We start from the raw sequence: 144,179 nt of genomic DNA, 5'->3' as shown, positions 1-144,179 counted from the left end.
GATTTCTAACTATCACCTAATTTCTAACCTTGAGACTTCCCAACATGTGCATTCTAAAGTCCACCCCTCAAACGTTCTGCTCCCCAAGCTTTCTGCATATCTGCACATTCCATTTTCTTCCTCTTAGCATTGTTGCAAAGTATAGAATTAGTCTTGGGAGTATGCATACATGCTTATCTAGAGATTTCCATTGATGTATAGATCTGTGGGGGGGTTTTAGCATATAGATACTATGCCTCTATTTACCATTTTTGGATTACCTTTCCAATTGATTATAGACTTTTGGATAAACATTTAAAATGATTTAATATTTTGAAAAATGGTATTGTTCATATATTTATATATATATATTTGCCAACCTTGGTGTTCTCGGGCAAATGCCAAACGTCCTGCACAGTGTTGGGCTGTAAGCACAACCCCCATCTGTGGACGTCGGGCCCTCATACCACCCTCATGGAGTCTGTTTCTGACCGTTTGAGCAGACACATGCACATTTGTGGCCTGCTGGAGGTCATTTTGCTGGGCAGCAGTACTCCTCCTGCTCCTCCTTGCACAAAGGCGGAGGTAGCGGTCCTGCTGCTGGGTTGTTGCCCTCCTACGGCCTCCTCCACGTCTCCTGATGTACTGGCCTGTCTCCTGGTAGCGCCTCCATGCTCTGGACACTACGCTGACAGACACAGCAAACCTTCTTGCCACAGCTCGCATTGATGTGCCATCCTGGATGAGCTGCACTACCTGAGCCACTTGTGTGGGTTGTAGACTCCGTCTCATGCTACCACTAGAGTGAAAGCACCGCCAGCATTCAAAAGTGACCAAAACATCAGCCAGGAAGCATAGGAACTGAGAAGTGGTCTGTGGTCACCACCTGCAGAACCACTACTTTATTGGGGGTGTCTTGCTAATTGCCTATAATTTCCACCTGTTGTCTATCCCATTTGCACAACAGCATGTGAAATTGATTGTCACTCAATGTTGCTTCCTAAGTGGACAGTTTGATTTCACAGAAGTGTGATTGACTTGGAGTTACATTGTGTTGTTTAAGTGTTCCCTTTATTTATTTTTTGAGCAGTGTGTATATATATATATATATATATATATATATATATATTATGCAGTGTCTGTGTATGTATTAGGCAGTGTGTGTTTGTATGAGGAATGTCTGCGTGTGTGTTTGTATTAGGCTGTGTGCGTATGCATGCATAAGACTGTATGTGTGTGTGTGTGTGTATTAGACAGTGTCTGTGTGTCTATTAGTGTGTGTGTGTGAGAAGTAGGCACTGTGTCTCTACTGGACAGTTTGTGTATCTATTAAGCAGTGTATGTATGTATTACATGTATGTAATATCATATATTGCAATTATGTATTAAGCACACAGGAATGTATACCGCCCAACGATTTTCTAAAACTATTTTAGGGCTGCCTTGCTGAGTATTGGTGCCAAGCAGGGAGTCTACCTCAAGCAGGCAAAGGGATGGTATAACTGGGCCTCGCTGCAGCTCACAGGGAGGTGTGAAGAGTGGCAGCATCCACTCCTCTCAGTTCTCAAGACTCATGGCCGCCGGGATTCAGCGTGACGTCATAACCGGCAGTCAATATGTTATAAAGGGCAGAGTGAGCAGGCTGCTGCAGGTATTCTGTACTGTGTGTGCCAGTGTGCAGTGTGTTTGTGTATGGGTCAGTGTGTTTCAATGGATCTTTGCCTAGGGCGGCAGAATGCCTTGCACCGGCCCTGGTGGTGGCTGTCTTAGAGTGTCAGCTGATTGCTTCCTGTCTATCACTCAATGCTTTCCTATGGACGTCCAGCGAGAATGAGAATCGCGGAAGCGCCTCTAGTGGCTGCCAGAGAGACAGCCACTAGAGGCTGGATTAACCCTCAATGTAAACATAGCAGTTTCTCTGAAAATGCTATGTTTTCAGCAGCAGGGTTAAAACTAGGGGGACCTGGCACCCAGTCCACTTCATTGAGCTGAAGTGGTCTGGGTGCCTATAGTGGTCATTTAAGTGAGTCCTACACTGACAATTCACCTCGCTGCTTTCAGCTAAAAGATAAAATTTCTAATGAGACAGAGAGGGGTATTTTTCTAAATCCCTACACACTTTTTAACCCTTAACCTATTGTACAGCGCTACGGAATTTGCTGGAGCTATCTAAAAAATAAAATAATAATAGGGAGCAAATGGGTTGGGCTGCAGAAGTGCTAAAGGACCTTCTATATCTCTGGAAGTACCCATAGGCCTTCTAGACTTTTGGCCACCACTCCAAGTTGTGCAGACGTGACTAGTAGGTGAAGGTTCCTTGAGAGACAGTACAGTGAAAATGGCCCACTGCTTGTTTCTTAAGAGACAGTACAGTGAAAATAGTAGTTTTAGAAGCCCACATACCAAGCCTTTATTGGTTCCAACTCCATAAAATGTTACTTGTAGCGCCTCTTTGTGGTATTTTAGATCTCTTTTGAATTTCCACATGGTTTGACCACCCCATGGTACCCACTGTGTAATTACTACTGCATGCATGGTTAAGATTGCAAGGAAACATTTCTAAAGCATTTCTGATGCAAACAATCTTTTAACCACCTTATTGCTCAGTATAAACATTTTATTAAATTGAAACCCTTGTGTGTTTACCTAATACTGTGCGGGATAGTAAAAAATAGCTGCTGTTGTATATGAGATGCTATCTTGTTTTTCACATTTAAATATGTTTAGCACAATGTCCCCTTCCTACTTCTTGTCATTGCCCTCCTTACATATACCAATTTTACATGTACCTACTGATTCCAACTTTCCTAACTCCCATCATCTGGCACATCCTGTTGCACCAATCTGCAAAAAATATTTCTAACCTTAATACACTCCAAGACCTAATGCGTCATGCTTCCCTCCAACAATCACATTCTGATTTCTAATCTTTATACCTCCCAATAATTCAAAAATGGTTATAGTCAGTGGCGGAACTACCACGGTCGCAGGGGTCGCAGCTGCCACCGGGCCCATCACTCCAGGTGGCCCGGTTGCCGGTATATTGAAATGAATATCCAGGGGGCACGGTCAGCGCTGCAGTGCAGACGCTGGGAGGAAGTGACACTTTCTCCTAGGAACCACCGGGAGCCGCGCAGGAGGAGGAAGGAGAAGAGGGAGTCAGAGTGGGAACTCTGACTCCGTATAGGCTGAGCCACTGGACCCTAGGTCCACTGTCTTAACATTAGGAAATTTTTAAAGAGCCTCTCTCTATAACTCCTCATATTACTCCATATAACCTCTCCCTGTAACTCCTCCTATTACTCTATATAACATCTCTCTATAACTCCTCCTATAACTCCATAAAATCTCTTTCTAGAACACCTCCCATTACTCCATATAACCTCTCCCTATAACTCCATGTAACCTCTCTCTATAACTCCTCATATTACTCCATATAACCTCTCCCTATAACTCCTCCTATTACTCAATATAACCTCTCTCTATAACTCCTCATATTACTCCATATAACCTCTCCCTATAACTCCTCCTATTACTCCATGTAACCTCTCCCTATAACTTCTCCTATTACCCCATATAACCTCTCCCTATAATTCCTCCTATTACTCCATATAACCTCTATCTATAACTCCTCCTATTACTCCATATAACCTCTATCTATAACTCCTCCTATTACTCCATATAACCTCTCCCTATAACTCCTCCTATTACTCCATATAACCGCTCCCTATAACTCCTCCTATTACTCCATATCTCCTCTCCAGTGGCGGAACTACCAGGGTCGCAGCTGCGAGCGGGCCCGTCACTGCAGGGGGCCCGGCCACCTTGCAGACCCCTGTGACGGTGGTGCCTGCCGGCCATGTTGCAGCCACAGCACACGCAGTAGAACTGCCAGGGCCGCATAGAAGGGGTCCATCGAGTGGTCCATGCTGTTAGGGCCAGCTGATGGAAATTAATTTCAAGGGGGCGCGGTCAGCGCTGCTGCGCTTTAACAGCACGACCGGCCCCCTCTGATGTCATCACAGCTGGGAGGAAGTGACTGCCCCGGTCATTCCTCCGAGCTTACACCGGGAGCCGCGCGGGAGGAGGAGGGAGTCAGAGTGGGAACACTGACTCCCATCAGGCTAAGCCACCGCTGGACCCTAGGGAAAGTCAACCTCCTGCATCTAAAAGGTAGGGAAGAGGAGGGTGCCTAAAACATTTTGTATGTGTGTCTGTTTGTATGTGTCTGTATGAATGTTTCTCTGTGTGTATCTGTCTGTGTGTGTGTCTGTCTGTATATGTGTGTGTGTCTGTCTGTGTTTCTATATGTATGTGTCTCTGTGTGTTTGTGTGTGTGTTTGAATGTGTGTGTATGTATATGTGCCTGTAAGTGTGTGTCTCTGTATATGTGTGTGTGTGTGTGTGTGCCTGCATTTTGTCTGTATCTGTTTGTCTGCATGTGTGTGGGGGAATATATGGGGGGGGGGCCCGTGTTTTCTAGTTATGCCTCTAGTTACAGTGCTTAGTATACCCGTTTGAACCTGCCCCATCTGTCATATTAACTTGTGCAATAAATAGAGTAGTTTAGGTAAAGGTTAATAAAACACAGGTGTTACACAGCTAAGGGTGAAACAAAACACAACAAATATTTTATTATATGAAATTTTATCAGCTCCGCCAGTGAACGTAGCCTTGTACATCAGGCTTAGCTCAGTGGAGCTAACAGGAGATTGCAGCAGGTGGGAAGAGACAGCTGCACGGTAAGACCAAGGTAGGTGTGTATTGACTACTTACACTGGGAAGGTGCCAGTACACTCTTGGCACCACTACCACTAGAGCAGGCACCATAGCCACTTTAGCTGCCGGTGCCACTTAAAGGACCACTATAGGCACCCAGACCACTTCAGCTTAATGAAGTGGTCTGGGTGCCAGGTCCAGCTAGGTTTAACCCTTTTTGCTGTAAACATAAATGGGTTAATTCAGCCTCTAGTGGCTGTCTCATTGACAGCCGCTAGGGAGCTTCCGCGCTTCTCACTGTGATTTTCACAGTGAGAAGACGCCAGCGTCCATAGGAAAGCATTGAGGCACCCTCAGGGCAATATAGTGCCAGGAAAACGAGTTTGTTTTCCTGGCACTATAATGGTCCTTTACGGCACTTTCTGATTTCTAACTATCACCTAATTTCTAACCTTGAGACTTCCCAACATGTGCATTCTAAAGTCCACCCCTCAAACGTTCTGCTCCCCAAGCTTTCTGCATATCTGCACATTCCATTTTCTTCCTCTTAGCATTGTTGCAAAGTATAGAATTAGTCTTGGGAGTATGCATACATGCTTATCTAGAGATTTCCATTGATGTATAGATCTGTGGGGGGGTTTTAGCATATAGATACTATGCCTCTATTTACCATTTTTGGATTACCTTTCCAATTGATTATAGACTTTTGGATAAACATTTAAAATGATTTAATATTTTGAAAAATGGTATTGTTCATATATTTATATATATATATATATATAATACTTTGTAATAACTTGAAATCTTTTGAAAAGCTTATCTAATGAAAAAATGGATAAATTGATAAATTGATTTTTTCTTTCACCTCTGTTGCATTTTTTGCATCGTAATAGTACATTTTTAATGTACTCTATTCTTTTTGCCGATTCTCAATCTTTCACTTTTTTTTCCACCAGAAAGTTTCCTTTCTCTTTTTTGAGCCGCTAAATTTGGCGGTCTTTTCTGAAATACATTTTTGTGCAGAAAACTGTCGCATTGTGGCAGAGAAAAGCTGACACCTTGCAGATCATTTTTTAGAACACTTGATTAACTACAAACATGTTATAGAACACTCGTAAATCTCTAAGCTTTAGTATTATTATACTGTGAGGAATATACCCAGCTTAGTTTTATATATGTATATATATATATTTAGTAAAGGCATAGGCAACCTTCGGCACTCCAGATGTTATGGACTACACATCCCATGATGCTTTGCCAGCATTATGGGTGTAAGAGCATAATGCGGGATGTAGTCCACAACATCTGGAGTGCTGAAGGTTACCTATCCCTGATATAGTCAATACATTGTTAAGTACAGATCTGCACACCAGTCAAGACACAAGACTTACTTTTCATACAGAAATCTCAAATTTGCAGTGATGTTACTACTGCAAGGGATTCTGGGTGGGTATATGTAAATTAGTTCAACAAAAAATCTATTTTTTTAAAATCATTTTTAAATATGCATATATATATATATATATTGGTATATATATTGGCTGGTTAGAGCATCGATATCACCATGTCATAGATTGTATCCTCTTTCTATAATTGGAGTTCTATAAATGCTAAGAATAATTGAATATGGTTATGCGTGTATCAATATACATGTATCAAGACAAAACGTGGAATTCAAGTTGCTAAATGCTCATAGTCATTCTATAATTTCCTACAGTGATGGCTCTTTATTTAGCTCTCTATTCAGATCAGCACCTGTTTGTACATTGATAAACCTTCCCCGTAGTGCCGTTATACAGTGTGGGGTGTTAGTGCGTCAGTACTCTGTATCTTCTCGTGTAGAATCCTTACCTTGTGTTCAGTGGCTACATCGTTATTACTGATTCAAGTACTTGTCATTGTTTGCTAATGTGGAACATTTTATCTGTGTACCGGTGATCAGCATTAATCTCAGCATCAATACGAGGCATCATTACGCAGCATAGAATTCTTAGCATTTCTCCAATGCCATTTATATCATTATTACTGGATTTAGTACTTAGAATGGTTACACACTATGGAATATTTTTCGTATGTATCAATTACTGGTATAAATTTATACTGTGGCATGTGCAACTATCTGTTCACACTGACTGCAGAAACAATTGGTCATACTCAGCATCATTATACTTTGAAAAGTATCAGTGTATCAATACTCTACATTACTACAGCGTGCACTAGTTTTTATTTTATCAATATTTAAAGGGACACTATAGTCACCTGAACAACTTTAGCTCAATGAAGCAGTTTTGGTGTATAGAACATGTCCCTGCAGCCTCACTGCTCAATCCTCTGCCATTTAGGAGTTAAATCCCTTTGTTTATGAACCCTAGTCACACCTCCCTGCATGTGACTTGCACAGCCTTCCATAAACACTTCCTGTAAAGAGAGCCCTATTTAGGCTTTCTTTATTGCAAGTTCTGTTTAATTAAGATTTTCTTATCCCCTGCTATGTTAATAGCTTGTTAGACCCTGCAAGAGCTCCTGTATGTGATTAAAGTTCAATTTAGAGATTGAGATACAATTATTTAAGGTAAATTACATCTGTTTGAAAGTGAAACCAGTTTTTTTTTTCATGCAGGCTCTGTCAATCATAGCCAGGGGAGGTGTGGCTAGGGCTGCATAAACAGAAACAAAGTGATTTAACTCCTAAATGGCAGAGAATTGAACAGTGAAATTGCAGGGGAATGATCTATACACTAAAACTGCTTTATTTAGCTAAAGTAATTTGGGTGACTATAGTGTTCCTTTAACGTCATTGTATAACTCGAATTGTTAATTATTGTGTCAATATATATTTCTTTACAGAGTGAAGTTTGTAACATTGCAAATAATAGATATTCTGTATTATACTGCATATAATACTAAGACTTGCAGCGTTAATTTTAGTCAGCTTTTAGTCGACTAATATGTTTGAGATTAATCGACTAAAACGAAAACAATTCAGATGACTAAAATACGACTAAAACTAAAATGGCTTTTTAGTCAAAAGACTATGACTAAAATTAAATTAAAATTTGTCGCCGAAATTAACACTGGTGGGTAAGACACCTGGGGGCGGGAGGAGAAGAAATGAGACACATGGGGGAATGAGACAGGGAGATGAGGGGACACAAATAGGCACAGAGGGGATGGAGAATAGGCATAAGAGACAGATAGAGGCTTTAATTAAACCCATTAGATTTTAATTGTGTCGACTAAAATCTACTAGAGATTTAGTCGACTAAAACGAGACTTAAACAAAAACAATTCAGATGACTAAAATGTGACTAAAACTAAAATGACTTTCTAGTCAAAAGACTATAACTAAAACTAAATTGAAATTTGCCGCCAAAATTAACACTGTAGACTTGTCTTATTCCAGAATGTCTTCTTGGTGTTATTATACAGAGTGTTGGAATTGACCCGTATATTAATGCCCAGCATCATTATATAATAGTGAGGAGTGAATATTAGTGTATATCTCTTATCATTATATGATTTGGTATATTTATCACTGTGACAATACTCGGCATAATTATACATTGTGGATTGTTTATCATTGTATTAATGCCATATTTCACCGCAAAAGTCACAGATTTTATGCCTAAGTCCTTTCCTTTAAAATACGATCTGCAACCATCACCTGAAGATTTATTTTTTGTAATATTATATTGTGATCATTATGTGAAACTTTGTTTTTTTTTTTAACAGTTTCTGCTAACATTATAGTTGCTGAGAACATGCATATTTCCTAATGCATTACATAAACTCTCATCCTGATCCCCGGTCTCCCAATCGTGATCCCGATCCCCGTCCTCCTGTCGTTTTCGCTAACAACATGCATACTTCCTAATGCGTTACGTAGATAAAATGCACTAAAATACAACAAACTGGTGATAAACCCTATGTTAAGTATAAGATCAGAAGGATGTTCGCCATCAGTTTGCAGGAATAAGAATGTCTCACAACAAAAACAGCAATGGTCAATTATGCAACGATTACGCAATGAATTTAGTTTGAACCAATTTTTGGACTGGAAAAACCAGAGTGCAACCATTATGCAGTGGCGACTATTATGAAATACGGTACTCGGTATCATTATACATTGTGGCTTGTTTATCACTGTAACAATACTGAGCATCATTATACATTGTGGCTTGTTTATCACTGTAACAATACTGAGCATCATTATACATTGTGGCTTGTTTATTACTGTAACAATACTCAGCATCATTATACATTGTGGCTTGTTTATCACTGTAACAATACTCAGCATCATTATACATTGTGGATTGTTTATCACTGTAACAATACTCACCATCATTATACATTGTGGCTTGTTTATCACTGTAACAATACTGAGCATCATTATACATTGTGGCTTGTTTATCACTGTAACAATACTGAGCATCATTATACATTGTGGCTTGTTTATCACTGTAACAATACTGAGCATCGTTATACATTGTGGCTTGTTTATCACTGTAACAATACTCAGCATCATTATACATTGTGGCTTGTTTATCACTGTAACAATACTCAGCATCATTATACATTGTGGCTTGTTTATCACTGTAACAATACTCAGCATCATTATACATTGTGGCTTGTTTATCACTGTAACAATACTGAGCATCATTATACCTTGTGGATTGTTTATCACTGTAACAATACTGAGCATCATTATACATCGTGGCTTGTTTATTACTGTAACAATACTCAGCATCATTATACATTGTGGATTGTTTATTACTGTAACAATACTGAGCATCATTATACATTGTGGCTTGTTTATTACTGTAACAATACTCAGCATCATTATACATTGTGGATTGTTTATCACTGTAACAATACTCAGCATTATTATACATTGTGGAGTAATTGGTGTACCAGTACTTGCTACCATAACACAGCATAGAAAGTTTATTGTTGTAGTGTCAATATTCTGCATCATGTTGCAAAGAGTAGAATTCTCTAGAATGAGTAAAATATTGAGAACAGAGACCTTTATCAACATTTTCCACTTTGTTGCCCACTTAGAGGGGCAAAGGTTTAAAAATAATTTCAGGAAGTATTACTTTACTGAGAGGGTAGTGGATGCATGGAATAGCCTTCCAGCTGAAGTGGTAGAGGTTAACACAGTGAGGGAGTTGAAGCATGTGTGGGATAGGCATAAGGTTATCCTAACTATAAGATAAGGCCAGTGACTAATGAAAGTATTTAGAAAAATGGGCAGACTAGATGGGCCGAACGGTTCTTATCTTCCTTCACATTCTATGTTTCTAGCAAGTTTTTGGTAAAAATGTTCTGTTTCCTGCACTATAACAATTGAATTAAATTCAGCGTAATACTCTGCTTATTATACATGGCAGCACTTTTATTGTCTGGGTTGAGCTAAATGTGCTTATTATTATTTTTTTATAAGAGCTTTTTTTCGCTTTAGGGATACTTGGCACTGGCATGGAGTACAGAGTGTATTTTCCAGGGTCGAAAAACTTTTGCACGGTTATATTTCTGTTCATATTCTCTGCCAGTGTAGCCACACTTTGCATCGTCATCTAATGAGTTAATGAGTTGGGTATTCCTTACTGTGATGTGACGTGGGTGGAGCACGCGCTTGTGCCAGGCCATGTGACCTGGGCGCTGATCTGCTGCCAGTTGATCTGACAGCCGGCCACGTGCCTCCCCAGTGTGGGCCATCACTGTGCTGGAGCCACTGTGCCAAGATCCACACCCTCTCCGTAGGAGGGGGCATGACGTTTGCTCATTAAATATGAAGTGCAAGTTCAGCAGACTAAAAACTCTGTCTGTGACGGCGTCACAATGTGAGCGCTGCGCCTCTGTCATAGAAAATGAATCTGCAAGTCCTGCTTGCTTAAAAAGAGAAGATGTTTGTGAGCGATTTAACAGTTGCTTGCTCTCTATCTGGCTGGATGTCGACAAATATTTGTAGATATTTTACCAGGAAAAGGAAGTAACCCGATTTTGTTTTTGTTGGCGCACTTGTATGTATTCATTACAATAAAATAAAATTGCTAAATGTATTAAAATATTTTTTCTATGCAAATAATGCAACGCTTAAAAATTAGTATACAGAAATTTAACGCAGGGTTTAACTATTCCACCCACCACTAGCTAAAGGGAACTAAAAATGTAACCCTGGTGTATTAACAATTTACCCCTGGTAAGTCTGACATTGACCCTCCAGTGGCAAGTAATTTTTAAAGCCTGACTAGTGGACTAGGACTTGTAATTTTAAGGCCTGATATACAGTATTAAAGGATGTGTTATAATATTTTGTTTGTGTACATCAGTGTTCTTGTGCCCTCGTTTAAGTGCGTATCACGTCTGAGTATGTTTGCTTGTGTGTGTGCGGCAAAGAGTGTGACAATGAGGGCTTGTGTGTGACATAGAAATGTACCCTCTCACACGGTGGGGACTTTGAGGGGATATAAGCAAGGATAAAATGCAAAGACGGATAGGGCTAAAGACGTTTTGAGGACACGTGGTCGCAGATAGATAGAAGAGTATGATTAAAGAAAGCGTGAACAGATTTAGAAAGGAGGGTGATGGTAAGTGAGGAGACAGGGAGCGTAGGCGGGAGTGACAGACGGAAAGCAGGAGAGACACACGTGGTCTGTTGGAGTAACCAGATGAGTGGAGTGAAGGATGTGTGATCAGGGCAACAGACATAAAACCAAAGCAATAAGAGTGAGTTCTGTCCAGGGATCCTCAAATGAGAGGGAAACTGTTGTTCTAAATGTAGGCGAGAAAGGAAGCAAAGCCAATAAAATAAAGGAAGTTATGACTGTGGTATGTTATGTGTATAGTGGGGGATGCCAGGTAGTCATGGTAAGTTTCCCTCCGAGGCAATTCAGGCACATGTTCATTGCACCTCAGAGGTCAGACCATTACCACCAGCAGTATTAAAAGAAAACTTGTCATTTATTCTTACTACTCAAAATAAATTTGATGTGTATTATTGAGTCTGTTTCGCAACGCATTAATATACGTAAACATGTTTTTGCAGTGCAACTTTTCATTTACTCTTGCAACATGGGGCAGCCATTTTTAAATCCTCTTTGGTCTGAAGCACCATTTGTCCTGCCAAAGCCGTTTCAGGTAACAAAGAGTAACTAATTGCATGTTCACATATCATGGTGATCTGCGCAGGTTGTGGTCATCTCATGAAGTGTCTATGGTGCCTCTTACTTATCCCAGTCAAACCATTATCTTGCTGTTTCACCGGGTGGCAAAGATTTTTATTTTTTGTTCTCATCCTTGTCCCCAATGGCTTTAGGGCAAAAAAGGAGAGTAACTGTGCCTTACATCATACAAATTCAGTCATAGGCTGAGCGTGTCGGCTGATGCTCTCAGCCAATCACTGCCAGCTCTCTATACCAGTGATAGTGGGCAGTGATTGGTTGAGAGCGTTACCTGTTATAAGCCTACCACTTGCCTGGTATGGTGTAAGGCGGAGGTACTCTTTGTCTTTGTTATGCAATCATTGTGGTGCCAGCATCTACGTGGATTAAAAAGATGATGGTTTGACAGTAATGCAGAAAATGGCACCCACAAACTCCAGGCACCATAACCACATCACTGAGGTGAAGTGGTTATGGTGCCTACAGTGTTCCTTCAAAAACACGCTGCTTTGTGTAAAGATACTAAATATTTATACACTGGTAATAAATAAGCTGGGCTGTATAATAATTGTGTATCTATATGCATTGCTTCTAAACAAACTGTGCTACATTTTGAGTATCTATGTATACACTGTTAATAAGCAGGCACGCTGTGCTGTATAATGATACTGATTATTTGTATAGTTTTAATAAATATCCTGAGCTGAATATTGATCCCAAGTCTCTCTACCCTGATGATAAAACACGCTGTACTGTAAAATGATGGTGAGTATCTATATACACTGATAATAAACAGGCTGCATGGTATAATGATGCCGAGCATCTGTATACTGATAATAAACGCGGTGCGCGTTAGAATAATGATGAGTACCTCTCATTAATTTTAAACATGCTGCACTGTCCAATGATACCTAGAGGAGATTTATTAAGGCAAAAACAGGTGCAAAGTTCTATATGTTGAGAGATATTTTATTGGTCTCCATGGCGATTGCTCCTTATTTAGCACCATCCCCAGAATGGCTCCTGTTTTTTGCCTTGACAAATCCTCCCATTCCATGGTATCTATATACAGTGATTGTAAACATGCTGCTCAGTGTCTCTATGCAGACAATAGGCATAATTGTAATGTATAATAAATACGCTGTGATGTGTATGATTCTGTGAATGATGTTTAATCGCCGACAGCGTGCACTGGAGGGGTTAATGTGGTTTGAAGTATAAATCAAAGACAAGGTGGAGTGTTGCCTTCCTGTGGGCTGAGGAGGAGGGGGTTTATGTATCTGCATGTGGGGACCTGCTGTAGCTGCTGCGGGAGTGGGAGGGAGATTAATAGCAGACGGGGTCATGAACTAGGAGGCAAGCACTGAGTATGTGCTCAAACTTTCTACTGTACATAGAGACATCGGGCCTTGGCAGGCACAGGGTTAATATTGTTACCAGCTCCCTGCATTCTGGATTTTGGAATGTTGTGACATTAAATCGTATCTGAGGGCCCTTTGGCGCCCATAGCTCTAAAGGTGTATAAAGACCGTGTTTATTACTGGTAATATTAGTACTCCACCCTTGGGGGGCACTAGACCGTAACGGGTTACACCTGCGTTTCCTCTGTTGGTGTCTGAAAATTATGGGCAATTGCTATGTCTCTTACAATGGAGGGGTAGCGGTAGACTCTTACCAACCAATTTTATGTGGTGCTAGGTACTCTCGCTTTTGTTATTTAATAAATATAGCTTTTTGTTTCTAGTGGTATTTGGTTAGGTTGTTTTATGCTTTATGTTTAAAACAGGGGATGGGAGAGCATTGACAAGGGAATTATAAAGTTTAGGCCAAAAAAGGCCAAAATTAAGTTTTTGGTCTCCTAATTTTCAGTTCCTTTGTCAGCGTCAAACAGTTCTTGGTTTAGTGAGTGATCCTTCATGTATGTGCGGGACATATATCCATATATTTTACAAGATGTCGGACAGATTCGAGAGCTGCTTTCTCGGTGGTATGAGAAGTTCATTCGATTCTAACGTGAAATGAATGTTTCTCACATGGAATCCTCGTGGTACTGGCTTGATAATGTAATTGATTTCAGTAGGGGATGGCTGGCAAAGGTTATAGGGGGCAATTGACCCTCAGGCCACAAACATACAGGCTTTGCGGGCTGCAGCCTCCCACCACTTTGCTCTGCAGAATAAATGCAGGGAGTGGTGACTGGGCTGTTTATTGGCACAGTGCTGCATAGAGGTGGCAGGCAGGAATTATGCAGGGCCTTTTCCAGCCCAGCATGTATGGGTTAATGCGCAATCCTTTGGTGTTAGCGCATTGGCGTACAGACAGTATTAAAGGGCCAGACCAAGCACTACAACCAGTATAGCCCGTTAAAATAGCTATGGTGCTAGTATGCTGAGGATGTGAAGACTTGGGCAATTTGACTAAAACTCCAGGGTATCACCAGCCAGGCCCCTCGCTTGTCATGTTGTTAATGCAGAATTCACCTGCATTATCAATGTTACATTTGTCCCGCAGCCTATCTGCCCGAGACAGAACCAGGGATCTGCAGCCTACTAACACCATAATCACTTCAAGGGTTGAATTGAATTGGTTATGGTGCTTAGACTGTCCATTAAAAAAAAAATAACAACCGTGAAGTTAGGATGTGGGTTTGATCTCTCAAAAAGGGACATTTGTTTTTCGCTTGCCCCCATTGCCAAAAGGTTGTCAGCCCTCTCCTGGACATCACACTGGCAGTGCATGAAATCTGCAAACTGCAGGGGAGCATTTATTGCACCGTCTGACAGACTGCTGTATTGTTTAATATGAATCCCGCATACACATACAATGATCAACTGCTTTATAATGCTCACTTTGGAGACAGCCCAATTTTATTTAGAAAAATGGCTTCCTTGTGCCCTGAAATGTCTTGTGTTCTGGCAGTAGATGAGTGAAAACCATAAATTCCTTGTTCTGATAAGATTAATTCCCTTGTCCTGGGACTCTTGATGCCTCAAGAGCTTCTAAAATGTTGAACACTGTACTCTTCTTACAGATGGGACGACTTTTTAGGAACTAGATACTTATTGAATACAGTTGAATACAAAGGAGTCGGCTGGAAAACCAAAATCTTAATGGCATATGGCAGACGATGAACACTTGATAAAATGAGATGCCTGCTGCTTCAGGAATAGCTGGCAACGGTCCTGTGAGGTTACTTCCACACTTGTAATGACTGAGAATGCCACTGTTTCTTAAAGGGACACTCTGGGCACCAATACAATTTTAATGCATTTGGTTTTGGCCTTTCTTAAAATTCTGAATTTATAGTTTTTGCAAAAAAAAAATAATGTTTTTGTTAAATGTTGCACCATAAGCCTTCCTAGCCACGAACCCCCCCCCTATCAGAAAGACTTCCTTACCAAATATATGCTCATAGTCTCGGCCTCAACAGCACTGAGTGAGCTGCTTTTAATTCACAACCTGACTGCAGACAGTCAGAGAAACTTTAAACAGGTAGTGATATCCTTACTATATGCCTCCTTGGGTGTCCTCTCGTTCTAATGCAGATTGCTTTGTAGTTCAGATCACTCAGTACTGTCATTGGCTGAGCTGTGTACATACATTTGATAAGGAAGTATTTTTCTGGAGTGAGGGGGCGTGGCTAAAGAGGCAGGTTCAAGGTGCAGGATTCTGCAAAACATTAAAAAATGTTGGGCAAAAGCGATCAAGATTTGAGCATGCAAAAAAATGCAGCATAGTAATGAGGTCAAAACCTATCAAATGCATTAAGATTGCATTAGTGCCAGGGTGTCCCTTTAAAATCTTAATCACATGTGTTTGGCATTTCATTCTGTTGCACTGCTTGTGCCGGCATGATGCTAATTCTGCTCTTTCACTCCTCGCAGTTTGACACTGCAGGGGCTAATTATTAACTCTTTCTCAGTTGCCTTGTTCTGAACTCAAGCCTCAATTTGCTGACAGTTTCACGGGTACCTGACAGTGCAAGGGGTTATATTTTTTTACTTTCTTTAGGAGTCTAGCAGTGCACGCCATTAAATGTTCATTGATTAGGCAGGAATCTGACAGTGCAAAAGTTAATTCTATAATCATTCTGCTGTTGCATGCCCTTGCGCTAGTTAATACTCTATTTTGGCACCCGCCAGATGGTGCAGGGGTTAATTTTACAGTCTTTCAGCAGTTCAAGAACACTAGTTCAGAACACTTTTTGCAGTAATGCTTGATAGTTCAGACTTTAATCCTGATCTTCTTTAATGCCCGCTTGTGAATGGAGTTAAATTTGCACTCACTAATGAGAAGCTTGACGCTGTAGGAGTTAATCCTGAACTCTTCTTATTCCCACGTCCAACATTGTGAGCATACAGTAGCCTGGATTTGCTATTTTCACTCAATTGTTTTTTTTTCCCTGCAGTTTCCTGTGAGTGCATGGGTTAATTCTGCACTTTTTCTGCACAGGCTCAGTCTCTTAACACAATCCCCTGGCAGATGGCGCATGGGGTTAATTCTCCCATATCTCTGCAGGTGCCTGGCAGCGCAGGGGTCAAGTCTGCGCTGTCATTTCCTGCATCCTTAGACGCTCCCTCCTCTATTTTTAGAAGCATCACTGTGCAGTTCTGTCACCTTAACCCCTTAGCGGCAAGTGAAGTCAGGAAGTGTTTTTGTGTCACATGACTAGGCATCAGAGGACACAGCGGTCAATAACACAGAGTATTGTTTTAGCAGAAAATGGTTTAGCCACAAGCCGCCTTCTCCTCTGACCGTCTTTAATATCTAGTGTATAAGTCCAGAGTGCGCTATAGGTACTGAAATCACTGAATGGTAAAGCTCTCAATGCAGAAAAATAATTTACAGTCTTGCTATTAGTATTGGTTTTTTTTTTTTTTTTATGCAAATCAGGTTTTTCCGTCCAGTAAATTAGCATGGGGTTGTTTTCCGGTTGTGAGACAAGCTTTAAAATAGCATCCCCCAGGGAGGTCGGGTCATTAATGCTGCGTGGTAGCGAATCGGGTTAGAGTTGCAAAGTAACTTTTACGATGTGGTTTATTCACTAAGCCGGCAATATTGTAGAATTGGCAAAGGGCATACAAATTTTTAGGCCGAAGTAGCTAAAATGAAAAATAGGGCAGTGGGACATTTTTCCCATCTTGGTTGTGTTGTTTCAATTCACGTTAGTTATCCGTATTCTTAGCTTATGGAATAAATCGCAGTATGTGTCAATATGGAATGTGTGCCGTTGTCGGTTGAATAAAACAGACATTCTAAGGACCATCAAAACAGCTTTTTGTAGCGGCTGAGGCGTAAGGACCTCCACATTTTGTCATACTGTTGATAAGCACAATCCCCCCGGCCTGGGTCATCATATCACAACCATTTACCTTCTTCATTGGAGTCCAACCTATTTGTAAGAGTGAGTGGGATTTGGCAATGCGGCGTTGCCTTTAACCCTTGGGTTACGACAAATTTGTACAGGCTTCTGAGAGTCCTACCACCATAACCACTACAGTAAGCTGGAAATGTTAGAGTGTCCCTTTATTGCAGAGTTGACAATAGTGTCAAATTTGGGATAATGGGACCTTTTTTTTCCTCCTTTCTTTCTTTCCCACCGTTTTTCTCGATCTCTTCTCAACTTTATTTTCTATAGTTCCCCCCCCCCCCCAATTCTTTCATTAGCTTCCCATGTGTAGCCCTCCACCTCCATTTATCTCCAGAAATAGTTTTTACTGTTTATTCACTTTGTATTATTTCCCCAAGTCTATGTATATCTTGCTATTTCCTCCTTTCTTCCTCTCCTTGTACTTTTCCCCTCCGTTTTTGTTAGAATAGACCCCCAGGACCATTCCAACACTTCTATACTGCTATCACGCCTGACTCTCCTGCACACTGCTCAAACTCCTCTCCTCGCTCTTTCTCTCTCCCTGTATCCCCCCACCTCGATCTGGATTCAGTTAGTAAGCAGATTAAGATGTGGATTTGCATGTGATTGAAGTGGGACACTGCAGTTCAGTCATTCCCACGCTGTATCGAGTGAGCGCCAGCACTCCCCCTCCCACTCCGAACGTTTACTGCTACCATCACTGCCAAATTCCTAACTTTGCCAGCGTAGCTCTCTCAGGTGTGTGTTTGGGGTACACCAGCATATTGGAAATTGGTTTTATTTATATATATTGTATGGAAGACAAAAAAAACTAAAATTTAAGAGATCTGTCACATTTTTAGGAGCCAGCAGTTAAGAATAGAATATTCGCTTACTTTTAATTAGTGTTTACTGAATTTGCCATTAAACAGGGTCACCTACAGAAAATATAACTCCCATGATGGACAGCCAACCTTCGTACACAGGTGTGTACGTAGAGACGAAAACACGCAGATAGTCAGTTTACAGTGAAATGTCAGATTGAACTAAATATATGTTCAATATATGTACACTAGCTGTTGTAAAATATTATCTGTGATATCAGACTGTAATTTAAAGGGACACTGCCGACCCCATGACAACTTATAAAGTGATTTTCAAGAATGATTGCATCTAGAAGCAGTTTCATTCATGTTGCCTGATACTTAGCATAAAACAGAAGCTAGAAGCATTGAACTGAATATGCTATAAAGCCCAGATGATATTTTGAGAAGGGTTTGGTATATGGTTTGTGCTCCCACCGAAAATAAATTAATGGCAGGATTGGCCAAGGAATGTCGGCTACTTCCTAGTTTAAACGCAGCTCCCTGCAGAAGTTGTAGATCCTGGAGATTTGCAGCAAATGCGGTGCATTCAAATGTGAAGATTTAAAAAAAGAAAAAAGTATTATGCACATAAAATCAGGGTCATACGCAGCCTGGAGGGCTTCTTTAACACCCATTTTCCTAATTCATTGTCTTGCGTTCATAGTGTTCTGGGAGTAGAAACCACAGGATGTATTAGAGGCCAAGTGTTTGATAAAGGAGGCCAGGCAGCAGCAAGCCCACGTGGGACATAGAAGAATTGCATCTCAGAGATGCTCTGTGCATTGATGGCATGACAGTGCACCATTGATTAGTTTATGTTCAGAAAAGAAAAGTAAGGTTGAAAGGACTGAGAGAGCTATTGAAGGTATGCATGGGGAGATTGGATTGGAAATCAAAGAATGGGAGAAAGAAAAACTGAGCAATAGAGATTGCCCTCGTAATCTGCAGCTTGCTAGTTATCTGATTTTGCTTCGATAGGGATAAATTAAATGATCCTGCTTGAAGATGGAACACAGAACACATGTGTCAATATATACCCCATGTCCCCACCCCTGATTGCCCCCACAGGTGGAGAATTATGGGCTAAACACCATTACTCGTTCTCATCACTCTAATTCGAGTGACTGTGAATAAAACAACAAGAACGATATCAACAAAAAAGGATATTATTTACGAGCAAACACATTTTATTTTATGTGATGCAAATACACACCTGATTACCCACCTGACAGATCATTATCAGGACAGGCTCAGACAATGCTGGGTTTATATCTAATGTAGTGTATCCTACTGACTGCAGATTATCAGGACGGGCTCAGACAGTGCTGGGTTTATATCTAATGTATTGTATCCTACTGACTACAGATTATCAGGACAGGCTCAGACAGCGCTGGGTTTATATCTAATATAGTGTATCCTACTGACTGCAGATTATCAGGACAGGCTCAGACAGCGCTGGGTTTATATCTAATATAGTGTATCCTACTGACTGCAGATTATCAGGACAGGGTCAGACGGCGATGGGTTTATATCTAATATAGTGTATCCTACTGACTGCAGATTATCAGGACAGGGTCAGACGGCGATGGGTTTATATCTAATATAGTGTATCCTACTGACTGCAGATATCAGGACATGCTCAGACAGTGCTGAGTTTATATCTAATGTAGTGTATCCTACTGACTGCAGGCAGTGATGGGTTTATATTAAATATAGTGTTTCCTACTGACTGCAGATTATCAGGACAGGCTCAGACAGCGCTGGGTTTATATCTAATATAGTGTATCCTACTGACTGCAGATTATCAGGACAGGCTCAGACAGTGCTGGGTTTATATATAATGTATTGTATCCTACTGACTGCAGATTATCAGGACAGGCTCAGACAGTGCTGGGTTTATATCTAATGTATTGTATCCTACTGACTGCAGATTATCAGGACAGCCTCAGACAGTGCTGGGTTTATATCTAATGTAGTGTATATTATTGACTGCAGATTATCAGGACAGGCTCAGACAGTGCTGAGTTTATATCTAATGTAGTGTATGCTACTGACTGCAGATTATCAGGACAGCCTCAAACAGTGCTGGGTTTATATCTAATGTAGTGTATCCTACTGACTGCAGATTATCAGGACAGGCTCAGACAGTGCTGTGTTTATATCTAATGTAGTGTATCCTACTGACTGCAGATTATCAGGACAGGTTCAGACAGTGCTGGGTTTATATCTAATATAGTGTATCCTACTGACTGCAGATTATCAGGACAGGCTCAGACAGCGCTGGGTTTATATATAATGTAGTGTATCCTACTGACTGCAGATTATCAGGACAGGCTCAGACAGTGCTGGGTTTATATATAATGTAGTGTATCATACTGACTGCAGATTATCAGGACAGGCTCAGGCAGTGCTGGGTTTATATATAATATAGTGTATCCTACTGACTGCAGATTATCAGGACAGGCTCAGGCAGTATGTCATATTACTGTATACTGCATATTTCTAGTTCTAATACAAGATTTACATTTTATTTGTAGAATGCTTTGGAGCTTATTCACAAAACCAAGAATTTCTCATTTGGCCAGCCCCACTCAGATCAGCCAACGCTAACGAGTTCTGTTAAAACGCTCTGAGCGTGGGTTTAATACCCTGAGTCTACTCAATGCTCTGGCACAGTGCTGAATGGGGAAAATGCCCTGATGTTCCCAGATGTGGAACTCTAGGGAACTAACCTAGGACAGCAGGACAGGGCCTGATATCCGTGATGATCCCAACAAATCTTTGGATTATGGTTGGGAGATTTGTTGTGAAATAAGGCTGACAATCTATTTTTCCTGCAGGACCTAAAACGAGAACATTAGACAGTATCCATATGAAATATTTAGGCCTGTTTTCTGTATACCATACCTTTCGTTAGGAACGTGAGTGAGCCACAACCACTTCTTTACTTTGTTTCTGTAGTTTTCTATTGATTTGCAGGGGAGAAGGAGGTTGTTATTTGGGGTTTTTGTTTTTTGCATCTCCAAGACCTCTAAAGTACACTGGCCCATGCGCACCTGATTATTTTGCCTTTATAAATATGTCCCTTTTCTGCTTTGCCTTACCGCTTTCTTTCGATTGTGAACTTCAGTCTTCATGTACTTTTGTCCCTATTACATATCCTGTTAATGTTTCACCCTTCTGAAAATGTGTACACTACATGTACGTGGCCCTAGAAACAGGTATTCAGTATAAATAGAATGTCCCCACTCTGTGTTCGGAAAAACCCACTAAACTAGATTAAACAGTTTGTTCCCAATGTATTAATATTTTACTTTTAAATCTGAGATGTATACATTTCGCCGCTTGAGTTCTGTTTGATGTTTATAAAAAACATACATATATATATATATATCAAATCTTTTTATTTCAAATGTTTTTTTCATCACCCAGTAAAAGGAACGCCGTCATTCCTTGAACTGTGTGCCTATGTATGAGTATATAAGTGCCGTGTGTATATGTATGTAGATATCTATATATAATATATCAAATAGCTGGGTTGCAGGCGTGTCTCGTGCTAATGCTGCAAACACAAAGCAGCTGTTGATTCCAAAAAGTCTCTATAATAAACCACGTGGAAGAAAGCGCTGCAAGGTAAGGCTCCGCAATTAACCCTTTCTCCGTCACACAGAGGCGCTTTTTGCCTGTTCCACCCGCAGGCGCGGCGGCAATGCCAGGGTTAACCCTTGCTCTCCAGCCACTCCATATCCCACACAGTAATGTATTTATCAATAGCTCAGAAACGAGGGGAGGGGAGTACGCCCTGCATCTCCGCTATGGTGGGGGAGAGGGAGGAGAATGAGGGGAACACTGCCATTTATCTTATCCTTTCTTTCTCTTAAATGCACTCCATCAATTTGCACGTCTCTCCGTCTTTTTCCCTCTCACACCATCACTCCTGCTCTCTCCCCGGGCCCTTTGTTTCTTTTGTCCGTCTGTCTCATGCGTTCCCTCCTTCTTTCTCCAGCACTCTTTCTCACCTCCAACCCCCCCACCCCCCATATATCTCCATGCTTTCCCTCTCCCCACGTTCACCATGTTGCCTTGTGTCTCTCCCTCTCTTTCTCCTTGCTTCCCGTAACCACCCTCCCTACCTCCTCCTTTTCCCTTACTTGAAGCACATTATCCTGTACCTCCTGGAACACAGACATAAGCTACAATAAACATGATTGTTGCTCTCCGTGTCTGCGTCTGTCTCTCATTTTCCAATGTCTGTCTCTTGTATGTCCTCGTTTATCTCCCTTCCATTTACAAGCTCTTTGTGCCTCCCTTCTTTTCTGTTTATCGCTCTCTTATCGCTCCCATTTCATCCTTCTTCCCATACCTGTACTCTGTTCCCTTCCTTCCTTACTTTTTAACTCTTAGATGCCTCTTCCTTCTCCTGTTTAACTTTCACACCCCTGTCTCCCTGCACACTTACAGTCTCCCCTTTAAACTTCTATGTGTTGCTTTCTCTTTTCTGTCTCCCTCCCCTTCTGTTATAGTACTGCTAATTACGTGCTGTTTAGTAACCTGGGGTAGACAACCTTCGGAACTCCACATGTTACGAACTACATTCCCCCTAATGCTTTGCCAACATTGTGGGATATACAGTCCACAGCATCTGGCCTACCCCTGCTCTAGACAAAGAGGCACAATGACAGCCTCCTGCATATTCAGAATGATACTTAGATACATGCGTAGCATTAGTAATGCCATATTGACTTCCATGCGTAAGCTGTTGCCACGTAGACAGCCCTTCACCGCGATGGCTACGGTGTAGATAAAGTGGCACAGACGATATTTTTTTATGCCAATTTTATTTTAAGCAGTAACATCAAAAGGCTCCCATAATGTAAAAGGTTAACCATAGACTACGAACACAAAATATAGGAGGTTGCATATTAAAGAGAGGTTCCATGCTCCATGAGCCCTTAGCAGCAGTTTAGGAGGAGGGTAGTAGCTGTATGCCGTGTATGAAACTACCCACGGCACTGGAAGGTGAAAGCAGCGTGAGGTCCATCAGAGGTTATGTAGATGTCACACATATGTATTCATTGCAGCTGCTTTTAAACAGGTTGAGGAAAATGACGCAAATAATTCCAAGCAGTTTTATATTGTGATACATATTGTAACCATACATACTCAGAATAATGTTACCTACACAGCTGGGTTACATTGTGGACAAAAATGTTTTCTTATGTTTCACACGAGACCAGTGGTGTATCCTGGTTTTGTGCTGCCCTAGGCAAGCCGCCCGAACGACCGCATTGTTAGTTAGCCGCAAGGCCAACAAGACATTTGCCCTGGGCAATTGGGGGCGGCTTTTTTTGCCGCCCAAGGCAAATGCCTTGTTTGCCTCGCGGCTAATACGTCCCTGCACGAGACGTGCATGGACACTGCAGACAAATCACTACTACAAGTCTACTCTAGTCTTAAACATACTGTCCTACTTCAAGACAGGCATGGATATCACAAACAAAATGTCGATTCTAGTCTTTTACACTCTGTCCTAGTCGTGCATGGACATCACAAATGAATTACAGTTGCTGGAAAGTGCATGGACATCACTTACAAAACAGACATAGTCCTTGTAGTCTCAGTCTTAGTCGTCTTATACACACAGTCCTACACGGACAACTTACAGTCACAGGGCATGTATGGACGTCAGATACAATTCACAAACACAAAGCCTACTCTAGTTTTAAACACAGACAAATGACAGAAAAGCATTCTCTTACTCTACATCCTTACCCCAGTTACGACACATGTTTTTGATGTGATATTGAGCAGACTTTGTAAGCGTTATAAAAAAAAAGTGCCTCTTTTTTGTTCCTTCCCCTCAGTTCCTGAGCCAAAATTTCGCCATCACTGCGACAGGCAAGCTCATTAATTATAACATAATCTGTTTGTGTTAATCACACATACAGACCTACACCATGAAAGACATGCTGGCGCTTATAGTCCCCGATGGCACACATACCAATTAGTTCCCATTCAAACAGACAGAGCCAAACACAATACATATTACAGTTAACAGTATAAACAGGCTCACACATACAGTCCTACAGAGTGACAACTACACATTACGTACAATTCAAGCAGGAGCAGTGGCAGTCTATGCATACCATATTTGCGTAACTTACTAAATGAGGAATTGTTGAGATTTGATAAGGAAATTGCAAATAACTGACTAAATAGTAAAACTAGGAAATAGCTGAATTGTAGATGTATTTAATTTTTTTTCACCATCTCTGCTAATTTTGCCTAAAATGTGTATTTCTTCTATTACTCCTTCACAATTTGAAGCAGTGGTAATTTTGTTGATAAAATCTTTTCGTCATAGTTGTCATCAAAACAATGTTTTCAGTTCTATAAAAAAAAAAAAAAAAAAAAAAGTTATGACGAAATTTATAACGAAAAATTGATGACATTTTAGTCAAAAGACTATGACTGGAACTAAATCTAAATTTGCTGTCAAAATTAACACTTACTCCCAGCTTAGTGAATAAATCCCCATTGAAAACAAGTAGGTGATAAACTGGGACAAAAATGTTAGATAACATTCAATAAAATCAATGCCAGTCTCACATATACACTCTTACACAGTGACACAATAACACACACACCTTAAAGGAACACTTCAGGGTGAGTAACACAAACATGTATTCCTGACCCTATAATGTTAAAAACACCATTTAGGTGGCTTGCCCCATTAGCCCTCATACAAAGGGTTAAAACCAGCCTATTTGGCTGTCATCTTTAGAATTGATAGTCACAACCAATCCAAAGCATTAGATTACATGAGCTTGTCAAGGAGGCAGGCCGGGGGCAATTCCAAACGCCAGTCTGACCAATAAGCATCTCCTAATAGAGATGTATTGAATCAATACATCTCTATGGGGAAAGTTCAGCGTCTCCATGCAGAGCGTGGAGATGCTGCACGCCAGTGCTGCACACAATGCAGCACTGACCCAGCAAAGCACCTCTAGTGGCCAATAGAGATGTCCCCAGGCTTTAATGTAAACACTGCCTTTTCTCTAAAAAGACAGCGTTTACTGCAAAAAGCCTTCAGGGACATGCTATACTCACCAGAACAAATACACTAAGCTGTAGTTGGTCTGGTGACCATAGTGTCCCTTTAACCCCTTAAGGACACATGACATGTGTGACATGTCATGATTCCCTTTTATTCCAGAAGTTTGGTCCTTAAGGGGTTAAATGCTAAACTGCAAAGCGTAAATTCGAAACTCCATGTCACTCATACGTTAGTTACAATGTCCCCTACACCTATACAATCACTTATAAAATTACAGTGACTAGATGTTCAAAACATGTATTGAGCACCAAATTTCCTGCATGTGGGATTTGGGTGTTTATTCCTTATGTGCCTGATGTCCTCGTGCATTTATTTGATTGCATGTTCTTATTCATGTATGTGCAGACGTGGGAAGCGTAAAACACGGTTCTACGGCATGGCAGAGTCTGCGCTCCCCATGATAATGAGGGATTAGGCCAGGAAAGAGGATAGGGAGAGCAGGTGCAGTCCTAAATCTTACCGACCCCTTGGTGCCCTGCAGTGAGTCCCTGCAATTCCTGTACTAGAACCCAAACACTGCTACTTTGTAACCTCTCCACTATCCCGGAACTGCACCCAAACACACACATCTATCCACTGCAGCATTGTCTGCTCTTCAGTATTGACTGCACATGGGCAGAAGATTTTTCTGCAGCTTTCGTGCATCCATTATCAGTAGTTGTGGTTTGATTCGCCCACAAACTCAGATCTATCATTTCACTTCCATCATGGATACAGTGTGCCCATTCAGACTAGTTCCCCATCATGCACTGCTGCTTCCCTCATTCTTGGCATCCTATCATACCGAGTGATGTGCCTTGCATTTTAGCCCTTATTCCTTCGTCACTTACAGTGTTCCTCAATCATTCATCCCTTAACCTCCCATCATGCAATGTCTCTCTCATTCATTGCTTAGCCCCCTATCATGCACCTCCGGACTTCCTGAAAACCACCAGCAATTTTACGGTCAATAGGTAAAAGTTGTAAAAATGATTCTTGTCTGTAGTGAATATTTTAGCGATTAGAAAATAGTTTGATTGAAAAGTACGGTTTGTTCGTTCACGGAGATAAGAATGTAGGTTGTGTATTTGATCTACTGATGGATATTAAATCAGAGAAAAATCAGGACAAATTATTTTAATTTTTTTTCTACATTTTTAACATTCTGTCAGTAGAACGTACTTTCAGTGTTTGGCAGGCCAACATTCATAACCTTCCCCCCACTCCCTGCACACACGTGCTCTGAAGCTACCTTCAACCTGCTCTGCTTTATAAATCCCAGAAAGTTTCATTTCTGAACAGAGAATTGTGGTGAACTAACCATTTTCAACGTGGATCCAAAATAGCTGAGTTATAAACATTTTCAAACTTCGCTGTGTTCCCTTGATTTCATATTTTTAGATTAACTTTTAAACTTTAAAAATATATATTTTTTTTTAATCAAAAAATAAATAATTTTAGGGGAAAAAAATCAATATATATTTATATTTATTATAGTTACATAATCAATATATAATTTTTTTTAAATATATGTCAAAATATAAAAAAAATAAAAAGTTTATGTAAAAATATAAAATCTCCAAAAAAGATTAAATTGAGGCTTTAGCTTAAACGGACACACTAAGTACCATAACAACACAGTGTACACAAATAAAACAGTATCTGCTGCAGCTATAACAACGTCTCCCCCCCTCTCCCCCCCCCCCCTTTTATGTATTTTATTTATGTTTTTTGAGATGCCATGTGGAGTGAAATGTTTTTATTCCTCTTTTCTTATCCAGAATCTGTTCAATGTGTCCTTGGTAATATAAATGGGGCCCAACTACAAATATCATGAACTCCCGCTGGACAGGGGTTAGTGGACTGATTAGTGGACCTTCTTCATGTTTTTGGGGGGCTCTGTGATGTTGATGTATGTCTGTAGAATAACAGCAGAGAATTTAATGGAAACTATATTTTGTTTATTTTATTTTTCATTTATTTATTTTTTGTTTATCTACGTGATGCCTAAAAATCACTGACAGCTTGGAATATCCCTTAAAACCAACATTTTCTAATTCACTTTTAACGACACTCTATAACAAATTAGCCCCTTTATTTCGCGACACCCCATTCGCTGTGCTGTGCTGCCCTTTGATTCCTATACTAACTCATAAAACACAGTTGAGGATTATTCAGTAAGCTGAAAATTGACAAGAGACTTGCAATGTTTAGGCCAAATTAGTTGAGCCAAGTAAAGTAGATGGATGATTTTAGCTAAAAATGCACAGTTCTCTTGTCCTCTCCCTGCAATCCACTGTTTAAAGGATCACTATAGGGCCAGGAACACAAACATGTATTCCTGACCCTATAGTGCTAAACCCACCATTTAGGTGGCTTGCCCCCCCTTAGCCCCACTATAAAAGTTAAAAACTCGCCTTATTTCCAGTGCCATGTGGGTTTGTGACATCTTCAAAATGGCAGATTTTAGTCAATCCAGTGCTTTCCCATAGGGAAAGCACTTGATTGGCTAAAATCGGCGCGGGGCCAAATGCCGTTTTGGCCAATCTGAACCTCCTCATAGAGATGCATTGAATCAATGCATCTCCATGAGGAACATTCAGCGTCTCCATGCAGAGGGTGGGGACGCTGAACGGCAGGGCTGCTTACTGTGCAGCCCTGAGCCAGGAAGCCCCTCCAGTGGCCATCTAAGGAGTGGCCATTTGGAGCTGTCCCTAGGGGCAATGTAAACACTGCCTTTTCTTTGAAAAGGCAGTGTTTACATGAAAGTGTTTAGTGTTCCAATATGAATTTACTTTTACAAGGGGTGCTGAATCAAAATCATGCTCTTATAAAATCCCTAGTCGTTTGATAAGATTCTATCAGCGTTACGCACTGAATTGAGAATTCCAAGTTGAATTAAAATTTTAGACGAAAGTAGCCGAACTTGAAGAATAGATTACATGGAGCGTTTTTCTTGTTCGGCTAATTTGGTCTTAAATTTGAAACTCACTTTGAATTCTAACTTTAATAAGTGTCTCTGTACATTTAGATCTACCTAAATCATGTCTGCAGTGACTGTACTGACCGTACATCATCGGGGTTAATAATTAACGTGAGTATTCTCAGGAATTTCAAAGTGAATTTCAAATTGTAGACCAAATTAGCCAAACTGGAGCACATCCAACTTGGAACATGATTTTTTCCAATTCAGCTACTTTGTCTAGAAATTTGGAATTCACTTTAAATTTCCCACAATTCTCTCTTTAGTAAACAACCCTGAATTCACTAGACTAGAACACCATTTTTATTACTTATTTTTTTTGTAATGCACTCCAACACTTGTGTTGGGTCTACACACGGGCGTTTGCAGCTAAACTCCCATCTTATCCTTCAAACATTCCTTAATTTATCGGCTTTACCTGTGCACTTTTTCAACTATTGACCTATTCTTGTACATGCTCCAGATTTGTGCCTGGGGTGCAGTCATTATTTTACTATGTTGCCCACTGTGCTGTGTTTCTACTAACTGTCCATTCAATATTTATAAACTAAGTCTGTCTCTGTCTACACCCCCATCCAACCCTGCATATCTCTCTCCTGTTCCTGCAGTGTTCCCCATTGGCTAACGTGCATTCTCTGACTCGCCAAACATTCTCGGCAGTCACTGCACCTCCATTGTGCCCCGTATCCCCCTCAACTATTCCATCACTGTGTTTAGCAGAAGGGGCCTCCTCCCCTATTATCTGCTGATTCTCTTCCTCCCAGTCTTCTGGGACTTCTCATTGATCCCTTAATGTCCTACAGCCCAGACTGAGCAATGAGTTATGGTCCCTAATGCACTTTCAGCTCACTGTCTGAACGTGTGGCTTACATGGACTTTAACTCCTTCTGTGCAAGCTGAGCGTGTGGATTACATGGCCATTAACTCCTTGCCTGCAAGCAGAGCGTGGGGATTACATGGAGATGCCTTGGTAGTGAAGGCATGGGGCCTCTTCCTTCCCCTAACTGCTCTCTTATTTACAGAGGAACTAGAGTAGGTGCTTACTAGTACCTAAATGTTCTGAAAAGACCTCACTTACTTTGCAACTTTCAGAAAGAAAAACAATATATATCCATTCGTAGCTCTTGTTTTATTTTTCTTCTGTATAATAGTTGTGTTGGTCTCACCGAGCTTTCACGATAGAGTGATGTCACGCACAGTAGTGACATCATGTGCAAAATTGCGATGTCTTGACCCAATGACACAAACGCTGCAGTTAAGTGGCTGGTTACTTAGCCCATACTTGCCATAGTTTTATTAGTCAATTTAAATGAATATTGCTGCATTGGGTATTTGCACCTCCCTGGAGCCATTGCTCCTTTTCAGACCCCTTTTTTTCATTTCCATTTCTCGTGTCTGCTCCCCTTTATTAACTCCCAACTTTCTTTCCAATGTGTTTCAGTCTTCTTGTTATCCCTTTATGTCACAAGTGATATATATATATATATTCTGTCTTGTGCTTTACTGATACCTGCATTAAAGGGACACTTAATGTAAATGTCATGGTGTCTATAGCCTGTTCCTGCAGGCTTTTTAATGTAAGAGAATGTCAGAGAAAAGGCAGTGTTTATATTACTGCAAAGGAACACCTCTAGTGGCAGTCAGTCAGATGGCCAGTAGATGTGCTTCCTGGGTCAGTGCTGCACACTGTGCAGCACTGACGTTCAAAATCTCCATGCTCTACATGGAGATGCTAAATGTTTCCTATAGAGATGCTGACTGGTGCTGTCTTGCTGTGCATGAGCAATAGCCTTCCAGCATTAGATTGGCTGAGATTGCCAAATGTGATGATCTCAGCAAAGGAAATTAAGCGGGGGAAAAAGCTAGCCGTGATAAGACCCATGTGGCGCCGAAATAAAAGGTGAGTTTATTACCTTTTTAAATTATTAACTGATACCTGCATTAAAGGGACACTTAATGTAAATGTTCTGGTGTCTATAGCCTATTCCTGCAGGCTTTTTAATGTAAGAGAATGTCAGAGAAAAGGCAGTGTTTATATTACTGCAAAGGAACACCTCTAGTGGCAGTCAGACGGCCACTAGATGTGCTTCCTGGGTCAGTGCTGCACATTACTTTCCGATGAATGCTCCTCATACAGTTGCATTGATTCAATGCATCTATAAGGAGATGCTGATTGGCACAGTGCGTCGTTTTGCAATTGCCTCCCGATGCTTTCCTATGGGATAGCATGGGATTGGCTGAGATCATCAAATTTGATGATCTCAGCTAAGGAGGCGGAGCAGTGGCAGCCATGAGGAGACTCGTGCGGCGCTGGATAAAAGGTAAGTAAATCACCTTTTTAAGGGGGGCTGGGGACCTTAACGGCTAATTTAAAACTATAGTGTTAGGAATACATGCTTGTATTCCTGGCACTGTAGTGTTCCTCTAAGGCAGTGCACAGAAAATAAAAAAACGAGTATATGTTTTTTTTTTTTTTAAATTCTTTATTTTTGCACTCGATAGGGAAGGCAAGAGCAACACAAACTGGTAGGCTTGCGCAGAAGCCAAAATATGCAGGAACATACAATTAAATACAAATATAACTTCTCTAGCAAATACCGTAACTCACGTTATGCAGTCTGTATCACTCGCCCCCCTTCGAGGGTTTTTCTATTTTATAGTAACATCAATTAAGTTCCTTATTAGGATATAGGAGAGGCATATCTAAAAGTAGCGTGATGAAAGATCCCGTGCAGTAGTAAACAATAATTAATAACCTCTTCCAGAGCTCTAATTATATATCATTCCTACACATTATCCACCTCCGGTATTCCAGGCTATCCGCCTCTCTACGTGTATTTTGTACTACTAGACATGTTCTATGTCCCGAGCAATAGCCCAGAGACAACCTGAAGTAGGAGGAGCCCCAGGGATCCCCGTCTCTCCATCACAATGGATGCCTGTGTTAGGAAGGAACTATAGCTATACGGACTGAGACTAAACAAGTAATAAAAGAATATAAGAGAACACCCTCATTTACCGAGGGTTATGGGAAGATGTGAAGATGAAAGAGGAAGAAAGAAGAAAGGGAAGAAAGAAGGTCTAAGGAATAAAGAGGAGGGGGAGACGAGTATATGTTTGAGGCTGGCTTAGATTTATTCATCACTGCTACTACTGCACCCCACTCAATATCTGCTATAGATGCAGACAAGGCACAGCGTACACTCTTACACTCTTTTTTCACATACAGATTTGGAAAGTGTTTTGATTTGCAGATTTGCAGTGACATGAACATACTTCAAAAATGTTGTTACTCCTTGTGGCACTGTGATTCCCGTGTGTGATTCTATAAGAGATAAATGCAAAAAGTGTTGCTGGGAGAAAAGTCGTGCAATTGTGGCCAAAGCTGTAAAATGAGCAGTCAGCATGAACATTTTTATTGGTTTCTATGGCAACTGCAACACTTTTAGAACTTCTCATTAATTAATAAATCATCATATTAATAGACAAAATCTCCTATGTACCATGACTCCATTCTATCCATATAAACCTGTCTATTAATCTTGTCTGTAGTTCCATAATTAAGTATGCAAATTCATCTATGCAGAACAATAAAATATGGCAGGGAAACATTGAAATATAACGTAGCATATGCATTGGTACATAACATGAATTAGAGCTCCCATATCTTTCAAGCTTTCAGTCGAGCAGGAGGCTGAAGATGAAGGTATCCAACCTACCTATCTTGCTTAATACACGAGTATGTCCCGTCTAAGCCCCTGCGCTCTGCAGAAGACCTACGCCTATTCTCTGTTCATACTCCCACCTCTGATGCCCGCCTATAAGACTTCTCTAGGGCTGCTCTGTTCCTGTGGAACTCCCTTCCCATCTCTGTTAGACGTTCAACCGTTCTCCGTTCCTTCAAAAAAAGTAATTGAAAACTAACTTCTTCAGGAAAGCATATCAATTAAACTGTTAGTAGCTTAGCCCCCGCACCCTGATTCCTTTCCTGCAATTGTCATATAGGGAATACTATTCTAGCAACCTAGTTTTTTACCCTACCCTTACCTTTTGTATCACTATACTCCACTCCCTCTAGCATGTAAGCTCATTGAGCAGGGCCCTCATCCCTTCTGATCCTGTGCATCCAACTTGTCTTGTTACAATTACGTGTTTGTTCGTCCACCAGGTACATCGCCTCAGAATTTGTTGGCGCTTTATGAATAATAATAATAATAATAATAAAAAAGAGTTAGCTTGGAAAAAGGAGATCAGAAGTTATGAATGAAATAGGTGAGAGGAGGCTGGAGAAGTTTGACAATTTCAGGAATATAAATGGCAGACTGGAATGGACACATCTTGGAGATGTTCCAAAGGTGATGTCAGGATTACTGTTTGATCCAGCACGTAGAACTGTATAGCACGGATGACAAATAAGTAACGTATTACCGGTCCTTAGAATGGCCGGATTTAACGTACATAGAATAGTCAAAATACTAGGCCGAGGTCAGGGAACACAGAAAGGGACGCAGCGATGAGGAAAGCCAGGAGTCAGGATACCAGAATATAGAGAAGTCAATAAACAAAGCCAAAGTCAAAAACCAGGTAGAAAACTATAAACAGGAACGCGCTCTCGGACAACCACAAGGGAAACCACAACAGGGCACTGAGCAGGATGAGAACTGGGCCTAAATACCCCTCCTTTAGTTCTGATAGGCTGTAACCGGCCTTTGACCCCAAAGGCAGTTACCAGGTTTCATTTGCACAATTGCTGCTCAGCATTAACCCTTCTGTGGATTAGGTTGCTTCTCGGCACAACTTTTCCTGTGTGGACAGTAAATCTCATTAACCACATTTCTATAAGCGGATGAATACGTGACAGGTGACCAGGTTTAGATTGAAATGTAATTTTGATGCCAGTAAAATACCAGCTTTATGAACTATGGGAAATGAAACGTAAGTTGATTGGGTCGAAGATGAAAATGGAATATCAGATAGATCTGGTTTTGGTGACAAAAGAGATAGTGCCCAGGGTTATGTAATGGTTGAATAATAGAAATCCTTTTTCTGCCCTCTTTTAACAGAGAGGGATGTTGTATGAAGAGAAGACATTTTATGGTGTAGAATTGCTTTACATAGATTCCTTACAACAGCTGTACCCAGGCCACAAACATTGAACTCTCTTCAGCAACATTTTCACCCAGTATATTTACGGCTCAAGCGGGACCACCAGCCGAGGAGAAATGAAAAGATCTGTTCACTTACAAACTAATTGTGTTTATTAGCAAGCCATTGGCAGCTCGTCTTGGCAAACATGGCACAAACTATGAGGTAGTCTAGCACCAACATAAAGCAGTTTGTCATTTAATAGTGTGAAGTGCTCAGTCTTCAAGACTCAGCAGCTTTTTGGATGGACTTGTTTAATTAAAAAAAAAAAACTGCAACAAGTACGATGTAATCAAGTGGGTTTCAAATAGCACGGTGCCGTCGGTTGATGGGTCCTTGGTCAGAGGAGCAAATAACCTTGGACAAAGGTGGAAATGCAGTTCGACTAAATCTGCAACGTAAAAATGTTTTGATTACGTTAAATTATCTTGAGGAAAAAGGAATGAACTATAGCTGCCAGCCTTGTTAACTGCAAAAGAATTTAAAAATGACAAATAAACAACCCTCCATTTTTACTTCTATCTCCTCCTCTTTGTTTTTTGGCTTTCCCGTCCATATTTCTACCATGACTGTTTTTCTCTTTTTTTAATCTTTCTTAAAGGTACACTATAGTCACCAGAACAACTACACCTTATTGAATTTGTTCTAGTGAGTAGAATCATTACCTTCAGGCTTTTTGCTGTAAACACTGTCTTTTAACCCCTTCAGGACCGGACTGTTTTTGCGATGTTTGTACGTTAAGGACCAGAGCTATTTTAACACTTTTGTGGTGTTTGTGTTTAGCTGTAATTTTCCGCTCTCTCATTTACTGTTCCCATACAAATTATATATTGTTTCTTTCAGGACAAAAGGGGCTTTCTTTACATACTATTATTTTTATCATGTCATATAATTTATTAAAAAAATAATAATAAAATATGGTGAAAAATTAAAAAAAAACTAATGTTTTTGACTTTTACTTAAAAAATCTTTTACTCATCTACAAAATCGAATGAAACAAACTGCTAAATAGATTCAAAATGTTGTCCTGAGTTTAAAAACACCCAATGTTTATGTGTTTTTTTGCTTTTAAGTTATAGGGCTATAAGTACAAGTAGGAAATTGCTGTTTCAAAATGTACATTTTTCAAATGTATCAATAGTGACATTGTAACACTGTTATGTCATAAATCTCCCCAAAACACCCCACATGTATATATTTTTCTTAAACTAGATAACCCAGGGTATTCATCTAAGAATATTTTGATACTTTCTATGCAGCCATTTTACCACAAACCTTTGTCAAACTTTGCATAGGTAGTTTATTTTTTTTATTTTTTTCACATAAATTGCAATTCAGGTATAAATTCACAGATTCTGTTAGGTGTCACTAGTCTGACGCCAATAAGGCATATGCCTCCTGCAAGTTATACATACGTGCATGTTTTACACACGACTAAAACAAATTACAAACACACAAAAAAAAAATTATACTTTTTTTTTTTTTTTTACTAAAACAGACTAAACAGCAATCCCTAAACTAACTCCTGTCACAAAAATCTAATGGGGATTTGGGGGAAGGAAACTGACTGACCAAGACAGACCAAGACACAGATTTTTAACAAATTTAACCCTTTAAGGGCAAAAAACAAAATACAGACAGTACAAATGCACTGCTGTAACAGATCTGGCAGGGAAGGGGTTAAAACGGATTTTTTTATTCACTTTAGATACTGTATAAAGCCCTGGAACACTTCTGCTGCAACAAACTATCACGATCTCTGTCTCTCTCGCCTCACAAAACGCTACAGAGGAGAGAGGGGCAGAGATCACTGTCAAAGTGAGTGTTTGTAACACCCACTTTGACAGCAGCCAATTGTGAGCGATCGCGGATCGCTCACACGCCGCAATTGGCTGTTACTATCTGCCTGGGATGTCTGGCAGATATTTACAGCGTTATACTGGCGGGAGCGATCTTTGATCGCTTCCCGCAGCCCGTTTTTCGCCCGTTTTTGCTTCCCGCAGCCCGTTTTTGTAACACCACCTCTAGCATATAGGGGCGTCATTAGCTAGCCCGGAACCAGAGTTAATTCCAGAAGTTTGGGCTGAGGGAGAATAAGATAAGTTTTAGCTGTTTGTTTTTTTATGATTCAAATTGATGTGGGGGTGGCAGGGTAAGGGTTACTTTAACTAAAAACTGTGTTATATGCGAGGATTTCCCAGACTGATTTGAAGATTTACTTTCACCTTTGTAATGCAAGTTTATTTTATAAAATATAGCTTTCATTCTGCCATGCAAATGAATGAATCAGCATGAGTTATAGCCAGAGGATCTAGGGTAATATCAGTACTTATATGAATTAATGGGACTTTTCTGATATATGGAGCTATAGGACTAGTGATAGAAAGAGGATACAGGGATAGAACAAGGGTACATAGAGCAATAGAAGTTATAGAGAGAGGTTATATGGAGTAATAGGAGGAGTTATAGGGAGAGGTTATATTGAGTAATAGGAGGAGTTATAGAGAGAGGTTATATGGAGTAACAGGAGGAGTTATAGAGAGAGGTTGTATGGAATAATAGGAGGAGATATAGGGAGAGGTTATATGTAGTAATAGGAGGCGTTATAGGGAGAGGTTATATGTAGTAATAGGAGGAGTTATAGAGAGGTTATATGGAGTAATAGGAGGGTTTATAGGGAGAGGTTATATGGAGTAATATGAGGAGTTATAGAGAGAGGTTATATGGAGTAATAGGAGGAGTTATAGAGAGGTTATATCGAGTAATAGCAGGAGTTATAGGGAGAGGTTATATGGAGTAATAGGAGGAGTTATAGAGAGAGGTTATATCGAGTAATAGGAGGAGTTAAAGGGAGAGGTTACATGGAGTAATAGGAGGAGTTATAGAGAGAGGTTATATGGAGTAATAGGAGGAGTTATAGAGAGAGGTTATATGGAGTAATAGGAGGAGTTATAGAGAGGTTATATGGAGTAATAGGAGGAGTTATAGAGAGGTTATATGGAGTATAGGAGGAGTTATAGGGAGAGGTTATATGGAGTAATAGGAGGAGTTATAGGGAGAGGTTATATGCAGTAATAGGAGGAGTTATAGAGAGAGGTTATATGGAGTAATAGGAGGCGATATAAGGATAGGTTAAACAGTGTAATAGAATGACCATAAGAAGGAATAAGGAGGTGTTAGAAGAATGGACCGTTCAGATCAGTTAGTTTGACTATATATAAAAATAGATTATATGTCGTTCTTTGATGTATAGAGTGGCATTATGGGGCTATAGGAGCCGTTTGGGAAGAGAAGCCAACAAGAGTTGGAATATTTTGTGTCTTGTACAGGCTTAGTGTTCTAGTAGACAGAAGTCTTTATGTGGGGTTCTGTCCCCTTCACTTCTCTCCTCTATAATTCTCTAAATCCCCTCTCCCACATGTGGGATTCCGACCCCCCTTTAACTATCTTTAGAAAGAGGCCAGATTGTTCAGTAGCCCAGTAGGTCTGGCAGAGAGAAGCCGCTTGGCTCCTTGCACGGTCTATACTCCCCCTCCCGCCTATCTTATAAATTTCATTCACTTTCCCTCTAATTTTATTTGCCAAGCCCATGGAAATTGCTCCTGTCTAATGTGGGGGAAAAAGGGATATAAAGGACAGAGGCAGGGGGGCTGTTTCAATTTACCACTTGCATGCCAGTGCAAGTCCATGTGGCAAAAAATCTGGCACATATTCATTCCATGAGCATCCTGCTTTTCAGAGACGCACTAAGACGATGATTGTTTGGAGCGAGATATCCCTGCTACTGTTGTAAATCTGAGCTTTGAATACTCTTTATCCCGCTGCACATATGCCCGAGCCCCTGACCGGGAGTTTTTATTGTTTTAGGGCCTACAAACAGAGTTAGTTATTTTTGAAGACTTTCTGGCAACTTAAGGGTGTATACCCACTGTCATTTTGTGGCTGGCACTGGGCAGGAAGGGACAGATGCCAAAGGGGACAAAAGTTTTCAACGGGACCGATACCTCTGGTGGCGTCTAGGTTGCATGGTTGCCAGGAGACTGAACGAGGCCCGGGCAGCTGGGCGATACAGTCAAAAGACTAGATTCCTTTGCCCAAAAGCCAAATAGTGTGGGCGAATGTATAGTAAGGGGGATGGAGGATTAAAGGATCCAGGGGCCTGACAAAGCCACATTTTAAGGATTTATATAAAGGCATGTAAATCACATACTAGGAACTCCCCCAAACCCCTTTGCCTATTTATTGCCTACTTCAAATGTTTTATCCTAAATGGAAATATATCCCAGATGAGAAAAAATATTCAGAATGTATGCGTATAATTTAAATGTGATATGGATTGAGAGGCCGGGAAAAAAGGTGTTTGCACGCGGGCTGTAGACAGCTAGACAAATAGCAGTGATTTTTACCAGCCAGGTGAAGAAACCAGGAATAAGAACAACTTGGTTATACTTCTCTTATGATACTTTATATTTTTTCCGTAAACCTTCTAGAATTAGAGAACATTTCTAGCCGTAAAGAATTGCCTTTTCCATGTCTTGCACAGAGAGCTTGCAATCTAGTATGTGGTCACTAATGGGATCAAATAGAAGCTCTGACCTACTTGTAGCTGCTGTTTGTGTGCATTGAAAGACTGGGACATTATTTGGAGTTGGGACCTCAGCTTGTCATATAACTTGTGACCTCTCCTTTGCCTGCCGCCTTCAAAGGGGAGGGCAGCGCATATTTCTTTGGTTACAGCAGAGTCTCTATGTCGAAAGCAGACGCTGCGGTTAGTCCAGACGCAGACCCCCATGTGCTCACACCCTGAAGGGGGGAGTTGAGGCGGGGGAATGACGCTCATCAAACCCAAAGAGTTAGAGGGAGTGCAGTCACAGTAAAATTCTATGTAAGATACATTGCTCAAGAGATTTACATTTTGATGGGAAATAGCCTTAATTAACCCCTTAAGGACACATGACATGTGTGACACGTCATGATTCCATTTTATTCCAGAAGTTTGGTCCTTAAGGGGTTAAAGTCGCTTGTCGATAACAAAAAGTTTATCACAAGACTTTTTAATGTCACTCCAGAGACATATTGTTTTCAGTAGAGACCCCGTCCCTGATCACATTTAATCGGATCTAAGCTCTAAAAGGGGAGAATTACATGTTAAAAAAATGAATGTATTTACTGTAATTGTCCTGCATTTTTTACTTCTTAGATAGCTTTCAGACACAAACAATACGTGCATAAAGAAATTGCAATTTTATTATTTTTTTAATCCTTTATTGCTTTCCATTTAGGTAGCATTTTATTTCCGCTGTATTTTATCGAGGCTTTCATAAAATAACATTTTCTTTATATTAATGAGAGCTAGTGCATCACCCAGTGGATAGCTCATTAAACGGTTGTTCTGGTGTGTTCACTACCAAGCATCAAAATTTTGGTCAAAATTTCAGATTTTTTTTATATTAAACCCCCAAAAAACACTTATATTTTAAACTAAAACAAGAGTTCAAAATTATAATAATAAAGACACACATATATATATATGTAAAAAAAAAAAACAGGTAAAATTCGTATCTTGTAATACTTTTTATTGGACTAACAGAATTTTTTAAATGTTTAAAAAATTCTGTTAGTCCAATACAAATGTATTACAAGATACGAATTTTACCAGTTTTTTGCATCTACATCACTGGACTAATACGGCTACAATCTCTACTTGAACACTATATTATATATATATATATATATAAACATTTTTAAAAAAGGAAAAATAAAGTTTTAGACAGTTTATTGGAATAAATGATTGGGATGCTCTTCTGTGACGCAGGTGGAGAAATTTCTGAAGAGTTAAGTGCGTTTGATCTCCACAATTAATTCCTACAATGTATAGAACAGCAATCAGATCTGCTCTGAGGTTTTACAGGAAAAAGCACACACTGGGTGGCCAAATACTTCTTATCTGCCATCTGATTTCGTGTATCCGAGTCTATAAATATGTTTATGTACAGTACCATGCTACGCTAATTTAATGCAAATGCTACATTTAGAGGAATTGCTGCACTTGGGATAATACATACGTTTTACTGTTGCTTAATGTTGATCCCAAGAGGATCGAAGCATTGCTGCATTCATTTTTATAAATGTAAAGATATCCAACGTTTTACATAATATTAGCAGAGTTTGCAATCTTGATGTAATAATAGGAGGAGTTACAGGGAGAGGTTATATGGAGTAATAGGAGGAGTTATATGGAGTAATAGGAGGAGTTACAGGGAGAGGTTATATGGAGTAATAGGAGGAGTTATATGGAGAGGTTATATGGAGTAATAGGAGGAGTTATAGGGAGAGGTTATATGGAGTAATAGGAGGAGTTATAGGGAGAGGTTACATGGAGTAATAGGAGGAGTTATAGGGAGAGGTTATATGGAGTAATAGGAGGAGTTATAGAGAGGTTATATGGAGTAATAGGAGGAGATATAGAGAGAGGGTATATGGAATAATAGGAGGAGTTATAGAGAGAGGTTATATGGCGTAATAGGAGGAGTTATAGAGAGATATTGTATGGAGTAATAGGAGGAGTTATAGGGAGAGGTTATATGGAGTAATAGGAGGAGTTACAGGGAGAGGTTATATGGAGTAATAGGAGGAGTTATATGGAGAGGTTATATGGAGTAATAGGAGGAGTTATAGGGAGAGGTTATATAGAGTAATAGGAGGAGTTATAGGGAGAGGTTATATGGAGTAATAGGAGGAGTTATAGGGAGAGGTTACATGGAGTAATAGGAGGAGTTATAGGGAGAGGTTATATGGAGTAATAGGAGGAGTTATAGGGAGAGGTTATATGGAGTAATAGGAGGAGTTATAGGGAGAGGTTATATGGAGTAATAGGAGGAGTTATAGGGAGAGGTTATATGGAGTAATAGGAGGAGTTATAGGGAGAGGTTATATGGAGTAATAGGAGGAGTTATAGGGAGAGGTTATATGGAGTAATAGGAGGAGTTATAGGGAGAGGTTATATGGAGTAATAGGAGGAATTATAGGGAGAGGTTATATGGAGTAATAGGAGGAGTTATAGGGAGAGGTTATATGGAATAATGGTAGGAGTTACAGGAAGAGACAATATTCAAAAGTGACTGATAAGAGATATGATTTTCGTTCACTTTTTAGTTAACATTTAATTTGAACATTGTTCTAGCCAAATTCCTAGCTCATTCACTGATTGATTAAAAGTTTATTTTCTTTACATTTTAAACATCTCAGTCCTGACCGCTTTGCAATTTATGCATTGTGCTAAATTATGCACATGTCATCCAGGCAGAGGGCTTTGCATGCGTCAACCCTCAAATGACATATCAGCATCTGTAAGCGTGTTATAAATTTATAACGGCATGTTCCTTTTTTTTCGTAGACTGAACTAAAATGTCTTTAAAGATTCCAGTTATGGTGATGGTGGTAAATTAGATTCTAAGCTCCTTTGGGCAGGGCACTCGTTACCTTCTGTTCTCAAATACCAAACGTGTTTTGTGAGAATTAATTATTTGTCTTCATTTATCTCTTAAACAGTGTTGCAAAATATGTTGGTGCTATAAAATGCATTGTAATTGTAATGATTGTAAAGCAGTAGTAGATTTCGAAGGCACATTGGTATCTGTACAAAAACCCCTGTTGCTCAACGCCCAGTCAGCAGCTATCATTTGGTTTGCAAAGCAGAGTAACATTGTTTCCCAACAATACATTTAAGCCCAAATAGCACGCTACGTATTGTATTGTGGAAATGCTTTAAAGGGAAACTATAGTGCCAGGAAAAACAAAGCTGTTTTCCTGGCTCTATAGTTCCCTATAGTGCCCATCTCCCCTCTGCGGTGCAGAAGGGGTTAAAAACCCCTTCTGTCACTTATCTGCGTCCACCGCCTCAGCTCTGGCTCGGGTGTGCGGCAAACGGCATGTGCATTAGGTCTCCCCCGCGTTAGGATTTCCCCATTGGAAAGCATTCCGGTGACACTGGAAGTCCTCATGAATAGTGTGAGGACGTCCAGCATTAGTGAGGTGACTCAAAGTCCTGAAGTCCCTCTAGTGGCTGTCTGGTACACAACCACTGGAGGTGGAGTTAACCCAGCAGTTCCCAAACTGCTTTCCATGACGGGCACACCAGGGAGCCGCAAGATATTTTCCCAGTACTATGATGATCTCCCTCTCCGGCCCGCTCGCAGTGTAATGCTGGCAGCCGGAAGGGGAGGGAGAGAGGACCCGGGGGAGGAGAGAGGAGAGAGGAGAGAGGACCCCCATTTTTTTTTTTATATATTCATGAATTTGCCCTCCTACCCCCACAGACCCCACACCATACAATAATTCCCCCATACACACACACTGCTCTCCCCCCCAAACACACACTGCCCTCCATATACAAACACATTACCTCCCATACACACATATTGCCCCCATACACACAATTGCTCCCCATACACACAATTGCTCCCCATACACACAACCTGCCCCCAAACACATTGTACCCCTCACACACTGCCCCACACACATTGTACCCCTCACACAACCTGCCCCCCAAACACACTGTACCCCTCAAACAACCTGCCCCCACACACACACTGTAACCCTTACGCACAAGCTGCCCTGCATACACACGCACACCGCACCCCTCACGCACAAGCTGCCCTGCATACACACGAACACCGCACCCTTCACACACACGCACACTGCACACCTCTCACACACACTACTGCCTCTTTCCCCTTCTACAGATTGTGTACTCAATCACAGACACCATACTAATGATATTGCTTTTTTAATATTGGATGAGTGGAATTATCAACTTTATTCCCCCTTATGGTTTATTTTTAGATGTATACCCCCTATTACCATGGCTGGAAGTTATTGCAAAAGTTTCAATAATATAGTATGTGTCTCTTATATATGCCCCTGGTATTGGCACTTTATAGCACCATGTCATGTGTTGAATGTAAATATTGTAAGTACCATCTTTGACTACATATGTCCACTTTTGAAAAGGGAAATATGTTAATAAAGATTTAAAGCAGAATCTTGCAACCGCATTAATTTTGACCTTTCTTCCTTACTTTTTATTTTCTTCCAGTGGCTCCCATCCTAAAAGGTCCCTTACTCTCCCAATCGCTCCCCCTCCGGCTGAGGTGGGAATGGTCTGCCCTTGGCAGGAATAACCATCATCTCCATGTGAACCCTGTATCCCATGAGCCTTGGGCAGCTGGGGGCGGAGCCCGCCTTGGTCTCTTCTGATTGGTTCTGGATGGAATTACGTTGAATGGACCAGAATCTTAGCGGGCTGGACTGCTTGTCAGAGCCAGATGAAAAAAGGTAAGGTCCTTACGAAATGGCTATTAGTAGGATCCATAAGCTCACTTAAAGTGTATCTTTCCCCTGTAGTGTTTTAATGCTAATAACCCTTACTTTAATTAATGGTATCCTCCATTTTCCACTCTCTGTATCCTATTCACCACTATCATCGCTTAGTGGTATGACTTTCACCTATACGCCCCTCTTCTTTTCCCCACTATCCTCCACTCCTTGTAGGTTATCCACTACTATCCTTCCCAAGATATACCATCTCCCATTATCTTCCCATCCTGTATGTCGCTCACCAGTGTCTTTCCATCACGTATGCCTTCCACCACTGTCCTCTTCTCTCCCAGTTATATCCACCACTGCCCCCCTCTCTCCCAATGATATCCACCACTGTTCTCCTCTTTCAATGATATTATTATTTTATCATTTATATAGTGCCAGCAAATTCCGTAGCACTGTACAATGGGATATATACCACTGCCCCCCTATCTCAATGATACCCACCACTGTCCCCCTTTCTCAATGATATCCACCACTGTCCTCCTCTCTCCTAGTGATATCCACCACTGCACTCTTTTCCAGTGATATCCACCACTGTCCCCCTCTATCTCAAAGATATCCACCACTGTTCTCCTCTCTCAATGTTATCCACCAATGTCCCCCTCTCTCGATGATATCCACCAATGTCCCCCTCTTCCAATGATATCCACCACTTCCCCCCTCTCTCAATGATATCCACCATTGTCCCCCTCTCTCAATTATATCCACCACTGTCTTCCTCTCTCCTAGTGATATCCACCACTGCACTCTTTTCCAGTTATATCCACCACTGCCCCCCTCTCTCTCAAAGATATCCACCACTGTCCCCCTTTCTCAATGATATCCACCACTGTCCTCCTCTCTCCTAGTGATATCCACCACTGCACTCTTTTCCAGTGATATCCACCACTGTCCCCCTCTCTCTCAAAGATATCCACCACTGTTCTCCTCTCTCAATGTTATCCACCAATGTCCCCCTCTCTCGATGATATCCACCAATGTCCCCCTCTCTCAATGATATCCACCAATGTCCCCCTCTTCCAATGATATCCACCACTGCCCCCCTCTCTCACAATGATATCCACCAATGTCCCCCTCTCTCAATGATATCCACCAATGTCCCCCTCTCTCAATGATATCCACCAATGTCCCCCTCTTCCAATGATATCCACCAATGTCCCCCTCTCTCACAATGATATCCACCAATGTCCCCCTCTCTCAATGATATCCACCAATGTCCCCCTCTCTCAATGATATCCACCAATGTCCCCCTCTCTCAATGATATCCACCAATGTCCCCCTCTCTCAATGATATCCACCAATGTCCCCCTCTTACAATGATATCCACCAATGTCCCCCTCTCTCAATGATATCCACCAATGTCCCCCTCTTCCAATGATATCCACCAATGTCCCCCTCTCTCACAATGATATCCACCAATGTCCCCCTCTCTCACAATGATATCCACCAATGTCCTCCTCTCTCACAATGATATCCACAGCTGTCCTGCTCTCTCACAATGATATCCACCACGTGAACCCTTCTCCCTGTGCCATTCACCACTATTCTGCTTTTTTCCCGAAGCCATCCACCAATGCCATCCTCCCTTCCAGTTCCATCCACCATTGTCCTCTTCTCTCCAAATACCATCCATCACAATGCTCACCTGTCCCAGTGCCATCCACCGCTTTATTCCCTTCTTTCTCTTTTCAATTCTATCCACCACTGTCCTTCTGTCTTTCAGTTCTATCCACCCCTGGACCCACCTCTTGATCAGTGCTACCCACTGCTATACATCTTATGTTACTCCATTGTATGTATTTGTATTGTTGGATCTATATATGTAAAACATATTTAATAGATGTTGTCCAACTTTAAACACGGTCCTATGAGATAGCTATATCTAATTTGTATAGCTATCTTTACTTGCCTGGGTAGCAAGATTAGTTTGTGATAAAATCTGCAATTTGCTGATAATTCAGCATTTGGAAATTGGTCATCGACTCATGTATGGTATAAAGAACACTACGTTATGGACAGTGGTGTATTTTGGATCTGTGCTGCCCTAGGCATGACGGAACTCGGGTACACCCTAATTTACATTTGCCCCACCCCTTCCTGACAATGCCGCACCTCTTACTGTTAAATACTAACAAACACACTCTCAGATACACTGACACAGACACACACTGATTTGACACAATCTGACAGACACACACAATCACTGACACACATAAAATGACGCAGACACACACACTTACTCACTGACACACACACACTCCCACTCACAGACACACACACTGACAAGCATACACAATCACTCAGATGCACATACATTCACTGACAGACACACTCACTCACTCACTCACAAACACATACTGACAGACACACACAATCACTCAGACCCACAGGCTCCCTCACAGACACACACACTCACAGACACACTTACAGACAGACACACATACACACACAGACACACAGGCGCCCTCACAGACAGACACAATCACTCAGACACACAGGCACCCTCACAGACACGCACTGACAGACATACACTCACTGACATACATACACTGACAGATATACAGACACACTGACAGACATACAAACACACTGACAGCCAGGCACACACGCTGCCAGCCAGACACAGACACACACACACACACACACACACTGACAGCCAGTAGGATACACGCACACACACATATTCCTCCACCCCACCCACCCCCCCAACACTCACAGATTATTTTTTAATTTAGATCCACCCAGCCTCCCTACCTTTGGGAGAGTTGGGTGGATTTTTTACCTGGGGTCCAGCTGCTTGGGCAGTTGGGCGGCAAGTCAAGTTCCAAGGCTCCCGGCATATTCCGGCTCCTGGCATCACTCTGCGGCGTGCGAGGAAGAGAGAGAGCTCACAAATCAGCGCTGCCTCGTCGCCTGCCTTGGAACTCAGCTAGCCGCCTGACACCTGGCTATCAAGGTATTTGCCTGGACATTTGGGGGCGGCGTGTTTTACCGCCCCCTGGAAAGTGCCGCCCAAGGCAAATGCCTTGTTTGCCTCGCCGTAAATACGTCCCTAGTGATGGATGTAGATTCACAATGTAGTGGTTATTCATATAAATATTTGTGAGTGTGTTTGTGTATAGTAAATTTTTGGTTCACCTTTTTCCTACTCTAATGGCATACTCTTCAACCAGGAACTGGCTGCAATCTCTCAGCCAATCATGGTCCTCCTTGGCTTTCTGTAGAAGATATGTGTGTCTACAATAAAATATGTAAACCATACAAACACTATAAAAGAACTTAACGCTAATTATCGCCTCCTTTCTGTTTTTCCAATTTGTGATGAAATATGTGCAAACTCAGTGGAGCCATTTGTGTCTTCCCATTCACAATTATCGATAAACTTACTGATCATACAAATGTGCATTACTATGACATGAGCCGAATGGGAGACTTCACCGACATGACTTCTTGTACTTTTGGTACTTTTATATCCCTTTAATTATCACATCATGACTTACAGAGGGAGACAAAGAATATCTAAAGAAACCAAAACCTAAAAAATAAAAGTTGTATTTGTGATGTAACCTGTATTGTTTGTTACCCTATTTCAGCCTGGTTAAAGCGCGGTTGCTTTATTCATGACATTGAGAATATTTCAGATTGCTGCATTTAGTAATATGTTTACTACATACCTGTATGTTTGACGCCTACTTAAATTATGATAAGCCATTTCCTGTGTGTAAATATAAATTAAATAAATTATATGAAGGCTGCATAATACACAATATTGTATTTGCCAGCCTTAAACGAGGGATAAATATAGAAGATAATTACTACAATTATTTTTGTTATTCCACAAGTCGCCCTCATGAAGCAAGCTATCTCTTTGCATGTCTCTCCCAAAGCGATCCTGTGTTCTCAAAATGTGTTATAATCAAGAGGTTCAAAAGGAATACCACCTACGGATACCAAAAGGACAGCCAAAATCATACACACAAAACAGGCTTACTGCTTAGTCATTACACATTGAGATGAGTTAATGGCCAGCTTAAATCTATACAAAATGTAATTTACTCAGCATAGTTAAAAGAAAACTATAGGGGTCAGGAACGCAAACATGTGTTTCTGACTCCCCCCCCCCCCCCTTTCTCCCAAGCCCCTTTAGAAGGGGTTAAAACTCACCTTATTTCCAGCACAGTGTGGGTCCGCCGGCACTGGCCCTGACCGATTAGCCCTTTTTGGTGACATAACAGAATTTTAGATTTTTAGTCAATCGGGAAAGCATTGGATTGGCTGAAATCGTCAAGAAGGCAGGATGGAGGCAGGACCAAACACTGTTTTGGCCAATTAGCAGCTCTTCATAGAGATGCATTAAATCAATGCAGAGTGTGGAGAAGCTGAACGGCAGTGCTGCCTACTGTGCAGCACTGCCCCTGGAAGCACCTCCAGTGGCCATCTGAGGAGGCAGTGTTTGCATGAAAATGCCTGAAGGGAATGATTATACTCATCAGAACAACTACATTAAGCTGTAGTTATTCTGGTGACTATAGTTTCCCTAGAAAGATTTTTGCCAGCTTTATTATTTTGCTCTGAAATTGGTAAGTTGGTAGTCAACTGCCGTAAGTGGCAGTTTAGTGAATACTATTCACTGGAAAAGGGACTGCACACGTGTTAAACCAAAGAGCTTCATTACATTATTGGTGCATCCAAGGTCCGGAGGTGGGGAATTTCCAAATATTCCAAATAGAATGTCATGACTTGACAAAGGCCACATTGCGCAGCCAAAACGTTGTCACTGTAACTTGGATTTCCTATTAAAGTCTGTACTTTGTGGATGACTGATTCATTATATGTGTGTACAGTTTAGTGAATAGACCCTTCAGACATAAAGCAGACCTTTTCAGGGCACTTTACAATAATGCATTAAGAGATTTAAAAAAAAAAAAACTAACATTTCAAGCAATAAGCCATTGCATTATTTTATTGGCCTTTCATGAATACACCCCTATGTAATTTATCACTGGCTTCAGATAACAATGGCATTTAGTAAGGCATGCCAAAAAAGCAAACAGATCCCTCAATGCAGTTAATTTAGTGCAGTTAACAAATGTAAGGCATTGACAGAAGCCAGGATCATAGCGTGTCGAAGGGTAGCTTGATAGACAGTAACAAATACATTGCAGTCCATGAGATTTTATAGACTGTCATACGTCACATATTGGGGTTTGCATTCCAGCTAATTGGATATGAAATGAAAGAGTGACTTAGGGAATAAAATGCAGATTATAAGCTTTAAATTGAGATTTAGATTGTATGTTCATAATACATAAACCATATGGATACGTGGATTTTTATACATAATCTTTCCATTTTAGTGAACCAAAGATATTTGCACTAACTATCGTAATCTTAAGAGCTATTATATTTAGTGCATAGTTGCAAATTTTTACATTTGATAATACGAAAGTAATACTGAACTTTTTTGGGGTATATATATATATATTCTTTTTTTTTTATTCTTTATTTTATGAATTGAACAAGTTATTAGAACCAGGAGAGTTGGAAACTCTTTAAGGAATAAAACAGTACAATGTTCATTTTGTGACATGCATAAAGTTGCACGTTGGTTACATTTGAAATTTGAAGGATAGAACACAAATCGAGGTATACATCAAATATATATTGTGCTCAGACTATTTTGGGCAAGATAAGTAATAGGGGGAAGGGAGAAAAAGAGAAAAGCCACACTCTAGGGTAGCAGAGGATGCTGTATCCAGGACGACCAGATGGGATGACCAGGTATTAGCGTTGTAAAGAATCATGAAACTGTGCTGTGAGTTGTTCCATGTATCTGACATTGTTCAGAATATGCACATAAATAGGGGAAAATCTGCTAAATATGAGTAGAATAAAAAAACATAGCGTTTAACTGTGTGGGGATTGGCACTGTTTAATAGTTACAATTGGTCACTCACAGATTTGCGGAATTTTAAAAGCCTTGAGTGATATCTTTTAGTGTCCAGTATGCTGTCCCTCCTCACAGGTTCCTCACAGAGCAGAATGTATGTATCTCAAAAGAAAAAGATATATACACAAATGTAGTACACTTCCAGAGTTGGATAAAAAAGTATTTAATGACTTACATATCAGTATAAAATAAACGGCTTGTCACCATGCACGTCCTACGCGTTTCGTCCTGGATATGGACTTCCTCAGGGACTTAGTGCAGTAAAGTGCAGAAGTAAAAATAGCAGCATAAAACATATCCCCCCTCCCAGTCCTTATATACATCCCCAATTAGTCCGAAATGTTCGTCAGCTGGTTTTCAATTTTCGCGGCATGGATCCTGGTGGCGTCATCGCGTGTGCCGCGGTGTTTTTCCTAGTGACGTCATCACGTTCGGCGTGTGCGTTCCATCCTGCGTTTCACAGATCCGGAAGTGGGTCGCGGCCATTATAAATCTCTCGTTCTTAATGCATTGACTCAGAACATTTATATGTGAATAAAGGAGACCGGGATGGGGAGAAAAAGAACAATTAAAAAAACTCTGGGTGGTACTACTCCAAATAGAAAAAGCCAAGACATATACTTTTCTACTGTGGTTAACATTCGTCATACAAACTGGGATTCCACAGTCTGTAAATACATCTCGCTATATAGATAAAACATACAAAATATAATGGAAGAAAATAAAGATTCATGTACACACACAAATTGACCGTTCTGCATATGTGTATATACAATTCTTAAATTTCCATACTGTTTAAAGTCTTATATAATGCCAAAGTTACCCATTCTTTAGTATACATTCGTTATACAATACAATACATTGGTCATACAGTGTTTGTTACCTATACATGTTATTGTGATTAGTGGGACCCATTGATATCACACTTCTGTCTCTTTCTACTCAAAGGTTCATAGAGTTAATTTGTCTTTGAAAATGAATGAAGTCTTAGATATGAAAAAAAGGGGGGGAACCCCTAAGATATATATATATGATGAAAAATATAAAAATGCAAAATTATAAAAAAATATAATAATATAATATGCATATAAATAGAAACAAAGCTAAAATTAAAAAAATGGAAAAAAATGAAATAGAAATGATAAATAAATATTAAATCATAAAAATAAAAATGAAATAAAAATAAGAATAAAAATAAATAAAAATAAAAATAAAAATAAAAATGAATAAAAATAAAATTAAAATAAAAGTAAAAATAAAAATAAAATAAAAATAAAAATAAAAATAAAAATAAAAATAAAATTAAAATAAAAATAAAAATAAAAATAAAAATAAAAATAAAAATAGAAATTAAAATTAAAAATGAAAATTAAAATTAAAAATGAAAATAAAAATGAAAATAAAATAAAATTTAATTTAAAAATAAATAAATTTGAAAATAAATTTTAAAAATAAAAATAAATTTAAAAAATATATATAGAAATAAAAATAAAAATGAAAATCAAAATAAAAATATAAAAATAAAAATAAAAATAAAAATAAAAATAAAAGTAAAAATAAAAGTAAAAATAAAAATAAAAATAAAAATAAAAATAAAAATAAAAATAAATATAAAATTAAAAATAAATAAAAATAAAAATAAAAATAAAAATGAAAATAAAAATAAAAATTAAAAATTAAATTAAAATAGAATGTGAAATAAAATGTGAAATAAAAAAATGAAAATAAGAATGAAAATATAATAAAATAAAATAAAATAAAATAAAATAAAACAAAAAATACATATATGAAGCTTCAATTTTTCGAATGAGAAAGGAGTGTGATGTGCGCTACACAAGAACCGAAAAGAAAATCGTTTGTTTAGTCATCAAAAAAGCTCCATAGGTCAATATCTAAGTTTAGACCAAGAGGTTGGAGTGTTTTTAATTTACTGATCCAAAAAGTCTCTCTTTGAGAGAGCTTTTTGGTCAGATTCCCTCCTCTCCAATGTGGATCCACCTGCTCAATACCCAAAAACATGAAACTCTGCCAGTCAAATTTATTGCAAGTATTGCAATGTAGTGGGACTATATGTTTCGTTGATTTCTTTCTAATATTATTTTGATGTTCCAATATTCTCTCTTTTAATTTTCTGCATGTTCTCCCCACATACTGTTTCCCACAGGGGCATTGTAGCATATAAACCACATTCCTCGTGTTACAATTAATATTAGATTTTATTTTAAATCTTTCTTTTGTAGAGAAACTTGTAAAGTCTTTCTTTTGTGTAAATTTTTGATTTTTACAGGCTTTGCAAGAATTGCAAGGGGTAAAACCACTAATGTTCGAAGTTATGCTTTTATATGGAGCTTTTAAGGCATAGCTTGGAGCTAGTACATTTTTCAGGTTTTTTGTTCGCCTGAAAATCACTGGTGTTTTTTTTGGTAAAACTTTACCTAAAATGGGGTCTTGGCGCAGGATGTCCCAATGTTTATTGAGAATCTTTTTTATTTTCCAATGTTGTGTATTGTATTGGGTGGTGAAAGAGAAATTATAATTATCATTAGAGTGTTTTTTTGGTGGATTTAAAGCTATCAGGTCTCTTCTATTCTTTTTTCCAATTTCCTTAATTTCTTTGTCTAGCAGTGTTGTTTCATATTTTTTTGCCACAAATTTGTTTTTCAAATGCTCAGCCTGTTCTCTAAAATCTACATTTTTCGAGCAGTTTCTTCTTACTCGTATTAGCTGGCTTTTAGGTATGGTTTCTAACCATTTATCTTTGTGGCAGCTTTTTCTATGGATGAAACTGTTACCTTCAGTTTTTTTAAAAAAACATTTAGATTGAATCTGATTGTTTTCTACAAATAGATTTAGATCAAGGAAATTGATAGTGGTGGTGTTGACTTCATATGTGAACTTTAAGCCATAATCGTTTCGATGGATATAGTCTATAAATGATGACAGATCCTCCTGTGGTCCTTGCCAAATCAAAATAATATCATCAATAAAACGTTTCCATAGGACCAGGTTCGCTACCCAGCTATGCCCACTCCATATGTGGTTGGATTCCCAATCCCGCATATATATGTTTGCATAGCTGGGGGCGAACCTGGTCCCCATGGCTGTGCCAGTGGTTTGAAGGTAGAATGAATCATTAAAGAAAAAATAATTGTGTTTAAGAATGTAATGAATACTATTTAAGATGAAGTTCCGAAAATTTAATGATACGTTTTCATCTTTTTCCATAATTCTTTCCACTGCACCCAGGCCTTTCTTATGTTTTATTATTGTATATAATGATGTGACATCTAGGGTCACCCAGACATAGTTTTGTTCCCAAATTATATTATCCATAGTTCTTAGGACATGGGCAGTGTCTTTTAAGTAGGAAGGTGCTTCTTGCGCATATTTTTGAAGGTGGTGGTCCACAAATTCTGATAAGTGAGCGGATACAGAGTTTATACCACTGATGATTGGTCTCCCCGGGGGTGTGATTGGGTTCTTGTGTAGTTTGGGCAAAAAATAAAAAATGGGTATGATTGGAAAGTTGTTAAAGAGGTATTCCTTATTATTTTTAGAAATTATATTATTCTCATAGGCCTCTTTCAGTAGGAGTGCTAAAATGGTGTTAAATTTTTTTGTTGGATCTCCTGTGAGTTTGATGTAAGTTTCTATATCTCCCAATATATTGTGTGCCTCATTCATATAATATTCTTTCGTCATGATAACTATGGCTCCTCCCTTGTCCGCCTCTTTTATTACTATGGTGTCCATTTTTTTTAATTTTGTTATGCTTTCTGATTCTTCTTTGCTCATGTTATATTTATTATCCCCTGAGTTTTTTTCTTTTTCTAATTCTTCTAGATCATGGCAAACCATGCTATTAAATGTGTCTAAAAAGGGACCTCTATCTCCTACTGGGTAGAAATGTGATTTCTTTTTAAATTGTTTCTGTTCTAAGCTAGTTTCATTTAAGCTTTCAGTAGACATATTATCTTCTATCTCTCTCTTTAAAAAGAATCTCTTAAGTGTCATTTTACGGATATATTTCTGGACATCAATATAAGTGTTAAAAAAATTCATTTTTTGATTGGGTGCAAATTTGAGCCCTTTACTTAAGGCTTTCAAATCCGTATCACTTAACTCAATGTCTGTTAAGTTATAAATTCCATAGTGTTTCTCTAGTGTCTTGATCTTAGAGAGTCCTCCCTCCGTGGGTTCTCCTCTATTCTTTTTCTTTTGTCTGATATGCTTTCTTGGTGGCGTGGTTTGAAAAATTGAGTTATTCTCCCATCCCTGTGGGTCCCTCCCTCTAAAAAAAGATCCTCCCTTTCGTCTGGATGTTCCAGATTAGTACTTATTGCTTGGGCATAGGATCTCCTAGGGGGAGTGTCACATTGATTTGGGGAGAATGGTTCTTTTCTTTCCCTTTGTTTGTTTCTATTTATATGCATATTATATTATTATATTTTTTTATAATTTTGCATTTTTATATTTTTCATCATATATATATATCTTAGGGGTTCCCCCCCTTTTTTTCATATCTAAGACTTCATTCATTTTCAAAGACAAATTAACTCTATGAACCTTTGAGTAGAAAGAGACAGAAGTGTGATATCAATGGGTCCCACTAATCACAATAACATGTATAGGTAACAAACACTGTATGACCAATGTATTGTATTGTATAACGAATGTATACTAAAGAATGGGTAACTTTGGCATTATATAAGACTTTAAACAGTATGGAAATTTAAGAATTGTATATACACATATGCAGAACGGTCAATTTGTGTGTGTACATGAATCTTTATTTTCTTCCATTATATTTTGTATGTTTTATCTATATAGCGAGATGTATTTACAGACTGTGGAATCCCAGTTTGTATGACGAATGTTAACCACAGTAGAAAAGTATATGTCTTGGCTTTTTCTATTTGGAGTAGTACCACCCAGAGTTTTTTTAATTGTTCTTTTTCTCCCCATCCCGGTCTCCTTTATTCACATATAAATGTTCTGAGTCAATGCATTAAGAACGAGAGATTTATAATGGCCGCGACCCACTTCCGGATCTGTGAAACGCAGGATGGAACGCACACGCCGAACGTGATGACGTCACTAGGAAAAACACCGCGGCACACGCGATGACGCCACCAGGATCCATGCCGCGAAAATTGAAAACCAGCTGACGAACATTTCGGACTAATTGGGGATGTATATAAGGACTGGGAGGGGGGATATGTTTTATGCTGCTATTTTTACTTCTGCACTTTACTGCACTAAGTCCCTGAGGAAGTCCATATCCAGGACGAAACGCGTAGGACGTGCATGGTGACAAGCCGTTTATTTTATACTGATATGTAAGTCATTAAATACTTTTTTATCCAACTCTGGAAGTGTACTACATTTGTGTATATATCTTTTTCTTTTGAGATACATACATTCTGCTCTGTGAGGAACCTGTGAGGAGGGACAGCATACTGGACACTGAAAGATATCACTCAAGGCTTTTAAAATTCCGCAAATCTGTGAGTGACCAATTGTAACTATTAAACAGTGCCAATCCCCACACAGTTAAACGCTATGTTTTTTTATTCTACTCATATTTAGCAGATTTTCCCCTATTTATGTGCATATATCTATTGAAGACAAGAGGAAGTCTTCGGGGAGTTATCGGGATACTTCACCTGAAACATTAAGGGAAGTCCTGGTTTGCTTTGTATCATATTATATTATTGTTTATTCACTGGGTTGTGTTCGCATACATTGTTGTTCATTGTTCAGAATATTGTGTAGTTCTGCCTGGGAAGGCAATGCCAGTTGGTTTCAGTTTCGGGCTAATGGTCTCCTAGCCGCTAGGGCCACTGCAAATGTACGTTTGTTTTCGTTCTTATGTAGGATGTAGGAGAGAGGAAAGCTCCATGGATGAAGGTGGATAGGGTTATCTAAGGCTTGGGATAGCCAGGATGCCATCCGTGTCCTGTATGGTGGTGCATAGGGGGCACTTCCACCATTGGTGATTATATGTCCCAGTCTGACTGCAGCCCCTCCAAAATCTGTTCGATGCAGTAACTTGCATTTGATGTAGGCGTACAGACTTACAGTACCAAATTAAAAGGGTTTTATATCCCTGTTCTTTATGAGAGACACATATAGAAATGCTGGCATTAACCTCCCAGTTGTTCTGCCAGTCTTCGTGAGACAGTTCCTCCCCTAAACTACTACAGTTTCTGTTGTAATTTTAAAGTTGTAATAGTGCCTTTATTACAGCCACCAACGGGTGACTTGGCAACTTTTCAACTCAAGATAAGTTTTTGTCAAGTCTCATCATGACGTTGCAAATTTTGAGCCTTAAAACTCAATATTAATTTATTTATTAGTCTGCGGGTGATTGGGATGATCCTTCAATTCAGGTGATTATTTGATGCACGGCGCATTCATTACAGGTGTAAACAAGTAAAAACAGATTTCCACCAAGTATAAATTGAAATAGGGATGGGTGTATATGTATACTTATTTCAATTTATACTTGGCGCAAATCAGTTTTTTTCTTGTTTTCTACCTGTTGTTTTCCCTTCGGATTGTTAGGGTATCCAATTAACAGAATCTGCTGCCATTTGAGTGAGCACTGTATCTCCCCCTCTCTTTGATTCATTACAGGTGTACGTGGAAGTATGTGGCCCTATCAACCTCAGCTTGTTGACATAGACAACCCAACATGGCTTGGAAACTTGTTGTTTTTAAACTGGCAGGATAAACACCATAACCACTACAGTTCATTGTAGTAGTAATGGTGCAGTGTCTTGTGACTCTTTGCACCATTACTTCTACAATGAGCTGTAGTGGTTATGGTGCTTATCCTGCTCTTAGGGTGTTCGGCAAAAACAGGGGTTCTCTCAGAGCCTACACCTCTGCTGTGGCTTATATGGATAAGGACTTCTGCATTAGCCCATCTGGCTACAGGTAACAAAGAGTGAGAGAGTTAAGCTAACCCACACCAGGCTGTTTTTCTATCAGACGTTGGATGAGCTAATTTAGGTGTTTGCTCAAATAAGCTGTAGTGATTATGCTGCTTAGTATGTGCTTTTCGAGGTTGGCGTTCATGTCAGTTGCCAGGTTGGTTTGCCCTCAGGTTGGTAGAGTCATCTTAGCACTTTGTGCACGTAGACATTACTCATTGTGGCTTAGTATTAGTCCATCCACTCTGGTTTTTTTTGGCCTTTTTCGGTTTTTATTGATTGTGCTTTTACTGCTGTTAAAATGTAACATCTAAATAAATTTTACTGATTCACTTTGAAAAACGCACCCCCTTTTCCGTGTGGGGGCAAGATTATGCATTAAACCTAGAGGCTGATGTGTTTAGGGCATTTTCCATGTGTCTCCACAGCTGCTGGTTAGGATTTGGTTAGTCTCACTGCTCTCACTAGCCAAAACTATCTCCGAGACACTCTTTGGTTGGTTTAGAATTATGTTCGGGGTTTATTGTGCTGTTGAACGGCTCCAGTGCCTTCCAATAAAGTTTGAAACGTTTGATTAATCTGAGCAAAAACATGTTTTGTGTATGTTTTCCGAATTCTTCTAGCTGCGGTCTTCAACAGTCACATCATCAATAACGACAAATAAGCCAAGTTCCAGTGTCAGCCATACATTCTCAGTACATAACACCACGTTTCACAGATTAGATGGTATGCTTCAAATCATGTGCAGCTATTTTTCTCAACGATTTTTGTTTTTCAGTGCTCTGATACAGGTTTTTTTTGTGTCCTCTTTCCCAATAAGACTTTATTCAAGATCTCTAAAAAAAATATTTATTTTTTATAGTATACTTTTTAAGTATATCGTATCTTGTGATTGGCCCTCTTGGCGTATCTTGTGATTGGCCCTCTTGAGTTTATGCTTGTGTAGTCATCGAGAGTTTTCTCATCTATTTTAGCAGTTTTTAAAAAAACTGTAGCACAGCAAGCATTTTTAGGTCAGATGGTCAGATGGTATGGTGGTCAGTGCTTCCTAATGCTGATCTCAGTGATTTGTTCTTATTTCTTAATCATGTACCGCACAGTTTGATTTGAGTCACGCGGTGGTCTGCCATTGACACGTCTTTGCTCCTCATATTGTGAGACAAACAAAATCCACTTGCAGATATCACACCTATAATTAAAGCGACATTATACTACTAGAGGGACTTCCCGGCTGTTAGGCAACTTTTGGTTGCTTAACTGACGCTTGACATCCTTGCGCTGTGCATGGGGACTTTCAACATTACCTAAAACCCCATAGGAAAGCATTTCCTATGGGGAAATTCAAATGCGCATTAGGTATCCCTTTCCTACTTACGTCGGTGGGGAAGAAGCAAAGGCAAACCTGAGCCAGCGCCGATGGGCATCAGCGCTGAACCCAGGTAAGTGACAAAATGAGTTTTGGGGAGGAGGTGGGAAGCTATTGAGCCAGGAAAACAGATTTGTTTTCCTGGCACTATAGTTTCCCTTTAACTCTAGATCTTTTAGTAAAATGTTTTTTTTTCTTTCAAAGTAAAGAACTGTTGAGATGTACAATACCAGAACAATATCAGTGGAAGAATTCAAGATGTCTATAATTACTATCCTAACATGAAAAAAAAAAAATCAAGAATAAATTCCTGACTGTTACATAGGAAATGGGAACTCTGATAGTTGAGTTGTTTTTTATTTTGCTGTAACAAAATCTGTGTAAGGTTCCATTTCTGCGATAATCTTAGAATGGTGGCGGGGGAGACTGGTCGTAATTTTAGGTTAATTAAGCGTCACATTATTTTTGGTTGGACTTCTCCCTTTAAAACCACATGAGTTTCTGCCAAGAAATTCTTCTCTGCCGCCGATACAACAGCGGTGAGTCAGCCGGTCCGATACTTAAAGTTTATTGCTGTTAGAGTCAGTGAAATAAAAACATTCCATTCATGCGATTTTCTGAGCAGAAATGTTTTTTAATGCCCCCACCAATAATATAATAATAATAATAATAATAATAATATAAAGACACATTGCCACAGCCTTGTTTCTCGAAAGTATCACTTTTTGCAATCCACTTTAAAAGCACTAGTCATCGGGGTTATATAATGTTATATAATGTTAACAGAATTTGAGGCGTATCCTTTTTACAGAAGTAATTAACGATCTGGTGTTTAGCCTATAATTAGCATGACGTAGATATAAAAATTATAGTACATTTGCTCAAGAGATCGTGTTGGCATATGCCAGCAGAATCTTAAATTTATTGTCACAGGTCTCAGAAAAAAAAAACATTTACTATTATTTATTATCAGATGACAGTTCTTTTGGAGGAATGTTCTTCGTAAAGGTACCGTTGACTTCTTTTAACTTTCCATCCTTCATTTAAGAAAGCTTCGAAACAGATTGCAGTTAGTCTTGGGCTAAAACAATATGTGCTTTTAAAACACACACCTGTCTTCCTGTATCATTCAGCTTCCAGGTTTTGTTGTGAAGCATGAAGGCTGCCCCAGGCTGCATTAACAACTCTCAATTACAGGTAATCAATTGAGGGCACCTTGAGTTCCCCACCACTGGGTCCAATAACAATGCTAAAGCACAAGTTAAGTTCTGTCAATGCAGAGAACTTCACTGAGCTGTTGACCGAGCTCTCTTTTCCTCGTTCAAGAGTTATTACAATTCAGAAGTGCGTCTTCGAGACACTTCTGGTTCGCAACTTTCCTATTGTTTGCTGTTATTTTCCGTCTCTGTTGGCACTGTGCGGTAGAATCAGAACAATTAGGAAAACAACAATGCTTGCCAGCCTTGAGAACTCTTGGAGAAGCTCTAGATGTAATTCAAAATTATTAATTCTTCCCCTTTGCTAATCAGAAGAGGCGACAAAAGAAACTGCATAATAACGACAATAATTAGTCGTAGCAGTGTTGTGGTTTTTTTTGTAGTTTTCTATTACATGCAAATTATTTGTACAATAATACTGAACACATTGTGCCGTGAGATAATCCTCAGTTTTAATCCAACAATAGGGAACATTATGATCTGTGCTATGATGATCAAACTTTAGTATCTGCGCAATAACACAAAGCACAATGTCTGGCAAAGGTAATTTCAGCAGATAAAAAAAATGGAAAAGTCCGTAGGAAGGTAGGATGTAGGATGATAGAATACCAGTTGATAGTAAGGATAAAGAAAGGTAAACGTGAAATCATAGTATGCAGGAATAAGGAAACATGATAAAATGCAAAGGAGACAAAATGATAGAATGCAGGCAAGCAGAATTGTGAAACGAAAGAATGTAGAATGCGAAATAGTACAGTTAGTGACTCCCCATTCACAAAACTGGCTTGGAAAGAAACATACCTTTTTCAAGCCAGTTTTGTAAATGGGAAGTCACTGAATGGCTGAGAGTGGTCAGCGACACCCATGCCCAGCGGCACTTCCTGAATCTGAAAGTTTAGTAGCCCGATGCCTCATGGGGTGAGACCCGCCGCTGGAGAAAACCTTGGGGTTAAACCGTTCGAGAATGATTTAACCCCTTGAGGTAAGAGTGACTCTGGGGTCCTCGTGGCACCATAACAGCTTCATTTGCCTGACGTTGTTTTGGTGCCTGGAGTGTCCCTTTAATCTTATTGAAGTGGTCTGGGTACACTCTCCCTGTCCCCTTAACCCTGCAATGTAATACTTTGTAGTTTCAGAGAAACTACATTGCAGAGTTAATACAGCCTCTTGTGTCTGCTTCCCAGACAGCCACTAGAGGCACTTCCTGCAGTTTCACAGAGTTTGTGACACAACGCTGTACATCCGGCGGCTTCTAAAACCCTATAGGAAAGCACTGAGTTATTGCTTTCCTATGCGGAGCCTAATGCAAACCGGCGCATTAGGTCCCCCATTGGCCGAGGTCTGCAGAGGAGGAGCCTGACTCAGCGCCGAGGGGTATCGACACAGGAATCAGGTAGCTTTAGAAATGGGTGATTTAACCCTTAACTTGCCACCGGGACGGGTGAGGGAGAGCATTAGTACTCTTTAACATTTAAGTTTTCAGTTAATCTAAAGCCGGCCTGCACCCTATGTGTAACCTTATTTGTCATGTTTTTCATCACATTTTCTGCAGTTTTATCATTCCTCAAATTGTCGTCGTACTTTTCTCAAGCCACCTTCAAGTAGATACGTTGGAGGAATGCAGATAAGCTATGGGTACGGTATTGGAAGAGGAGGAATTATTGAAAGGGCCACTGTCATTTCAAAAATTGTAGGTGTTGTTGCTAATGGGCAAATACACAGGGTTATTCACTAAAACGAGAATTCAAAGTGAATTTAAAATTCAAGGCCAAAATTGCTGAAATGGAAAAACAATCTCTGAGTCGGCTATACTTTCAGTTTGATTACTTTGGCCTAACAGTTTAATTCACCTTGAATTCTCACTTAAGTAAACAACCCTGTAAAAATAGAGAGTCTCCCATGGCTGATTTCTGGACCAAGGGGCCAGGGCGGATTAAGAGCCCATTGGGCCCGGTACTGGCAATTATGATGGGCCTAATTACAGAATTTTATCCACGGAACACTCTAAAACAGCCATACCTCCCAAGTTTTTTTTCAGTGGGCGACGTAAAAGGGTGGGCCACTGATGTGAATTGCGTAACCAGAACCGCCCAAAGGGACAAACATGCCCAAAAAGGAGGCGTGTCTGCACGAAGAATTAGATGGACAGCCTGGCGTGAATGCATGTCAGGCTGCCTGCCAATCATGCAAGATGACCAACCAACGGCATACTGTGCAGACAGCACCCTGAGCTTGGCATAAATGCGCTAGCTCTACACTTCCTAAGGACTGTGCCCTAGCACTCGCTGGTCCACTCCTTTCCTTACCTTCTTACTAGCAGACAGAAGCTCCTGTTATACAGTCTGGGACAGAGAAAAATTGTCTGCAGTGAGTGTAGAAGAAAAGGAACATGCCACAGTATAATCCTGCGATCCAACCATATATGAATATCCTGATACAAAAATAAAGAATACAAAAGAATGGAACAGTAGCCTGTTGCTTATAACTGATAAATTGATTATGGATATGACAAAAACCCACATCCTATCACACGCTTCTTTCACGCTTATTTCACAGTTTTGATTTATATATATGATATGAATAAAGTATCTGGTACTGTTTAGTGTATGGTATTTCTATGGTTTTAATCCAGACTAGTGGATAAGGACATTACGTCTTGGTTTGGCACTGAAGCATTAAAGGAATACTCACTCCTTTGGGCGCTTTCTTACCTTGAGGCTTTAAACCGTTTGGCAGTAGTTAAACCCCCAAGTTGGGGCTCTATCGGTCTTCTCTGCAGCTCAGTATAACGAATGGTTAGCCGGAGTGACTGTTAGTAGGCTGAGAGTGTCAGATGACCCATATTAAAAGGGCGCCTATTCAGAAAAATACTATGTATTACTGCAGTATTCTAAACTCCTGAAAGTAACAAGGTGCCAGGGTAATCCGGCCCTCATAACAACTTACATCAGTGTAGGTAGTTATGGGTGTGGGAGTGTTCCTTTAACCCCTTAAGGACCAAACTTCTAGAATAAAAGGGAATCATGACGTGTCACACATGTCATGTGTCCTTAAGGGGTTAAAGGACCACTCTAGGCACCCAGACCACTTCAGCTTAATGAAGTGGTCTGGGTGCCAGGTCCTTCTAGGGTTAACCCATTTTTCATAAACATAGCAGTTTCAGAGAAACTGCTATGTTTGTGAATGGGTTAAGCCTTCCCCTATTTCCTCTAGTGGCTGTCTCATTGACAGCCGCTAGAGGCGCTTGCGTGATTCTCACTGTGAAAATCACAGTGAGAGCACGCAAGCGTCCATAGGAAAGCATTATGAATGCTTTCCTATGTGACCGGCTGAATGCGCGCGCAGCTCTTGCCGCGCGTGCGCATTCAGCCGACGGGGAGGAGAATAGGAGGATCGGAGGAGGAGAGCTCTCCGCCCACCGCTGGAAAAAGGTAAGTTTTAAACACTTTCCCCTTTCCAGAGCCGGGCGGGAGGGGGTCCCTGAGGGTGGGGGCACCCTCAGGGCACTCTAGTGCCAGGAAAACAAGTATGTTTTCCTGGCACTAGAGTGGTCCTTTAAGTGTAAGTCTGTATACGACCAGATGGGCCAGGCCACAGTTTTAGGATGATCTATTTTAGTGCCACTATAGAGTGGGCAGATCTGGCTTACAAAGTATTTACATACAGCCTATAAGGTGGCCCAGACCTATTTTCATAAGCAGATAGTACATTCTATTACCCATACCATAGCATTGGATGTTTTTATTTGTTTGTTTTTGCAGGAATAGCACGGCTGTAACTATCACGGTTCCGCAGGGATTCTGTCGGGGTGACCGCACGGAAACACATCGGTCACGCCAACAGAAGTAATAAATACTTACCTCGCTCTGTCCCGGTCCCCAGCGTGTGCGGCGTTCCTAGAGACGCCGGCCGCTGCATTTCCGGTTTTAATGGGGATATAGCATTTGCCCACATTAAAGATGGTGCTTACATGCGTGCGACGTCACATCATAGATGAGCATGCACGTTTTGGGGTCAGAGGCCACATACAGCCAACTACAGCTTTAGGGGGTTATTTAAACCCAAATTGCCTTCTGATCAGTGCCCGGTCGTGGTTTCCCTTTGCTGGTTATCCGAGAGTGTGTATTCCTCATCGTATTATTTTGTTTTTTGACTTTGGCTTCATTTTGACTTCCTTGATTTTTGGCTTTCCCTCATCGTTGTGTCTCATTCTGTATCACTGACCTCGGCTAGTATATTTGTTATTCTTAGGTACGTTAAGTCCGGCCATTCTAAGGTCCAGTTAGACGTTTTCCTTAGTCCTAAGTGTGATACTATTTCTGCATGCTGGATTAACTAGTAATCCTGCCAGTAACATACCCAAAGGTATCTAACCAAATAATTTTTTATTGATTTTTGAGTCTGGCCCATACTCCATCTTTTATGATATTTTTTGTTCAGATAATTAGTAAATTGTAATTGAAGTTCGATGTCTATATACTGACATAAACATATATAGGGCAAAACAGGAGTGACAAATACCCCAGAATTCTGGTCACCTTTGTCCTGCCTCCCATCGGCCCTGAATGCTGCTTAATGTCACGTCGAGTGGAATCTTCCCTGCTAGGATATGGTGATGTAACTAATTTGTGATGGTTCATGTCAGGCATAAAAAAATATTCTTCACGTATCAATTAACTGCAATATCCTTGAATATAAAAAATAGACAGAAATATGATTGTTTCAATATCCATATTAACTGAGGGCCTTCATTAATTTATCTGATATGTGTCTTTCAAACAAAACTAAAGTCACCAGAACAACTACAGATGAATTAATTCAGAAAAAACGCAGTTTTTATATAACTACCTAGGAACACCTCTAGTGGCAGTCACTCGGACGGCCACTAGAGGTGCTTGTGGGTCACGTTTGTAGCAGACCTCTAGTCCTAGCAGGGACTCTCCTCTGCTGGTTACTCCAAAATATACTCTGGAACAAGTAAAGTACTCTAAGGGGACAGCCAAAAACAGTAAAATAATCCAGGAATCTCACACCTCATCCCCAACAACTGGACGACACTCAGCTCTGGGGGTATAACTGGTTTTAATAGCGAACACACGACCTTTAATGTGAATCCCCATGTAAGGGGTTTGCGGATACACATTCCAGGGGCATTCCCCACTGGACCTGAAAGTAGAGACAAAATACACAACATAATTATATTAACTTTCAGGTCCAGGACATATACAGTAATAACACCCCAGAACATACAGTTAACAACAAGGTCCTCTCTCAAGTCATATATACCCGCATAGCCTGGATCTGAGCGCCCAACATATCCAAAAAGCGCTTAGATCCCACAAACGCAGCTGAAACTCCGCCAGAGTGTAAATTAGACCGACCGCACACGAGGAGCCTGCCCAAAAGGGTTCCATGAAATCAGGCTGTGTAGTCGGTCTCTTTTGGGAGTACAAAACATACGAAAACTAACTAATAAACTGTTTGTGCGTAAGCTCATCGCATGTATCTTGTTCGGGAGTCTGCTCCCCCCGAACGCCACCCAGTTCGTATGAATTCCGACAAACATAACCGGAGGTGGAAGTCCCAGCGGTGTTCGCGCTATCGAGTGTCTGATTTTAGTTCCATACACTCGACGACCAAACACAGCTGTCTGTGTTTGTGTTTGTGGTTAAAGATGGCCGCCACCACGTGTTCGCACATACGAACGATGGCCACCTAGCCGACCGCTTAGAATGTAAGTGTTATTGCAGTTTGTGGAGGTGTGAACGAAGGTTACTCGGTTAACAAGCGGCACACTCTATATATGGGTGGTCTAGCGTTCAGTGATATGTTCGGTTGTCGAACAGAATACTGTTAGTATGGGAGGTGAATGCACAAGAAATCTGAGTAAAATCATAAGAAATAACAGGGGGAATGATATGGACAGCCCGTAGAGGGAATAAAAGGTAATGTCCACAGGTTCATTCCGCCACAACGTTCATCGTCTCTATGCTCTGAATGGAGATATTGAACGCGTCTCATAAAGATGCATTTAATCAATATATCTCTATGAGGAGATGCTGATTGGCGCAGCTCAGCGTTTTGCCGCGCATGCGCAATAGCCTGCCAATACTTTCCTATGGGAAAGCATTGGAGTGGCTGAGGTCAAATTTGAGATAAGGAGGCAGAGCAGGGGCTGGACCAGCCGGGAGGAGACTCGCGCAGCACTGGAAGACAGTCACCTTTTTAACAGAGTGAATAGGGGGGACTGGGGACCTAAACGGCTATTATAAACGCATTATGTCGGGAATACACGTATGAATTCCTGATGCTGTAGTGTTCATTGAACTCTTTTTGCTTCCTTTTTCACAGTCTTGTCTCTTACCAGTGAACGTGTCACGCTGTTGAAGTTTCTTCATTTTAAGTTTTTTTTTTTCTTCCTGTTTCACATTTACAAGTAAAGTTTTCAAAAGGAGACATATGGTCAACAAGTATACCCTCACGTGCAGATCCTGAAAAAGACGTTCCAGCAAAATGTTTAGGGTTTTAAAATGTCTTATATGATGCCGGAGAGAGAAAAAAAAATATTTGGCCATAACTTCAAAGCGTATGTAAAAGAAGAGTGAATACCGTGTTTGAAGAGCATTACGTTAAAGCTTGTTACAGCCTGAAGAGCCCTGCTGGCTTGTGCTGTCTCAACCGTCCGCACACATGCTTACTTGTGATATAAATTAAATTTCATGAATAGTATATTTATGATCAGTCTCTGAATACTATAATCACTGCTTGTAGATTACACCCAGTGTGTATTATGTTTCATGGATTTTGCTTATTATACAGTATTTGTGATGCTCAGTCTGTGCGCCCAAATCGTCTGGATTGGAATTGGCACGTTGCTAATTAAATGATTTTATTTTAATTTTCCTCCTTCTCATGTCACTGTGTGATGATACCTTAGAAAGTCGGAAGTCATGAGTGTGAAATCATCAGAAGAAATATCTCTGATAAAGCAATACAGGATCTAGAGCGTGGAATTTAATAATATATATTTGTGATTAGCCTGGATTTTTAACAGGGAAGCATCTGGGTATATTCACACGAACAGAAGTTTTTGTCTTTAATTGGAGCCTGCCGTCATCACTTGTCAGTATGTGGAATGTTTGATATGTTACTAAACGAATGTTACAATTTCAGTGTGACAGACACACTTTATATTATACACACATCTGAATTTGGCAGATGATTTTGTTCGATTGAAAACAGGGGGAGGTCATATGGAGTAACAGGAGGAGTTATAGAGAGAGGTTAAATGGAGTAACAGGAGGAGTTATAGGAATAGGTTATATAGAGTAATAGGAGGAAATTGTTTTATTAAATTTTCTAACATCAACAGTGTTCAGTGTATCAAAAACATATACAAAAATACAATTAAAAACAAAATGTCATATCTATATTTTTCCAATAATCTGTAGTTTGTTCTTTTACATATACATCTTTTATGTCTTTAATTATCCGATTAATCACAGAATCTGTTGTTAAAATAATTTGTTTTGATGATTTTAGACAACTCGCTTGCCATAAATGATATATTACAATACAATTAATTACATTTAAAGTGCATTTGTTAATATTATCTGCCTATTTGAAAGCTCCATATACTAATTCAGCATATGACTGTCCTTTAAAATTGGATATTTTAAGAAGTATAGACATTTCTGTCCATATTGCTAAACTGAAGGGACAGTCGCACAAAAAATGAGACATTGTTTCTAACATCCCTGAACATTCTTCCCTCGGACAATTTTGTTCCTCAAGTTTTTTAAATTTCATATTAGATCGAACGTATAATTTTCCTTGAAAACTAAGCCAAATAACATCTCTCAATTTAACTGGTATTCTCGTGCTAGTAACATTCTGAATGGCTTTTTTCATTAAGGTACTAGGGCAGTCTTTTAAAACTAGCTGGGCACTATAGTACTTATTTAACAGAACATGATATAATTGTTTTCTATCTAGCCCAGTGATATCTTCATATGAAATTTGCCATCTCAGCAACAACTTTATACATTGCTGAGCATATAGAGAGCAATGTTTAACTTTACCAGACAATCTTTTGATCTTTACACCTCTTGTCCAAACTCTAACAAAGTGATTAATCTGGTTTTTATATAAGACTCCCCATAAATCTGTTCTACCAGATTTAAAAAAACGTAAATTCTTGGTTATAAACAAGAGATTGTAAAAAAAGTTCAGGACACAACATGCCTAATCCTCCATCTTTCCTATGGAGATATGAAATGTTACGTTTAACAATATTTAAACGCTTTCCCCATATTAGCTGGAACAACAAACCGGTTATCTTAACCACTAAATTATCGGGTAATGGAAAGACAAAACTAGTATAAATAAAAATGGGAAATAAAAATAGTTTGATAGCTTGAATTTTCTTTTGGTAAGACCATTTCCAATTTTTCCATTTGTGTATTTTATCTGAGAATATTTTTAATTTATCATCCCAGTTTCTATGGGCAATGTCTTCTACACATCCATATGTAATACCCAACACTTTGATTGTTTCATCTTTTCTTTTAAAAGGGATTTGAAAAGCTTCTACATTATCCCCCAGCCACAATGCTTCACTTTTCTCCATATTAACCATAGAGTTTGAAATTTGAGAGTAACTTTCAAGTTCTCTTTGTAACAATTGGTTATCTACTTCTGATTTAAAAAAACAACAGAAATATCATCTGCATAAGCACAACTTTGACCCTCTCGGAAACACCTTCTACCTTCACTTCCAAACCTTGAAAATTATGGTTTCCTTTTATTTTTCTTAATAGAGGGTCAATGCTAAAAACATAAAGCAAAGAACTTATAGGACAACCCTGACGAACTCCAGATTCAACCTGAAAAGGGTCTCCCAAACTACCATTAATTAAAGGGAAACATATTGCTTCTTTATATAATATCTTCAACCATTTAGTAAAAGTATCAGGAATGCCATATCTCTGTAAAGTCTCAAATAAAAATTCATGGTGTACTCGGTCAAATGCTTTGGTTTGGTCTAGCCCTACCAAATAAATACCTTCTCTCTGCTGCTTAGCGTATTCTACCACCTTTCTTATTAGCAACAGTGTATCCTGTATGCTACGATTCTTAACTGCACACGACTGACATGGACTTACCAAATTTTCAGCCACCACACTAAGCCTTATAAACATGACCTTTGCAAGAATTTTGTAATCGGTATTCAATAATGATAACGGACGCCAGTTCTTTAGCTCATTTAAATTACCACTTTTAAATAAAAGTACCAAAACTGAGGCATACTGTGAGGACGGCAACTGTCCCAGAGTTAGCACTTCGTTATATAGCACTACAAGGTCCGTTACCAAAAGATCTAAAAACACTTTATAAAACTCTGCAGTTATCCCATCCAATCATGGACTTTTCTTCCCAACTAAGGATTGAATGCTATTTCTAAAATCTTCCTCTGTTATAGGCTTAACCATGATCTCAGAATCCACTGCATTTAATACCGGATTATCAACATCTTGCAAATATTTTAAAATATTTTCATTTGCAATAGGCTGTCTTGTGACAATGGAAAAAGAAAAATAATAGGCGCTCGCTATAGTGATCAGGCAGCAGTATACAGAACAAGGATTCCCCAACGTTGTGAGTGAATAACAGAGAAAGAAAGAGGGCGTATACCGCGCCTATTAATTTATATATGCAAAAAATACATACATGTATCCTTGGATATTCCAATTAATCGTAACCTCAAAAAAGAAATTAAGAAAAAAAAATAATAGTGCAATACAGTACATTTTATCTTAAAAGTAGGTAGTTAGTAACTATGTACAGTCCACTCACATGGAGATGAGCTATAACAGAGCTCTGCTGTGAAGCGCTTGGACGGTACAATCCCCGTCTTTGGATTTGTAGTAGTTGCCACAGATGTTCTCAGGGTGCAATGTGCGTAGTTGGTATAAAAGAAAGATAGCAGCAATATGGTGAAGTAAGTACCAATAATATAATAGATAATAAATAGTATTGTACTTACACTTTCCAGAGCATGTGACCTGCTCTAGTGTAAACAGCTTAGGTGGCACAATCCCCACCAAGGATATACAGGATACCAGGAAATAAAAATAGTAAATATAAAAAGTAACTTTAAAATATAACTTTAAAAGTATACTTTAATATAAACAAACAAAATAATAGATGATAAAATATAAAATATAGTCCCACAATAGGAGGAGTTATAGGAAGAGATTATATGGAGTTATAGGGAGTAATAGGATGAGTTATAGAGAGGTTATATGGAGTAATAGGAGTAGCTATATGAAGATGTTATGTGGGACAATAGGAGGAGTTATAGCGAGAGGTTATATGGAGTAATAGGAGGAGTTATAGGGAGATGTTATGTGGGACAATAGGAGGAGTTATAGCGAGAGGTTATATGGAGTGATAGGTGAGGTTATAGGGAGAGGTTATATGGAGTAATAGGTGAGGTTTTAGGGAGAGGTTATATGGAGTAATAGGAGGAGTTATAGGGAGATGTTATGTGGGACAATAGGAGGAGTTATAGCGAGAGGTTATATGGAGTGATAGGTGAGGTTATAGGGAGAGGTTATATGGAGTAATAGGTGAGGTTTTAGGGAGAGGTTATATGGATTAATAGGAGGAGTTATAGAGAGATGTTATATGGAGCAATAGGAGGAGTTATAGGAAGAGATTATATGGAGTTATAGGGAGTAATAGGAGGAGTTATAGAGAGGTTATATGGAGTAATAGGAGTAGCTATATGAAGATGTTATGTGGGACAATAGGAGGAGTTATAGCGAGAGGTTATATGGAGTAACAGGTGAGGTTATGGGGAGAGCAAATATGGGACAATAGGAGGAGTTATAGAAATAGGTTATATGGAGTAATAGGAGAGGTTATATGGAGATATAATATGGGACAATAGGAGGAGTTATAGAAATAGATTATATGAGCTAATAGGAGTGGTTGGAGAAAGGGATTATATGTAGCAATATGAAGAATAACATAGAAAGGCTTATATAATGCTTTAAATAACATTATAGTGAAGGGTTTAGTATTCACATTGAGAAATAATAGGGAGAGGTTATATTTTGACTTAGATTAATTTACAGAGACATTATAGGGAGTAATGTCAGGAATTTAGTTTAAGGTGAAATTATATGGCACAAAATATATATATATAACCTTAAAAAATTAGGTAAATGTTATTATAGTTTGCAATTAGAATTAAGTAGGTACTATTATATTTATTAACAATTATATTATCATTTATTGATATACGATAATAATTCATGCACCCAAGAAGCTAATAGATGCTAAATTGATAGTATAAAAGGGTGGGTCCAAGTTAGAATTTGCCTAGCAAGGATTATACTGAGTGGTTAATTATGAAATGTTACGTGCTCTTTTGGTGTCTAGTTAAGGGTTAATATGCGTTATTAACTATCTTTGGACTCTGTACAGAAATAATACATGTAGGTGAACTTTAACCATTCAGCCACCAGAGGCAGTGGCTCAGTGCCAACCTGTCCTGACCTTAGTCACTCAGTGTTAAAAATTGCACCCCTTGCACTTTTATTTGCTTCCTGAAATAATAGAGTTTTAGCTTTTTTGGGACATTATTACGCCATTTTTGGAGAAAATCCTCATTGGTGTTCTGATTGTTAGATTACAAGGATGTTTTTATTCGCCATTGTCGTAGAATGCCTAGCACTTTTGTAGGTTAGTTTTAACAGACAGTAATTAGAAAGACAAAGATATCTTCATGTTTCTCTACACAGACGAAGATAAGGTTAGATTTATTCATCTTGTATTAACACAAATTTTTGGTTGGCGTGACCATTGTTCTGCACCGAAGCCAAGTTCTCCCTACAGCCTGATCTCCGTTCTGTGACATCACCCCCGCATTACAGGGGGATGCCACTGAGCGAGGGTTCAGCACAGCACATTCAACGTGTAATAATGATATGTATTATTCCATATGCTCTTATTTACAGCATCAACATCTAACCTTACCCTTGTCTGTGTAGAGAAACATGATTAAACCATTGTATTTTGGTAGGAGTTTTAAGTCAAGCATGATATACAGTGTTTAGCATTACAAACTCAGTAGTGCTGTGATCTGCAGGTGTCCTTATCCAGTTTGTAGTATGAGGGGTGTAGTCCACATAAACAATGATCCCAGCATTTGCATTTAGGTGACCAAATTACTCACTACCAGACCTTGACAGCTCCTAGGCATTCAGATCATATGTTTTTTTTTGTTGTTTTTTTTGGAATATACCTGCATGGTACTCAGTTACAAAGTAACATAGGCTGAAAAAACACTTGAGTATAGCTTTTCACATATCCATACTACTGCTGCTGATCCAAAAGAAGGCAAAAAAGCCCCAGCTTGAAGCCATTGCCAATATTTCCACAAATCATGGGGGGGGGGGGGGCAGTCTAATTTCTGATTGGGTGAACAAACTGTTACCTTTTATTGATGACTAAAATTTTCCATTCCCCTAGTTAATTTTGCAGCTTGCCTCTGCATTCTTCAATGTTTAAGAATGTTCACTTCACATCCAACACATTTTACTTATAGTACTATAATTACTATTTATGAGTACAGTACTACTATAGAACTATCTGTGATGGAGAAAATAAATCTAGCATAAATAAAAAATAAAGGGTTCGGGACTTAAAATAGCATAGAAAACATAGATGACAGAAAAGCCCTGAGCCCTGTTTACTCCATAACCTTGGTGTGAACTACAAGACACTACGGTGCTTGACACTACGGTGCTTGACACTACGGTACTTGGCGTGTGTTTTGTGCCATTCATTGGGAACCTGTAGTTTTTACCAGCAATTTTGACACCGAGCTATTTCTATTGCTTTTCTGAAGCATCCGTGTCTTTCAGCTGTGCTTGATTGCCCATGCATGTCCAGTGCCAATACGCAAAGGAAAGCAAATCCTGTTACAAGGTTAGCTGTTCCTTTATATTTCCATATATTCGACTGCTGAGAGCCTGATGCTGTTGATCAACTGCTTGTCACACCGTGACCTCTGACCTTGAATAACACAATAAGGCAGGTCTGAGCTGAAAATGATGAATCTTTCATAGTATTTAATATGCTTTGTAACATTGTAATATCACAAAGCAGAAGCTCTGGGGAAATCAGAGCCTTTGGTGCAATAACGAACTGTCATTTCTATCCACTCCGAATGCAACATAGACAGAATAATTTGCTTTATTGAATCAAATTATGTTTTTAGGTAATTAGTGCACATTTCAGCAAAAGGATTTAGCACTCCACCTATTTGCTGGTGCCAGTGGTTAGATCGTATCCCCAGTGCCGACAGGGAAGGAAAACCTCAACATTGACCTTTTAAATTACAAGCAAAATAAAAACATCATTTTATATTTTAATATCTGGCTTTATTTTTTCCGTTTTTAAGCTTAAACGGAAGTAAGGCGTAAATAGATTGCCCGTTACAACAATAACATCTTCGTAGCGCTGTATTTCGAAAAAGTTGGCTTTATCTGTTGTACTGATGGGAAAAAATGTGCATGCCCTTTTCAATCAGTAGGTGAGAATGTATAGAAAATATATGTTCTCCATATTGGTTGGTAAATCCAGAATGACAAGCCGTGAGCAATGCCCAGGATTTTGGAAACACCAATCAAGAACCTAAGAGCCTACAGAGGAATATGTATCCATTAGGGTACAGTATATACCAGGGGTAAGCAACCTTCGGCACTCCAGATGTTGTGAACTACATCTCACCTGGTGCTTTGCCAGCATGATAACTGTACGGGCATCATGGGAGATCATGCTGTACGGGCATCATGCTGAAGGTTGCTTACCCCTGGTATATAATATATCATTGTACAAACCATAATCAATAGAGTCGAGAATATTGTGCTGGTACATTAACTCTTTTTTACATTTACTAACCTCAATAGTAGATATTTGCAAAAACAAATGAGACTGCTTCCCCCTTTTGCCTGCTGGCCATTTTGAATCGAATTCTCTCTCTCTTGCCTTAATTTTGAAATTCACGCTGAATCTGTCTTTGGTCCTAACGGATAGGATGGGGCTTGTAATAGAACAAAGGGGACTTCTATATATCTCTGCCCTCCTAGCCCCCAATCAGAGGTTAAGGGGAGTTGACCAGTATTAATAATATAAAGCGATCTACACTAGGTCGCCCACACACACGGATATTGGGTTGGAGAAACATAATACAATGGAAGCGGGCTGCCACTGGTATACAAGCGCCCACGGGGGCGGGGGGAGAGGTCAACACTGGGACTGGTGGGATTAGTGTGAGTAATAGGGGGGCTTGCTACTGGTTCACCTTCATGCCTCTCAGGTTTTCCGCCCAGTAATGCTAGGGGATGCTAGTACACCTGGAACTACTACACTACATCCCTGCGTCCCCCATCTCTTATACCTATATGGACATGGTACTGCCTTTTTAGGCTACCTGAATATCATAAGGACTATAGTCCTACTATATCTAGGGATATAACATTTGGTTGTCCCTTGATGTAGGGAGAAGAAAAATAAATAAATTGACTTCCTAAATCCAGCTTCGTCAAGCAGTGCTTGTGTAATCCTCATCATCTGGCCTTGGAACTGAGCATCCATAGAAATAAGAAAATCCCTTTTAAACGCAAAATGAAATACTCTAGCATGTCCTTTATAAGGCTTGCTAACAATGACATTTTGAAATCTGATTGCCTGGAACTTGGCCTTAAGAATCAGCTAGTCAAATGAGATAAAAGATATAGATGACATTTTATTTAAACATTTGTTTTACAAAGTCATATACATATAAATGTTACATTTTATTTTTGAAGGCGATTTCACCACCCGCATTTTTATTATTGACTGGCCCATTTAAAGGGATTTATCCAGGGTAGGTGTGTACTTTATTTCGTCCTTTTTGTAGGAGTCATTACAATATAAAATATTTATCAATCGGTACAATGCGCTGCGCAATATTTTAGCACTACACAAATTCTAATTATATATTTTTTGTATTAAATAGCACGTGTGAGCAATAAAACAGGATCATATATTAAACCAAAAAATTACATTTGTCTGCAAATATATTGAAAGTCTGGGCAAGGCTTAAAGGGATACTACTAACACCCCTTTGAGAAGGGTAACCATTCTGATGTAATGTGCCCTATTGGACACTATAGAGAGCCACCCCCTACCCTATTTCCCCTCTCAATTTTCAGTAAAACCTGCAAAAATCCAGCGCTGATCTTCCACGCCCCCTCCGATGTCACTGGGGTCATGCGCTGTCCAATCACAGAATTCTCGTAAAGCCTGTGATTGGACCATTTTGCTGGCTCAGACTGCATGCGCGCACTCTGTTTTTTAACAACGAAAGCAGAACGCCTGAAAGGGAAAGATCTACAACATACATTTGATGCACAGAATTTACAATGGCAGCCCACACCCCAGCACACAATTACAAATATCTCAGTATGTGCAGAATAAGGTTTGATTTTACGTCACCTTTTAATTTTTGGCTTTTGTGCGTGAGATGCTGCATTGCAAGAGTTGTGTCACAAGTAAAGAAAAACAGTGGTTTCTAGGACATTTATAGCTGACCTGGTTCTGGCCAACACTTCCTTTTGGGAGTGAGAATTTGACGGGTAGATGAAATTTAATTAAAGTTTTGGGGAGGTTTTGGAGTCACATGAATCTATGCTTTGTTCCGTTACGGCCTGTCTATGCTTTTTGCCGTCATGGAGCGTCATGTTTAGGAAATATGGGTAATTTTGGGGTTGTTAAAGACCGTTCTTCATATTCCTCTGTCTCATATCTAACAGTTCCCTGATTGTTTGATTGTATCATCTTGGGTGGAGTGAGAGGGAAGAGAAAGGATAGCATGACTGCATCGTCCCTGTTTTAAATCATGTATATATAAAAACGTCTTTTTTTTTCTTGGTTCATTAAAGTTGCCCTTTGTAATGGGATCTCTGAAAAAGCAGATGTCTTTGATATTTCTGCCACACCTTTTTAATACGGGTATTATTACAGCAATGAGAGGTTTCTGAATGTCGCTAATTGTATCTTGTATTCCATGGCTGTATATGTAAATGCCTGTCTGTCTCTGGAGGTCTCTGGGTATTGTAGCTGTCTCTAACGCATACTGGCAGCTCTGCATATACTGTCGGAATTCCTTTGTTCCTCGGTCTGAACGCTAACGCAAGCTTGTATCATATAAAGTGCATGTGGTTTTCAGATGGTCTGTTTATTGCCACGAGTGTAACAGATGCACATGTATACATATACCCCCACACTGTATGTGTATCTAAAATAACATGTACCAAGACACGTCTACAAAGACCTAAACAAACGCGAGTAAACATGCACACAAGCTGAAGTTTCTTGTACACAGCACATATTTTTTAATACTTGGGCAGGCGTTTGTGGAACGTGGCTATTTATATATGCCATGTACATACGGTGTTACGTAGTTTCACAGTGATCTAGGTTAAAAAAAAAAAGACTCACGTCCATCAAGTTCAACCTGTTCACACCCAACCTGGTTCCAAGCGCTTTTCGTACACAACCTTACTTTGTGGAACTACTGCCTGTGGAGAGGACAAGAGCAGTGCCAGGGAGTGTGGGCAGAGAAGGTGACTCGTGTGTCTGTGTCTTGGCAACAGGAAAAACGACAGTAATGTCAAATGCCACTCTGACTATTGAGTGGCCCCTTGGCTTTTTTTTTGGAATACTGAGGCAGCACTTTCTATGGAAAACATTTTCTTAAAGAGGAGCCATCACTGGTCTGAAATTTACATCATCGAGTAAGACACTGAAATACACCTATAAGTTGGGTTAACCTTTCTATCATGTGATGCTGTGTTTTCATTTATAATTATTTGAAATGTGTAGTATATAATCCAGTTAAGACAAGGCAAAGCCAGGACAAACAGTGCAAATGAAGAGGAGGAATAGAAACATTTGTCTAATTTCTCCTCTTCTCTCTATGCTTTTTCTATGCTGACTGCCAGGTTCCAAGGACAAGAGTTAAGAACAGTCATGGCTAACCTTGACACCATAAATTGTTTCTGGACCACATTTCCCATGATGCTCAGCTAGCTTCAGTGATTGACCGGGAATGACGAATCCCTATATTTGTTTGCTGCTGAGACAAGAGCTTTTAAGTAACCTTGTAAATTTTAAAAACTATATTTTTGTGTGTGTGTGTGCTGTTCCTTAATCTGTATTTTGTAGAAATGTTGGTCTTTCTGGCAGTACCATCGCTGACAAATGCATGTTCCGGGTGTGCCCCTAATTCCCTTTTTTTTTCTAGGGAATGATGGTGGCACCCAATTTCAGGTTAAAGAGGTGTAGATTTCTATGTTTGATAAAAATTTTCACACCTCACAGACATGTACTAGGTAAGTGTAGGGATAAGTAAGCAGCAGATTAAAAATCCAGGGAATTGACCATTCCTTTTTAAAGAGCTCCTCTGTATAACTTAGTATTTATTGCAATTTCTCTTTCTTGTCTTGGAAAACTAACCTACATATCATAATCGTACTAAGAGAATGAGCTGTATCTCATCTTGTTACCAGGATACAGAGTTATCCTTGCTTTTCTTAGTAGAATGTTAAGTTATCTCTCCTCAGACTAGTAGCATATCAGGTTATCTCCTCTTACAATGCCTCTAAGCTTTTTCTAATCCCTTTGCTGTCCTACTAAGCTATCTTACATCCTGTCCATGAGATACTGAGCTATATATCAACGTTTGCATTAGTATATGGAAATGTGTTGTTGCTGTGTTATAAGCAATTACAGAAGCTATCTCTTGGGATGTTGAATCATCTTAACTCCTGTTACCAAGGTGTTTGTCAGTCCTTTGGTTCTATATAACTGGCTGGGCTGGGGGGCAGGGAGGCAATTGCCCCCCAGGCCGCCCTAAATCCAGGGCCGCCCACATCCAAAAAGAAAAGAGTTCCCCCCAGTGGCTGAACTACCGGGCTCGGCTGCTCTGTAGACCTCTGCTGGCAGGACTGGCTCACCTTGCAAAACTGCTATTTAGTATATTGCTAATTCGGCAATATACTAAATAGCAATTATCCTAGCTCACTGATTGGCGATCGGCCAGTAACCTCAGTAAAGGGCAGAGTGGGGTGCAGATGGAGGTCCCGCTGCATTCATTGTTTGGGTGTCCCGCGGAGGCACACCGGAACTCAATGCCTACCCTCACCTCTTCCTGGGTGGAGTTCTGGCAGAGCTGCCTCCATATCCTGCCTGCAGGCCCCTCCCTCAGTTCCCAGGATGCCAGCACTGGGACTGCACAGGGGAGCTCCGAGCAAGCCCAGCAGCCCTCAGGCCACCAAGAGATCCCTGTCCCAGCTTGCACTAGTGGCAGACAGGATCAAGGTGAGTGAAATACTCTACCTCACCTCTCCCTGCACACATCCGAGGCTGTCTCTTCCTGGCTCTACTTCTTTCTGTGTGTCTCACTTTCTTTCTGTCTCTCTTTTTTTTTTTTTTTTTTAATTTGTATTTTATTGAGTTTTCTCACACAAAACACACTTGAATCACATTATGAGAGAAATATAGTGGCAAAGACAACGATTTAACAACTGCTTAATCCAGTCTATTCATTCTCTCTAGTTTTTTAACTGTCCCAGTCTCTCCTTTTCTTGTGTCACTCTCTGTCTCTCTATAGCTTTCTAGCTGTCTCTGGCTCTCCTTTCCTTGTTTCACTCTCGGTCTCTCTAATTTTCTAGCAGTCTCAGTCTCTCCTTTCCTTGTGTCATTTGTTGTCTCTTTCTAGCTGTCTCTGGCTCTCCTTTCCTTGTGTCACTCTCTGCCTCTCCATATCTTTACATGTGTAGCTCTGTCTCCCTTTGGTTCTCTGTCTCTCCCTCCCTCTCTGTCTTCTCTGGCACTCTCTATCTCCCTCTCTGTTTCTTTTTCTCCCTCTTAAACAGCCACAAATACAATCACACTCAGCCAGCTCTCACACACCCACACAATCACACTCATCCAACTACACAGATGCATGCAACACTCACTCAGCAACAGTACAATCACACAAAGAAACCACACACATTTCAACCATGTGTATTGCTTAGTGGGGAGTGACGAGGAGCGAGAATATGCACAAGGTAGAGTGACAAGGGGGCCCTACTTTAATTCTTGCACAGGGGCCCAGCGGTCCCCAGTTACGCCCCTGGTTCCCCCCCATGGGCCCGTGGTGCTGGTACTGTGGTTGCACTGGGGCCCACACACTAAGGGGGACCACCGGGTGGCACATACACAGCAAGCAGAGCCAGACCCCAACTCCCAAGCACCCTAGCCAGCACACTGGACCTTAGGAAAGGTACCAGCAAAGGTAGAAAGCTGGCTTTAACAGTGTAAAGTGTGTGTGTGTGTATGAGTATGTCTATGTGTTTGTCTGTGTTAGTATGTCTGTGTGTGTGTGTCAGTATGTCTGTCTACGTGTGTGCAAGTATGTCTCTGTGGGTGTGCCAGTTTGTCTGTGTGTGTGTGTGTGTGTGTGAGCCAGTATGCCGGTATCTTTGTGTGTGGTGTCAGCTTGAAAAAGACCTTTGTTGGTCGAAACGTTGCTTGGCGTTGCATTTTTTCCTAATAAATCTGCATACGGTTTCAATTTGGAGTGCCTGTGGTCCTTTCTTCTTTCGGGTATCTTTGTGTGTGTCATTTTGTATGTCTGTGTGAGTCAGTATGCCTGTAACAGTGTGTCTGTCAGTGAGTGTGTGCATGTGCCAGTCAGTGAGTGTGTGTTTGTTAGTGTGTGTCAAATCAGCAAGTGTGTGCGCCTGTCAGTGAGTGTGTCTGTTAAGGTGACTGCCCTCCCTTTCAATCACATGGGAAACGTGTTTTTACTCTCCTCTTGGTGCGATGGGCCACTTGACTGGATTTGCCCCCCAGGCCTAACGCTGCCAGCCCTCCCCTGAACTTAGCTATCATTCATCCTACTACTAACACGTTGTCGTCTATCTGAACTTGTTAGGATACTGGTTTCTGGGTTATTAGGTCACAGATCTGGCATTGGTCCATTTACTGAGATGCTAGTATGGTACGGAGATATGTCCATTCCTCTTATTAGTAAAAATACAAACTTAAAACAAACCCATGTTAGTAGGATATTAAGGTATATCATCCACAAACTATACCGTCCTCTTTTTAGTAAGATGGTTATAGTTATATTCCATATATGTTGGTGAGATATTGTGATATATTATCATCACATTAGTAAGGGTACCAAGATATATTATCATCAAGCTATCTCGGCTTCCTATTAGATAATAGTAATAATTATAATAATAATTCCGATTGAGTTAACACTAACCATGTTAGTAGGATACTGAGCTATCTTGTTTACCTGATAGTAATATTCAATCATGTTAGAATACTGAGCTACCTGTGTAAATAGGGTCCTGGGATATTGTTTCCTCTGGTTAGAAGAATTCTCAGCTATTTATGACCCATGTTAGAAGGAAGTTTGGTTATATATATAACTCAGGTTGGTAGCATACTGAGCTACACACACTTATAAAGGAGTATTAAGCTATGTGTTGTTCATTTAGAAGAATGTTGACCTATCTCTTCTTCATATTATTAAGGTTCTGAGTCATATATTTTCATACTGAGCTACAGTATATCTTACCCATGTTAGTAGAATACTGAGCAATATTTTACCCATGTTAGTGGAATACTGAGTTATATCTCACCCATGTTAAAAATACTGAGTTACCGTATATCTCATCCATGTTAATAAAATACTGAGTTATATCGTACCCATGTTAGTAGAATACTGAGCTATATCTTACCCATGTTAGTAGTATACTAAGCTACCGGTATATCTCACTCATGTTAATAAAATACTGAGTTATATCTCACCCATGTTAATAAAATACTGAGTTATATCGTACCCATGTTAGTAGAATACTGAGCTATATCTTACCCATGTTAGTAGTATACTAAGCTATATCTCACTCATGTTAATAAAATACTGAGTTATATCTCACCCATGTTAGTAGAATACTGAGCTATATTTTACCCATGTTAGTAGAACACTGAGTTATATTTTACCCATTTTAGTAGAACTCTGATCTATAGCTTACCCATGTTTATAGAATACTGAGTTATATCGTACCCATGTTAGTAGAATTCTGATCTGTAGCTTACCCATGTTTATAGAATACTCAGTTATATCGTACCCATGTTAGTAGAATTCTGATCTACCGTATTTGCTCGATTACAAGACAAGGTTTTTTGTTTTGTTTTTCAGAAAAAAAACATCTGAAAAAATGACATTGTCTTATAATCGAGGTCGTCTTTTAATCAGACCTAAGAGGTCTGATGTCTGATTAAAGCTCTAAAGCTTTAAAGGTGCTACAAGCACCTGCACCTCTTCACCAATCCTGGGCCACCAAGGAATGCTTCGGTACGACTTGGTTACTCCGGGAGGTATCCAGTGACAGGGAATTGTCTGCAGGTGTGGGCGGTGTCCGCTGTGGGGTGGGCGGTGAGTGGGTCACGGTGAGGGTGGTTTGAGGCCATTTCCCTCCTCTGGTGAGAGTCCTGTAACGGGCTGGGTGATCCTTGGCACTCGCGTGTCCCTGCCTCACAGAGCACCATCTACCTGGCAATGATTCATATATACAATATATATGATATGTGTGATTACGGGTACAATCATATATATTGCATATATGAATCATTGCATAACTGCCAGTCTGCTGCCAATATATGGATCATTGCATAACTGCCAGTCTGCTGCCAAAGCTGGGCACATTCCAGAAATTACTCTTGGAATTTTACTGAATGCATTTTTTGGCTCCTCACTGTAATGAATTGCATAATTCTTGGGCACTCAAACTATAAATACTTTGTTGTACCTTAAAAAACAAGTCTCTGTGTTAGATAGATAGATAGATAGATGTATCTTTGTGTCTCTATGTGTATCTGTGTGCGTATGTGTCTGTATGTGTGTCAGTGGATCTGTCTATGTCTGTATATCTGTGTGTTAATGTGTGCCCCTGTGTATATGTGTGTGTCAGCATTTGTATGTCATTGAGTGTATATGTGACTTTGTATCTGTGTATTTGTGTGCATGTGGGTGTGTCTGTGTGCATATGAGTGTGTCTGTGTATCTGTGTGTCTATATGTGTGCGCATGTATGTATTTGAGCTAATTATTCCTCTGTGTAAGTAAGATTCTAAGCTAGTTATTTCTCCTGTTAGTAGTATTATGAGCTAGTTAAATCAGATTCTGAGCTAGTTATTCCTCCTGTTAGTAGTATTATGAGCTAGTTAGATCAGATTCTGGTCAGATTCTGAGCTAGTTATTACTCCTGTTGGTCAGATTCTGAGCTAGTTATTCCTCCTGTAGGAAACTTTCTGAGCTAGTTATTCCTCCTGTTAGTAGTAATTCAAGCTAGCTATTCCCCGTGTTAGTTACTAGTAGTTTGAGCTAGTTATTCCTACTGTTAGTTACTAGTAGTTTGAGCTAGCTATTCTTACTGTTAGTTACTAGTAGTTTGAGCTAGCTATTCCTACTGTTAGTTAGTAGTATTTTGAGCTAGCTATTCCTCCTGTTAGTTACTAGTAGTTTGAGCCAGCTATTCCTCCTGTTAATTAGTTAGTTAGTTACTTACTAGTATTTTGAGCTAACTATTGCTCCTGTTAGTAGTATTTTGAGCTAACTATTCCTCCTGTTTGTTAATAGTATTTTGAGCTAGTTATTCCTCCTGTTGTATTTTGAGCTAACTATTCCTCCTGTTAGTTACTAGTATTTTAAACAAACTATTCCTACTGTTAGTTAGTAGTATTTTGAGCTAGCTATTCCCCCTGTTAATAAGTTAGTCAGTTACTTACTAGTAGTTTGAGCTAACTATTGCTCCTGTTAGTAGTATTTTGAGCTAACTATTCCTCCTGTTAGTAGTATTTTGAGCTAACTATTCCTCCTGTTTGTTAATAGTATTTTGAGCTAGCTATTCCTCCTGTTAGTTACTAGTATTTTGAGCTAGCTATTCCTCCTGCTAGTTACTAGTAGTTTGAGCCAGCTATTCCTCCTGTTAATAAGTTAGTTAGTTACTTACTAGTAGTTTGAGCTAACTATTGCTCCCGTTAGTAGTATTTTGAGCTAACTATTCCTCCTGTTTGTTAATAGTATTTTGAGCTAGCTATTCCTCCTGTTGTATTTTGAGCTAGCTATTCCTCCTGTTAGTTACTAGTATTTTGAGCTAGCTATTCCTCCTGTTAGTTAGTAGTATTTTAAACAAACTATTCCTCCTGTTATTTAGTGGTATTTTGAGATAACTATTCCGCTTGTTAGTTAGTAGTATTTTGAGATAACTATTCCTCCTCTTAGTTAGTAGTATTTTGAGATAACTATTCCTCCTGTTTGTTAATAGTATTTTGAGCTAGCTATTCCTCCTGTTGTATTTTGAGCTAGCTATTCCTCCTGTTAGTTACTAGTATTTTGAGCTAGCTATTCCTCCTGTTAGTTACTAGCAGTTTGAGCCAGCTATTCCTCCTGTTAATAAGTTAGTTAGTTACTTACTAGTAGTTTGAGCTAACTATTGCTTCTGTTAGTAGTATTTTGAGCTAACTATTCCTCCTGTTTGTTAATAGTATTTTGAGCTAGCTATTCCTCCTGTTGTATTTTGAGCTAGCTATTCCTCCTGTTAGTTAGTAGTATTTTAAACAAACTATTCCTCCTGTTATTTAGTGGTATTTTGAGATAACCATTCCTCTTGTTAGTTAGTAGTATTTTGAGATAACTATTCCTCCTCTTAGTTAGTAGTATTTTGAGATAACTATTCCTCCTATTAGTTAGTATTTTGAGCTAGCTATTCCTCCTGTTAGTTAGTAGTAGTTTGAGCTAGCTATTCTTCCTGTTAGTTACTAGTAGTTTGAGCTAGCTATTCCTCCTGTTAGTTAGTAGTATTTTGAGCTAGCCATTCCTCCTGTTAGTTACTAGTAGTTTGAGCCAGCTTTTCCTCCTGTTAATTAGTTAGTTAGTTACTTACTAGTATTTTGAGCCAACTATTCCTCCTGTTAGTAGTATTTTGAGATAACTATTGCGCTTGTTAGTTAGTAGTATTTTGAGATAACTATTCCTCCTCTTAGTTAGTAGTATTTTGAGATAACTATTCCTCCTGTTTGTTAATAGTATATTGAGCTAGCTATTCCTCCTGTTGTATTTCGAGCTAGCTATTCCTCCTGTTAGTTACTAGTATTTTGAGCTAGCCATTCCTCCTGTTAGTTACTAGTAGTTTGAGCCAGCTTTTCCTCCTGTTAATTAGTTAGTTAGTTACTTACTAGTATTTTGAGCCAACTATTCCTCCTGTTAGTAGTATTTTGAGATAACTATTCCGCTTGTTAGTTAGTAGTATTTTGAGATAACTATTCCTCCTCTTAGTTAGTAGTATTTTGAGATAACTATTCCTCCTGTTTGTTAATAGTATTTTGAGCTAGCTATTCCTCCTGTTGTATTTTGAGCTAGCTATTCCTCCTGTTAGTTACTAGTATTTTGAGCTAGCGATTCCTCCTGTTAGTTACTAGTAGTTTGAGCCAGCTATTCCTCCTGTTAATAAGTTAGTTAGTTACTTACTAGTAGTTTGAGCTAACTATTGCTTCTGTTAGTAGTATTTTGAGCTAACTATTCCTCCTGTTTGTTAATAGTATTTTGAGCTAGCTATTCCTCCTGTTGTATTTTGAGCTAGCTATTCCTCCTGTTAGTTAGTAGTATTTTAAACAAACTATTCCTCCTGTTATTTAGTGGTATTTTGAGATAACCATTCCTCTTGTTAGTTAGTAGTATTTTGAGATAACTATTCCTCCTCTTAGCTAGTAGTATTTTGAGATAACTATTCCTCCTATTAGTTAGTATTTTGAGCTAGCTATTCCTCCTGTTAGTTAGTAGTAGTTTGAGCTAGCTATTCTTCCTGTTAGTTACTAGTAGTTTGAGCTAGCTATTCCTCCTGTTAGTTACTAGTAGTTTGAGCCAGCTTTTCCTCCTGTTAATTAGTTAGTTAGTTACTTACTAGTATTTTGAGCCAACTATTCCTCCTGTTAGTAGTATTTTGAGATAACTATTCCTCTTGTTAGTAGTATTTTGAGATAACTATTCCTCCTATTAGTTCGTATTTTGAGCAAGCTATTCCTCCTGTTAGTTAGTAGTATTTTGAGCCAACTATTCCTCATGTTAGTAGTATTTTGAGCTAGCTATTCCTCCTGTTAGTTAGTAGTAGTTTGAGCAAGCTATTCCTCCTGTTAGTTAGTAGTAGTTTGAGCTAGCTATTCCTCCTGTTAGTTGCTAGTAGTTTGAGCTAGCTATTCCTCCTTTTAGTTAGTAGTATTTTGAGCTAGCTATTCCTCCTGTTAATTAGTAGTATTCTGAGATATTTATTTAACCTATTAGAATACTTAGCTTCTGGGTTAGTTATTTCTCCTGTTAGTAGTAATCTGAGCTAGTTATTCCTCCTATTAGAATACATAGCTCTACCTTCTATTGGTAGGACACTGGGTTACCTATGCATCCTGTTTGTAGGTTACTGAGGTGACTTCTCATCCTGTTTGTGAAATATCGAGCTCTCTCTTCCTCCCGTTAGGAGGGTCCTGAGCTAGCTATTCCTCCTAATAGTAGGATACTGTCTCTTCCGTTAGTTATTGGATGCTGAGCGATCTCTTGCACCTGTTATTAGAATACTGAGCTATCTCCTCATCTTGTCAGTTAGATAGTAAGATAGTGAGTTACCTCTTCAACCTGTTACTAATTTAACTTGGTTGGATGCTGATCTATCTGTTCCTCCTGTTATTAGGTTAGTTAGTTTTTGGTTGGACACTGATCTATCTATTCCTCCGGTTAGTAGCATACTTATCTATCTCTTCATCCTGTTAGTAGGGCACTGAGCTATAATTCCTGGTGTTAGTTAGTAGGATACTGAGCTGGGCCCTTTGTTCTATACCAGGGCTGCCTAACAGGCAGATCCCCAGATGTTGTAGAACTACAACTCCCATGAAGCTTTGTCATTTTAAAGGCATGCAAAGCGTCATGGGAGTTGTAGTTCTACAACATCTGGGGATCTACCTCTTGGGCAGCCCTGCTCTGCACGGTCTGTCTACTAGTTCTGGGAAAGCAATATTTCTCAGTATGTTTGTCTGTAAGTACTTACTGAGCAGTCTCTAAGTAGAACAATGAGCAATCTCTTCTGTGTGTTTTACCCTGATCTCTCACTCAATCTTTCACTAGATGCTGAACTAGCTCTGTTTTTTTGGTACGTGAGGGGTCTCGCAGATAACCAGCCTCCTATGTCCTAGACGGATCTCCCTCCCAGTCTCCTCTCAGATCCCAGAACACATGGCAGTGACGTCCTGTACCAGAAATAGACAGAACTGCAACCAATTAGATTCGCTCCAAAACACCATTTACGTTGCTTGTTAACCCATCTCTCTCCCACACGTCGTAACATTGTGATTTTAAATAATAAAACTTACAGATACCCAGTATTTCCATATAACACCCTAATTCTTGTCTGTCATTAATACAATGTATGATTACACTATGTATCTATAAGAGCCTCTGACAACGACGCAGTATATAGTGATACTAAGCATCTATGTGCTTATATAATCCAGTGACACAGCAGTGAAATTGAGTTTTAATGTGCTCATACGAAACACATCATTCATTGTTTGGCTGCAATAGTATACATTGGCAGTAAATTGAAATGAATGTTATAGACTAAATGAAAAACATGCCATACATTTTTAATGCGTTGTGCATTCTTTTAAGTTGTTTCTTTTGTTTGTGAGTGTGTGTTGTTGTTGTCTTTATGAGTAAATTGAATATATATATTTCCTGGCTTCACATTATGGGCGACAAGGGACAGTTCCTCAGTGTTTACTGGGGTAAGTATTCCAGTGGAATACAATTAACCTCTGCAGCACTTCCATGTCCAGAGAGGTGGATTATTTTCCAAAATTTCACGCACCTACTTGCCCTTATGAAAATCACACACGATGCAATGGGTTGTTAAGTTAAAGGGCTAAACCAAGACCCGCTGCATTGATAATGTTCCCAGTAGTACTCTGGCCCAGCTCTCGGGTAATGGGGAAAACAACGATTTGTCCCCTTTCCTGTGTGCTTAACGGGTTCCAATGCTCCCTGGTGGTCCAGTGAAATGCTTCCAGCAGCCATCGCCATTTGTTGGCTGACACCGTCAACTGACCACTCTCAGCCAATGACTAACATTCTATGCAATGAAAGAATTGACATCAGCCTGCCCAGCAGTCTAGTTCCAGGGTGCCTGATGACACCCCAATGAAGCGGCCAGAGATGGATTTACAAATTCCGGAAGCAGAGGGATTAAACTCTATCTGTGTATTGTTTCATAACAAAACGCAGCACATACAGACTACAAGAGCCATGACCACTTCAAATCACTGAAGTGATTATGGTGCTTGGGTACCCCTTTAATTTACATGGTAATCTCTGAGGTCATTCATGCCTACAATCTAAATAAAAAAAATGTAAGTTTGCTCTGAATTACAATTTTTTTTTTTAATTACACACAAGCTATAATGAACTATAATATCATGTCAAAACCCCAAATGAGAACCGTTCCGCTTTAAGATCTTACACCTTTTGTATATTCATAAATTTAATTTATATGTTTTGATATATTACCTGCAGAGCCATCTTGATGTAGTCTGCAGAGTCGTATGCCTTGTGATATAATTAGTGAATATATTAAAGCACATCTGTCATACAAATATGACATGTTATCGCTCTATGGACGATTATATTTTATCTATACATTATAATGACGAAAGTTCCAGCAAGTGTATAAATGAGATTTTCAGTTTTCATAAGTCTGTCGTCCGAATGCGGTGGATTAACTAGCACCATGTACAGATCACATTTTACTAGATGCATGAATTAGACCTTGAGCAACCTTCTTGTTCCAAGGAGAAATCTAATTGCTGTTTTGGGGGTCACCTAAATTAGTTTTGTTTTCTTTTTACCTTCTTTTAACTTGATGAGATTCTACAGCCTGTATGACCGTGTAACTGCATATCTACTGTATTAGCAGGCGGCAGGACCACTTTTAGTCACCTGAAGCACTCTTAAAGGGACACCATAGTCACCAAAACAACTTTAGCTTAATTAAGCTATTTTGGTGTATAGATCATGCCTCTGAAGTTTCAATGCTCAATTCTCTGCCATGTAGGCGTTATATCACTTTTGTTTCTGTTTATGCAGCCCTAGACACACCTCCCCTGGCTGTGACTCACACAACCTGTATGAAAACAACATGGTTTCATTTTCAATCCGTTGCAACTTAAAGGAACACTATAGTCACCTAAATTACTTTAGCTAAATAAAGCAGTTTTACTGTATAGATCATTCCCCTGAAATTTCACTGTTCAATTCACTGTCATTTAGGAGTTAAATCACTTTGTTTCTGTTTATGCAGCCCTAGCCACACCTCCCCTGGCTATGATTGACAGAGCCTGCATGAAAAAAACTGGCTTCACTTCAAACAGATGTAATTTACCTTAAATAATTGTATCTCAATCTATAAATTGAACTTTAATCACATACAGGAGGCTCTTGTAGGGTCTAGCAAGCTATTAGCATAGCAGGGGATAAGAAAATCTTAATTAAACAGAACTTGCAATAAAGAAAGCCTAAATAGGGCTCTCTTTACAGGAAGTGTTTATGGAAGGCTGTGCAAGTCACATGCAGGGAGGTGTGACTAGGGTTCATAAAAACAAATGGATTTAACTCCTAAATGGCAGAGGATTGAGCAGTGAGGCTGCAGGGGCATGTTCTATACACCAAAACTGCTTCATTAAGCTAAAGTTGTTCCGGTAACTATAGTGTCCCTTTAAGAGGTGGCAGCCAAAACGTTGAAAGTCCCACCTCTCCCACTATAAAATGTCATCTTCTGGAAGATTTTTTTCAACATGTTTAGTTACTTTTTCAAGTAAGGCAAGATAACTGCTATCATGACAAGCTTTTGAAACAAGCCACATATTGACAGTATTGACTAGATTAGAACATTATATGTCATTAAAGAGTTAAAGTCTGAGACTGTATCTCTTGAAGAATTATATTCCAAATAAACGGGGTTAAGCTTAATTTCATAAACTCTGAATAAACTCCATCAGTGCTACTTACAGTGCTTCAATTACTAATATACATAAGTGCCAACACATTCAGTGGTGTTGTACAAAGGTATTTAAGTGTTTTCACGTGTCAAAAGCACTTGAGGTTCCTTTAAGGGTAATTAAAATGATAGAGTGAAATGGAGCTGCAAAATAAATGAATAAATTGTCTGATAGTTACTAATCTGCATTGTTTGAGCCAGGCCCCAAAGGCAAGTTAAGTATCCAAGGTTACAGGCCACATGAAAAAGTGGGAAAATCCAATGGTGTAGCAAGGCTGTTTTAACATTAAAGAGTGACTGTAGTGACCAAAACAAATTTAGCTTAATAAAGCAGTTTTTGTGTATACATCATGCCTCTGAAGTTTCACTGCTCAAATTTGTGCCATTTAGGAGTTACATCACTTTTGTTTCTGTTTATGCAGCCTTAGCCACACCACCCCTGGCTGTGACTCACACAGCCTTCATGAAAACAAAATGGTTTCATTTCCAATCAAATGTAACTTACTTTAAACATGTTTTATCTACTGCTCTGTAAATGTAACTTTATATTACATACATAAAACTCCTGCAGGGTCTAGCAAGCTATGTACAGACCAGTAGATAATAAATTCTTAGTTAAACAGAATTTGCAATAAAGGAAGTGTAAGCATTAGCTCTTGTGTTTAGGGAGGCTGTGTAAGTCACATGCAGGGAAGTGTGACTATGGCTGTATAAACAAAGTGATCTAACTCCTAAATGGCAGAGAACTGAGCAATGGAATTGCAGAGGCATGATCTACACACCAAAACTACATAATTAAGCTAAAATTGTTTCGGTGACTATAGTATCCATTTAATTAAGGCATTCAGAGTCATCTCTTCCCCAGAGGAAGGGCCATTCAAGGCAGATCCGGGGCAGTGGCAGAAGTCACCGGCTGTCCGTTGATACAGTTTCTTGTCAGTTCTCGTCTGGCCAAGGAGGGTAGAATCAGTGAGAACCTCAAACCAACCAGGCACAGACTCCAGAAGACTGGACGTAGCTGTCCACAGTAACGTGTCTAGCTCTAGATTGACACAAGACACCTTGCACAGGTTACACAAAGACAAAATGGCAAGCTTTTCGATTCTGAGCACATTGGGGTTCAGCTAAAAACAAAATAAAAGTGTAATTTTGCATTGAGCAATCACAGCCTGCAAGTACAATAGTTTGAGGTTTTCCAAGCAACTACATGCTGCGCTGGCCCTTTAAACAAAATAATCTAATTCTGTCTCAAATAATTTACACTGCATTGAATCTTGTAAGTGTAAATGTAGATCCCCAGATGTTTTGAAACTACAGCTTTCATGATACTTTGTCATTCAAAAGGCATGCTAAAAGAAAGCATAGTATCATGGGAGTTGTAGTTTTACATGTGGTGATCTACCTTTAGGGCAGCCCAGTTGTAAATCATTGGAATTTTGACAAACATCCATTATTTATTTTCCATGAGATTCCAATGGCTTTTTACCAAACCAAATGTAATGACTTATAGGCCCGGTTGTTACCTGAATCTCCCTGCTCTGCCCTTATTTGTCAAATGATTGTGCATTCATATATTTCCAGTCACTTCAGCTTTGCCTGACAACAGTGTCTGGTCACAGAGTTCAGCATATGGCGCTGCGCACACAGACCAAAGCTCTTTTAATAACTGGAGACGCTGTGACTTCTCTACTTTTCATTTTGATAAAGCTTCTAAGGCATCATCCTCTGTAAACATATGTTGTAAATATGCAACACTGTACACATTAACCCCTTAAGGACACTGCTTCAGAAGCTTGTCTCACGCTTAATGACACAAGCAATTTTTACATTTTCTGGCTGTTTGCGTTCAACTGCAATTTGCATCTCTCTCGTTTATTGAACCGACACATATTATATAATGTCTTGTAAGCTTAATAGCCATAAAAGAAAACAAAATTGCCACACAAAAGTATATATTTATATAAAGTAGACATCACAGGCTATTTACCTAAGGTTGTTTTGACACTTTCTACGTAGTCATTTCACCGCCAACCTTTGCTAAATATTGGAGGAAAATTGATTTTTTTTTTTGTTTTTGGCACACAAACTTATAACAAAGAACTTCTCATGTGTATTTTGTAAAGTTGGTGTGTGCTATTCCTTTACAAAGTTTAATTTTGTGTTCAGTTACACCTGCTGAGTAAAATGACACCCCCATTGTATGTCTTTGGCACTATTTCGTGAAGCTACAGTGCCATTATATGAGACCTGTCCTTTTCAGTATTCACAGTAGATTTTTGAGAGACGGATTTAATGAGCCAATGCTTCCATTTGGGGTATTATAACAGTTTGACTGTTCAAAAAAAAACCACAAAGGCCTACCATTTGTAAAAGTACACTCCAGGGTATATCATAAGGTGCATATTGTGCCTTAACATGCCCACATTTTTTCAACAATATATGCCAAAGTATGTGGTAAAAAATTATTTTGGGCATTTTTTACACACGGATTACATTTTTGCTGGGCCTTTTGTATATTTCATATGTGCCACTAAGTTCAAACCTCCCAAATTATGCTCAGCTAAGTCTTCTGAGTAAAATGACACCCCATTGTATGTCTTTGGCAATATTTTGTGAAGTTACAGTGCTGTAAAAGAGACGTGACAAGTTTACGTTTTTAAGTGTGAATTTTCATGGAGGGTTTTGATGTGTCTGTGTTCCACTTTGGAGCACTTGAGCAGGCTACATATTACAACTACACCATAAAGGCATACCATTTCTTAAAGAACACATCCCAGGGTATTTCAAAAGGCATATTTTGAACCTTAGCGTGGGATCATTTTTCCGCTAGCTTGTACCAAGTGTAATGGTAATAAGCGTTTTTTCTGACTTTTTGACACACAAAGTGAGTTTGCACAGTATATTTTGCAAACCTTATGTGTGCTACGACTGTAAAATACTTATGTATTTATATATGTTGTTCAGCTATGTGGTCTGAGTACAGCAATACCCCCGTATGTACCTTTGCCAGGTATATGTGAATGTTGAAGGGGCACATTTGAGACGCAGCCAATCAGTTTTTTTTTCTAACATTGAAGTTTTACGCTGTGTCCATGTTCCATTTTGGAGTAGTTTAGATGGTTGGTTATTGAAACTTCCCCCCCAAACACATACTATTTATTAAAGAATACACCCTGGGGTAAATCAAAAGGCATATTTTGAACCTTAGCGTGGGATCATTTTTTCTCTAGTTTGTTCCAGGTGTAGTGGTAATGAGTATTTTTTAATGTATTTTTTTACTTTTTTAAACTTTTTAAACCTTTTTAAAACTAGTTTTTAAACTTTTGTTTTGCTTATTATTTTTATAAAACTTTCTAAACTTTCTTACATTTTTTTTACAGATTTAACATTTTTCTAAGCTTTTTTTACCGTTAACCCCTACCTAGCAGTAAGCAGCACTAACCGTAAATTCCCCATTTGCCCATAACTCCCACCCACCCCAGCTAGCAAAATATATAATTATAAAATATTTAAATTAATTAATTAAATAAATTGAACCCCTGAGAGTTAATAAATAAATAAAAGTTAAATCCTCAGGGGTTAAAACAAATTAGATCACAGTATAATACTGTGATCTGTATTTTGATCACTGTAGGCAGTGATCGACTGGCAGGGAAGGGGTTAATTTTTATTTCGACTGGGTAAAGGCGGGTGTCTTTTTTTATTTTTTACTTAAACGTTATTAAAACTTTTTTTTTTTAAAGTAATTTTTAACTTTTTAAAGCTTATTTTAAAACTTTTTAACGTTAACCCCTAGTTAGCCTAACTCAAAATCCCCAAATTCCCCACTAACTTCCACCCACCCCAGTTAGCTAAATATATAATTTTAAAATATTTAAATTAATTAATAAAATAAATTTAACCCCTGAGGGTTAAAAAAAAATAATAATTAACCCTCAGGGGTTAAAAAAATAAAATCAGATGACAGTAAAATGTAATCCCTGCCAATTGATCAATTGATCCAGTCCTGAAGAGGTTAACCCCTCTTCAACTTCCCAAACTACTGTAACAATAGGAGTTATAGAGAGAGGGTTATATGGAGTAATAGGAGGAGTTATAGGGAGATGTTATATGGAGTAATAGGAGGAGTTATAGGGAGAGGTTATATGAAGTAATAGGAGGAGTTATAGAGAGAGGTTATATGGAGTAATAGGAGGAGTTATAGGGAGAGGTTATATGAAGTAATAGGAGGAGTTATAGAGAGAGGTTATATGGAGTAATAGGAGGAGTTATAGAGATAGGTTATATGGAGTAATAGGAGGAGTTATAGGGAGAGGTTATATGGAGTAATAGGAGGAGTTATAGGGAGAGGTTATATGGAGTAATAGGAGGAGTTATAGGGAGAGGTTATATGGAGTAATAGGAGGAGTTATAGAGAGAGGTTATATGGAGTAATAGGAGGAGTTATAGGGAGAGATTATATGAGTAATAGGAGGAGTTATAGAGAGAGGGATATATGGAGTAATAGGAGGAGTTATAGGGAGAGATTATATGAGTAATAGGAGGAGTTATAGAGAGAGGGTTATATAAAGTAATAGGAGGAGTTATAGGGAGAGGTTATATGGAATAATAGGAGTTATAGGGAGAGGTTAAATGGAGTAATAGGAGGAGTTATAGAGAGAGGTTATATGGAGTAATAGGAGGAGTTATAGGGAGAGATTATATGGAGTAATAGGAGGAGTTATAGAGAGAGGGTTAGATGGAGTAATAGGAGGAGTTATAGGGAGAGGTTATATAGAGTAATAGGAGTTATAGGGAGAGGTTATATGGAGTAATAGGAGGAGTTATAGAAAGAGGTTACATGGAGTAATAGGAAGAGTTATAGGGAGAGGTAATATGGAGTAATAGGAGGAGTTAAAGAGAGGTTATATGGAGTAATAGGAGGAGTTATAGGGAGAGGGTATATGGAGTAATAGGAGGAGTTAGAGGGAGAGGTAATAGGAGGCGTTATAGGGAAAGGTTGTATGGAGTAATAGAAGGAGTTATAAGGAGAGGTTATATGGAGTAATAGGAGGAGTTATAGAGGGAGGTTATATTGAGTAATAGGAGGAGCTATAGGGAGAGGTTATATGGAGTAATAGGAGGAGTTATAGAGAGAGGATATATGGAGTAATAGGAGGAGTTATAGAGAGAGGTTATATGGAGTAATAGGAGGAGTTATAGAGAGAGGTTATATGGAGTAATAGGAGGAGTTATAGCGAGAGGTTATATGGAGTAATAGGAGGAGCTATAGGGAGACGTTATATAAAGTAATAGAAAGAGTTCGAGTTTATAGGAAATTATAGAAAGAGGTTGCATGGGGTGTATAGCATACACCCCAACATTTCACACAGACAAAGAGGGTCAAGTTTTAAAGGAACACTATAGGGTCAGGAACACATACATGTATTCCTGACCCTATAGTGTTTAACCCACCATTTAGGTGACTTGCCCCCCCCCCCTTCCCTTTAGCCCCACTATAAAAGTTTAAAACTCACCTTATTACAAGCGCCGTGTGGGTCTGCCGGAGCTGGCTTCACCCCCTTTGTGACATCATCAAAATGGCCGGTTTTTAGCCAATCTGGATTGGCTAAAATCGGCACAGGGCAGGGCCAAATGCCGTTTTGGCCAGTCAAGACCTCCTCATAGAGATGCATTGAATCAATGCATTCTATGAGGAAAATTCAGCATCTCCATGCAGAGCGTGGGGACGCTGAACGTCAGGGCTGCTTTTTCGGCAGCACTGATCCAGGAAGCACCTCCAGTGACCATCTAAGGAGTGGCCACTTGGAGGTGTCCCTAGAGGCTTGTGTTTGCATGAAAAAAGCCTGAAGGGAACTATTATACTTACCAGAACTATATTAAAGGAGCACTATAGTGCCAGGAAAACATTTTCCTGGCACTTTAGGATGATTAGGTACCCCCCACCCTCAGGACCCCCTCCCCCCGCTGGGCTGCAGGGCTGCCTCTGTTCCCGGGGAACTCTCCACCCCCTGCCGACGTCAGATCCGAATGCGCATGCATGGCAAGAGCCGTGCGCGCATTCAAACAGCCCATATGAAAGCATTACTCAATGCTTTCCTATGGATGTCCAGCGTCTTGAGACTCGCAGAAGGGCCTCTAGCGGCTGTCGGTGAGACAGCCACTAGAGGCTGGATTAACCCTCAGTGGAACATAGCAGTTTCTCTGAAACTGATATGTTTTCAGCTGCAGGGTTAAAACTTGAGGGGCCTGGCGCCCAGACCACTTAGTTGAGCTGAAGTGGTCTGGGTCCCTATAGTGGTCCTTTAAGCTGTAGTTGTTCTGGTGACTATAATGTCCCTTTAATTTTAGATGTTTGTCTGTGTGGCCAGGGGCAAGGCTGTTCTGAGAAATTTTAGGTGACTCACTAATATCAATTTATTCAACTAAATTGATTGTTTTGAACAAAAACAATGTATCTAATTTAGATGCTGATTTATTGTAATTTAAATACACATTGCTGTGAGTATTATTGCTGTGGAGCTCATAGAAAAGTGGGACAGAGGGATTTTGCCCCATTATAGGGACCGTCCCTTTGATATAGGGGCACTTGGGATGTCTCCCATAGGGAGAGGTTATGTGGAATGATATATGAGGACCTATTGGGAACGGTTATACGGAGTAATGGGAAGAGCTACTTTGGAGAGGTTATATTGAGTAAACGGAAGGATTATAGAGAGCGGTAGTGGATGTGATATATGTAATTACATGAAGACATGTGACTGGAGAGTTAACTGGCTAGTGACCGGTGAAAGTCTATGTTGTTGTAACAATATAGTGTAGCCCAGGCAACCTTCGGCTCTGCAGATGTTTTGGACTACACCTCCCATGATGCTTTGCCAGCATTATGTGTGTAAGAGCATTATGGGGGATGTAGTCCACAACATCTGGAGAGCCGAAGGTTGCCTATCCCTGGTGTAGCCCAAAGGTAGGCAACCTTCGGCACTCCAGATGTTTTGGACTACATCTCCTAGAATGCTCTTACAACCATAATGCTGGCAAAGCATCATGGAAGATGTAGTCCACAACAAATGGAGTGACAAAGGTTGCCTACCTCCGGGCTAGACTCTACTCCCAGGTCTGGCATAAAACATACTAATTATTTCCCATTTTCAGTGCCGCATCAACTATGTTGGTGTATAATTAGGAATTAGCTTTTGGTCCTCATGGGGTTAATATGGACGAATTACATGAAGCAAATCTAATACTGCCATTTGCCAAGTTCAGTCATGCTGCCGGAAATTAACTCCTTAGTGTGCAGAGTCAGCTGAAACAGAAGCGCTAATTAAATATGCAGCAATCCCTGTGGGATAAAAGTATCTGATTAACGCCCTTGCATTCAGACAGAAACCTGTGCCGCCTTCAGGGTACCTGTGTTGTGTTTACAGGTCACAGTGGAGGATTTGTACTGCATATGTCATGGTGAAGGGCTGGGTGAGAGGCGGAGGCTGGCATCACCACTGCCCTGTAATCTGTGAGAGAGAAAAAAACCAAAAAAAAAAAAACATTTGGCAGAGTATTTGTTTGTGAGGGGAAATCCCTCGCTCACGTATAAATAGGAATCCTGTGCCAGTGATGATCTTCATCCTGTTAAGCAAGCACTGGCAGCAACGTCAGTAAGGGAGGCGGGCCACTGCGTGCGCCAAGTGCCTGAGTATCACCTCTTGTGCCGTCATTTTTAATATTCAGCATTAATTACAGAGAGGGGAACTGCTGCAAAGTGTTGTATTTTTCCGAACGTTTCAAAGAGCTGGAAAGAACCTAGGCAAATACAAATTGCCTACAAACGTGTTTAGTTCGTTAATTTGACTAAACCATCTTTCTAATTTTCGGACAGGAACAGCCTAGGGCCTTCAGGCACACTGCGTAGAAATGTATATCTTGTCTACATATGTATACATCCTTGTTCCTTGTGCGTGCAATATAATTACGTGGCATATTGCAATACAAGTGTGTGTATTTTGGTGTTCCTGTGTGTTTGTCTCTATCCTTGTTCCTGTGTGTGCGCACTGTAATGTTGAAAATAGGTACCGAGCCTTCATAAATAATGTAAGATGCAGTTGTGTAGTGCAATTCCCATGGATTGTAGGAACTTTAGTTAAACACTTTAAAGGCCACACTCACCATTTGTTTGTACAGTATAGTCAATTCCTATGATGCACATGTTGGCTTACAAATTGTGTCATATACATTTTTTAACCCTCCACAGTTATAATTCCCTAGCCAGTTATCTCCCCAAACCCCCCATGGTATCTGTTCCTGGCCCCCCTAGCTATGTCTCCCCTCCCTCCTCCTGTTATGTTCTCTCAGTCTCTCCTTGTAATATACCTGTATCGTGGCTGAACTAGTAATATAGTTGTATCGTGGCTGAACTGTCATTGCTTAGTGCAGCGCTGTGAGAGGTGGGGACAAGACGTAAAATTAACTCCCCATCTCTCTTTTAGTGTGCAGCCACCAATCATGGAGGGTTTAACTATTAAGACTAAGAAGAAAGAAACAGAGTTGCACTAAGCTGCAGCAGCTCAGCCTTGCTACTAGCATGGGCAGCTGGAGGGAATGGTGGTGGGCTAAGCAGTGCAGTTATTGTTGCCCTAAGCAGTGCAGCAGAGACTTCTCTCTGTCTGTGCCTGCTGTCAATACACAGACTGCACACGTCCAATCCCTGCCCTGCAAATACATTAGAAGAATTGTGGCCCATAATACACAACCTCTTAGTCTTTATAACTTCCTCTTACAGCAACTCCTTTTACTCCATGCAACCTCTCTACCCAATATAACCTATCCCTATAACTCCTCCTATTATTCCATATAACCTCTCCCTATAACTCCTCCTATTACTCCATATAACCTCTCCCTATAACTCCTCCTATTACTCCATATAACCTCTCCCTATAACTCCTCCTATTACTCCATATAACCTCTCCCTATAACTCCTCCTATTACTCCATATAACCTCTCCCTATAACTCCTCCTATTACTCCATATAACCTCTCTCTATAACGCCTCCTATTACTCCATATAACCTCTCTCTATAACTCCTCCTATTACTGCATATAACCTCTCCCTATAACTCCTCCTATTACTCCATATAACCTCTCCCTATAACTCCTCCTATTACTCCATATAACCTCTCCCTATAACTCCTTCTATTACTCCATATATCCTCTCCCTATAACTCCTCCTATTACTCCATATAACCTCTCCCTATAACTTCTCCTATTACTCCATATAACCTCTCTCTATAACTCATCCTATTACTCGATATAACCTCTCTCTATAACTCCTCTTATTACTCCATATACCCTCTCCCTATAACTCCTCCTATTACTCCATATAACCTCTCTCTATAACTCCTCCTATTATTCCATACAACCTCTCTATATAACTCCTCCTATTACTCCATATAACCTCTCCATATAACTCCTCCTATTACTCAATTTAACCTCTCCCTATAACTCCTCCTATTACTCCATATAACCTCTCTATAACTCCTCCTATTACTCCATATAACCTCTCCCTATAACTCCTCCTATTACTCCATATAACCTCTCTACAACTCCTCCTATTACTCCATATAACCTCCCTATAACTCCCCCTATTACTCCATATAACCTCTCTCTATAACTCTATTACTTATATAACCTCTCCCTATAAGTACTACTCTATATAACCTCCATAATTCCTCTAATTGCACCATGTGACCTCGTCCTATAATGTCTCATGATGTTCAATATAATAGCTATGTTGATTTGTATCTATGTATTGTTGAAAATGTGCGTGGGAGGTTTTTTGGTACAGACGATCGTTTTATCGTTCCTGGCCATGTGTGCCTGTTCACTGATAAGGGGACACACATGATAAAATACATTTGTACTGGGTTTAAAATGCTGTTTTCAGTATACTTTAGCTAGTTTAATTAGTACTTAGTAATAGGTCAGCAATTATTAGTAAAAATTAAATGGTTCCGAAAAAGTGAAAATGTCAGTAGAAACTAATTGGCCACCTTGCATTTTCTACAGGAGTATTTTGTTTATAAGCTCTGTAATTTAGGAGCAATGTTAAAGAATTACTCCAAACTTTTGCCCAACTTTTCGTATTCTTTCAGTCTTTTCAAGAAGCACCTATTAACTATCTGTGACTTGCCCCCCTCCCCGCCCCCCCTTCCCCATATTTTTTCTTTTTCAAAAAACTGGTAAAAAAAAAAGTTCAAAGGAATACTCCAGCACCATAACAACATTATCTAAATGAAGTAGATTTTGTTCCAGGAGGCTCCTGGGCTCACTCTTACCTCATGGTGTTTAACTGTTCTCGAAAGAAACTTACCTTTCCCAAGCCAGTTTTGTGAATGCAGTGTCACTGATTGGCTGAGACCGTCAGCTGTCTGCTCTCAGCCAATCAGCGCTACGCTTGCCTAAAGGCACTCTGCGCTTCCAAAGACTGAAATTGAGATCAGCGCTGGAGGCAACTTTGGGGTTAAACCATTCGAAAACAGTTTAACCTCTTGAGGCAAGAGTGCACCGGAGGGCCTCCTAGTACCATAACAACTTAATTTAGATGAAGTTGTTATGGTGCCTAAACTGTCCCTTTAAAACTTACTCGGAATCCAGAAATGGGTGAGGTCTCCTTTCCTTTGCTCATGCCGTGTCACTCTTTCACTATCCAAGGTACAACCAAATGCTTCTCATTAGAAGCATCGTTGGACATTGCGCGCATGTGCAGAGAGCAGCGCGAATGTGCTGGACACAGGAAGTGGATAAAGAGTTGGAACAAAAAGATGCACAATGCATGCTGGCAGGGAGGGGCCAATTTTTCATGCCCAAATGTAGGGGACAAAACAAAAATAGACAATTAAAAGAGCATGTAGGGAGGCAGGTTCAAGTCCAATTAGTAGACATTTAGTTGGACTGTGTGTGTGCGAGATGCATGCGCACTTTCCAGCAGGCTTCTACTTGCAGGCACACTCATAGCGCTGTTTGCAAGTGAAGAATCGCGTGCTGATGACCTATGTAATTTTTGCACAGGACTTACATTAGGAATTTTGGAACATAGTCATGTGACCTGGCGGTGCAAAAGTACGGTTTCTCGAGCTGCATTTCGAGCTGAATCTCTGCTCATACAGATTGGATTGCTCCATGACCACTTCTAGAAGGCGAAGGGGTCACAGAGTTTGGCGTGACCATTTAACGTTACTTTAAACCAGAGCACATTATCATTCATCAAAAGTTAAACATTTCTGTTCATTAGCTATGGAGCTATATATAGCGGAGGCATGTTTTTGATCTGTTTTGTATAGGTAAGCATAGAAGGTGTTTGTGAGTTTTGTGTGTTTGAGAGGTTTGGCATGCAAAGCCCGAGAAGGCAGCTTTTATTCGCTTAACACCGAACTGTAGTATATTAAAAGCTGAATTGCAAAATGTAATAAAAAACAGCCAAACTGCGGCTATAGATGAGGTTTGTTTTTTTAAAAAAAGTGAAATTATCTAATTTGGGCTATTTTTCTAATTTACTTTTTAATTCACTACAGTTCACTGTTTAGTGAATAAACCCCTTTATGTTAGCACGAAGTGGGTGTGTTGTCACAGTTTGTTTTTTTGTATTTGTTAATCCTGCATGTGAGAGGGATTTGGGCATGAATCATTCATGGAAGGTGTGTTTGAGCGCTGCAGGTCTATTATAGTGGATGCTTTTTGCGAGCCTAACTTAGAAAGGAGTTAGTAAAGTTTTAGGGTTTTGTGGTCTCCAATCATTCTTAATTGCCCAATGTATTTTGATATTACACCTGACCATGTCTCCTGTCTTATATCTGGACCTGTAATGAAATAATTAGATATAAATTAACTTCCCATTTAATTCTTTCAATTTGATTAGGAACATGGAAGTTAATGAAAGTGCAGATTCACTATGAGAGAGCATACCGATAGAGTCACGACTGCAATAGTAATATTAATCTTCATGGATTTATTTATGTTTGTTGTGTTAGAGCCCACACAGTGCTACCAATTTTAGGTGTCATAAAAGTACAAATTTGCTCCAAGAGCTGACAATCTAACAGCAATCAGAGCTGGATGGAAAGAGAGAGCTATAGGGTGACTGTTTGCCCTTTGGGGTCAGGCAAGAGACGGATGTTTATCCCCTGGGCTTGTGTCCCGTGACTGCCCCTCCCTCTCTCGTGCTCGTCCCCTCCCTGTCACAGGGGGGGGATATTTCAGGTGTCGGGATGCAGGCCTTGGCTGGGAGCCATGAACTGGGAAGACCTCAGGAGCTGGCAAATTGCCCAGGCCCCTGTCTGGTACAGCATGTACTTCACCAGTGGGTGGGGGGGGACCTGAGGAGAGGGAGAGGAGGACTGAGGGGGAAATTCTGCAGATATTCATCTTCACTGAGGTGTCCACTGTAAAATTAACCTCTACACTGCTGGATTGAGAATATGACAATAGCTTCCCATTGTGTTGGCGGTGAGATCCAGGGAGTGTTAATGTGTGCACAAGGTGTTACTGCGTTCAGGGCTGCAAGTTCACAGGCACAGAAAAAAGTTCTGGAATCTGGAGTCTGGCTGTGCCACCGCAGACTGACCTAGTGACACAGATAACAGCAGAATAGCCTGTTCGTCAATGTGCAAGGTGGCGAGGGCGCAGAAGCTATGGCCTCCTGTGTGCGCCAACATGATCTAATCATGGGAAGGGGGGGAGCAAAATAATAGACATGGGGTGCCCAAAAGGTAGATCCCCAGATGTTTTACAGCTTTCATGATGCTTTGTCATTCTAAAGGCAGGCAAAGCATCATGGGAGTTGTAGTTCTGCAACATCCGGGGATCTATCTTTTGGATAACCCAGTTATAGAGTCTCAACTGTTTGAGAACTACAGCTCGCATGAAGCTTTGACAGGCTTAAGGCTGCCAAGGCCACGTGGGTGTTGTAGTAGTACAACAAATAGAGATCTATGCTTGTGCCACCCCTGGCCTAACCTTACCTGCTGCTACAATAACAGAGTTTAAAGGCCAGTACGAATTTGGATATGAGATAAGGAGTCATCCCTCCCACTGAAGGGTGAGCCTGTTAAAAAAATAAATTTAAAAAAAGGAGAGATAGCTATAAGACATAGGTTCAGTTCCTCCTGCTGAAGGGTGACACTGATAAGAAATAGATTAATCACAGGACATGGACCCATTCCCCTCACTGAAGGGTGAGGATATCTATAGGGCGAGGGTTTGGTACCTCCTACACTACAGGGTGACAGACAGAAAGGCAGAAGGTAGCTAGAGGACACAGTCTGTCCTTTCATGGTGACACATGGATGTGTACCGAGTCTTTCCTGACCCTGGTGAGACAGACAGGAGGTGTCTGCAGGGATTATCTTTATGAGTACAGTAAAATAGTTTGCCTTACCCCATGCAACCTTTGAAATGTTATGTATGCATGTTCTAATGTATATAATGTTTACCCTAGCTCAAACAAGCCCATTCCAGAGGAGCCACTCCCTGCAATTGAGCCTGCCACTTCCGCATAACTACATATCTCTGCAGATTTTCCAATGCGTCCCTGCATATCTCTCCAACCCACTGTGCAAACCTGTGTATCTGTTCACCTCTCTATTACACCTTGTATATCTATCCACCTCTCTATACCACCACCCTGTATATCTATCTACCTCTCTATACCACCACCCTGTATATCTAGCCACCTCTCTATACCACCCTGTATATCTAGCCACCTCTCTATACCACCACCCTGTATATCTATCTACCTCTCTATACCACCACCCTGTATATCTAGCCACCTCTCTATACCACCCTGTATATCTAGCCACCTCTCTATACCACCACACTGTATATCTATCCACCTCTCTATACCACCACACTGTATATCTATCTACCTCTCTATACCACCACACTGTATATCTATCTACCTCTCTATACCACCACACTGTATATCTATCTACCTCTCTATACCACCACCCTGTATATCTATCCACCTCTCTATACCACCACCCTGTATATCTATCTACCTCTCTATACCACCACCCTGTATATCTATCCACCTCTCTATACCACCACCTTGTATATCTAGCCACCTCTCTATACCACCACACTGTATATCTAGCCACCTCTCTATACCACCACACTGTATATCTATCCACCTCTCTATACCACCACCCTGTATATATATCCACCTCTCTATACCACCACCCTGTATATCTATCTACCTCTCTATACCACCACCCTGTATATCTATCCACCTCTCTATACCACCACCTTGTATATCTAGCCACCTCTCTATACCACCACACTGTATATCTAGCCACCTCTCTATACCACCACACTGTATATCTATCCACCTCTCTATACCACCACCCTGTATATATATCCACCTCTCTATACCACCACCCTGTATATCTAGCCACCTCTCTATACCACCCTGTATATCTAGCCACCTCTCTATACCACCACACTGTATATCTATCCACCTCTCTATACCACCACACTGTATATCTATCTACCTCTCTATACCACCACACTGTATATCTATCTACCTCTCTATACCACCACACTGTATATCTATCTACCTCTCTATACCACCACCCTGTATATCTATCCACCTCTCTATACCACCACCCTGTATATCTATCTACCTCTCTATACCACCACCCTGTATATCTATCCACCTCTCTATACCACCACCTTGTATATCTAGCCACCTCTCTATACCACCACACTGTATATCTAGCCACCTCTCTATACCACCACACTGTATATCTATCCACCTCTCTATACCACCACCCTGTATATATATCCACCTCTCTATACCACCACCCTGTATATCTATCTACCTCTCTATTACACCCTGTATATCTATCCACCTCTCTATACCACCACCCTGTATATCTATCCACCTCTCTATACCACCACCCTGTATATATATCCACCTCTCTATACCACCACCCTGTATATCTATCCACCTCTCTATACCACCACACTGTATATCTATCCACCTCTCTATACCACCACCCTGTATATCTATCCACCTCTCTATACCACCACCCTGTATATCTATCCACCTCTCTATACCACCACACTGTATATCTATCCACCTCTCTATTACACCCTGTATATCTATCCACCTCTCTATACCACCACCCTGTATATCTATCCACCTCTCTATACCACCACCCTGTATATCTATCCACCTCTCTATACCACCCTGAATATATATCCACCTCTCTATACCACCACCCTGTATATCTATCCACCTGTCTATACCACCACCCTGTATATCTATCTACCTCTCTATACCACACTGTATATCTATCCACCTCTCTATACCATCCTGTATATCTATTCACCTCTATATACCACCACACTGTATATCTATCCACCTCTCTATACCACCACACTGTATATCTATCCACCTCTCTATACCACCAGCCTGTATATCTTTCTACCTCTCTATACCACCATGTATATCTATTTACCTCTCTATACCACCACCCTTTATATCTGTTCACCTCTCTATACCACACTGTATATCTGCTCACCTCTTTATACCACCCTGTATATCTGTTCACCTTTCTATACCACCCTGTATATCTATCCACCTCTCTATACCACCCTGTTTATCTGTTCACCTCTCTATACCACCCTGTATATCTGCTCACCTCTCTATACCACCCTGTATATTTGTTCACCTCTCTATACCACCACCCTGTATATCTATCCACCTCTCTATACCACCACCCTGTATATCTATCCACCTCTCTATACCACCACCTTGTATATCTAGCCACCTCTCTATACCACCACACTGTATATCTAGCCACCTCTCTATACCACCACACTGTATATCTATCCACCTCTCTATACCACCACCCTGTATATATATCCACCTCTCTATACCACCACCCTGTATATCTAGCCACCTCTCTATACCACCCTGTATATCTAGCCACCTCTCTATACCACCACACTGTATATCTATCCACCTCTCTATACCACCACACTGTATATCTATCTACCTCTCTATACCACCACACTGTATATCTATCTACCTCTCTATACCACCACACTGTATATCTATCTACCTCTCTATACCACCACCCTGTATATCTATCCACCTCTCTATACCACCACCCTGTATATCTATCTACCTCTCTATACCACCACCCTGTATATCTATCCACCTCTCTATACCACCACCTTGTATATCTAGCCACCTCTCTATACCACCACACTGTATATCTAGCCACCTCTCTATACCACCACACTGTATATCTATCCACCTCTCTATACCACCACCCTGTATATATATCCACCTCTCTATACCACCACCCTGTATATCTATCTACCTCTCTATTACACCCTGTATATCTATCCACCTCTCTATACCACCACCCTGTATATCTATCCACCTCTCTATACCACCACCCTGTATATATATCCACCTCTCTATACCACCACCCTGTATATCTATCCACCTCTCTATACCACCACACTGTATATCTATCCACCTCTCTATACCACCACCCTGTATATCTATCCACCTCTCTATACCACCACCCTGTATATCTATCCACCTCTCTATACCACCACACTGTATATCTATCCACCTCTCTATTACACCCTGTATATCTATCCACCTCTCTATACCACCACCCTGTATATCTATCCACCTCTCTATACCACCACCCTGTATATCTATCCACCTCTCTATACCACCCTGAATATATATCCACCTCTCTATACCACCACCCTGTATATCTATCCACCTGTCTATACCACCACCCTGTATATCTATCTACCTCTCTATACCACACTGTATATCTATCCACCTCTCTATACCATCCTGTATATCTATTCACCTCTATATACCACCACACTGTATATCTATCCACCTCTCTATACCACCACACTGTATATCTATCCACCTCTCTATACCACCAGCCTGTATATCTTTCTACCTCTCTATACCACCATGTATATCTATTTACCTCTCTATACCACCACCCTTTATATCTGTTCACCTCTCTATACCACACTGTATATCTGCTCACCTCTTTATACCACCCTGTATATCTGTTCACCTTTCTATACCACCCTGTATATCTATCCACCTCTCTATACCACCCTGTTTATCTGTTCACCTCTCTATACCACCCTGTATATCTGCTCACCTCTCTATACCACCCTGTATATTTGTTCACCTCTCTATACCACCACCCTGTATATCTATCCACCTCTCTATACCACCCTGTATATCTGTTCACCTCTCTATACCACCCTGTATATCTATCCACCTCTCTATTCCACTCTGTATATCTGTTGACCTCTCTATACCACCACCCTGTATATCTGCTCACCTCTCTATACCACCCTGTATATCTGTTCACCTCTCTATACCACCCTGTATATCTATCTACCTCTCTATTCCACTCTGTATACCACCACCCTGTATATCTATCCACTTCTCTATACCACACTGTATATCTAGTTTACCTCTCTATACCACACTATATATATTCTCCATATACCACCATGTATATCTATACACCTCTCTATACCACCACCCTGTATATCTGCTCACCTCTCTATACCACCCTGTTTATCTGTTCACCTCTCTATACCACAGTACATATATATTCATATCTCTCTGCATATCAGTTCAGCTCTAACTGCCTTCCTCCATATCAGTTCACCTCTCTGAACCTCCACGCATATCTGTACACCTTTTTACACCCCTTTACATATCTATTGACCTCTTGAGGCCTCCCTAAACTCTGAACAGATTTTTCACCTCTCTGTCTGGATATCTGCACATGTATCTATACTTACCTCCATATCTGGCCACCACTGTACCTTGCTCTCTCTCTATCTATATAGATATATAAATAGTATCTCAACTCCCTGCATGGCTGTCACATTTCTGGACTTCCCTGCATATGTTTGAATGTGTTCTTCTCTCTGAATCTGTCCTTGCCTTCCACTATAAATACGCACCATGTTCTCCCAAGTGATTTATTTAGGATTGTTTCTACCCCAGGCCTAACAACGTACACATGTCCACAAAGCATTATATATTTTTCCATACACTTTTATTTCTAATACCCTGCTTGTGTATGCTCTACATCCCTGCATATACCTGTACCTTCTATGTCCCTGTCATTGTTGAGCCTGGAAATGACTCTGGGTTATTTTTATGAATAGGTATTATTGAACATACAGAGGTATGGCCAATATTTGGGAAGATACAGTGCAATTCTCCAAATCCAATATTTTTAGATGGTGAAGAATTGGAAGTTTCTGTTTAACAATAATCTATCCTCAGACAGAAAAGGTTAAAAGCAGAAGAAAGCTAAAATCCGCAATCCTTTGGTCTGGACATATGTCCACAGAAACACTTACTGAGACAGGTGACTGCCAGAGAAACGAATTGCTACGTTTTCCTACAATTTCCCCCCATCCCTAACGGTCCCCATCCCTCACTCTCCACTGAACTCAATGACATTGGTCAGGAATCCAGATACAGTTCTTGAGCTCAGTTCAAATATAGATATTATATTAATGCAGGCACAGAAAATGGCGTCCGAGTACTTCATACCAGGATGACGTTAGATGAAAGGCTATTTCGCATTCACATCTCCATGGAGAGGATTTTATTCCTATTTATTTTTTTCAAGAAATGAATGATGGTATTTCAAAGAAAACAAGCTGATATTAGCACTAATTAGGCAGAAAAAAATTGAACGATGCTGTGTTTGCGCATACACTTAGGGGTCTGTTCGCTGAACAAAGTTACAGTTACTTAAAGAGATACTAATTACCAACCCTTTTCCATGATATCATGTGAAAAACATATAATGCCTCGTTGGGCAACAAAATTTAGGTGCCTCCCCCAACCCCCATAAAATCCTATTAAATGATGGATATATTTACAGTGAACCCACGCCAGGCAAAGCTGGTTTGTGCGCCTTGGTCAATGTCACAGCCTCCTTTGTGAGGTCCAGTCAAATGCATCTAATAGAGAAGCATTCGATTGGACAATTTTCACCGGCTCAAGGAGCATATGCATGCTCTGAGACAGTAAGGAGAGGGAGTCAGGGGTCGGCAATGGAAGGAAGAAGGGTGTATTAAAAACAAAAGCATTACATTGCAGGGAGAGCTAAATTGAGGGAAGCTAATAAATGTTTGTATCCAGCAAGCAGTGCCCGCTGATGACGGGCATAATTTTACAAAAGTGCTCAGTGTTTCTAGCAGAAATGCTGCACATACAGACTCATACCACCATTACCACCAGAAAAAAACAACTTGCTAATTAAGGCCCTAACAGGAAAGTTGGAAAAATTGTCCTACTCAGCTTAATCAAAACGATTACATAACTTTGGTTCTCAACTCATCAGAACTCATTGTTTAGTGAGTAAACCCCATGGTGTGGTGTTCGAGGGCTATATGTTATACCTATATGTCTGCTCTTCCAGACATGATGAGTAATCGTTGCCTGGTCTCTTCTCTGTGGTCTTCTAATCAGGTTGCTAAGATGTGGTTGCTAAGAGCAACAGATGCTGATTGCGACAGAAAAGGTCCACGTGTGTTGAAGTGATTCGTATGAGCAATAGCATTGACCCTAAAGTATCAGCAAAAGGAGGCGGACTGCTGCTTTAATCCACATGTGAGATAAACTGACCTTCAGTGGCCATTACGGCAGGTTGGACAACTTCGGCCTCACAGGACTTAATTTGCTGTTTCACCTCTTTCTCACCATTCTTACAGAATGTTCTTTTTCTAGCACAGCGATGATAATCTAAGCAATTCTGTATGTGGTGGGCTATGTCTTACCTGCTACGCTGCCAACAGGATGGCTAGCTGAACACTATAGCTGATATAGTTTTAAGCAGTAAGAATGGCAGATGGCAGCTACCTACTCTCTAGAAAACTAAACTCATCAGTATTGTATGCTTTAATTTTTTCCCTTTATCAGCCTCTCTTATCGCCACTGACTTCCTGTGTGTTACTTTGGCTCTTTTGCTCTCGCTTATCTTTTGTGTTAAAAGCAATAAGATTAAATGCTTGCAATAAGTAAGGAAATCCCAGAATAAATGGTTACTGGGAGGTGATACAAGAAATTGGGGTCTCAGTCCGTATAGATCCACAAGGAAGGCTAAAAGAACAAAAAGTTCATAATGCATAGAAAAACGCACTCGTTAAATCACATTTCAACATCCATTTGGGGAAATTGTCTATGTTCCTGGTGGAATTTTCTTGCTCTTCTTTTGAATCCCCCTTCCTCTCTTCGTCCCCCAATCCTTTTTCCTTTATCTTCCTTTACCCAGTTATTGCCGAATGATTGAGCAAAACATTGCTCTTTTCCCGTTTGCCTACGAAAAGGTTAACACTGCTTTCTCATCTCTCTCCCTGTCATTCTTCTTTCTATTCTCTCACTCTCGCTTGCATATTTTTCTTTCTGTTCCTTCACATTTTTCCACATTATCTCTCTTTTCTGCTCTGTTTCTGATCTGATTTTCAAATTATGCAGGGAATACAGAGGGCATGCTGTCTCTCTACAAATATTTGTAGAATTTGGGAGCCAGACAGTTCTATTCAGGAGCCAATCAGATGGAGTTTTTTTTTTGAAGACCAGAAAGAGATTATTACATAGAGTTCCATATGGAACACTCAACACTCCGAAAGAAGAGGTACCCCTTCTAGGGAATGTTACTTGTGGCTCTGATGGCTTGTAAAGCCCTGTTTTGACTGTATCAACTTCTCTCCTATTCGTCATCTATGCACATTTTCTTCTGGTTTAATTTTTCCCGCATCTGGTGGAAATCAGAGTTGTTTATGGCCGAACTCCCTTTTCCAATCTGCATCCTACATCAACATCCAAAAATAACATTCCTTCATTTGGTTCTGATTTGCAAGCTTTTCAAACAGACCGTACTTAGTTAACATACATGTAACGTTAAAGTAAACATGATATCACAAATCACAGGAACTGAATTCTCTGACAGAAGGGAGACCCCATCTTCCAAATGCAGGGTCGTACAGGCTCATATATGGAGCCAACCCAATACTGGGTGACACAGTGATTAAATCTGGAGCCTGCTCCGCGTTCTGCTGGGCGACTCGGTTATCATATTTGAGCCACCACCTGCTAATGTAGGGTGACATAGATCGACATGGAGCCTGCTCCACCCACTGCGGGGTGACAGCAGAAATCAAGAAATAGTGGTTTAATAGCATTCCTCTTTTACGGCAGGGTAATATAGAGATGTTATCTAAAACCTCCCCCACACAGTGCAGGTTAACTCAGAAATTAAATGCAGAGTGATTAAGGGGTAGTCAGGTGGACCTCATGCAATTTATGTTAACTGGTGCCATGTCTGCCCATGGAAGGGACATGTTATCAAGGTGGCCAGACAGGAGTGCACATGAGAGGAGAGCTCACGGGGTGAGGTGCCCTGAATTTCTTGCCTAGTGCATGTTGAAATGTGCGCTTGTCCTGTACTTTTCTCTGATCTCCCCAGTAACAGGAAACTAGAGAAAATGGTGAAAACATTACTATGTATTGAAAAATACCCATCTATATTCATTCATGCTAGAGTTTTTTGTGTGTATCTTTGTGCTAATAAAATTTGGGACACTGGGGTATGTTGGCTGTTGTCAGAAACATCCTGTCCGTTGTGTCAGCCATCTTGGAAGATGAGGAAGCGATCTTCAGGTAACTTTTTTTTTTTAATCCGTGCCATTTCAGTTACAAATTGTGGTGTTATAAAAGATATATTTTTAGGAATGTGAGTGTGTTACACAGTGTTTGTTAGTTCGGGTATTAAATATTTCATACCGTCCAACAATGGGAGGTATGGATCCAGGACTGGCTAGAAGGGAGCAGCAAAAGGGGTCCAGAAAAGGAGCAATCCCACCATAAAGTGGACAGAACTGCTCGAAACAGATTTATGTTAGCTAGGCACGTTTCCTCAGCCCAGTCTGTTGCACTCATGCTGTTCTGATTGTGGACACCAAAAACCCACCCAGGTTGGCGGGACAAAACTATGAACTTGAAGTCCAAACAAGCTCTGGGCAGTTGGGAGATATGAAAACTCGTAGGAGATAAAGCCTGAAAGTCCTGAAGCTTTCCTTTACTGTATACTGAATTGTTCAAACTAGATCATCAAAATGACATCACTGGGCTTTTCGGCCCCAGCTCCTCAACCTGTGCTTCGTCTTCAATGTTGACCTTTCAGATATACCGTTTTCCAGCACTGCTTTAGAACACGAGTAGAATGTCTAACCTTGTAAGATCACCAACACCTTCTATGTTGTGCCTGTCCTTTATACAACAGAATATGTTAGTGATTTATAAATAAATAAAAAGTATTTTATTAATGGTTGTGTTCTCTCTCCTGCCTTAGATTAAGGAAGGTAATTTTCTTCAAATCATCAAATTTTCCTTGTTGTGTCTACAGGTGGCCGGATGGGAAGCGTAAAAGAAAGAACAGTCAATGCATGGGGAAGAGCGGTATGTCAGGTAGGTGGAGAGTCCTGAGAGTGTTTAATGTTATATATAACAAAACTGAGATTCTTCCTATTGCTCCATTTAACATATTACCGCTTGTACTACTCCATCGAACTCCTCCAGCATTTCCTTACTATAACAGCTCTCAAACATGACATCCCCACTTTGTGTGAGGTGGCCCAAGGGTGAAGCTCATTGTAGATATGCCTGCATGCTCTCTACTGCAAAACCATTGATTTAGATGTTAGAGCATCATCCACCAGGATCACTGCTATGTTCTTGCACATGTACAAGATAACAACGCCTAGTTCTACAGACAGTCCTGTGAGTCCACTGGATTCTCCATAGACCAACGTTTGTCAATAACATTTTGCCCATTAGACAAAGCAGTTCGACTTTGTCTCGGTATATCTTTTGATGGCGTTGGTATTTTATTGAAATTTCATTACAGTCAACCTTTTTATCTTTATGAAATACTTATAAAGTGACCTGAGTTGCTCTATAATTATTACACTTTCACCCAAATCCTTGTACAAACTGTGTTTTCTTCCATTTTGCTGCATCGATTCTCTCCTTATTATTTCTATAAAAGACGTTTCATCCTCCCTCTCTGCTAAGGCTCACACTGCACTTACACACCCACTCTCCTTGTCCCTGCCTCTCTGTATCCTTGCTCTATTCTCATTCATTCAATCATTCCTCCTATCCCAGTGACTCCTTGCACACAGCTTTGCTTTTAAACGCTGTCCCTGCCTTTTCTGTACCATAGTTCTCTAACTCTTTCTTGGGCTTCCCTCCTGCTTACCCCACTCCCCTGTAATGTCGTGTCGTATTCTCCCTCAAATCTATCTCCCTAACCTGCTTTGAAATCCAGTTATTCTTCTCTGAAATGGTATCCCATAATGTCACTCCCTGTGCCCTAGTTGCAGCTGGTGTTATTTTAGATGGATGGTGGGGTGCTGCCCGCTTGACTTGCTGGGCTCGACCCGTTTAACCCCACAGTTCAAAACCAGATCCATATCCAGTTATTAATAAAGGGAAGAATGTAAACTGTGGATATAATTTTTCTAACAAACATGTATTAGTAGGCCTTACAATGCCAATAGATTTGTGCAGGATTTATTTATTTTACAACATAAACTGGGGGTCACTGCCCAGGACAGGCTCCACTGCCTTTGCCTCTAACAAATCTTACCCGTATTACAATGTCTTGACCATCTCTCTGCCCCTCGGTTATTTTCTTATCTCCCCTCTCTCTTCTAGCTTTCTAATCGAGTTTAAACCTAATCTCTTGTTCGCCAACTCTGCCTTTAAATTGCTTTTTATCTTCCCTTCGCTCTCCATAATGTTCTCACCCCATTCCCCAAGCTGATGCCCGGCCTGTGTTCACCCTGTTTCGAATCCTGCCCTCTAACCTTCTCTGCTCTGTGTTTAAACAGAAGCCCTGTTATAAAACAGAAAAAAAAAAAGGAAATTGCTTCCGAAATAGCGAGAGAGACCCACAATAATTGCCCATTACACAATGAACTGGCTTTGTGTGTGTATGTCTGTGTGTCTGGCTTTGTTTACCTATTAACTGTATTTGCACTATGTTTTCCTCTGCGCCTGACATGTGGTAGTCTGTTTTTGTATGTCAATGGCCCTGACTTCCTGTTAATTCATATAATTTTATTTGTGAAAATATGAAACGTATAAACATGTGTGCCGTTTTTGTTTTTTTTTTGTTAATATTTGTTTGCATTTTTTCTTTGTATGTGTAATGTGCTATGTCTAGAAAATGACATAGTGGAGGGAGCTATGGGACATCAAGTCTGTCCCTATCCCCACAGAGTGATTCTGTGAAAATGGCCTGAATAAGATTGTGTCCCTCCTCTCACCCGGTGACACAGGTGACAGCTCGATGTCTCTGCTCTCTGCAGGGTACATCCCTAGCTACTTGGACAAAGATGAGCCGTGCGTGGTGTGCAGTGACAAGGCCACAGGATACCACTACAGATGTATCACCTGTGAGGGTTGCAAGGTGAGTGACCAACAGGTGGCGCTTTTGCTCCTGACTTCTGTTTGTTTAGCTGACCCCTAACAATATCTCAATGCCTAGCTCCCACATCCTCCCGCATTACATGGACCAATATGCCAGCGTAGGAAAGGATGCACAGAATAAGATGGGAATTACGTTAAGTCTAAGGGCATGCTGGCACAGGAGATGCATGAGTAAGACTTAGCAGAGAGGAAAAAATTGATTTTATGTAGGGATGTGGAACGGTTCTAGAAAGAATTATGTAAGAGGAGGGAAATGCATAAGAGACTCTATGGAATAGTATGGGATAGAAGGAAAAAAATTGGACTGGCAGTAATGAAAAAATTTGGACTGGAAGTAAGAATTGGTCTGGAAGTATGAATTGGACTGGAAGTAAGCATGTTGGTTGTAGAACCTTTAAGAGCAGGAAACAGACAAGCTGCATAAGGCAGACGTCTAATGGATTAGCTTTGCGGGTTTTTACTAGATTATCTGCAAGGAGGGATCTAATGAGTCCACATTGCAAATCTGCCAGTTATAAAAGGAAAGGGGATCTAAGGGGAATGGAAGGAAAAGTCATCTGCTGGGACTGATGGAAAAAGACGATATGCAGCGAATGAAAGGAAAGGTGATCTGTCAAAAGTCGTAGGAAATTAAATCTGCTGGAGGTGATAGGATAAAGTGATCTGATAGAAGTGATAGAAAGGTGACTTGATTGGAGTGATTAGAAAGGTAATCAAACTGTGTATTTTGAAATGGCAAGCAGTTGGAAGTGATAATAATAACGATCGTGTGCATACATACCTCTAACAGAGTTATTAAATAAACACAGAATATTTCTGACTTAAATCCATATGGCCAAATTAAGGCTAAAATAGCTGATTTTGGAAAATTTTCCAAATCATCAACAGTCACAGCTCTGCTATTTTGCTTCAATTTTACCATTCAAATTTAATTCACTAGAAAGTTAATGCCCCAGTAGGTGCATTGCTAGGGAGGTGTGTGTGAAGAGTGAGTAGAATTTTTAATAAGCCGAGGTTTTAATGAAGGAAATCTGTCATTGGGTTATTAGAAAGGCGTCCAGGAGTAGTATGAAGACTAATCTTCCAGCGGTTATAAGAACAGGCATCTACAGTTATAACATCTGTCAAATGACCTTTCCTAGATCAACCAGCAGATTACCCTTCGTTTAGCTTCTACAAGATTATCTTTCCAACATGAAGCATGGTTATACGGAAGGTAATCTGCCGGAGGTGCAAGAAAAAAATTATTTGCAGAAATTACAGAATAAAAGAACATTGCTAGATGTTATAGCGTTATTGGGAAGATAACAGGCCCTACAAATTACCCTCATATTATTTGTGGTGTTAAACGAGAACTACACTGCCAAGAGCTACCTGTCAGAGCCTTCTTCAAGACATTATAGGACAAGGTAATCTGTCAGAGGTTACATGAAACGTAATCTGCCTGGGATTATAGAAAACCTAATCTGTTAGGGATCGAAGGAAATGAGTCACATGAAGGTTGCTTTTGTAGGGATACAGAAATAAGTAATGGTCTAAGGGCTATATGTATAGTAATCTTCTGTGAATTATAAAAAAGTTAGACTGTTAGTTATAGGAAATATAATCTTATAGGGTTATAGAAAACATGCTATGACATAAGTTATTATGAGTTATCAGAAAGGTAATCTACCAGAATGTGTAGGAACAGTAATCTGCAAGGAGTCGTATGAAGCGTATCCTGCGGGATTATAGGCAAATTAATCTGGAAGGGAATGGTAATCTGCCAGAGGATATAGGTAAAATATGCTTTTGGGTTTTGCTGGAAAGATAATCTACTGGGGACTTGGGTAGTTATGTTGTTTTCCTGGAGTTAAAGGAAGGTGGTAAATATTTGGGGGTTGTGGCAATCTGCTTATATTTTCATATTTTGGAAAGGTAATTTGTCAGGAGTCTGATAATCTTACCGTTATATAAGAGAGGTAATCTGTTTGGAGTTATATGCATATACGGTCCACAATGAGTTATTGGAACGGTAATCTCTGGGTTTTTATCAGAAGGGTAACTTGTGAGAAATGATATAAATGTTAATTTGTCAGAAATTCTAGAAAAGGTCATATGACGGTATTTATAGGAAAATGTCATGTCCTGAGGGATTATTGTATAAGGTAATCTTCTGGGAGCCAACAGGAAGGTAATTCTAAACAGTATTATTTATAGCAAACCAGTTTATTCAGCAGCCCTGTATGGAAGTTATAGTACACCAAACTAACTGTGACAGACAGGTTAAGAGGAACAAATGTGAGGGGTGCTGAAGGCAGTGCCCAATGAGTTTATCATATAGAAGAAGAAGATCATGACAATCAGGTCGAGGACAAATTCATGCAGAGAGGAACCAAGATTGCCAGGTGTATGGAATGGCTAAAATGATGTGGGAAATATCATGTGTGAAAAGTGTGTACGGTATGAGTAAAAAAGATGAAATAGAGTAACACAAACCTTGTGTGATGAGACATAGATACACTGGTGTGGTTAGAGAATTTAGAAGGTAATTTATTATGCTTTGAAGAAATAGGGATTTTTCTGGATTTTTCAAAGGAATCCAGGGGAAAGTTTGAGGAAAGTTTGTTAAGCGAGGGAGAGCAAACCTCAGTATGATTCGGAAAGGAGGGTTTGAGTAATAGACAAGATTACTGGAAGCAAAGCAATCGGGAAGGTAAATGCAAGTTAGAGAAAATATTATGCTTTAAGTGTAGTAGTTGAGACGTTTTTACAAGGGTAAAATAAAACAAAGATTGATAACCTGTGCCAATGGGACAGAAGAGAAAGGGGGAACAAAATATAAATAATACAATTACCTAAATGTGATTATACATACAAATACATAGACATATAGTTGATTCAAAAAAATCCTCATATACATAGTGTCAAGCTTTAAGAAATATAAATACAAAATAATAATAGTGCAGAATGAAATAAGAAATAAAGGGAAATATAGTAGATATGCAAAAAAAAAGGCACTCACGTCTTATAGAGCTACTAAAAGTTTGAATATTTTCAACATGGACAGTACAATCCCCGTCTTAGGATGAATTGCAGCCAGGGATAACAGGTGTCTTCCATGTGGTAACTCAGCAATATATGTAAATTTTAAAAAAAAAAAAAAAGGATCAATTGCACAGTATAAAATACAATGAATTATATATTGAATACATGAAGAAGACATTCTACTTACAAACTCCAGAGCATGGGTCTGCTCTTGGTGTGGAGGGCTCTGGTGGTTTGATCCCCACCACGAATAAAGGTGAAGCGGGATGCCAGGTAAAATCAGTTGAAATTATATATAAAAAGGAGCTAAACTGTAGTACAGATAAAAGTTCCCACTTAACCTATTTGACCCTGGGGCTTCATCAAAAGCTTTGATGAAGCCTCAAGGTGAAACCTGTTAAGAGTGGTGATGAGTAGTGGGGAAATATTGGCATGAGACATCAATTTAGACGGGATACAATATTTTTATGGTGAAGTTTGTAGAATGTTGAAGAAGGATCGGATGTGAGCAGTAAGAGATGTAAAGCCAAGGTAGAAAGGTTGTGTTTCAAGGTTACTGGATGTACCATTGACCTGAAAGTAGAGTAACAAAGGAAAGTTGGAGCTTAAAGGGGAAGAGAGAAGCTCTGTGTTTTTCTATGAGTGCTTTGGACACTGTTGCTTTTTTCATATAGGGCTTCTTTCGGCGCACCATTCAGAAGAACCTGCATCCCTCTTACTCCTGCAAGTATGATGGCTGTTGCATCATTGACAAAATCACCCGAAATCAGTGCCAGCTTTGCCGCTTCAAGAAATGTATCGCAGTGGGCATGGCGATGGATCGTGAGTATGCAAAAACAAAGGAATGGCTAGGGAGGAGGGGAACGGCAACAGAAGTTGGGAAACATTGCTTGACTAAGCAGATTATTAGACACTCACCCACTTTTTAAGGAGGGTTGATGTAAACTAGGGTTAATGAGTTACTCATAGTTGTAAAAAGCCTTTTTAGCCAACTGAAACCCACCCACATTCATGCCATCTTGAAATCTTTCACAGTTGTCCTGGATGATTCCAAGCGGGTAGCCAAGCGGAAGCTGATAGAGGAGAATCGTGAGCGGCGCCGAAAGGAGGAAATGATCAAGACATTGCAGCAGCGGCCGGAACCAAGCAGTGAGGAGTGGGAACTAATACGGATAGTGACAGAGGCACACCGGAGCACGAACGCACAGGGCAGCCATTGGAAACAGCGCCGAAAATTCCTGGTAAGACAAGGAGACTCAAGGTGCAATTAAACTGATACATGTAACAAAAGGGCAGAGCTGTCTACAGAAAATATTCAGGGGCATTATCTGAATTAGACACTGTCATTGTAAGAAACCATAGAAGTCAAAGGAATGGCAATATTTGGGGGCGAGGTATAGTTACCCCCTTTTGGCCTGTGTTGCAGACACCCATGCATGGGAGAGGAGACAAAGAAAAGGGATGAATTGCAGGGAGGGTTTGGTTATATTTGCAGAATAGTATCACAAATTTAACAGATTATTTTCTCCAATGTCACCATGTTTCAGTCCCTTCAATGTGCCTTAATCAGAGACCCCAGGGTGTAGCAGCAGGTCACAGTGAAACATAACTATCTCCCACTAAACATGAAATCGTAGTGATTTCTTTAAGCAAACATCCTGTGCAGATGGAGAGGCTGTGACCCCTGCGAGAGATCGAACAACATCTGTTAATCCCCACTAGCAAGAGTGCGAGGCTGCTAGTGAGTGTGCGAGGGGAGATGCAGGGACACATATGCACTAGCATATCTCATCCACTGTGCAGCATTCATTTACCTGTGCTTGTTTGTTCAGTAATTATATTTCCTGCAGATGTTAGAAAAGGATCAATTTTTAATAATATTTTAATTCTCTGTGTGTGAATTATTGCTTGTAGCTGGGAGTGACAATAGACATTAAGGGTTGGTGGCATTAGACCATATTTTACCTGTAGATCAGGGGGTAAGATTTTGTGCACCATTATGGTAGTTACTAAATCTCCGCCCTGCTACTGCCTCTTGTTATGTGACGCTCTTAACGTACAGATTCTGTTTAAATTGAGCCACACTAGTACTGATTAAATGATATGTCAGTTTTTGGAACTGTAAGCTTGTGACATCACGTAACACTCCCTTGAGGTGTCCTTCTATACCTCCTGGTGAACATTGACGAATAACCTTTTCCTTTTTGACTTTGTAGTTTGCCAATGTAAGGCACATGCTATCATTCTTTTAGAGATTGTTCCCCTTGTAGTTTGCCAATGTAAGGGACATCAAATACTTTTGCAATTTATGTGACCAATGCACATACAAGTCAAGCACCAACTACTGGCCTCTTTGGAGACCTACTCGATACATATTGTTACTTTGAAAATGAAGTGCTACTTGTCTCGTCTTTTTAATACTTGGCACGTGATACCGGTTGGCAGTCAAAATAGCATGACTCCTGTTTGCAGTCGCATTTGTGGTTTTGTTACAATTATGATATAAAATTATTTTATACTTTTAAGAGTGTCGATGGAAGGAGAAAGGGACAGGGGTTCTATTGAGACACGTTTTTCTTAAGTTCATCAGAGGGAAATGTAAAAAAAAAACCTTTTCATCTGAGGTTTCTGTAATTTTGCATATTTTCCTAGTTAAATCATGTACACAAACTTAGTATTAAAATTTTTAAAAGTTACAATTGGAAACAGACAGACTTTTAAGTCAAACAAAAGACCCACCTTAAAAATATAGAGGCAATGCTTGCTTTTGAGGAACTGTTGCTGTAATGTACTTTTTAACAATGCATGCTGGTGCTTGTCTCTGTATGTAGCACAGCACTTGTCTCTATGTTTAGCATTGCATTCTGTACCAATCTCTCTCGGTTTAGTAGTGTGTACTGGGACATATCTTCCTGTATGAAGCAATGTAGACGTTTGCTTCTCTCTATTACAATGTATTCTCAACAGTGCATATTGCAACCATCAGTAGCTGTGCATGCTGTGATCGTTCTTTCTTAGTAAATACATGCACATTTGTAAATGTCATGTACTAACAATGCTCTGTGTATAGCAATACATACTAAGACTTTTTTCATCTTTATTAAACGTAATTTTTGTTAAAGGCAATGGGGGGGGGGCAGGGGGAGGACAGAAAGGATCCTTTAATACGGAGAAAAAAAACTATTGGAATTTTTAGGACTATAGGTTCCCTTTAATGATTGGACATCTGTAATGTTTTAGAATAGGAGTAGTCCGTTTATATCAGTCTTTTGAGATTATTATTGTTCTGAGATTGATATTGTTTTGTTTTTCTACTCCACCATCAAACCAATGCAGTTGTCCCATAGGCAAATCAATCACTGTAGTAATGCCTATGGTATATTTTAACTGGCCATCAGTTGGTTATGGCCTTATTGAATATATTGGGCTATTCCATAGTCATAGGAATCTTTTGAGAGGAGTGAAGTCACCAATCCTTAAAGGGACACTATAGTCACCAGAACAACTAAAGCTTATTAAATTTGTTCTAGTGAGTAGAATCATTACCTTCAGGCTTTTTGCTGTAAACACTGTCTTTTCAGAGAAAATGCAGTGTTTACATTACAGCCTAGTGATAACTTCACTGGCCACTCCTCAGATGGCTGTTAGAGATCCTTCCTGGGTCATGGCTGCCTAAAATGCATCCAAACATTCAGTGTCTCCTCCCTCTGCATGCAGACACTGAACTTTCCTCATAGAGATTCATTGATTCAATTAATCTCTATGAGGAGATGCTGATTGACCAGGACTGTGTTTGAATCATGCTGGCTCTGCCCCTGATCTGCCTCTTTGTCAGTCTCAGCCAATCCTATGGGAAAGCACTGTGATTGGATCAAGCTACCACTTCTGATCATGTCAGCAGACTGCTTGTTTTTTTGTTGTTGAGGCAAATAGCATGCAGATCTACAGATTTTGCTATATTTATGGAGGCATGAGGGATCCAGGGGGGCTAGATGGTGGTGTTAACACTATAGGGTCAGGAATACATGTTTGTGTTCCTGACTTTATAGTGCTCCTTTAATTTTTATTGATGGCAATGAGAGTAGTCTTAAAGCCATTTAAATGTAGCGTTTCTACAGTGTTGTCTGTAGATAGATCCATCCATCTGAGATCCAAATTGAGAAAGGTCAATAGGAGACTTGGCTCACAGTTGATCAGCGTTGGCATCGCCTTGATGTCCTACTTCAGAGATTTCTCCCAGTAATTTCTGGCATGCCAGGACATGGTTTCAATAAGTCCATGATGCCCAAAGAAGTTTTTATGATCTAGTGTCATGAGGATGCTTTTGTACTGAGTTACATACATTGTACAGTGGTAGAGGAAACTGTTTCTTGGCTTGAATACAAAGCCAGGTGAAGTGACAATAGTGAGCTATATTGTTTCAGGGCATGACATCTACTGAACACTGAAAGCCTCCAGCAAATATTTCACCAGTTGGGCATATAAACAATTTAACGTAATTAATCTATTAAAAAAGCAGAAAAGCTAGCATTGGGGAATACGATGAGGGGTATGTATAAGGGGATTGTCCGATAATGAATTGAAAATAGTTTGGCAGTTTAATAGTTTGACATCAACGTAAAGGCATGACCACTGGCCAATCTGGGTTGAAAAGTATTGTTTACCATTTGTGGCATTTTTTGTGGACACCAGATTGTATGCCCCCTTTTAGTCCAGCGTGGTGAGGTAGTAGTTGCATGCAAACAGTTGTATAGTTCTGGGAAAGTGTGCGAAGTTGCAAGTCATGTTCTTTCTCTCGATACAAAGAATAATCGTGTTTTGGATTAGTGAGGAGCATCTTTGGATTTTGGAGGTTCTAAATTATATACTCCTCAATGGTGGCTTTCTCAAACAAATCTTTTTTTTTCCTAAGAAGGCACAGGCGATAATCAGAATGGGACCACCAGATCTTAGAATGGTCAAAATAAGCTAAGACACTAAACCAAAGAAATACAGTATTAGAAAGTAGAAAGCAAAAAAAAAAAAAAAATTATAGGGGTTTTAAAGGACCACTATAGTGCCAGGAAAACATACTCGTTTTCCTGGCACTATAGTGCCCTGAGGGTGCCCCCACTCTCAGGGACCCCCTCCCGCCGGGCTGGATGGAGAGTAAAGGGTTAAAACTTACCTTTATTCCAGCGCCGGGCGGGGAGCTCTCCTCCTCCAATCCTTCTCCTCTCCTCCCATTCGGCTGAATGCGCACGCGCGGCAAGAGCTGCGCGCGCATTCAGCCGGTCGCATAGGAAAGCATTATCAATGCTTTCCTATGGACGCTTGCGTGCTCTCACTGTGATTTTCACAGTGAGAATCACGCAAGCGCCTCTAGCGGCTGTCAGTGTGACAGCCACTAGAGGATTTGAGGGCTGGATTAACCCATTTATAAACATAGCAGTTTCTCTGAAACTGCTATGTTTATAAAAAAAATGGGTTAACCCTAGCTGAACCGGGCACCCAGACCACTTCATTAAGCTGAAGTGGTCTAGGTGCCTATAGTGGTCCTTTAATCACATATAAAAGCATCATTAGAGTTAGCCACATTTAACTACATCAGATTAGACAACACAATCAGATGACAAAACAAACAAAAAGGTCATTTGAGCCAGCAGTTGAAAGACAAACAGCTTGTAAAATGCCCTGTGAGTGAAAACGCAAGCATTTCAGCTGGTGCCTGTCTCTCTGTATAGCTTACTGCTACCTGTCACATCAATTGAAGTATTGCAAGTTTGTACCTATCTCTCTGTGAAGCAGTGAATACATATGCCTTTCAGTCTGGGCACAGATGTACATATTGACCCCTTTCATGCTTAGCACAGCCATGCATACTGGCATGTGTCACCCTGTAAAGAGCTGAACATATCCTTGCCTTTCGACGTGTGCACATGGTACCTGCAACTCTAATTACACCAACACATCTCATATTGAAACCTTTCTCTGTGTGCCGTAAGATGTGCTGGGACCTGTCTCTGTGTACAGCAGTGTATACTGGACTCTGTATCTCTTTGTGTAGCTGTGCATAATTGAAACTGTGTCTCTGTGTGCACTGGACTCTGTGTGTGCAGCTATACATTCTGAGGCCTGCCTCTCTGTGTGCTGCAGTGCATACTGGGACCTGTCTCTCTGTGTGCTGCAGTGCATACTGGGACTTGTCTCTCTATGTACTGCAGTGCATATTGAAAACTGTTTCCCTGTGTGTTGCAGTGCATACTGAGACATTTATTTATTTATAAAATATTTTACCAGGAAAGATACATTGAGATTTCTCTAGTTTTCAAGTATGTTGAAATGCATACTGGGTACTGTGTCTCTGTGAACTGCAGTGCATTCTGGGACCTCTCTGTGTATTCTGGGATCTGTCTCTCTGTGCATTGCAATGCATTCTGGGACACGTCTCCCTGTGTGCTGCAATGCATTCTGGGACACGTCTCCCTGTGTGCTGCAATGCATTCTGGGACATGTCTCTGTATGTAGCAAGGCATACTGGGAACTCACTCGTGAGCTGCAGGAAATACTAGTACGTGTCTCTTTGTACAGCAATACTGCCACCTGTCACTCATTGTGAAACAATGCATGTTGGGATCCACTTCTGTGTGTACTGGGACCTATCTTTCCATAAACATATATATATATATATAATATGTCTATGCTGTCATTCTGTGTGCAGCAATGCATGCAGGGAGCTGTCATTCTGTGTAGCAATGCATGCTGGGAGCTGTCTGTCAGTGTGCAGCAAAGCATGCTGGGATCTCTCTGTCAGTGTGCAGCAATGCATGCTGGGAGCTGTCTGTAGGTGTAGCAATGCATACTGGGAACTCTCTGTCAGTGTGCAGCAATGCATGCTGGGAACTGTCATTCTGTGTGCAGCAATGCATGCTGGGAGCTGTCATTCTGTGTAGCAATGCATACTGGGATCTCTCTGTCAGTGTGCAGCAATGCATGCTGGGAGCTGTCTGTCAGTGTGCAGCAATGCATGCTGGGATCTCTGTCAGTGTGCTGCTAGGATCTCTCTGTCAGTGTGTAGCAATGCATGCTGGGAGCTGTATGTCAGTGTGCAGCAATGCATGCTGGGGGTTGTGTGTCAGTGTGCAGCAATGCATGCTGGGCGCTGTCTGTCACTGTGCCGCAATGCATGCTGGGAGCTGCCTGTCAGTGTAGCAATGCATGCTGGGAGCTGTCTGTCACTGTGCCGCATTGCATGCTGGGAGCTGTTTGTCAGTGTAGCAATGCATGCTGGGAGCTGTCTGTCACTGTGCCACAATGCATGCTGGGATCTCTCTGTCAGTGTGCAGCAATGCATGCAGGGAGCTGTCTGTCAGTGTAGCAATGCATACTGGGAACTCTGTCAGTGTGCTGCAATGCATGCTGGGATCCCTCTGTCAGTGTGAAGCAATGCATGCTGGAAGCTGTTTGTCAGTGTAGCAATGCATACTGGGAACTCTCTGTCAGTGTGTAGCAATGCATGCTGGGAGCTGTATGTCAGTGTGCAGCAATGCATGCTGGGGGTTGTGTGTCAGTGTGCAGCAATGCATGCTGGGCGCTGTCTGTCACTGTGCCGCAATGCATGCTGGGAGCTGCCTGTCAGTGTAGCAATGCATGCTGGGAGCTGTCTGTCACTGTGCCGCATTGCATGCTGGGAGCTGTTTGTCAGTGTAGCAATGCATGCTGGGAGCTGTCTGTCACTGTGCCACAATGCATGCTGGGATCTCTCTGTCAGTGTGCAGCAATGCATGCAGGGAGCTGTCTGTCAGTGTAGCAATGCATACTGGGAACTCTGTCAGTGTGCTGCAATGCATGCTGGGATCCCTCTGTCAGTGTGAAGCAATGCATGCTGGAAGCTGTTTGTCAGTGTAGCAATGCATACAGGGAACTATGTCAGTGTGTAGCAATGCATGCTGGGAGCTGTATGTCAGTGTGCAGCAATGCATGCTAGGGGTTGTGTGTCAGTGTGCAGCAATGCATGCTGGGAGCTGTCTGTCAGTGTGCAGCAATGCATGCTGGGCGCTGTCTGTCAGTGTGCCGCAATGCATGCTGGGCGCTGTCTGTCAGTGTGCCGCAATGCATGCTGGGAGCTGTCTGTCAGTGTAGCAATGCATGCTGGGAGCTGTCTGTCACTCTGCCGCAATGCATGCTGGGAGCTGTTTGTCAGTGTAGCAATGCATGCTGGAAGCTGTCTGTCACTGTGCCACAATGCATGCTGGGAGCTGTCTCAGTGTAGCAATGCATGCTGGGAGCTGTATGTCACTGTGCCGCAATGCATGCTGGGAGCTGTTTGTCAGTGTAGCAATGCATACTGGGAGCTGTCTGTCACTGTGCCGCAATGCATGCTGGGAGCTGTTTGTCAGTGTAGCAATGCATACTGGGAACTCTCTGTCAGTGTGCAGCAGTGCATGCTGGAGCTGTCTGTCAGTGTGCAGCAATGCATGCTGGGAGCTGTCTGTCACTGTGCCACAATGCATGCTGGGAGCTGTCTGTCAGTGTGCCGCAATGCATGCTGGGAGCTGTCTGTCAGTGTGCCGCAATGCATGCTGGGAGCTGTCTGTCACTGTGCCGCAATGCATACTGGGAACTCTCTGTCACTGTGCAGCAGTGCATGCTGGGAGCTGTCTGTCAGTGTGCAGCAGTGCATGCTGGGAGCTGTCTGTCAGTGTGCAGCAATGCATGCTGGGAGCTGTCTGTGTACTGAGACCTGTCTTTCTATGTGCAGCAATGCATTCTTGCATTCTGGACCTGTCATTCAGTGTATAGCAATGCATGCTGGTTGCTGTCATTCTGTGTACTGGGACCTGTCTTTCTCTGTGCAGCAATGCATGCTTGGAACTGTCTCTTTCTATGCAGCAATGCTTATTGGGACCAGTCTCTTGGTGTGCAGCAATGCCTGCTGGGAGCTGTCCGTGTGTCTGTGTGTGCAGCAATGCCTGCTGGGAGCTGTCCGTGTGTCTGTGTGTGCAGCAATGCCTGCTGGGAGCTGTCCGTGTGTCTGTGTGTGCAGCAATGCCTGCTGGGAGCTGTCCGTGTGTCTGTGTGTGCAGCAATGCCTGCTGAGAGCTGTCCGTGTGTCTGTGTGTGCAGCAATGTCTGCTGAGAGCTGTCCGTGTGTCTGTGTGTGCAGCAATGCCTGCTGGGAGCTGTCCGTGTGTCTGTGTGTGCAGCAATGCCTGCTGGGAGCTGTCCGTGTGTCTGTGTGTGAAGGAATGCTAGCTGGGACCATTCTGTTTGTGAATGGCCATACTAGTTCCTGGTACAATACTGCTACCTCGGTCTATCAGAGCATGCGGGTACTCTGTCCTGTGTGTTGCATGTAATTCTGTAATACTGGCCCTTTGTGCAGACATGCATTATACATTTGCATGCTGAACTGTTTCCATTACTGTACATGGCTCCCTGGATTGTGCAGGTAGTGCAGTGCTGGAGTTGCATATGTTTTGTAATATACAATATAAGGCTTTATGTCTAGCATATAAGGACCTATGTTTTAGAAGAAATCATCTTTTGATAACTGTTTTTTTTACTTTTTATACCAGTTTAGCACTTAGGCCTCTGCGTGACTCAGGCTTGTACATTTTGTCGGAGAAGGATAGAAGCAGCTGGGAGCAACCTCCCCTTCTCTGCCTCCTTCCCATGCTGCCTTTCCTCACTCCCTCCTCCCCCTGTCACGTGGAAGAGACACACTCTGTTTCCTCGACTACCGTCGTTCCTTGCTGATCAGCACCCTCTGCTGAACACACAGAAAAACGACAAAAGGCAACACAGCACAAATATATCTTAAACATACTTTACTGTGAACAGGAAATATGTATACGTTTAATTAGGAACTAATTAACAATGTTTAAAAAATAACACACAAAACAGGAATTTCACATCTCATTAATCTCTCCAACTTTTCAACTTTTTTTTTTTTTTTTTGGATAAAAACTTTGATTATGATTCTTACGCATTCAGCTTCCCTTGTTCAACTCTTCTTCGCTAGTCCCTTTCTCCTAAATGTCCCTTTATGACGTTTCTTCTCTGTTTATTTTCACAGCCGGAAGACATTGGGCAGTCACCTATGGCCTCGATGCCAGATGGTGATAAAGTTGACCTAGAAGCATTTAGTGAGTTCACCAAAATAATTACCCCAGCAATCACTCGAGTGGTGGACTTTGCAAAGAAACTGCCCATGTTCTCAGAGGTAAGTGTATCAAATTACTTTCAAGGTTTCTCTTCTCCAAACCCCACCTTTCCCCTCGAGTTGCTGTCCGTGGTACTGCAACTGGTTTTGTTCTCACCTTTGCATACATTGTCCATTTACTCAACAGGGCTTAAAACAGGAGTGCACAAAAGGTAGATCCCTAGATTTTTTTTAAAACTACAGCTTCCATGATGCTTTGTTGTTCTAAAGCCAAGCAAAGCATCATGGGTGTTGTAGTTCTGCAACATCTGGAGATCTACCTTTTGAGCACCCCTGGTTCAGAATTTCAAGTTATACGCTACTAGCAAGGCCTTAAAAGTTACTGAGCATTGCAGGCTTGGAGGACTCATGGCACACTCACGAGGGCTGAATTTTTCCCTGCCAGAGATGCATTTTCACTTGCCAATGACTTGAGCCCTGTGATTTACTATGTTAGGCTTAGGCAACCTTTAGCACTCCAGATATTGTGGATTACATCTCCCATAATACTCTTACAGCCATAATGCCGGTGAAGCATCAAGGGAGATGTCGTCTACAACATCTGAAGTGCCGAAGGTTTTCTTCCGCTGTACTTATCATACACGAAATAATAGAAAATTTGACTTTAGGCTAAAGTAGCTGGATTGGAAAAAAATCTATAGCCCAACCATAGTAACAGCCTGACTATTATGCAATTTTAATGTTGTTGGATCGGTTTTCCGAATGATTTAAAGGGACACTATAGTCACCAGAACAACTACAGCTTATTGCATTTGTTCTGGTGAGTAGAATTGTTCCCTTCAGGCTTTTTGCTGTAATCACTGTCTTTTTTTTTTTATAGAAAATGCTGTGTTATGGCCTAGGGATAACTCCAATGGGACACTCCTCACATGGCTGCTAGAGGTGCATCCTCAGACAGTGCTGCACACTGTGCAGTACTGACATTCAGTGTCTCCACTCTCTGCAAGCAGACTGTGAACTTTCCTCATAGGGATGCATTGATCCATTCCATCTCTGTGAAGAAATACTGATTGGCCAGGGCTGTGTTTTATTGTGCTCGCTCTGCCCCTGATCTGACTCCTTGACAGTCTCAGGCAATCTGACGCATTGTGATTGGCTCAGACCACCACTTCTGATTATGTCAGCACACAGCAGGCAGGTCAGAGGCAGACAGGGGCAGAGCCAGCAGCTGCACACTTGAATAAAGATTTTACTATGTTTAGGGAGGCAAGAGGGGCTAGATGGTGGTTTTACCTATATTGTCATATATATGATACAATTTAGAATTTTTTTAATATGTAAAAAATCAATGAAAAGGTTTATCCAGAAATATGAACTCATGTGGAGAGCTTATCCAACAACATTAAATAAGGCCTTAATGTCCATGAGTAAAACGTAATACCAGGACTTGATGGCACTTTGTGAAAATGTTTGCAGCTTTTATGCAGTGTGCATCTTACACTTGCCGTGCCAGTGGACATTACAACAATGATTGGGCTGTCTGTATAGCTAAATGGAGCAGAATGCATCTGAATTGCCCCCCCTGAGACATCCTTCCTACCCATGCAAGCTTCAGTTTGTCTAACCTACTTGTTTGCAATGCTTCATAGTGATTTGCCTTTTATTTCGAAGCAACAGCTTTCTTCATTTTAACTAAATAATATCACTTACATTCTGACCCAGTTGCTCATGTCACCTAGAAATAACATTTCCATCTCCATGCATAAAGTTGCATCCTTTAAAAAATAGCACCAATGATTGTGTGAATCAAATGACAGGAAAACCTTTTTTTCTCAAGCAGAGTGGACAACCATTCAACACATTTAAATACTGAGCCTTCATATCCTAGAGTCCCAGGGAAACTTTCACAGATCTCCTGGGGTCATGCTAAAATGGTCCCCATTGTAGCAGAGACTCCCTACTTCTGGTAACACGGTTATACAGTGTGGCACTCTATTCCCTTAAAGGGACATTACACTTCCCAAATAACGTTTATATAAAAAAAAAAAATCAGTATTTAGAAGATATACTCCAAATGAAAACATGCATGAGTTTAATTGTGCGTTTTTTCATTGCAAAAGATGCAGTTCTCTTGTATGTTGCCTTTGCAAGCCAAGCCCTTCCCTTCTAACCCCCTCCAAGCCTGTCCAATCACAGACTTCCCAACGCAGCCCAATGAGAAGTCTTTGCAAGGCAGATGCTCTAAGCGATCTCCTGCCTCTCAACAGGCATTAGCAAGAAGTTGGTCTTTCAAAAATTAATTCAAACGTGCAAATTCACTAAAGCAGTCGGAGGAAACAGAGTTCTCTAATGTTAAGCAAAGAATGATACACTGTGAAGATTTTATGCAGGTAAGCAACTATTGTGTTGCTACCCACAACTGTCCCTCGCTGCCTTTGTTTAGCCGAGCAAGCCACCCATACCAAAACTTTTGCCTCACAAAAGCCTTACCATCTTTTCAAAAATACTGGCCCAAATTAAAATGATACTGTATGATTTCCTTCACAGGGGCTGAAAAAGATTGCCTCCGTTCATTTGGTGCCATAGTTCAGTAATGGGTTCAAAAAAGAGACTGTTTATTTATCACATCTAATTCAGCCTTTCTGGGACAGGGTTTCACACTACATCCAAAAGTTGTTGTGACAACCAGGTGTGATACTTGTAGATCTCCTACTGGTTCATGTCATCAAACTAGCGTGGAGAAATTCTGATACATTCAGATATATCACTACTACAACTCAATATCAAATAAAGAGAGACTACACTGGCCAGGGGATATCACAAGATACATTTCTATTGAAATATGCACTTTTAGTAAAATGAAAAAGAAAGAAAGTGGGAAAGAGTAAATGTTGAAAATAATACATCATCAGAGGTGAACATAAAGCAGGTGGCTAGAGGTATGGAAAAGCAGCATGTAAGATGGATGGGGAACGCCGTTGAATCAAAGAGATAAAGCATTAAAAGAGAGATGTGAGAGAGTGATGAAGGTGAGAGATAGAGACATTGTAAAGTGAGAGATGGCAGAAAGAAAACTGGAGATGGGTTGACCAATGGAAAGGTTAGGGCAGAGGTAAAGATTCCAATTAAACGGGTGGTGGTATTAGAAGGAAGAAGATAATATGGAACGTGGTAGAACTTGGTAGAAAAAGTGGATAGCAACAAATGGGAGGAAATGAGACATGACTTGTAATACCACAACCTCTTAAGTTGTCAGTACAGATCATGATGATGCATTCAATTAGAATATGCTGTCTAATGTCATGCTAAGGCTTCAGTTGGGTGACTACCCACGAACATTTGGAAGGATGCAAACCCAATTTGCCAGTCATGTCATCTGTCTGACCATTATATCACCTTTACTATTGCAGTCAGTCTGCACATCATCAAGTGGTCATATAATTCCAACGGCCTGGAAAATCTAACCCAGACCACCAGCCAATGTTTTAGTAGTTATGATGCAGTCCACATTATTAATAGATAAATCACAATATTATATCTGATCTCCATCAGCCTGTTAACAGCTGCCAATGAGCCATTGCCAACTGTTCTGACACTTTTCAGCATTACTTTTACCAGTATCGGGTGGATTTAAAACGGCAAAACTGATGAGTTATTGATTCTTCAACGGGACCATCTAAAATCTAGCAAGTTCATCACTTCAAAGAACTCCTAACTAATACTCCAAATGTTTGCACATGAGAAGAATGAACATCGTTTATACATCTACCGAATTGATGACACGAACAAAGCACGGTTAAAGTAAAACTGTCTCCCTCCGCTCTCCCACCATGATCTTATTAAAGATGTGGGTGTTACATTTCTGTAACAGCAACCTCCGATATGCACGTGCTTTTCCTTTGCTCTTTGTTGATATGCCATGCTTGGGGACACTTCCCAAAGCAGGGTACATCTTTTCCATGTCACGTCACTTGGTTCCTATACTCCCTATTCAACGCTAGGAGCACGGGCTAGGGAGTAACCATAGCAACCACATTGCATGCGCTGTGGTTGCTATGGGTAGATAGCAGAGGGACCTCCTGGGAGAAGTCTCTTCCTGTCTCTCAGTTCCCTGGCATTAAATGTCTGCTGAGGCATTGAGACAGATAAAAGAGCAAAACTAATATTGCCTGTGACAGGTTCCCTTCACTTGTTAGTCACTTAAACCAAGTAAAGGACAAATAAGCACTGTAACTAAAATGCTATGCAGTGGAATTGATAACATAACAAATACAGAGGAGCTCAATGTCTGAAAAGTCAGTTTGAACACCGTAAAGAACCACTCACACTGCACAGCCCCAGTGAAACTTAATAGGTCCATTACACACCTGTCGCTTATTGGCATTATCAGTGCACTGTGCTGTCTGTAACCTTTAACCTCCGTTGTAATCAAAAACCCCTCGGAGGTGCCAGTGCCAATTTCTTTGTCGTCATCCTTTCTGTCAGCCTATTGAGCTCAACATCATGAGATTAACCGTTAAATAGCAGGTCAGGCCTGGTATTAACACAATAATGGTTTCTGACTTTCGTGACGTTACCAGCAGAAAATTGGTTTCTTAAATTTGTATTGTGATCTATTTGAAAACTATCCTGCCATACACGATGAACGTCAGAAAAACATTATCGACCAGCGCGGGATTGTAATGCAGGTCTGTGTTGGTAAAACTGATCTATTACTAGGCAGCATCCCTCGTTTTCTATAAATTTCCAGACAGTCTTTCTGCTAGGAGTAAAACAATAAATACAAATTTGTAAAAAATTACAATTTCTCATTATTACCTGAATTGCCCCTAAACAAAATGAGGCTACATTACACATAGAGATTATGAATTTTAAGAATATTGACTATTGAGGGATTTGTCAAATAATCCTCGAGTGAGAAACCTACAAACATAGCCACTTGTATAACACATCCCTCTAAGTGTTCCAACACAAGATATATACAACAAAAATATAAACAAACAAAAGTGCAAACATGCATAAGATACAAATAACGAAAGAGATAAAACAGTGGAAAAAAAACTTACAGCTGCTGATATATTATCTATATCTTCTGAGTATGATTCCAAACAACATAAAAACACACGATAATGTATAGTTAATGTATTATTAAAGGGACAGTCTAGGTATCATAACCATTCCATGTCATTGAATTGATTATAGGGCCTGGAGTTCCCTATGTTCAGTGTTAAACTATTTTGAGCAGTTTGCCACTGAATTGGGTTTCCTGACCACCCTCAGCCCAGCCATCACTAGAGGCATGCCTAAGGCAGACATTACACCCTTCCTTAGTCATAGTAATTCATACCAGCCATTGGTGACCGTGATATGGTGGAATTGATCAATTGACACACTCAACCAATCACTGCCGCACATTGCACTCCGGCTAATGCTTCTACATCAGCTCGAGTAGCACAGAGGGAATGGGCTGCTGGGGACTTTTGTTCAGCATAAGCCATTCAAAAACTGTTTATCACTTACCAGAATTATGGCGCCAGAGGACTCCAGACACTATAATCACTTCAATGAGATGAAGCACTTACTGTGCTTGGAGTGTTCCTTTAATAGCCGTCAGGAATATAGCTATCACAATGAACATACACATTGTAGTCAAGGTGTTTTTAATAGATTCTATCTACATCCTATTCTCTCCACTTTCCCATTTAGCATGTGATGTACAGTATGCAGTATAACGGCCAGTTGGCTTTTCTCTTATATCTGAAATTTCCTCATTTCACAAGCATGCTTACCACACTGTTTTGTAAACCTTAATCAGGAACACTATCAAAGAAGATAACTATCAAGATGTAAGATTCGTTGGTGGAAAAAAAAATAGGCACCGTTATATTTGAGGCTGACTGTCTACCAACAGGATGTGGAGTCATTAAACTAACTGTCATCATAAAGTATCTTAAACTAATATTGCCAGCAGATTAATATTGTTTAAATACCTCTAATAGGTGTAGAGGGGACAAACTTCAAACCTTACAAGATAATTACTGGTAGAGAAGGATAGTTACATCTGGCACAGACTCTTAGCCATACTCCTCAAAAGTACGGTTCTAAACCCAAAGTTGGGCTATATCTCCCCATTCGCAAGCTATACAATTACATTGCACTTCTCTGATATATCATTGATTGGATAAAGCTAATAAACTTAGGATAAATCTACACTAAAGGATTTCTAATGTATTTTAAACGAACTCTATGGTGTCAGGAATACAAACATTTATTCCTGACACTATAGTGCTGGTGTGGCAGTTTCAGTCACCGGACTCCATGTCAGAGCAGTTAAAGGGTGTTTAAACTCTCCTTTTCTCCCATGCTGCACGAATTTCGCCACAGCTGGTTTTGCCTCGCTCCACCTCCATCATCAAACTTGATGATCTCAGCTAACCCAGTGCTTTCCGAGAGGCAAAACGCTGCGATGCACCAGTCATTATCTCCTCGTAGAGGTGCGTTGAATCAATAGCAAGGAGCAAGGAGACGCTGAACCTGCACATTTTGCAGCCCTGACCCCGGAAGCACCTCTAGTGGCAGTCTGAGTAACTACACCTAGAGGTGTTACTAACCAGCAGTGTAAACAATGCCTTTGCACCGAAAAGGCAGTGTATACATTAAAAAGCCTACAGGGACAGGCTCTACATTATGCTGTAGTAGTTCTGGTAAATATAGTGTCCCTTTAACCACTAACCTATTCTATATCCTTAGAATGGACTAACTTAATACCTTGACAGCAAAAGAAAGATTTGGTATTTATATAAATAAGTGTTTCCAACTCTGGGAGTCGTACATACTTTGTTTATAGTTGACTGAATGTTGCTTTCTTTCTCCCGTGTAGTAGGAGTTATCATGCAAAATTATTAGGACATTTGGGCTACACATTGGAGCTAGACCATGTATAATTGTATAATCAACATATATGTAGATAAACTAACACAACTGCCTCAATTTAATATTTTTGGATAAGCTTTTCAAATTATTTAATATTTTCATATTTTTTATATATTTTTATATGTGATTTATTTATTTTTTTAAATTTTAATATTTGACAAAAAAATCATTTGAAAAATGTCTCTAAAATATGAAATCATTTGGAAATCTTATCTAAAAATATTAAATTGAGGCCAATGTTGGTAAGTTGGTGAAGGGTACCTTACAATCTGAGATACCTTTAAATGAATAATACAAACTGTGTCCCCTCTATTCACAGCTGCCCTGTGAGGATCAAATTATCCTGTTGAAAGGATGCTGTATGGAAATAATGTCTCTCCGTGCAGCTGTGCGTTATGATCCAGATAGCGAGACCCTTACACTGAGCGGTGAGATGGCGGTAAAGCAAGAGCAACTGAAAAATGGGGGTCTGGGTGTGGTGTCCGATGCCATCTTTGACCTGGGAAGATCTCTTTCTGCATTCAACCTCGATGACACAGAGGTCGCTCTGTTGCAAGCTGTCTTGCTCATGTCCTCAGGTAAATTTAATGCCGTCATGCTGGTAATGCAATACATATACCGTGTGTGAGTGAATCTAACAGCATTCTATTAAATGGCTTATTGACTTGGTGAGTGGATTGTGTGTTTGCTCTGTGTGAGTAGAATGCCTCTCCAGTGGAAGATGATGCTCTTGCTGTGTGAGTCAAATGCTCATTTTATTTAGGGATAAAGTGATCTTGCTGTGTGTGGGTAGAATGCACTTGCTGTGTGTAAATTGAATGATCTTTCTACTTGTAAGTAGAATGTTTTTAAAGTTTTTTTAATGCTGTGTGTGTCGAATGCTCTTGCTTTATGTGAGCTGAGTGTTTTCTTTTTGCATGACTTTATTGCTGTCTAGACCAAGTCCTTGTGCCATGTGTTACCTGAATGCTCTACTATGTGAGTCGAGTGCTCTCACTAAGTGTGCGCCGAATGGTTTCACTATTTGTCCCGAATGCTCTTCCTATGTGTGCGCTGAATGCTCTTCCTATGTGTGCGCTGAATGCTCTTCCTATGTGTGCGCTGAATGCTCTTCCTATGTGTGCGCTGAATGCTCTTCCTATGTGTGCGCTGAATGCTCTTCCTATGTGTGCGCTGAATGCTCTTCCTATGTGTGCGCTGAATGCTCTTCCTATGTGTGCGCTGAATGCTCTTCCTATGTGTGTGCTGAATGCTCATACTGTGTGTCCTAAATGCTCTCACTAAGTGTGTGCTGAATGCTGTCACTATGTGTGCGCTGCATTTTCTCTATGTGCTCTAAATTCTCTCTGTGCGTGCACTGAATGCTATCACTTTCTGCGCTGAATGCTCTCACTGTGTGTGTGCTAAATGCTCTCACTATGTGCACGCTGTATGCTCTCACTGCGTGTTTCTTGATTGCTCTCACTATGTGTGCGCTGAATGCTCTCACTATGTGTGCGCTGTATGCTCTCACTGCGTGTTTCTTGATTGCTCTCACTATGTGTGCTCTGATTGCTCTCACTATGTGTGCTCTGATTGCTCTCACTATGTGTGCGCTGATTGCTCTCACTATGTGTGCGCTGATTGCTCTCACTATGTGTGCGCTGATTGCTCTCACTATGTGTGCTCTGATTGCTCTCACTATGTGTGCTCTGATTGCTCTCACTATGTGTGCGCTGATTGCTCTCACTATGTGTGCGCTGAATGCTCTCACTATGTGTGCGCTGATTGCTCTCACTATGTGTGCGCTGATTGCTCTCACTATGTGTGCTCTGATTGCTCTCACTATGTGTGCTCTGATTGCTCTCACTATGTGTGCTCTGATTGCTCTCACTATGTGTGCTCTGATTGCTCTCACTATGTGTGCGCTGATTGCTCTCACTATGTGTGCGCTGAATGCTCTCACTATGTGCGCTCTGATTGCTCTCACTATGTGTGCTCTGATTGCTCTCACTATGTGTGCGCTGATTGCTCTCACTATGTGTGCGCTGAATGCTCTCACTATGTGTGCGCTGATTGCTCTCACTATGTGTGCTCTGATTGCTCTCACTATGTGTGCGCTGATTGCTCTCACTATGTGTGCGCTGATTGCTCTCACTATGTGTGCGCTGAATGCTCTCACTATGTGTGCGCTGAATGCTCTCACTATGTGTGCCCTGATTGCTCTCACTATGTGTGCGCTGATTGCTCTCACTATGTGTGCGCTGAATGCTCTCACTATGTGTGCGCTGAATGCTCTCACTATGTGTGCGCTGATTGCTCTCACTATGTGTGCCCTGATTGCTCTCACTATGTGTGCGCTGAATGCTCTCACTATGTGTGCGCTGATTGCTCTCACTATGTGTGCACTGAATGCTCTCACTATGTGTGCGCTGTATGCTCTCACTGCGTGTTTCTTGATTGCTCTCACTATGTGTGCACTGATTGCTCTCACTATGTGTGCGCTGAATGCTCTCACTATGTGTGCTCTGATTGCTCTCACTATGTGTGCTCTGATTGCTCTCACTATGTGTGCTCTGATTGCTCTCACTATGTGTGCTCTGATTGCTCTCACTATGTGTGCTCTGATTGCTCTCACTATGTGTGCAGTGATTGCTCTCACTATGTGTGCAGTGATTGCTCTCACTATGTGTGCGCTGATTGCTCTCACTATGTGTGCTCTGATTGCTCTCACTATTTGTGCAGTGATTGCTCTCACTATGTGTGCGCTGAATGCTCTCACTATGTGCGCTCTGATTGCTCTCACTATGTGCGCGCTGATTGCTCTCACTATGTGTGCGCTGATTGCTCTCACTATGTGTGCGCTGAATGCTCTCACTATGTGTGCTCTGATTGCTCTCACTATGTGTGCTCTGATTGCTCTCACTATGTGTGCTCTGATTGCTCTCACTATGTGTGCTCTGATTGCTCTCACTATGTGTGCTCTGATTGCTCTCACTATGTGTGCTCTGATTGCTCTCACTATGTGTGCTCTGATTGCTCTCACTATGTGTGCTCTGATTGCTCTCACTATGTGTGCGCTGAATGCTCTCACTATGTGTGCAGTGATTGCTCTCACTATGTGTGCGCTGATTGCTCTCACTATGTGTGCTCTGATTGCTCTCACTATGTGTGCTCTGATTGCTCTCACTATGTGTGCTCTGATTGCTCTCACTATGTGTGCAGTGATTGCTCTCACTATGTGTGCGCTGATTGCTCTCACTATGTGTGCTCTGAATGCTCTCACTATGTGTGCAGTGATTGCTCTCACTATGTGTGCGCTGAATGCTCTCACTATGTGTGCTCTGATTGCTCTCACTATGTGTGCAGTGATTGCTCTCACTATGTGTGCGCTGATTGCTCTCACTATGTGTGCTCTGATTGCTCTCACTATTTGTGCAGTGATTGCTCTCACTATGTGTGCGCTGAATGCTCTCACTATGTGCGCTGATTGCTCTCACTATGTGTGCTCTGATTGCTCTCACTATTTGTGCAGTGATTGCTCTCACTATGTGTGCGCTGATTGCTCTCACTATGTGTGCTCTGATTGCTCTCACTATGTGTGCTCTGATTGCTCTCACTATGTGTGCGCTGAATGCTCTCACTATGTGTGCAGTGATTGCTCTCACTATGTGTGCGCTGATTGCTCTCACTATGTGTGCTCTGATTGCTCTCACTATGTGTGCTCTGATTGCTCTCACTATGTGTGCTCTGATTGCTCTCACTATGTGTGCAGTGATTGCTCTCACTATGTGTGCGCTGATTGCTCTCACTATGTGTGCTCTGATTGCTCTCACTATTTGTGCAGTGATTGCTCTCACTATGTGTGCGCTGAATGCTCTCACTATGTGCGCTCTGATTGCTCTCACTATGTGCGCTCTGATTGCTCTCACTATGTGTGCGCTGATTGCTCTCACTATGTGTGCGCTGATTGCTCTCACTATGTGTGCTCTGATTGCTCTCACTATGTGTGCGCTGATTGCTCTCACTTTGTGTGCGCTGATTGCTCTCACTATGTGTGCGGTGAATGGTCTCTCTGTGTGTGCACTGAATGCTCTCTATATATGAGCTGACTGCTCTCACTACATGTGAATGCTCTGGCTATATACTAGCTGCATGCCTCCTTTGTATGTCAATAGAATGTCCTTGCTACAAATTGCTTGTTACATGAATGTACTCTTCCCTGTGTGCGGAGAATACATGTCCTGTATTATGAGATGAATGTTTATGTTGTGTTAGTGTGGAATGCTCTTCTTGTGGTTAGAATGCTTTTGTTGTGTGAGCATGGCGTATGTTTGCTGTGTAAGTAGAATCTACTTTTGCAAAGGGGAATGTTTCCTTGTCTGATTAGAGGGTCATAGCCATATTTTAGAGCAATGCACCTGCTGAATGTGAGTAAAATGCACTTGCTGTGTGTCAGTAGAATGTTCTTGCTGTATGTGAGTGGAATTCTCTTGACGTGAGTGAATAGGATGCTCTTGTGTGTAAGTGAAATGATTTTGCTGTGTGTGAGTAGAATATTGTTTCTGTGTGTGAGTCAAATTCCCTTGTGTGTGAGACAAATGTTTTTGCTGTGCGTGAGTTGAATATTCTTCCTGTGTGTGAGTCGAACATTATTGCTGTATGAGTAGAATACTCTCGTTTTGTGTGAGTGGAATGCTTTTGCTGTGTGTGAATTGAATGCTCTTACATTATGTGAAGAAAATGATCTTGCTGTATGTGAGTAGAATGCTTGTGCTGTGTTTGAGATGAATTTCCTGCTGTGTGTGAATGGAATGCTCTTGTATTCTGTTAATAGAATGATATTGCTGTGTGTGAGTGGGGTGTGTTTTCTGTGTGTGAATGGAATGTGTTGGCTGTATGTGAGTAGCATGTTATTGCTGTGTGTGAAAGAAATGCTCTTGCATTATATGATTAGAAGTGTGTGTGTGTGTGTGTGTTTTCTCTCTTATGTAGTGTGAATAAAATAGATGATTTTGTTTTGAAATTTAATTTTGTTGGTGAGATCTCTGTTTAGTAGATAGCATTTCCAAGTCTAGTTTGTGTTTGTGACCTTCACATATACTGAGAGAGATCCTACATCCAGCAATAAAATCCCACAACTTTCAGTGGGGTATGTACCCCTACTAAGTTAAAAGCATGACATTTTATTTTTCAAGTCCCTGAGTTTTTATTCATGTCTTCTTTTAAATGTAGGTCTTTGCAACTCCTTATTGTAGGTATTAATAGATTAAAAGGAAATTCTTGTTTTAGATTTAGGACATCATCCCTCTATGTTGGCTCTTTAATATTATTACTCTTAATAATTGTCTCTTCCTCAGACCGTACGGGTTTAATCTGCACAGACAAGATAGAGAAATGTCAAGAGACGTACCTCCTCGCCTTTGAACACTACATCAATCATCGCAAACACAACATTCCCCACTTTTGGCCTAAGCTCCTGATGAAAGTGACAGACCTGCGCATGATTGGGGCCTGCCACGCCAGCCGCTTCCTGCACATGAAGGTCGAGTGCCCCACAGAGCTCTTCCCTCCGCTCTTCCTTGAGGTCTTTGAAGACCAGGAAGTCTGAAGGGCATTGCATGGGGTGGAGAGGAAAGGAAATTGATTGGCTTTATTCCTACCTGACCTCCATGGCAGACTCTTGTGTCCTGAGGAGGAAAGGGAAAGCTGCCATCATGATGACACGGACAGCCCAGGAATGGAAGTTCTATCTACCATCTTTGTACATCCATTCAATCCAAGAAAAGTTCTTTGGTGTCCATCTTTGTTCACCGTGGGGAACAATAAATGGAGACATTTTGGCTGCAATCTTGGTACACACCCTGGTTCCAGGAATCCAAGTCAATCTCCATATTTGTAGTATCCTGTGACACACCTAAAAGACCTGGGAATGAAAGCTTCTGAGACTCACAACGAATCCCTGTCTGAAGCATCCTGGGTGGCTGTTGAATAACATTTCTGATGTGGGAGTGATGCAAATAATAAGCAAGGCTAAAAGCCCTTCTGCACTCCCCATATAAAAAAAAAAAAAAAAGATGCGTGTATCTATGTGCGTGTGTATATATCTACAGATATATGTATGCACACCTACATATATGTACAAAATAGAGCGTTTTCTAACAAGGCAGCACTTGGTCTTGTTGAGCTGAGATCCTTTGCAGACTCGGGAGCAACCAAACGTTCTAATTTAAGCTCCTCTCTTGGCCAAAGCTGCCCTTTAAACAATATGCAGTCTCTAGCTAATGAAGTGGGACTATCCCCTTCGTGGGCATGTTAAAGGATCTGTCCGTATCTCCCATTCCTCGAGCCGAGGTCCTGTTGTAGATCAGAGCATCAACCTATTGCTTACTGGGTGCAAATATTGGACAATGTTTGATTATGCTTGCTCTCTGTATCTGTACATATAATGTGCGTGTGTACGTACACACATATGCAACTTTTTTCTTTTTCTTTTTTGTTAAGTGCCAATCACGTGCAGCACTAGTGCGGGAGAACTGAAGCATATGTACGTTTCGCATTGCAGTACAGAGACTATAGCATATTGCTTATCAACAAAGCAATACATAATCACAATGTAATATATCTCGCACAATCAGATGTGTTTTGTGCCCCAGGCTCTGAGTTCTAATCTACAGGAAGCATTGACCCTCCCTCATTGCACACATTATGTCAGACTGGGAGGGGTGGTGGGAATGCAGAGATTCCATGCGTGACGCTTGCTTAGACGCGCCACATCGTACCCATGCACAGAATTCCCTCCATGGCACCCTCGGTTGATAGGAACTAGCCCCATCCACCCTGACCTTACACCCTTTTTAGGGTTTGAAAGTGGCACACCAAAGTCTCTCCTAAACCCCACCCACTTCTGTACCCCCCCATACTGCCAATGCGGAAAGAAAGAGAAATCCCTGCAGCTACGCAAACCAAAAAAATGTTCATAAGAAGCACTTTTAATTGCCAGATTGCATGTGTTAACCCTGCTTTTGCTGCTCTCCTTTATTCTATTCCAGATCTATGTCAACGAGATTTTACATGGCTTTATGAATATTCTGGCAGCCTTATTGTACAGCCAGCTACGTCAATTATCACCCGTTTTTGGGTCACTATTGCCAATTGTTCTACATGTCGGGGCAATGCCATGTTTTTAATGTAGACTATAACTCCCTCTACCCTTTCCCCTCTTCTTGCACTTTGCAAAAAGCACTTGTTACCAATGATGGTTTCCAATTTATGTTTTAATGTTAGTTTTCCTAATAAGCTGAATGAAAGAAGCACTTAGTTTTTTTGTAGATCCCATTTTTTTTATTTCAATATTGCTCCACTCACTGTTTTTTTTAATGTGTATGGTGCTGTTTGAATGTACTTATTGGGGACATTAGTGTCCTGAGGGCACAGTAATATCTTTAAAATGCAAACTGTGTTCTCATAGCTAGCACTTCCCTGAAATCTACTGGAATTTGGTAGAAAACAAATAAAAAAATAAAAAAAAATAATAAAATAAAAAAAACAATAATTAAGTTAGAATAAACAATTTGCAGCTAACTAGGTCTGCAAAAGGGTTAGCAATATAAGAATGTTTGGCCATTCAAATGAAGCACTTAATATGTTACCCAATCCCCAAACAAGCTCAGCTGTCCCCCAAACTCTGATTTTAAGAGATATTAGGGTTAAGCAATTTCCGCAGGCAGATACCCCACCCTCTTTTTTTTACCCTGAAAGCCGAATTAACAAAGCACTTAATACAATTTATATATTTTTTTCTTTTTATAAAACCCAGAAATTTTTGGAAGCGAGGTTGGCTCTGCAAAGGGAATTCTGTGCCAGAAGCTTGGGTTATCAAAGTTGGACTTGTTATAACATTACAGCAGAGTGTGCGTTTTAATGGGCTCCGTCCCACCTTGGACCAGAGAGAATTAGAATCGGCATTTTTGGAAATGAAATCAAATTCTTTAAGTCACCCCTAGTTTGTTAATTTATATTTCTTAAAATTGGGTCATTTGTGTCTTTTTTTTTTTTTTTTAACAAAAACACAAAGTAAGCTAGTACCGTATTAATCCCTTCGATTGTCATGCTTTAAACCTACATTGTAAATTATGCTTTCTCCACCCATCAAACAAAGGGTTTAAAGCAGACAAAAATAACAAGATTTCTGAATGATGGAGTACCGTTTCTCTCTGGTTCTGGTTGGGACAAATGGTGTGTACCCTAACAGCGTGAAATTTTGCTCGTTGTCTGTCTTACCTCAGCTGTAAAGGAGAGGAAGGAGGGGGAAAAAATGATAATTCTTTTTTTTTTTTTTTCATTATTTTATTAATTCTTTATTTTTATTTTTAATAGTGTTTTTTTTTTTGGTTAATTCTTGCTCACAGACTCCCCAGGCAGCCTGCCTTTCGCACTGCCGGCTGCCTGCGTGGGACTGAGCACATAGCTATTTCTCTTAGCTTAACGTCTGCGGACTGGACGTTAAAAAGAAACAAGGTCCGGTCCACACAGTGGACATTAAAGATTCCCAGGCCTTTAAGACCTGGCTAATTTACCCAGAATCCCTTTCGCCTCTGCCCCTTGTCTGTCTCTTTGTCTGTGCAGACTCGTGTGCCTAGCACACTCTAAATATGAAAACAAAATATGTATATATGTGTATATATGTGCTGCTGTGGTTTCACCTCTGAGGTGGCTGCACTTGTATTTTTGTTCTCTCCATCCTGTAATCTATTTTTTTTTTAATATATATATATTTAACCCATTTGCTGCCACATTTCTTTATGGCAACCAAGGGGTTAAGAGGTCTTACCATTTTCTTATTTTGTATGGCTTGAGTGGAAGTTAAAATGGAGGACGGCTCAGCAGGCGACTTATTGACTGTAATGTTGCCATTAGCTAGCAGTATTGAGTGTCTCACTATATCCACATACATCCCGTTGCCTAATCAACCATTTAAGGACTGGTATTGCAGGAATATGTGTTAAAGGAGGGCTTTTTAGGTATTTGCCGCAATCTGAATAAGCTTGAAGCTTCTCCCCGCCACCTAAATGCAACATGGCCCTCGTTCCTGTAATGCTTAAGCCCTTCACATGCCTGAGGATCTTGCACTATGTTGCTGGTCAAGATGGCATCCTAATAGGTTAATGATGCGGGAATGTGAGGATCTAGATGGTGGTTGTGGGGGACCCACAACTGGGAATAGAGTACCTAATGACTTGCAGGGCTATCCAATGGCATTTCTATCAATGACAACACAATACCTGAACCTTCACCAGCTTCTGATGGAAAGATTTCTCCTATGCCACAGTTGGGTATCCTTTAACCTTTTTACGGCACACACTTCAACAGCTTGGATTGACACATCTTTCAAAGAGGTGGCAGTGGGCCATCCTTAATCTACAACGTTCTAGCCATTGTGTGCTCACTTTACACTCTCAGGTTGAGGGTACTACTCCATCCTTCATCAGTAAGGACAGCCTTTTCAATGGCGCCCAAAAAAAAAAAAACACAAATAAAATAAAGGACCTGCCTGCATCATGACAGAACCATCTGGCTTTTTCAACGGATGCTCAATTTCCTAGCTGCTAGCCGTGTATGAACTCTTACAAAATTGTACGCTAACAAACTTTCAGTGATATTGGTTCTCCACCAATCCTTCAACACTACATATTTTATTCTCTGGGACACATTTTCCGTTTCAACAATAACTTATGCAGAGGAAATACTGCAACTGACAGCGATAATGTGTGGCAACCCTCCGTACACCTGCAATGGAGGGAGCGCGATGCCGCACTCATCTTCGCACCTCACGCACTCACACTTTACTCAGATAATACAAAACAACAGGAAGATGTTTGTTTTTATTTTTATTTTTCTCATACGCTCATACCTCAAACAACAACAACCCCAGTCCTCTTCTCTAACTCCTGCCGACCTCACTGTTCTGGTTTAGGGTGAGAATGTTGGGTAAATACTTGCTCACCAGCTGAAAAGCCAAAAAAAGGGTGACTTCACAAAGACCCCTTTAACTGGACTGGACAGACAGGAGAGTCACTGAACTGGAGCATCTGCAAGGAAAAGGGGAACAATATGGATATCAGGACACCCCTTACTTATCATACCTGCAGTATAACAAACCAACCTCTGACCATTTCAGCCACAGAAGATCATAAAGACCTCAGTTCTGTGCCACCCCCTTCCCTCTTACCCCATGAAAATCACACAAAGGTTGTTTTTTTTTAATATTAAGACTTGTAGATCACCCCATTAAGTAAGTTTGTTGTTTTTATTTTGTTTTTCTTTCTTTCGTACTTTTTTTTTTTTTTTTCTTTCTGGGTCTGTCTTTTTAAGTTAACCCCATCTTTGCTAACAAGTTTCCAAAGGGGTTTAGAAGATGCTAGCCATAATTTGCAAAAGAGGTAACATTGTAAGGGAGAGTGAAAAATATATTTTTTTGATATTTTGACTCTTTTTTTGTTTGCTTCCAACCATGTTTCTTATGTTATTAGGACAGGAGGTGAGGGCTCTCCCTGCCACCACCTTTTTGTAGTTGCTTAGTATTTTTAAGAATGGTTTTGTGGGGAGGGTATATCTTGACCCTTTTTGAAATTCTTTGCTTTCTTAGGTATCAGGGCAGTGTAGTCCACAAGCTTTTCTTATTATTTGGAGGTCATTTTAGGGGTAACCTATCAAAATATTGCACAATTTTTCCTGGCAGTATTGTGGTGCCGTAGGAGATCAACTATTACAGTGCCTTACTGCCAGACACAAATAACGCTTTGTGCAAAATGATGCTTACATTTTATGAAATGCTTTCAGTTGTACATTTGAAGGTTTTAAAAACATGGCAAAAAGTAGTGTTTGATTACTTGCAGTATGTAGTATTTCCTGCCTCAATTTTCATGTACTTTATTGCAAAATAAGATCACTGGAAGGAGACATATTGCTTGTGTAGCCGAACGTATAAAAGCAAGCAGTTGTGATAGTATTCTTTCCAAAATTGTATGTTTACTGAGAGTTCAGTGATGACGTGTGTAAAAGTTGCCTCGATTGTTGACGTTAGAAGCAAGATGGCTGCTTCCAGTGATCAGAGCTTGCTAAATGTATTCATGAATAACAAAAAATTGCAAATGCACACAAGAAAAATACCAGTGTTGGGGGACACTACATGTTCTGTAAAGTAATTATGTTTATTTTCGAATTTGGGTATATGATCTCTTTAATTTGGAGGTTTGGGTATTTATTGTCAAGATATATTTACTCTTGCGTTGAAGAGGTTAACCTACATAATACTCCCAGATGCCCAAGCTGGGACACCACACGTGTATATGTATGTATATATAAATATATATAACTCTTAACTATATGTACATACATATATTTTGTTTGAAACTGCTACTACACAAAAGTCCAATAACTAACTGTTATGTATATTTATAGCAGTGAGACGAACCCTTGACTTCATCAGTGACCTTAAATCTCTCCAGGGCAGGGGTAGGCAACCTCCAGATGTTTTGGACTACACCTCCCATGATGCTTTGCCAGCATTATGGGAGATGTAGACCACACCATATGGAGTCCAAATATTGCACACCCCTGCTCAGGGGTAATGTGCACAAAGAAATATTTTTTCCCAATTTGCAAAGGTTTTTTTTAATTGATTGGGGGGGGGGGAGGTAGGGAGGGTAAGCAACATAATTTGTTATGCTGGTTTGGTTTTTTTTTGTTTTGTTTGTTTTTTCACATTTCCAGTTACCTATCCTGGCCTGGAGTTTCTTTCCTTCTCTTTTCATTTATTCACTAATCTGTAAATTGCCAACCAAATTGCTAAATTTAATGGACAATGTCCAACTGTTTTTTTGTTTTTTTTAATCAAGACTTTTTTTTAAATTCATATTTGAATTTGCTGTTTAGTGAATAAAGCAATCCGTATTTAATAGGTTCCCCTTAATTATTCAGATCTCTGTGTAGAATAGGGTTCGATATAAGCAACCACCAATCTATAGCAGGAAAAAGATTAAAACACTCAGTCATAAGTGGTGTCACAATCACATGGTTAAAACGAAGCTCAATTTTAGATTTTTTTTTCTCCAATCTTAGGTTTATATATTTAATATGAA

At 40.3% G+C, this 144,179-nt stretch overlaps 1 protein-coding gene across 1 annotated transcript; it reads left to right on the top strand.

Moving 5' to 3' along the window:
• Positions 1-42,466: 42,466 nt before the first annotated feature.
• THRA (thyroid hormone receptor alpha) lies at positions 42,467-137,647 on the top strand. Its single transcript, XM_063425443.1, has 8 exons — positions 42,467-42,640; positions 109,864-109,925; positions 111,803-111,933; positions 115,655-115,802; positions 116,016-116,221; positions 125,038-125,184; positions 132,377-132,635; positions 137,397-137,647. Exons 1-8 carry the CDS (start codon positions 42,588-42,590, stop codon positions 137,645-137,647), a joined length of 1,257 nt encoding a protein of 418 aa, XP_063281513.1. The 5' UTR covers positions 42,467-42,587.
• The last annotated feature ends 6,532 nt before the right edge of the window (positions 137,648-144,179 follow it).

Source organism: Pelobates fuscus, chromosome 6 (genome assembly GCF_036172605.1).
Source record: "Pelobates fuscus isolate aPelFus1 chromosome 6, aPelFus1.pri, whole genome shotgun sequence".
NCBI lineage: Eukaryota > Metazoa > Chordata > Amphibia > Anura > Pelobatidae > Pelobates > Pelobates fuscus.
This window is presented reverse-complemented; position numbering and strand designations above follow the sequence as displayed.

What these genes read in the sequence shown, in the direction of transcription:
- THRA (XM_063425443.1), top strand. Translation starts at nt 42,588, where the DNA reads ATGGACCAGAATCTTAGCGGGCTGGACTGCTTGTCAGAGCCAGATGAA. An exon ending in AACTGCCCATGTTCTCAGAG is followed by an intron (nt 125,185 to 132,376) that starts GTAAGTGTATCA and finishes CTCTATTCACAG; the next exon opens with CTGCCCTGTGAGGATCAAAT. An exon ending in TGTCTTGCTCATGTCCTCAG is followed by an intron (nt 132,636 to 137,396) that starts GTAAATTTAATG and finishes TCTCTTCCTCAG; the next exon opens with ACCGTACGGGTTTAATCTGC.